Source organism: Oncorhynchus keta, chromosome 10 (assembly GCF_023373465.1).
Source record: "Oncorhynchus keta strain PuntledgeMale-10-30-2019 chromosome 10, Oket_V2, whole genome shotgun sequence".
NCBI classification, from domain to species: Eukaryota; Metazoa; Chordata; class Actinopteri; order Salmoniformes; family Salmonidae; genus Oncorhynchus; species Oncorhynchus keta.
In genome coordinates this window covers 77,753,050-77,858,049 of record NC_068430.1, presented here as the reverse complement: position 1 = coordinate 77,858,049, position 105,000 = coordinate 77,753,050, and the positions used below count along the sequence as shown (strand labels likewise).

Below are 105,000 nucleotides of genomic sequence, written 5' to 3'. Positions count from 1 at the left end.
CAGGCCCCAGGGTTTGTTAATTCTACCTCCAGTGTTTTCTAATTGAATCCAGGCCCCAGGGTTTGTTAATTCTACCTCCAGTGTTTTCTAATTGAATCGAGACCCCAGGGTTAGTTAATTCTACCTCCAGTGTTTTCTAATTGAATCCAGGCCCCAGGGTTAGATAATTCTACCTCCAGTGTTTTCTAATTGAATCCAGGCCCCAGGGTTAGAAAATTCTACCTCCAGTGTTTTCTAATTGAATCCAGGCCCCAGGGTTAGATAATTCTACCTCCAGTGTTTTCTAATTGAATCCAGGCCCCAGGGTTTGTTAATTCTACCTCCAGTGTTTTCTAATTGAATCCAGGCCCCAGGGTTTGTTAATTCTACCTCCAGTGTTTTCTAATTGAATCCAGGCCCCAGGGTTTGTTAATTCTACCTCCAGTGTTTTCTAATTGAATCCAGGCCCCAGGGTTAGTTAATTCTACCTCCAGTGTTTTCTAATTGAATCCAGGCCCCAGGGTTTGTTAATTCTGCCTCCAGTGTTTTCTAATTGAATCCAGGCCCCAGGGTTTGTTAATTCTACCTCCAGTGTTTTCTAATTGAATCCAGGCCCCAGGGTTAGATAATTCTACCTCCAGTGTTTTCTAATTGAATCCAGGCCCCAGGGTTAGTTAATTCTACCTCCAGTGTTTTCTAATTGAATTCAGGCCCCAGGGTTAGATAATTCTACCTCCAGTGTTTTCTAATTGAATTCAGGCCCCAGGGTTAGTTAATTCTGCCTCCAGTGTTTTCTAATTGAATCCAGGCCCCAGGGTTTGTTAATTCTACCTCCAGTGTTTTCTAATTGAATCCAGGCCCCAGGGTTTGTTAATTCTACCTCCAGTGTTTTCTAATTGAATCCAGGCCCCAGGGTTTGTTAATTCTACCTCCAGTGTTTTCTAATTGAATCCAGGCCCCAGGGTTAGATAATTCTACCTCCAGTGTTTTCTAATTGAATTCAGGCCCCAGGGTTAGATAATTCTACCTCCAGTGTTTTCTAATTGAATTCAGGCCCCAGGGTTAGATAATTCTACCTCCAGTGTTTTCTAATTGAATCCAGGCCCCAGGGTTAGTTAATTCTACCTCCAGTGTTTTCTAATTGAATCCAGGCCCCAGGGTTTAATTCTACCTCCAGTGTTTTAATTGAAGGCCCTCAGGGTTAGATAATTCTACCTCCAGTGTTTTCTATTGTGATTTGAACAACCAAAAGGTCAAAATAGAGGTTTGCTGAATTTACCTCCAGTGTTTCAGAATGGCCCCAGGTTTGTAACCTGTCCAGTGTTTTCTGTGAAATGGCCCCAGGGTTTGTTAATTCTGCCTCCCAGTGTTTTCTACACCCGAATCCAGGCCCCAGGGTTTAGAGTAGCATATTCTACCTCCAGTGTTTTCTGTTTGAATCCAGGCCCCAGGGTTTGTTAATGGACCTCCAGTGTTTTCAAAGATGAATGGTCACCATTGGGTTTTTAATTCTTGTCAAAAGTGTTTTCTAATTGAATCCAGGCCCCAGGGTTTGTGTTCTGTGTGTTTTCTAATTGTCCAGGCCCCAGGGTTAGTCTACCTCCAGTGTTTTCTAATTGAATCTGGCCCCAGGGTCTGTGTAATTCTACCTCCAGTGTTTTCTAATTGACCAGGCCCCAGGGTCTGTCTGTTTTCTAATTGAATACCAGGTGTGTTCCATGTGTTCTACCTCTGTTTTCTAAAATCCAGGCCCTGTTTGTTAATTCTGTGAGTGTTTCTGTTGAACAACTGGCCTGGGTGTGCTGTGTGTACCTGTTTGTGTGTGTGTGGGTGTGTCTGTGTCTGTCTGGTGTGAAATGGAAATGTGTTAGTTGCATTCTCTGTGTTTTCTGTCTGTCAGGCCCCAGGGTTAGATAATATTCAACTGTTTCTCTGTTTGAGGCACCTGTTTGTGTGTGTGTTTCTAATTGAGGAGTTTGGGTCTGTGTCTGTCTGTGTCTGTCTGTTGAATCCAGTGTGTGTGTTTGTCTCTGTGAGTGTGTCTGTGTCTGTCTGGCGTGTGTCTGTGTGAGTACCTGTTTTTTGTGTGTCTCTGTGAGTGTGTCTGTGTCTGTCTGCAGTGTGTTCTGTGTGAGTAGGCCTGTTTGTGTGTACCTCCAGTGTTTTCTGTGTGTCTGTGTGTGTCTGTCTGTCTGTGTTTTCTGTGTCTGTGTGTGTGTGTGTGTCTCTGTGAGTGTTTTGTGTCTGTCTGCGTGTGTCTGTGTGAGTTAATTCTACCTGTTTGTGTGTGTCTCTGTGAGTGTGTCTGTGTCTGTCTGCGTGTGTCTGTGTGAGTACCTGTTTGTGTGTGTGTGTGTGTGTCTCTGTGAGTGTGTCTGTGTCTGTCTGCGTGTGTCTGTGTTTGTCCTGTTTGTGTGTGTGTCTCTGTGAGTGTGTCTGTGTCTGTCTGCGTGTGTCTGGAGACACCCGTCGGAGTCCTGTTTGTGTGTGTGTCTCTGTGAGTGTGTCTGTGTCTGTCTGTGTGAGTACTGTGTCTGTGTGAGTAAATCTGTTTGTGTGTCGTGTGTCTGTGTGTCTGTCTGTCTGTCTGTCTGTGTGTCTGTGTGTCGGTGTGTGTGTCTGTGTGTGTCTGTCTGTCTGTCTGTGTCGGTGTGTGTGTGTGTGTCTCTGTGAGTGTGTCTGTGTCTGTCTGTGTGTGTCTGTGTGAGTACCTGTTTGTGTGTGTGTCTCTGTGAGTGTGTCTGTGTCTGTCTGCGTGTGTCTGTGTGAGTACCTGTTTGTGTGTGTGTGTCTCTGTGAGTGTGTCTGTGTCTGTCTGCGTGTGTCTGTGTGAGTACCTGTTTGTGTGTCTGTGTCTCTGTCTGTCTGTCTGTCTGTCTGTCTGTGTGTCGGTGTGAGTACCTGTTTGTGTGTGTCTGTCTGTCTGTCTGTGTCTGTCTGTGTGTCTGTGTGTGTCTGTCTGTGTGTGTGTCTGTGTGTGTGTGTGTCTCTGTACCTGTGTTGTGTCTGTCTGCGTGTGTCTGTGTGAGTACCTGTTTGTGTGTGTCTCTGTGAGTGTGTCTGTGTCTGTCTGCGTGTGTCTGTGTGAGTACCTGTTTGTGTGTGTGTCGTGTGTGTCTGTGAGTGTGTCTGTGTCTGTCTGTGTGTGTCTGTGTGAGTACCTGTTTGTGTGTGTGTCTCTGTGAGTGTGTCTGTGTCTGTCTGCGTGTGTCTGTGTGAGTACCTGTTTGTGTGTGTGTTTCTCTGTGAGTGTGTCTGTGTCTGTCTGCGTGTGTCTGTGTGAGTACCTGTTTGTGTGTCTGTGTCTGTCTGTCTGTCTGTGTGTGTCTGTCTGTCTGTCTGTCTGTGTGTCTGTGTGAGTACCTGTCTGTCTGTCTGTGTGTCTGTCTGTCTGTCTGTCTGTGTGAGTACCTGTTTGTGTGTGTGCGTGTGTCTGTGTGAGTACCTGTTTGTGTGTGTCTGTGTACCTGTCTGTGTGTGTCTGTGTCTGTCTGCGTGTGTCTGTGTGAGTACCTGTGTGTGTGTGTCTCTGTGAGTGTGTCTGTGTCTGTCTGCGTGTGTCTGTGTGAGTACCTGTTTGTGTGTGTGTGTGTGTGTCTCTGTGAGTGTGTCTGTGTGTGTCTGTGTGAGTGTGTCTGTGTCTGTCTGCGTGTGTCTGTGTGAGTACCTGTTTGTGTGTGTGTCTGTGTGTCTCTGTGTGTGTGTCTGTGTGTGTCTGTGTCTGTCTGCGTGTGTCTGTGTGAGTACCTGTTTGTGTGTGTGTGTCTCTGTGAGTGTGTCTGTGTCTGTCTGTGTGTGTCTGTGTGAGTACCTGTTTGTGTGTGTCTGTGTGAGTACCTGTTTGTGTGTGTGTGTGTGTTCAATTTCAGCATGATTCTATAGGATATGATTATTTATGACGTGATTTAATCATATTTAAAATGTCACAATGTGAAGTTTATTTCCACAAATGTGTGTTTTTTCATCAGAAATGATTGCTTGAAGTACATCCACAGGTTCACCTCCAATTGACTCAAATGATGTAAATTAGCCAATCAGAAGCTTCTAAAGCCATGACATCATTTTCTGGAATTTTCCAAGCTGTTTAAAGGCTCAGTCATTTAGTGTATATAAACTTCTGACCCACTGGAATTGTGATACAGTGAATTATAAGTGAAATAATCTGTAATGTAAACAATTGTTGGAAAATGACTTGTGTCATCCACAAAGTAGATGTCTTAACCGACTTGCCAAACTATAGTTTGTTAACAAGAGATTTGTGGAGTGGTGAAAACAAGTTTCAATGACTCCAACATAAGTGTATTTACACTTCCGACTTCAACTGTTTATCTTTTAGTCTCTCTGAAATCAAATAATCTAGTGATGGATTAAACATATACATGGCTGTCATTGAACAACCCCATGACATGATGACATGATGAGATGTGGAAAATACACCAATCTCTTTCAGAAGAAACAATAAAGCTCATTTACTAACATTGATCTTCAACTTGTTATTTATTTAAGAACCTGTTACTGCTTCTGTACTGTTTAAACCTTTTCTCCAACTGCTTCTTACCCGTTGTGCTTTTTGTCCCTTCCTGCCTCCTGTCCAGGATGAGAACATCATGCAGTCCATGCATCTGTTTGACAACGTCATTTAGTGACACTTCCTGTGGGTGTGGCCTAAAGGACAGGGTGCCCATATTTAGCCTCACAGCCTCCACCCCTAGCTCCCCTCTATCCACAAACACAGACTCATTAGGGATGTCGGGGGTAAACGGTACCCCTCCATGGATCTCCACTCTCCTCCTACCTGGGAAGGTCAGACAACTGTTAGGTGTGCAATAGGTACACCTCCATGGGTCTCCACTCTCTCATCCACCTCTAGCCCATCTCTATCCCCCAAAAGAGACACCCCTACCTGGAAAGGTCAGACAACAGTTAGGGGGCTCAACGCCACGCCATGTTGGAGACCATATCACTCATTCTATATGACATCACATTCTCACTATGCAATAATGTTATTGATTCTCTAATTACTAGTTTGACAAAATGGTGGACTGTTATTCTTCTAAGGGCAAAAGGCTTTAAATGAAACAATAATCTCACTGCTTGGTCTGAACTTGTTAACTGTGAGATGTATTATTATCAATCATCGACATTGTTCCATTTCTCAATGTTCTGGGAGGGAATCCCCTGGCTGACAGAATTACCCACAACCCTCCAATCATCCATATTGTGTCCTATTTACCTCATTTTCAACAGAAATATGGTCTGTGTCTGTTTAGGTTTTTTTGTGTGTGACTTCTGGTTAAGCGCTTCCGGCTAATAGTTGGGAGCTAGCTAGCTAACTAACTCAGTATCGCTTCTCACAACTTTCCAAACATGGGGTTGCCACGGTAACTGTCAGAAACAGAAACTGTTCATGGAGCAGGAGTGTTTTGACCACCAAACTTTTTTTGAGGAGCGAGTGCAGTTGTGAGGCTCCTTTTGATTTGCACCCACCTTCTAAGGACGAGGAGTCTCTTTGGCTTTGGCTCAAAGCATTGCAAAGATGCTGTGAAGAAGTCAATGGAACTCAATCAAAACAATTAAATTACCATGGAAACGCATTGGGGAAAGATGCCATGGGGGAAAGATCCCAAATCTCCTCATTGCCCCCCAGCAAAATGAACCTACATTTAGGTGTGTTATTATTTACAGTATAGAGTATGTGTACTATGTTGTGGTAAAAATCAGAGTTTAATGCTTGTATGGATGTCAACCACAGGAGGTTGGTGGCACCTGAATTGGGGAGGACGGGCTCATAGTAATGGCTGAAGCGAAATCGTTGGAATGGTATCAAATGCATCAAACACATGCGACTGATGCCATTCCATTTGCTCCGTTCCAGCCTTTATTATGAGCCGTCCTCCCTCAGCAGCCTCCTGTGATGTCAACCCCAATGTTCAGGTCATCGTCACCAGCCACCGACATTAGTTAAAACTACTTTGACTACGCCACTGATTTCTGTATGCTAGCTATGCTACCAGCTTATATGAAGGTGAGTTAGCATTTATCAGTCACTCCTTCTAAACCTGAAAAGGTACAACTCCTAAATGATGCAGCAAAAACAGCCAAATAAATTCAAATCAGACTTTAGTAACCACATTGTGGGCCTGTTTAGAATGCATCAATCATGACGGATTGATGAATATACACTTTGTTATATTAAATATGTTGAATGTCTTCTTATGTCCCCCACGGTCTGCGTTCCATTGACCTCTTTTACAGCATCTGTAGTGTCTGCATGATGTGTGTTTTAAAAACGACAAGAAGTAATATTTAATGTGGTTGTGTGTGTACTGTATGAGCTGGAGATTACTCCTTCTGAAAGTGTCTGTGTATATTTTTGTACAGACATGATGTTGATGATGTCTGTACAAACCCAAATAGAAGTGAATAAACCACTGTTGCTATGCAAACAAATGTAAATGTTTTATTTGTAGTGTTGGAATATGCTAAACTTCGAACATTGAGATATGAAATAAATGATAGAGAAGAAGCCTTGGACAGGAAGAGTGAAAGAGACTCTGGGTTGTGTGTCAGAAGTTAAGGGTTCTCTGTGGGAAGACACATGGCTGTGGAATGTGTTGGGTGCAAGGGAGAAGAGCAACGGTTGAGATGGACGGTGGAGACAGATGGACATCTGTGGACTAGGGGAAGGAGGGATTGAGATAGGGAGACAAATGGACGTCTGTGGACTAAATAGGGGACTAGGAGGGGTTGAGATAGGGGAGACAGACGGACGTCTGTGGACTAGAGAAAGGAGGGATTGAGATAGGGGAGACAGATGGACATCTGTGGACTAGGGGAAGGAGGGGTTGAGATAGGGGGGTGGAGATCTGTGGACTATGGGAAGGAGGGGTTGAGATAGGGGAGACAGATGGACATCTGTGGACTAGGGGAAGGAGGGGTTGAGATCTGTGGACTAGGGGAAGGAGGGGTTGAGATCTGTGGACTAGGGGAAGGAGGGGTTGAGATCTGTGGACTAGGGGAAGGAGGGGTTGAGATCTGTGGACTAGGGGAAGGAGGGGTTGAGATCTGTGGACTAGGGGTAAGGAGGGGTTGAGATCTGTGGACTAGGGGAGGAGGGGTGGATCTGTGGACTAGGGGAAGGAGGGGTTGAGATAGGGAGACAGATGGACATCTGTGGACTAGGGAAGGAGGGGTTGAGATCTGTGGACTAGGGGAAGGAGGGGTTGAGATAGGGAGACAGACGGACGTCTGTGGACTAGAGAAAGGAGGGGTTGAGATAGGGAGACAGACGGACGTCTGTGGACTAGAGAAAGGAGGGGTTGAGATAGGGGAGACAGATGGACATCTGTGGACTAGGGGAAGGAGGGGTTGAGGTCAGGAGGTGAGGTCAGTTCCCTTAATAAGGGAGTAATCAGGGTTTAGTATCTGGTTACCTTCTTCCTGTTGAACCATAAGATGTAAGGATTGGAGAAAAGGAGGAGTGTCTTAAGTGGGATGTATATAACTGTGATGGTGAGAAATGTTTTGCTGTCTGAATACAGCTGTACAGAACCTTTGGGAAGAATTAAACATGTTTAAAGCTTCTCTAGTGTCCGTGAGTCATTTACTCTGAAAATAAGAACCTAACAGTAGTTACTGTATGTACAGTACAAGAGCTGTGATTTTAAAAGCTACTTTGAAGATACTGTTATAACAAGGTGAAAACAATGACAATGAAGATGAATCTGAACAGTTTATTAAACACAATCCACACTTAACAGTTTCCAGTATTTTGTATATTTATAAAAGCGATACGAGACGTTGCATCAGGACACTGAGGCAAAATATTACCATAAATGTGTCATAAAACCAATAATAAATGTATATGAACAAACCAAGTAAACATATATTATGTTTCATCTAACAGGACTGTATAATTTAATAGAATAGTACAGGACTGTATAATGTAATAGAATAGTACAGGACTGTATAATGTAATAGAATAGTACAGGACTGTATAATGTAATAGAATAGTACAGGACTGTATAATGTAATAGAATAGTACAGGACTGTATAATGTAATAGAATAGTACAGGACTGTATAATGTAATAGAATAGTACAGGACTGTATAATGTAATAGAATAGTACAGGACTGTATAATGTAATAGAATAGTACAGGACTGTATAATGTAATAGAATAGTACAGGACTGTATAATGTAATAGAATAGTACAGGACTGTATAATGTAATAGAATAGTACAGGACTGTATAATGTAATAGAATAGTACAGGACTGTATAATGTAATAGAATAGTACAGGACTGTATAATGTAATAGAATAGTACAGGACTGTATAATGTAATAGAATAGTACAGGACTGTATAATGTAATAGAATAGTACAGGACTGTATAATGTAATAGAATAGTACAGGACTGTATAATGTAATAGAATAGTACAGGACTGTATAATGTAATAGAATAGTACAGGACTGTATAATGTAATAGAATAGTACAGGACTGTATAATGTAATAGAATAGTACAGGACTGTATAATGTAATAGAATAGTACAGGACTGTATAATGTAATAGAATAGTACTGTATAATGTAACAGAATAGTACAGGACTGTATAATGTAATAGAATAGTACAGTACTGTATAATGTAATAGAATAGTACAGTACTGTATACTGTAATAGAATAGTACAGGACTGTATAATGTAATAGAATAGTACAGGACTGTATAATGTAATAGAATAGTACAGGACTGTATAATGTAATAGAATAGTACAGGACTGTATAATGTAATAGAATAGTACAGGACTGTATAATGTAACAGAATAGTACAGGACTGTATAATGTAATAGAATAGTACTGTATAATGTAATAGAATAGTACTGTATATAGAATAGTACAGTACTGTATAATGTAATAGAATAGTACAGGACTGTATAATGTAATAGAATAGTACAGTACTGTATAATGTAATAGAATAGTACAGGACTGTATACTGTAATAAAATAGTAATGTATACTGTAATAGAATAGTACTGTATACTGTAATAGTACAGTACTGTATACTGTAATAGAATAGTACAGGACTGTATACTGTAATAGAATAGTACTGTATACTGTAATAAAATAGTACTGTATACTGTAATAGAATAGTACTGTATACTGTAATAGTACAGTACTGTATACTGTAATAGAATAGTACAGGACTGTATAATGTAATAGAATAGTACAGGACTGTATAATGTAATAGAATAGTACAGTACTGTATAATGTAATAGAATAGTACAGGACTGTATAATGTAATAGAATAGTACAGGACTGTATAATGTAATAGAATAGTACAGGACTGTATAATGTAATAGAATAGTACAGGACTGTATAATGTAATAGAATAGTACAGGACTGTATAATGTAATAGAATAGTACAGGACTGTATAATGTAATAGAATAGTACAGTACTGTATAATGTAATAGAATAGTACAGTACTGTATACTGTAATAATAGTAAGTACTGTATAATGAATAGAATAGTACAGGACTGTATAATGTAATAGAATAGTACAGGACTGTATAATGTAATAGAATAGTACAGGACTGTATAATGTAATAGAATAGTACAGGACTGTATAATGTAATAGAATAGTACAGGACTGTATAATGTAATAGAATAGTACAGGACTGTATAATGTAATAGAATAGTACAGGTATACTGTAATAGAATAGTACAGGACTGTATAATGTAACAGAATAGTACAGGACTGTATAATGTAATAGAATAGTACAGGACTGTATAATGTAATAGAATAGTACAGGACTGTATAATGTAATAGAATAGTACAGGACTGTATAATGTAATAGAATAGGAACAAAATAGAAAAAAAGATTTAATGTTCATATATAATCTCATAAATTTGATTAAGTGTATATATTTTTTAATGAAAATTTCACTTAGAAATGTCTTTGTTTTTAAAAGAAAAGCACATTTTTTGTCCATTAAAATAACATCAAATTAATCAGAAATACAGTGTAGACATAATTAATGTTGTAAATGACTATTGTTGCTGGAAACGGCATATTTTTTATGGAATATCTACAGAGGCCCATTATCAGCAACCATCACTCCTGTGTTCCAATGGCACATTGTGTTAGCTGATCCAAGTGTATAATTTTAAAAGGCTAATTGATCATTAGAAAACCCTTTTGCAATTATGTTAGCACAGCTAAAAACTGTTGTCCCGATTAAAGAAGCAATACAACTGGCCTTAGACTCGTTGAGTATCTGGAGTATCAGTATTTGTGGGTTCGATTACAGGCTCAAAATGGCAAGAAACAAATAACTTTCTTTTGAAACTCGTCAGTCTATTCTTGTTCTGAGAAATGAAGGCTATTCCATGAGAGAAATTGCCAAGAAACTGAAGATCTCGTACAATGCTGTGTACTACTCCCTTCACAGAACAGAGCAAACTGGCTCTAACCAGAATAGAAAGAGGAGTGGGAGGCCCCGGTGCACAACTGAGCAAGAGGACAAGTACAGCATTGTTTATAAAACTGACCATAGATCAGCACTCCAACTAAGTGTGAATACAGTAGTCCTGTGTCTCAGTTGGTAGAGCATGGTGCACGGCTTCCATTCCCAATGGGGCCACCGGCATGTACAATGTATTCACACATAATTAGAAGTTCTGGGTTTGTTGTGTTCAGTTCTTCTTGGTTCTGGGTTTGTTGTGTTCAGGTGTTCTTAGTTCTGGGTTTGTTGTGTTCAGGTCGTATTGGTTCTGGGTTTATTGTGTTCAGTTCTTCTTGGATCTGGGTTTGTAATGTTCAGGTCTTCTTGGTTCAGGTTTGTTGACTGTACTGTAGAGAACAGAAGAGTCCTCCTCAGCTGCTTGTGCTGCCGTGGGTCTGAAGAGAGAAAAACAGAAATGAAACAGAATCTGCATCCCCAAAACCCTTCATATAGTCTTTATAGTGCATTACTTTGACCAAGGCCTATAAGGTTCTGGTGAAAAGTAGTGCACTAAATAGGAATAGGGTTCCATTTGGAACACAGGACAGTTCCTCAAAACCACCACTCTCTCATTATAGACATGGGAATCGTCTTGAGATTTCCATTGTTGGGTTTGTACTTTAAGGAAATGACATCACTAGTGGCCACCGAGGGTCAACTCTTTTGCTTATTGATGACGTCATGGTCTTCTCGTTCCAATAAGTAGCAGCATATGAATGAGCTGTAATCAAGAATACAGCTTGTTTACAACCAAATCTAAAACAAATGATATGTAAATAGGACGTTATAGAAGAGGCAGATTCTTTTTGCGAATTCACTCGTTTTTGAGAAACTATCCCCAACCATCTATTCACTTCCTCATCCTCGTTGTTCAGTCAGTGGGCTCCAAAAACACCCCAAAACATCCTTTTAGAAACTAAAAAGCTCTAAGTATTATATAGTGATGCATGTCTTTAGATGTTGTACACATGAAATGGAGTCATTCTGAACTTCATCCGTAACGTCATGTTCCATGTTGTTGAGACTTGAACAATGCTTCTCGTCCGTTCCAGCAGCCTGATACACTGAGAACAGAACAGATGGACGGAGAAACAGCAGGAGTCACACAAAACGGAATATAACGTTGTGGATAAAGTTCAGAATGACACAATGTCATGTGTACAACTGTTACATCTAAAGACCTGCATCACTATACTGAGATATTTATGTTTCTAAAAGGACGTATTAGGGGGTTTTTGGAGCATTTGTTCGTGTTTTTTCAGAGCCTCTGTACTGCACAACGAGGATGAGGAAGGGAATTTCTGGTTGGGGGAAGTTTCTCTAAAACAAGTGAAATCACAAAGGTGTCTGGACCCGAATACAACATAGCAGTTACATCAACATTTTTAATTTGGTTGTAAAAAAGCATACTTCTCCTTTAATGTGGTGTATTCATAATGCTCTATAATTGGCTCTATGTTGTTTTAATGTGGTGTATTCATAATGCTCTATAATTGGCTCTATGTTGTTTTAATGTGGTGTATTCATAATGCTCTATAATTGGCTCTATGTTGTTTTAATGTGGTGTATTCACTCTATATGCTCTATAATGTTTTAATGGCTCTATGTTGTTTTAATGTGGTGTATTCACAATGCTCTATAATTGGCTCTATGTTGTTTTAATGCTCTATGTTGTGTATTCACAATGCTCTATAATTGGCTCTATGTTGTTTTAATGTGGTGTATTCACAATGCTCTATAATTGGCTCTAATGTTGTTTTAATGTTTTAATGTGTGTATTCATAATGCTCTATAATTGGCTCTATGTTGTTTTAATGTGGTGTATTCATAATGCTCTATAATTGGCTCTATGTTGTTTTAATGTGGTGTATTCATAATGCTCTATAATTGGCTCTATGTTGTTTTAATGTGGTGTATTCACAATGCTCTATAATTGGCTCTATGTTATTTTAATGTGATGTATTCATAATGCTCTATAATTGGCTCTATGTTGTTTTAATGTGGTGTATTCACAATGCTCTATAATTGGCTCTATGTTGTTTTAATGTTTTAATGGTGTATTCACAATGCTCTATAATTGGCTCTATGTTGTTTTAATGTGGTGTATTCACAATGCTCTATAATTGGCTCTATTTTAATGTTGTTTTAATGTGGCTCTATGTTGTATTCATTCAAATGCTCTATAATTGGCTCTATGTTATTTTAATGTGGTGTATTCACAATGCTCTATAATTGGCTCTATGTTGTTTTAATGTGGTGTATTCACAATGCTCTATAATTGGCTATATGTTATTTTAATGCAGAATATGCTCACAGGGTGGCAGCACTGGGGAGGTTGAATTTCACAGCATCGTACTGGACATCCTCATCCTCTTTCTGGGGCTGAGGCAGCTGGACGGTGGAGTACAGAGGCACTTCCTGGTTTTTGGAGCGAGAGAAGTGGACGCTGGCGTAGTGGACATCATCCTGGTCGTATGTGGACTCTGTCTGTGCTGCAGTAGGGGCTGTGGACAGGCTTGAGACGTTTTCATACACTGGACTAGAGTCTCTCTGATGGGAAGAGGACAGACAACATGATGAGTAGAAATGATTCACAAAGCAATACAAATAATCTGATTGTAAGAGACTCACCTCTACATTCTCTGATGTGTCTCTTGTGTCAGAGGTGGATTTGGAGGCCTTCTTCCTGGTTTACACATTAATTCATACATTTATTATTGAACAAATCCATGAACAAAGTAAGTTCATAAAAAGGATTTGGAGTGAAATCATCTTTAAAATAATCTCTCACCTGAACCACATGAGTCCAGAGAGACAGAGGATGAGAACCAGAACAACCACTATGATTCCTACAGCTGCAGTCAGAACTGAGGTCTGTTTCCCTTCAATAAAATATAGATGATATGGGAACAACAGTAGAATATTTGTTAACTGATCTAATCTCAAAGTTTATATAATTATAAAACAAAGTTTTATAAGCTAAAGTATAATTATTCATATTAGTTTGAAACATAATTTTGTGTTGAAATATATAAGATGAAACTTCACCTGGTATAATGATCATCAGAGCTGTAGAGTTCCTAGATCCTCTTCTATTCCAGGCCTCACAGTGGTAATGTCCACTGTCCTTAGACTTGAAGTTACTGATGTTGTACATCTGTCCACATCCATTTAGAAAAGTCTCATTTTGAAAGTACCAGGTGTATTTGTCCACAAGTGGGTTGGCATCACTGCTGCAGGTCAGAGTCACTGAACTGCCCTCCACTATTTCACCAGAGGGACTGACTGACACTGAGGTGTTCTTTGGGCCGTCTGGTGGACAATATGTAACAACAGTGTTTTAAATTGTGTTTTACTTGTAATTGAAATATGAATTTAAATGTGATCATCTGATTAAAAGATGAGGTTGGGTGAACTTACACTGAACGTCCACAGACACAGAAGAAGAGTTAAGACGTCCATATTTATTCTCAGCCTCACAGTAATATTCTCCTCTGTCCTCAGAGATGATGTTAGTGATGCTGTACCTCTGTCCTGATGCTTTTGGGGAGGTTACGTTCTTCTTGTACCAGGTGTATTTGTCCACAGGTGGGTTGGCATCACTGCTGCAGGTCAGAGTCACTGAACTGCCCTCCACTATTTCACCAGAGGGACTGACTGACACTGAGGTGTTCCATGGACCATCTGGTAAAGGAGAATTTGTCAGACGGAAGGACAGTAGTATATTTACGACAGTAGTATATTTATGACAGTAGTATATTTATGACAGTAGTATATTTATGACAGTAGTATATTTACGACAGTAGTATATTTATGACAGTAGTATATTTACGACAGTAGTATATTTATGACAGTAGTATATTTATGACAGTAGTATATTTATGACAGTAGTATATTTATGACAGTAGTATATTTACGACAGTAGTATATTTACGACAGTAGTATATTTACGACAGTAGTATATTTACGACAGTAGTATATTTATGACAGTAGTATATTTACGACAGTAGTATATTTACGACAGTAGTATATTTACGACAGTAGTATATTTATGACAGTAGTATATTTATGACAGTAGTATATTTATGACAGTAGTATATTTATGACAGTAGTATATTTATGACAGTAGTATATTTACGACAGTAGTATATTTACGACAGTAGTATATTTACAGTAGTATATTTACAGTAGTATATTTACGACAGTAGTATATTTACAGACATATTTATGTAGTATATTTACAGACAGTAGTATATTTATGACAGTAGTATATTTAGTATATTTACGACAGTAGTATATTTATGACAGTAGTATATTTATGACAGTATATTTTATGACAGTAGTATATTTACGACAGTAGTATATTTATGACAGTAGTATATTTATGACAGTAGTATATTTATGACAGTAGTATATTTATGACAGTAGTATATTTATGACAGTAGTATATTTATGACAGTAGTATATTTTATGACAGACAGTAGTATATTTATGACAGTAGTATATTTTATGACAGTAGTATATTTATGACAGTAGTATATTTATAAATGATATGTAATGTCAACAATAAATGATCTGTTAAGTCAGAGAAATATCTAAAACTCTAACTTACACAAAACGTTAATACAATTAATAAATACTCATTTGGAGAAGTTGTACTTCAGGACTACTTCATTTAGTTATAACTGTTTTGCCACCTTCTCATTCAAACACTGATCTGTACTTTACTCACACTTCACATCCATGTTAATGGTCCTAGACCTGTCTGTCCCCATCTCATTCTGGGACACACAGTCGTACTCTCCAGTGTCAGATGACTGGATTTGATTGAAGACATGCTGTGGTCCTGTCATACTCTGATAGTCACCTCCATTCTTCTTGTACCACCAGGTGTAACTCTGGACAGGTGGGTTGGCATCACTGCTGCAGGTCAGAGTCACTGAACTGCCCTCCACTATTCCACCAGAGGGACTGACTGACACTGAGGTGTTCTTTGGTTTATCTGATTTAAAAGACCAAATGTTTTGTCAAAGTAATATTAATTATAAAAACATATATTTTTGTTCTGTAATGATTGATAAAGTAAGACGTCTCTTTAACCTGAATACATGATACTTGCTAAGTAGAATTCTGTACTATTGTAATGTACTCACACACTGTAGGAGAGCTGAGATCCTTGTGTCCTTTTACAGCACAGAAGTAGCTGTCTGCATCCTCACTGCTGATGGAGTACATGGGGGAGGAGACACCTTGTACATTCTGTCCGTTCTTGTACCAGATGTAGGTGGGGGTGTCAGTCAGAGTACAGGTGGTGATACAGGTCAGTGTCTTCTGTCCCTCTGCAGCAGGAGTCACCTTCACCTGCAGACCTGAAACAATATGTATAAAACCACATACACCTCTGTGTTAACAGGATGGTTCATATATTTATCCTGTAATTCATTATGATTTATAGTTGTATCATACAGGGCAGTATTACCTGTGACAGACAGAGTTGTTCCTGGGAAACTATGACCCCAGTCAATGTTGTATGTTTTAAAAGTGAAGCGATACTCAGCTGAGTCCTCCTCTCTCAGATCTGAGATTCTCAGGGTGAAGGGACCTCTGTATGTTCCAGTGTATTCCACACGACCTACATACCCTGGGTCAGTGGTTAGGTCTTCAGGGGTCGACTTATCACTTCTAAACCAGAATGATGATGTGGTGGAATAATAACCAACATCAGTACAGGATATGTCCACTGTTGACCCCTTCAAGACACAGATTCTCATCTTATTGTAATTCACTCTGTTGCAGCTCTGACCCTGAACACCTGAAACATAATGACAAGAGGGCATGATTTACACAGTAGAATATTGCGCTTCAGTAATCGTGTGATAGTTTTGTTAGACAACTCTGAAGCTGTTTTGCAGACAAAATAATTATATATGAAAAGTTATACTAGAATACTGAGTTAAATTCTCACTCACACACTGCAGGAGAGTGGAGATCCTCATGGCCTTTTACAGCACAAGAGTAGCTGTCCACAGCATCAGGGTAGACTGAGTAGGTGGAAGTCTTCACAGTTACTATCTGTCCGTTCTTGTACCAGGTGTATGTGGGGTTACCAGTCAGAATACAGGTGGTGCTACAGGTCAGTGTCTTATACTCTGAAAACTGTTCAGGAGTCACCTTCACCTGAAAACCTAAATGAAAGGGGAGTAAAAACAGATTACATCGTTTAGAATTAAAGATTAATTTCCTGACTCTTCAAAACTGTATAATGTTCTATGCAGTGTTACCTGTGACAGAGTACATACATCTATGACAATGTCTGTAATTTCTATGTAATGATGAATATGGAACTATTACCCTTCTCATTGACCTTAAATGACTGATACTTCCTAAGTAGAATCCTAGTTTCATTCAAACTCACAAACTACAGGAGAGTGGAGCGCCTCGTGTCCTTCAACAGCACAGGAGTAAATGTCCACAGTAGAATCCCAGACCATCAGCATATTACTAGAGTGTTGTTGGGAAGTGGGCTCATCTAGACGTTGTCCGTTCTTGTACCAGATGTAGGTGGGGTTGTCAGTCAGAGTACAGGTGGTGATACAGGTCAGTGTCTTCTGTCCCTCTGCAGCAGGAGTCACCTTCACCTGCAGACCTGAAACAATATGTATAAAACCACATACACCTCTGTGTTAACAGGATGGTTCATATATTTATCCTGTAATTCATTATGATTTACAGTTGTATCATACAGTGTAGTATTACCTGTGACAGACAGAGTTGTTCCTGGGAAACTATGACCCCATTCAATGTTGTTTGTTTTAAAAGTGAAGCGATACTCAGCTGAGTCCTCCTCTCTCAGATCTGAGATTCTCAGGGTGGAGTGACCAGTGTATCTCCATGTCTCTTTGTCAGGGTACTCCACACGACCTGCATATCCTAGGTCTCTTGTTAGGTCCTCAGGTGTCAACTTATCCCTCCACCTAGATCTCTGTTTAGGACTAAACCAGAGTGATGATTTGACTGTATCATAACCAATGTCATAAGTACAGGATATGTCCACTGTTGACCCCTTCAAGACACAGATTCTCCTCTTGGTGTAAGTCACTCTGCTGCAGCTCTGACCCTGAACACCTGAAACATAAAGAGGACATTATTTCCACAGTGGAATCGTGAGCTTCACTAATCTAAAGTAGTTATTCCATCCTGTCTTGTCAAAGTGTTGCAGTTTGGTTAGACAACTGTGAGGTCTGTTCAGCAGACAGAAGAGTTATACTTGAAAAGTGAGCTTCAGTAATCGTGTGATAGTTTTGTTAGACAACTCTGAAGCTGTTTAGCAGACAGAATAATTATATCTGAAAAGTTATACTAGAATACTGAGTTGAATTCTCACTCACACACTGCAGGAGAGAGGAGATCCTCATGGCCTTTTACAGCACAGGAGTAGCTGTCTTCATAGTTACTGTAGACTGAGTATTTGTACTGGGGGGAGGTGCTCTCATCTAGATGTTGTCCGTTCTTATACCAGATGTAGGTGGGGTTGTCAGTCAGAAAACAGGTGGTGCTACAGGTCAGTGTCTTATAGTTTGAATACTGTTTCGGAGTCACCTTCACCTGCAGAGCTGGAGTAGATCACAACATTAAAACCCTGAATCACCTGTTCTATAGTTTAATCACATGATGCAAGACATTCTCAAACTCATTTAATTCTTAAATCTGTTTCATATATATAAATCCAATTTCTAGACCTAAATGGACAGTAGATATTAATTCAACAGACGAGCAGCATAAAGCATGTTACTGTACCTGTAACAGACAGAGTGACTCCAGGATCACCAGTATATAGAATGTTACTGTACCTGTAACAGACAGAGTGACTCCAGGATCACCAGTATATAGAATGTTACTGTACCTGTAACAGACAGAGTGACTCCAGGATCACCAGTATATAGAATGTTACTGTACCTGTAACAGACAGAGTGACTCCAGGATCACCAGTATATAGAATGTTACTGTACCTGTTACAGACAGAGTGACTTCAGGATCACCAGTATATAGAATGTTACTGTACCTGTAACAGACAGAGTGACTCCAGGTTCGCCAGTATATAGAATGTTACTGTACCTGTTACAGACAAAGTGACTCCAGGATCACCAGTATATAGAATGTTACTGTACCTGTAACAGACAGAGTGACTCCAGGATCACCAGTATATAGAATGTAACTGTACCTGTAACAGACAGAGTGACTCCAGGATCACCAGTATATAGAATGTTACTGTACCTGTTACAGACAGAGTGACTCCAGGATCACCAGTATATAGAATGTAACTAACTGTACCTGTAACAGACAGAGTGACTCCAGGATCACCAGTATATAGAATGTTACTGTACCTGTAACAGACAGAGTGACTCCAGGATCACCAGTATATAGAATGTTACTGTACCTGTAACAGACAGAGTGACTCCAGGATCACCAGTATATAGAATGTAACTGTACCTGTAACAGACAGAGTGACTCCAGGATCACCAGTATATAGAATGTTACTGTACCTGTAACAGACAGAGTGACTCCAGGATCACCAGTATATAGAATGTTACTGTACCTGTAACAGACAGAGTGACTCCAGGATCACCAGTATATAGAATGTAACTGTACCTGTAACAGACAGAGTGACTCCAGGATCACCAGTATATAGAATGTTACTGTACCTGTAACAGACAGAGTGACTCCAGGATCACCAGTATATAGAATGTAACTGTACCTGTAACAGACAGAGTGACTCCAGGATCACCAGTATATATAATGTTACTGTACCTGTAACAGACAGAGTGACTCCAGGATCACCAGTATATAGAATGTTACTGTACCTGTAACAGACAGAGTGACTCCAGGATCTCCAGTAATATTTCCCTCTGTTACTGTACCTGTTACAGACAGAGTGACTCCAGGATCACCAGTATATCTCCATGAATGTAACTGTACCTGTAACAGACAGGTTCTACACTCCAGGTGATCACCAGTTATGAATGACCACTGGGATACCTGTAAGAGCAGACAGAGTGACCCCTTCCAGGATCACAGATACTCTAGAATGGTAACTGTACACTGCCAACCCAGACCACTGAAACACAGGATCACCATGGTATCAGAATGAGAACGGGGTCTTTTGGCTAACTGTAGGGTTTGTTCACATTTTGTTGCTGTAACAGACAGAGTGACTCCAGGATCACCAGTATTATGATACTTAACATTTTAGAAATGTCTGTATGTTACTGTACCTGTAACAGACAGAGTGACTCCAGGATCACCAGTATATAGAATGTTACTGTACCTGTAACAGACAAGTGACTCTATAGCTGGTGGATCACCAGTATAAACCATCAGAATGTAACTGTACCTGTGAATAAGACAGATAAACCATCAGGGGGCATCACTCAGTCAAAAGTAGAATGTAACTGTAATAACCTGTAAACCATCAGAGTGAGGGCTCCAGGATCACCAGTATAGCTAGAATGTTACTGTAAACCATGGGGGCAGCAGGTAGGACTCTAGACAAAAGTAGTGCACTCTAGCTGAATCACTACATATAAACCATGGGGGCAACTGTACCTAGTCAACAGACACTCTATAGCTGGTGAATAACGACATATAAACCAGGGGGCACCAGTATACTCTAGAAAAGTAACTGTACCTGTAACATAAAACCATCAGAGTGTACTCTAGGAGTCACCAGCTGGTATAGAATGTAACTGTCAGGGGCTGTAACTCTAGACAGAGTGACTCTAGGATCACCAGTATAAACCATGTTACTGTACCTGTCAAAAGACAGATAGCTGAATAACTACATATAAACCAGGATCACTCTAGTCAAAAGTAGTGCATGTATAGCTGGTGAATAACCTATAAACCATCACAGAGTGACTCTAGTCAGGATCACTCTATAGCTGGTGAATAACTACAATGTAACTGTACCTGTAACAGACAGAGCTGGTGACTCCAGGATCAAGGTAGGACTATAGAATGTGCACTGTATAGCTGGTGAATAACACATATAAACCATCAGGGGGCAGCAGGTAGGACTCTAGTCAAAAGTAGTGCACTCTATAGCTGGTGAATAACGACATATAAACCATCAGGGGGCAGCAGGTAGGACTCTAGTCAAAAGTAGTGACTCCAGCTGGTGAATAACGACATATAAACCATCAGGGGGCATATCTAGTCAAAAGTAGTTCTATAGCTGGTGAATAACCATATAAACCATCAGGGGGCAGAGTGACTCTAGTCAAAAGAGTCACCTAGCTGGTGAATAACTAATGTAACCATCAGGGGGCCAGGTAGGACTCTAGTCAAAAGTAGTGACTCTAGCTGATCACTAGTATATAAACCATCAGGGGTAGCAGGTAGGGCTCTGTCAAAAGTAGTGCACTCTAGGCTGGTGAATAACTACATATAAACCATCAGGGGTAGCAGGTAGGGCTCTAGTCAAAAGTAGTAACTGAATAACCTATAAACCATCAGGGGTAGCAGGTAGGACTCTAGTCAAAAGTAGTGCACTCTATAGCTGGTGAATAACTACATATAAACCATCAGGGGTAGCAGGTAGGACTCTAGTCAAAAAGTGACTCTGCTGGTGAATAACTCTGAAACCATCAGGGGTAGCAGGTAGGACTCTAGTCAAAAGTAGTGCACTCTATAGCTGGTCTGTGAAACCATCAGGGGTAGCAGGTAGGACTCTAGTCAAAAAGTAGTGCACTCTATCTCCATGAATAACTACATACAAACCATCAGGGGTAGCAGGTAGGACTCTGGGTCCTCTATAGCTGGTGAATAACCATATAAACCATCTAGCAAAAGGTAGTGCACTCTATAGCTGGTGAATAACCCCCATCAGGGGCAGCAGTGAACCAGAAAAGTAGTTCTTGTGACTTTATGACCACTGGGGTAGCATGTAGGGCTCTAGTCAAAAGTAGTGCACTCTATAGCTGGTGAATAACACTGATGACCATCAGGGGCAGCAAGACACAAAAGTATACTCTGAGCTGGTGAATAACTACATAAAACCATCAGGGGTAGCATCTCTGACAGTACCTATAGCTGGTGAATAACACACAAACCATCAGTCACACAAAAGTAGTGCACAATGGTAATAACAGAATAAACCATCAGAAGACAAAAAGTAGTGCATATAGCTGGTGAATAACTCAAAAACCATCAGGGGCAGCAGGTAGGACTCTAGTCAAAAGGTGCACTCTATGCTGGTGAATAACACTTTGGGTAGCAGCTCTAGTCAAAAGTTCCTCTATCTGGTGAATAACTACATACCATAGGGGCAGTTGAGTGCTCTAGTCAAAAGTAAACCATAGAATAACTACATCAAACCATCAGGGGTAGGTAGGGCTCTAGTCAAAGTAGTGCACTCTATAGCTGGTGAATAAGACGCCATCAGGGGCAGCAGAACTCTAGTCAAATAACTCTATAGCTGGTGAATAACTACATAAAACCATCAGGGGGCAGCATGTAGGGCTCTAGAAATAGTCACTCTAGAGCTGGTGAATAAACAGAGCAACCATCAAAAGGATAAGAAAAGTGTGCACTCTATAGCTGGTGAATAACTACTATAAACCATCAGAAAGACCCCAACACACTTCCTGCTGTTCTCAAGGACATTGGTGAATAACATCTCCATCAGGGGGGGCAGCAGGTAGGACTCTAGTCAAAAGTCTTAGAAACATAAAACCATCAGGGGGCAACTCAAAAGTAGTGCACTCTATAGCTGGTGAATAACTACATATAAACCATCAGGGGGCAGCAGGTAGGACTCTAGTCAAAAGTAGTGCACTCTATAGCTGGTGAATAACTACATATAAACCATCAGGGGGGTGAATAACAGCAGGTAGGACTCTAGTCAAAAGTAGTGCACTCTATAGCTGGTGAATAACCATCACATAGGACTAAACCATCAGGGGCCATCAGGGGGCAGGTAGGGCTCTAGTCAAAAGTAGTGCACTCTATAGCTGGTGAATAACTACATATAAACCATCAGGGGCAGCATGTAGGGCTCTAGTCAAAAGTAGTGCACTCTATAGCTGGTGAATAACGACATATAAACCATCAGGGGCAGCAGGTAGGACTCTAGTCAAAAGTAGTGCACTCTATAGCTGGTGAATAACTACATATAAACCATCAGGGGGGCAGCAGGTAGGACTCTAGTCAAAAGTAGTGCACTCTATAGGGAATATGGTGTCATTTGGGATGCAGATATAACAACACATCATCATCACAGCCCTGAGAGGATGGTGTGTAAATAACATCCATCATAATAGTTTGGTAATATGGTGTGTCAGTGGTATCGGCAGGTCGTCTAGCGGTTAAGAACGTTGGGCCAGTAACTGAAACATTACTGGTTCAAATCCCAGACCTGGCAAGGTGGAAACCTCTGCCATTTTGAGCAAGGCAGTTACCACCAGCTTGAATGATAACTCCTGTCCCCAATCTGTGAGGATAAACAACAAGTCACACATACCTTTTATATCATCATTATATGATAGTGTTCTTATTCACAAAGTGTCCCAGAGTAGGATCTAGTTTTCCCATTTAGATCATAATTATATGGACCAGCAGGACCTGATCCTAGATCAGCACTCCATGTCTGAGACCCTTGAGTACATGACTTACGGCTAAAAACAAAAAACTATATTTCAAGATCTCAAGAGTACTTACAGACTGAAGGGGAGAGGTCTTGTACAGTGAGTCAACTGACTGGTAGTGAGTGGGAACTGCTAGTAAATGTGTGTTCTGTGGTTGATACATATTTATAGTAGTCAGAACACAAGTAGCTGATGCAGAACAGTCCTTTCCTTCCTCTTTTAAGACATTAACATGCATGATAATCAGAACAGCATGTCAGAGAAGGGAGGTTACTGTATTAAAATGGGTCCTACATTTCTATAATGGACAAAATGTCACCCATTTCCACTTTTATTTAAATACAGAACCATGTTAACAATATTTTTACTATTCTATATGGAATGTTTATAATATATTAGAATGCGTTGTCTTGTCCCTCTGAGTTCTACATGGAACAGGTCAAAGTTCAATTTACATTTGGTCAGTTCCATGATGTCATTCATTCTATTCTACAAACACATTCAATTTACTCTCCTCATCAGCTGCATCAACGTGGTACTGAAGGTTCCAGTGTTCTAGACTAGAGCTCCTCCTACTGGCATCTCAACATTACTGCAGCAGTCAGATATGAATGTCCTCAGCATTATGTTGACTAATAACAACATTCCAAACTGACAATACATCAGACAGAATGGTGAAACACAACACTGACTACTTGACAAAGTCACATTTAAGCACCCAAACACTGATGTCTGTAGTAGTACAATATGCCACTGTCATTTCTTTACACTGATTGCGTCCCAAATGACACCACAATCACTATATAGTGCACTACCTTTGACCAGAGCCCTATGGGCATGGTATGACTGTGTGTGTTTACATGCCCTCTCAACTTGATTGTCCTGCAGCCCTGTCAATCACCCTTTGCACCGCTGTTCATCCAACCAATCAGGGTGCTTGGATGTGCTGCAGGACACCGCCTCCCCTCACCTTCAGTTAGTGCACGGCATCATCAGTCTTGAGAAGAAGTGTTGTGTTGCTGACACAGTTTTGACATGCAGTTCCTTAATGAAGTGTGAGTCCAGTGAATATAACCACACAATAATATAAAACATCTTCAAATGGAAACAGATGTGTCTGCATGTATGTGGTGGTGGTGACCATCAAGTGTAGAGAGACGGGCGTCAACACCATGTTCTGACCAGACAGCACTATAGTGGGCAGAACCTAAACCAATCAGCATTAAGCACGTATCGGGTCTCGGCATATCCAGCCAACTGCTCAGACGAGATCCAGCTGTTTACACATGTAAAAACGGTCTGGATGACCTCTACTAATCCCTATGTACTGACTCAGGAATGTGTGAAGGACCACAGGGACGTCAAAGGGTTGTTATTGTGACCACAACAAGGCCCTCCGGTTCACTTTGGGTTCTTATACAACAGGATTTCTAGGAGGAAAGAGATACATGGAAATATAATTAAACCTTCTCTCCAATTAAACCTTCTCGCCCATATTTACCCCCACTGCCCCCACCCCATGTTCCATCCCATAATCAGACTCAATGGGGTTGTCAGGGGGGTAAACCTCTGCATTGGATCTTCACCCTCCCATCAACCCCTAACTCCTCCTTCCTACCTGGGAAAGTTTGACACTAGTTAGGGGGTCAAGAAACATATGACATCACATTCTCACTAAACAATAATGTATTCTATTCTCTAACTACTAGTTGGACAAAATGGTGGATATTCATCTATGGACAAAGGCTTTAAATCAAGAAATAATCTGAACTTGTTAACTGTGAGATGTAATATTATCAATCATGGAACATTCCGGTATGTTCCATCTTTCTGTGTTCCGGAGTGGAATTCCCTCTCTGGTGGAACTACCTTCAGCAGTCCAAACATCCATGATGTCATACTGTGTCTGTATGATGTGTTTTAAAATGGCAATACATCATATTTCATGGAACTGGACATTGCTCCTTCTGAAAGTGTCTGTGTTTATTTTGTACAGACATCATGGTGATGATATTGAAGGTGAATAAAACACTATTGTTCTACAAACCAATGTAAATGTATGATTTGTGGTTACTATATGTACTGTAAAGTACAAGAGGTGAGATGTTGAAAGCTTTCCGTTTTCTCTCCACAGAAGATACTGTTATAACAAGGTGAAAACAATGACAATTAAGTTTATTCTGAAAGGTTGATTACAAAAATATCACACTTCATACATTATTATTTTAAGCGATGAGAAACGTTGCATCAAGCAGAACTATATGTATATACTGTACTCTATATCATCTACTGCATCTTTATGGAATACATGTATCACTAGCCACTTTAACTATGCCACTTTGTTTACATACTTATCTCATATGTATATACTGCACTCAATACCATCTACTGTATCTTGCCTATGCCGCTCTGTACCATCACTCACTCATATATCTTTATGTACATATTCTTATCCCCTTACACTTGTGTCTATAAGGTAGTAGTTTTGGAATTGTTAGCTAGATTACTTGTTGGTTATTACTGCAGTGTCGGAACTACATTTCGCTACACTCGCATTAACATCTGCTAACCATGTGTATGTGACAAATACAATTCGATTTGATTTGATTTGAACTCTTTCCTGGACATTGAGGCAAAATTGTACCAGAACTGTCATAAAAACGATTTTAAAAAATCACGCAAACGTATATTAGGACCATATGAAGTAATACATTAATTCATATTTAGTCTCACAAGTCTGATGATTCTTTCAGACAGATACAAAATAATAGTTATGTAAAATATAACTGAACCTCCAGGCTGCCTAATTCAGATATAAAATGTTTTGGTCAAAAGTTCTTGTAATCAGATTCCCAGTTTTCTGTAACTTAAAAAATATTAGAAAAAAATAGTTATTACTTATTTACAAGGTTAATTTCTTATTGATCATAGATCTAAAGGCAAAACTGACCCCAGATCCGCACTCCTACTCTAAGTGTGAATAGAGTAGTTCTTTGTGACTCAGTTTGTACAGAATGGGTCACGGGTTCAATTCCTGCTGGGACTTCCCATATGAAGGATTCATGCACCCATGACTATGACTGTAATGACTGAGTGAATGACTTTGGATAGAAGTGTCTGCTAGATGGTATATATTAGGTTTATGGAGTCTGAATCAAAGTCTAGAGAGCTTGTTGTTATGGATGTAGAAAAGTTAAAACACACATTCTACACAGTATAGATGTCAACCCTACTCTATATCAGTCTGGTCCTAGAAGACTGGCCATCAGATTCAATGATAGCTCCTATCCCCAAGCTGTGAGGCTAAACAGCAAGTTACACACACACACACACACACACACACACACACACACACACACACACACACACACACACACACACACACACACACACACACACACACACACACACACACACACACACACACACACACACACACACACACACACACACACACACACACACACACACACACACACACACACACACACACACACACAGTTATTCTTGACCCTGTTATACTATGACAGTGAACATGACCCTATTGAATGGAGATCTGGGTATTACTGGTATACTCTACTGATCATGTTTTAAACATGTAAATGAATAAACTGATCTAAACTAAACACATGAAACCACAGTCCAGGGTCAGTATTCACAAAGTGTATCAGAGTAGGAGAGCTGATCTGGGATCAGTTTAGCCTTTTAGATCATAATTATATGGACCGTCTGAGACACTTTATGAATACAGGCCCTGATGTAACAACCAAAACACAGTTCAAAATAAACCAACAAGTACAAAGATACAGGAAGTCATGTGATGTTTGGCTAAAAACATCAAAACTAAAACTGTATTTCAAGATATCGTCAAGTGTACTTACAGAGTGAAGTGAAGGGGAGAGGTCTTGAACAGTCAGTCAATTTACTGTCACTGTGTGGAAACAAGAAGTAGTCTACTGTAAGTGTTAGTAGAAGCAGGCGTAGCCTAAGTGTGAGTTCTGTGGTTGACACATTTTAAAGTAGCCTCGTCTAGTCAGGTCATTAACATGCAGGAACAGCATGTCACATAAGGGATGTTACTGTATCTAAATAGAAAATGGTCTAAAGTCAGAATACTGTAGTTACATTTCTTTATTTGAGGAGTAGACCTACATGTTTTACAAGAGACAACATGTGACCCATTCCCATCACTCCTCATCAGCTGGTACTGAAGGTTCCAGAACAGATGAAAGGGGAGTATCTTTGGTACCAGTGTTCTAGACTAGAGCTCTCCCTACTGACATCTCAACATTACTGCAGACTCCAGTGTCCTAGACTAGAGCTCTCCCTACTGACATCTCAACATTACTGCAGACTCCAGTGTTCTAGACTAGAGCTCTCCCTACTGACATCTCAACATTACTGCAGACTCCAGTGTTCTAGACTAGAGCTCTCCCTACTGACATCTCAACATTACTGCAGACTCCAGTGTTCTAGACTAGAGCTCTCCCTACTGACATCTCAACATTACTGCAGACTCCAGTGTTCTAGACTAGAGCTCTCCCTACTGACATCTCAACATTACTGCAGACTCCAGTGTTCTAGACTAGAGCTCTCCCTACTGACATCTCAACATTACTGCAGACTCCAGGCTTCATATGTCCCTACTAGTCCAATGAAAATATACAAAATAGAAGGTAAAATAACATTTGAAAATGTAAATATATATATAAAGAATAAACCAGGCACACATGTGAAAATACTGTGTTATTGGGAGTTATATTGAACTGGTGTTTGAATTGAGCGAACAAGTGAGCTCAGCTAACTTGTTAGCAACATGAAGTGGCTGTTATTCAGTGATAAACAAGCATTTTTGTGCATCACACAGCTACTCTGAATGGACTGGATTGTGAACAATATGATGCGCTGCCACTGAATTACAGCAAGACCCCATCGTTAACTAGTGACCTAGTTAGTTAGCTGTCATTTAGCTACCAACATTAGCTAGCTAGAAACAACAGACAACAGTGAGCTGTCATTATGACAAGGCCAAGGCAAGCTGCTCTGAATGCCCACTGTGTTCTTGTGTGAAAGAGATGTCTTCAGCTCACTGATCTTCAGAACAACGGATCCAAAGTGAACCCTGACATCCATATAACTAAGTCTGTCTTTCTGTCTGGGATTATTGTGTCCCATTGTGTCTGACTGATGTGTGTTTTTAAATGTCAATGATTCATCTTTCATGTAATTGCTGCTTCTTTATTGTTATTTTATTGTCTGATCGTTTTTTGTAGCATTTCCATAATTTAAAAAAAGTATTATTTTCTTACATAAAAACAACTGCATTGTTAGTTAAGGGCTGGTCATGAACCATTTTACAGTAAGGTCTACTACACCTGTTGTATTCGGTGCATGTGACAAATACAATTAGATTTGATTTGTGTGTTTAGGTGCTGGTCATTGCTCCCTCTGACACTGGGTTTCGGAACGTCTAAAAGTCTAAGCCGTTTGGGGGGGGTTCTATTAGCTGACATATGGAATTGTTTTAAGGTGGTACCATGGATCATTTATATATTTGATTTTGAATTATAGTACCACTTTAGGTTAAAAAAAAAACAATTCTTAAAAATGATTTGATAAAATATTGAATTAGTCCTTTACTGCTTACAGCCCATATTAACACATTGAGTAACACTTTCATAAATGGCAAAAAAGACAGTGATGAAATGTCTAATAAGAACTAAGGTTTTGAAGTGACTGTCCTCTAACTAGGAGATGTAACAAAGCTCAGGATACTATATATTCAAAAGTATGTGAACACCCCTTCAAATTAGTGGATTACGCCATAACACACCCGTTGCTGACAGATGTATAAAATAGAGCAATCTCCATAAACAAACATTGGCAGTAGAATGGTCTTACTGAAGAGTTCAGTGACTTTCAACGTGGCACCTTCATAGGATGCCACCTTTACAACAAGTCAGGATGTCAAATTTCTGCCCTGCTTGAGCTGCCCTGGTCAACTGTAAATACTATTATTATGAAGTGGTAACGTCAAGGAGCAACAACGGCTCAGCAGCAAAGTGGTAGGCCGCACAAGCTCAAAAGACGGGACCGCCGAGTGCTGAAGTGCCAAGCTTGTAAAAAAAATGGTGTCCCCTCGGCTGCAACACTCACTACCAAATCTCAAACTGCTGCTGGAAGCAACATCAGCACAATAACTGTTTGTCGGGAGCTTCATGAAATGTGATTCCATTGCCAAGCAGATGCACACATGCTTCAGATCACCATGTGCAATGCCAATAATTTTATCTTAAAAGGATTACTTTTTTAAATGTTAAAATATTTTATTTTTATGAAATTCACTAAGGAGTATGGTTCTCCCCTTCCTCCTCTGAGGAGCCTCCACTGTGTTACATGGCCCTGTCTGCCGAGAGAGAGAGAGAGAGAGAGTATAGTGGTATTTTATGTTGTGTACCTGTTCTGTTTGGGGTCATTGGTTAGAGGTCAAGCTTTAAGGTGTTGTGTACCTGTGGTCTTTGGGGTCACAGTGGAGAGCCTCAGAGAACATGTCCACAGCCTGAGAGTACTGGCCCTGCTTAAACAACTGAATACCCTTCTCTAGAGGAGAACACACACATACAGTGTTAAACTGGGATCATTTCAGTGAATAGAAATAATCATTCTGAGACAATTGGGGCAGAGAGGGACAGGGGCAGAGAGGGACAGGGGCAGAGAGGAACAGGGGGAGAGAGGAACAGGCAAAGCCTAAATCGTTTCCCTAGATACTATGTCTTTGCCAGGGTAGAGGGATTCACATCTTTCATCAATGTCGTTTTTTAAATTGAATTGTCACTCGACGAGTGAATTCAGACAATCCAATCAGAGGGAAACGTACATATAAATACATGCCACGTGGCAGCGGATAAAGATACAGATTAAAATGACATTCAATAATGAAACAACATCTGATTTGATACAACATTATGAATTAATACAACTATGTCAATCAGTAAACCACTAAGTCATTTGTTCACTCAGCTCCCCCACATGCTGAGAGGATACAGACAGATTGTCTTTTTACATTGATTTTAACACTGCCTCTCTGTGTGTGTGTGTGTGTGTGTGTGTGTGTGTGTGTGTGTGTGTGTGTGTGTGTGTGTGTGTGTGTGTGTGTGTGTGTGTGTGTGTGTGTGTGTGTGTGTGTGTGTGTGTGTGTGATGAACAGTGCTGGGTGTTGATCTATGACAGTTTATCTCCTGACTGTAATGAAGCAGACATATCAGTGTGGATGACGGATCACCACCTCAAGCTGAACCTCAGCAAGACGGAGCTCCTCTTCCTCCCGGGGAAGGACTGCCCGTTCCATGATCTCGCCATCACGGTTGACAACTCCATTGTGTCCTCCTCCCAGAGCGCTAAGAACCTTGGCGTGATCCTGGACAACACCCTGACGTTCTCAACTAACATCAAGGCGGTGTCCCGTTCCTGTAGGTTCATGCTCTACAACATCCGCAGAGTACGACCCTGCCTCACACAGGAAGCGGCGCAGGTCCTAATCCAGGCACTTGTCATCTCCCGTCTTGATTACTGCAACTCGCTGTTGGCTGGGCTCCCTGCCTGTGCCATTAAACCCCTACAACTCATCCAGAACGCCGCAGCCCGTCTGGTGTTCAACCTTCCCAAGTTCTCGCACGTCACCCCGCTCCTCCGCTCTCTCCACTGGCTTCCAGTTGAAGCTCGCATCCGCTACAAGACCATGGTGCTTGCCTACGGAGCTGTGAGGGGAACGGCACCTCAGTACCTCCAGGCTCTGATCAGGCCCTACACCCAAACAAGGGCACTGCGTTCATCCACCTCTGGCCTGCTCGCCTCCCTACCACTGAGGAAGTACAGTTCCCGCTCAGCCCAGTCAAAACTGTTCGCTGCTCTGGCCCCCAATGGTGGAACAAACTCCCTCACGACGCCAGGACAGCGGAGTCAATCACCACCTTCCGGAGACACCTGAAACCCCACCTCTTCAAGGAATACCTAGGATAGGGTAAGTAAGGGTAAGTAATCCTTCTCACCCCCCTTCTCCCCCAAAAAAAAAAGATTTAGATGCAAGTGGCTGTTCCACTGGATGCCATAAGGTGTATGCACCAATTTGTAAGTCGCTCTGGATAAGAGCGTCTGCTAAATGACTTAAATGTAATGTAAATGTAAGCAGGTCTGACGAGCCTACAGACTCGCCACTCATTGGCTACGTGGTTCAATGGCGCCATCATGTGTCCAATAGGCAGAAATAACATCAAATTGGAAATAGTCATGAATCAATGTATTAATAATTCATTCATGTCTTTGTCAATTTGTTTCATTATTTACTACATGATGCTGATATGATGTTTATCCTGTATTGACAGACTGGGAGACCCATCAGGCGGTGGATAACTGGCCCAGCGTCTTCCGGGTTAGGGGAGGGTTTGGTAGGCAAGGATGTCTTTGTTCCATTGCGCTCTAGCGACTCCTGTGGCGGGCCGTGTGTGACACGGTTGCCAGGTGCACGGTGTTTCCTCTGACATATCGGTGTGGCTGGCTTCCAGGTTCAGTGGGTTGGGTTGTTTCGGAGGACGCATGGCTCTCGACCTTCACCTCTCCCGAGTCCATACGGGAGTTGCAGTGATGAGACAAAACTACCAATTGGATAGAATGAAACTGGGGGGTTAAAGTAAAACATTTTTGGACTGGACATGGATAACATGCTACAATAGAATATATATGGATAACATGCTACAATAGAATATATATGGATAACAGGCTACATTAGACTATATATGGATAACATGCTACATTAGACTATATATGGATAACATGTTACATTAGACTATATATGGATAACATGCTACATTAGACTATATATGGATAACATGCTACATTAGAATATATATGGATAACAGGCTACATTAGACTATATATGGATAACATGCTACATTAGACTATATATGGATAACATGTTACATTAGACTATATATGGATAACATGTTACATTAGACTATGTATGGATAACATGCTACATTAGACTATATATGGATAACATGCTACATTAGACTATATATGGATAACATGCTACATTAGACTATATATGGATAACATGTTACATTAGACTATGTATGGATAACATGCTACATTAGACTATATATGGATAACATGTTACATTAGACTATGTATGGATAACATGCTACATTAGACTATATATGGATAACAGGCTACATTAGACTATATATGGATAACATGCTACATTAGACTATATATGGACAACATGTTACATTAGACTATATATGGATAACAGGCTACATTAGACTATATATGGATAACAGGCTACATTAGATTATACAGTATATGGATAAAAAAAATGTTAAGGTCCCTTTCTTATTCATAACTGTTTAAAAGTCATAACTGACCCTAGATCAGAACTCCTACTCTAAGTGTGAATAGAGTCGTCCTGTGGCTCAGTTGGTACAGCATGGAGCATGGGTTCCATTCCTGCTGGGACTTCCCAGACGAAAAGTGTATTCAAACATGACTGTAATGACTGAATTTGGATAAAAGTGTCTACTAGATGGCATATATTATTACATACTATTATAAACTGGGTAGTTTTGGTCCTGGATGCTGATTGGCTGAAAACAGCATTTCAGAAGTCCAAACTGTATATCAGACAATATACCACGGGTATGACGTAAAAAATACTTGTTGAAAAAATAAGCCGTGGAACAGTATGTTGGTCATATACCACAAACCCCTGAAGTGCCTTGTTGTCATTATAAACTTAAGCAATAAGGCTCGAGGAGGTGTGGTATATGGCCAATATACTACCGCTAAGGGCTGTTCTTCTGCACAATGCAACGCGGAGTGCTTGGATGCACCACAAACCCCGAGGTACCTTTTACTGGTTACCAATGTACTTAGACCAGTAAATACAAATGTTAATACCCATGGTATACGGTCTGGTATACCACGCCTGTCAGTTAATCAGCATTCACAGCTCAAACCACCCAGTTTATAAAGGTCAATATTCCACACCTCCACAGCCATTATATCACTTAGTTTAGATATACAGGTCCAGATACACAAGGCTATTGTCAAACTTGTTCTGTTCAGGTCTTCTTGGTTCTGGGTTTGTTGTGTTCGGGTCTTCTTGGTTCTGGGTTTGTTGTGTTTGGGTCTTCTTGGTTCTGAGTTTGTTGTGTTTGGGTCTTCTTGGTTCTGGGTTTGTTGTGTTTGGGTCTTCTTGGTTCTGAGTTTGTTGTGTTTGGGTCTTCTTGGTTCTGGGTTTGTTGCGTTCAGGTCTTCTTGGTTCTGGGTTTGTTGTGTTTGGGTCTTCTTGGTTCAGGGTTTATTGACTGTACTGTAGAGAACAGAGGAGTCCTCCTCAGCTGCTTGTGCTGCTGCGGGTCTGAAGAGAGAAACAAAAATTAAACAAAGACAGCGTCCCAAATGGTGTCACCCTATAGGGCTCTGTCTAAAGTAGTGCACTAATTAGGGAATAGGGTGCCATTTGGAACAGAAGAACAGTTCCTCAAAACCATCATCATGTCACTCCCTCATTATAGACATGTCATAGTAATTGTCCTGAGATGTCCATTGTTGGTTTCATAGTTTGGCTTCATAGTGGTCACTAAGGGTCAACTGTTTTGCTTATTGATGACATCTCCTACAATAAACAGCAGCATATGAATGACCTTAATGCAGAATATGCTCACCAGGTGGCAGCACTGGGGAGGTTGAATTTCACAGCATCGTACTGGACATCCTCATCCTCTTTCTGGGGCTGAAGCACTTGGACGGTGGAGTACAGAGGCACTTCCTGGTTTTTGGAGCGAGAGAAGTGGACGCTGGCGTAGTGAACATCATCCTGGTCATCTGTGACCGCTGTCTGTACTGCAGTAGAGTTCATTGCCATGCCTGAGATGTTGTCAAACACTGGACTAGAGTTTCCCTGATGGTGAGAGGACAGACAACATGAGGAGTGGAAATGTTCCATAAAGCAATACACATTAATCACAGTCACCTTCTGATTCCAACAGACTCACCTGTCCATCATCTGCTGTGTCTCTTGTGTCAGAGGTGGATTTGGAGACTTTATTCCTGTTTTGTAAACAAATTAATTAATGAATGAATATACCTGTAGCATATTCGCTGTCTAGGCACACTAGGTAAGACCTGGGCGGACCACCCCCTGTATTTTGGTTAGGGCACCAGGTGGTGCTAAATTAGGTAAGTAGTGGGTAGGCAGGTAAGATAGGAGAGGGGGGGCTTTGAGATTTACTTTCTTTGCTTTGGTTCCGTCCAGCCCCTTTTCCCCATATTACCGTGTAAAGGAATAAAGTCCTTGTAAACGGTACCACATTCTGCCTGTTGTCATTCTCACTTGCACCTACAGTCCATACCTTTTTCACTTCACGGAGAGTTTAGTTGTAGCAGGGTGTTTGCTGCATTCCCTCTTCATAGAGGCGTGCGTAACATCTATAATTTCATATGACAAGGATTGATAAGCATTTGTCAGTAGATTGTCGACTTGATGCATGATGATGACTGCTTGTCTAGCTTGCCAGCTAAGATTTTGAAAGTTTGTCCAATCAGTCCAATCAAAGCTACGGTAGATTTAACGCAATTTGATGTAATTTTGTCTAAACCAATGACCTTGAGACTTTTTGGATGGGCATTTCTAATGTAATTCTATGGCAGCACCCAAGGGGCTTGACATTTCGAGCTCTACCCGTAGATTTTGCGGTGAAGTAGTGTCCCCATGAGTGACAGAACACAAAGCCAATCACAGCACAACTAGAGAACATTACCAACCCCTACGCTCCGTATTTTATGCTGGCTGCCCCACCACCACAGAAAGCACTGAGCTAGGCTGCAACAACTGCATTTTGGAGCTGCCTTAACTCAAGAAAGGAAAAAGAGACCATATTTCTATGCGACTTTACCTCTTGATTCTGGCCATCCGGGATCGTGAATACAGCCTCAAGTTCATTACCATAACGCAAAGTTAACTATTCATGAAAATCGCAAATGAAATAAATATGCTAGCTCTCAAGCTTAGCCTTTTGTTAACAACACTGTCATCTCAGATTTTGAAAATATGCTTTTCAACCATAGCAAAACAAGCATTTGTGTAAGATTATTGATAGCTAGCGTAGCATTTAGCGTAGCACTCAGTGGGCAACATATTCACAAAAATAAGAAAAGCATTCAAATAAAATCATTTACCTTTGAAGAACTTCGGATGTTTTCAATGAGGAGACTCTCAGTTAGATAGCAAATGTTCAGTTTTTCTCGAAAGATTCTTTGTGTAGGAGAAATCGCTGCGTTTTGTTCGTCACGTTTGGCTACCAAAAGAAAACGAAAATTCAGTCATCAAAACGCCTAACCTTTTTCCAAATTAACTCCATAATATCGACTGAAACATGGTAAACGTTGTTTAGAATCAATCCTCAAGGTGTTTTTCACATATCTCTTCGATGATATATCATTCATGGAAGTCTGCTCTCTCCTCTGAATCACATGGAAGAATGCTTGCAGCTGAAGATTACGCACCAATTTCGACAAAGGACACCAGGCGGACACCTGGTAAATGTAGTCTCTTATGGCCAATCTTCCAATGATATGCCTACAAACATGTCACAATGCTGCAGACACCTTGGGGAAACGGCAGAAAGTGTAGGCTCGTTCAGGGCGCATTCACAGCCATATAAGGAGACAATGGAAAACAGCGCCTCAAACATTTGGCTCACTTCCTGTTTGAAGTTTAATCTTGGTTTCGCCTGTAGCATCAGTTCTGTGGCACTCACAGATAATATATTTGCAGTTTTGGAAACGTCAGAGTGTTTTCTTTCCAAAGCTGTCAATTATATGCATAGTCGAGCATATTTTCGTGACAAAATATCTTGTTTAAAACGGGAACGTTTTTTCATCCAAAAATGAAATACTGCCCCTAGTGTTCCAAGAGGTTAACTCAATGCTTTATTTATAAACTTTATTTGCAAACTTGTGTCACATCTTAATTTCAAAATATGCAAAACAAGCAACAAAAAAAGCTCACCATGAGGCTGAAAACAGATTTAGCTCTGCCTCAGCTGCCTTGAATGACGGGTCACCACTGCATGTATTTAGAAATGATAGACAAGTTGACTAACAAATAGCTTACCAAAATGTTGGAAATTATAATAATGGACTGATTACATTTATTTAAAAAAAATATATAATGACACGGAACAATATGTTATTACGTAATATAAAATGTGTAATAATATCTGACAGCAATACAAAGTAAATCATCATGAAACACATCAGGAGAAACTTGACCCAAGAGCAAAATATATTAAAAAGCTGTTATCAGTATTATTAATGTTAGTTGCTGAGGAAAGTAGGACTATTGATGTTATAAAACATCTGTATATGGCAAAATCTCATAGTAAAAGATCAGAAATAAAACTAAAGATAGTTAACAGATTGGTAAACAAGAAAATGTGGCTATTGACATAAAACAAATATAACCCATCTCATTTATAAACAATATACATAATTGTCATTATAAGAAAATAAAATATATATTCCAGCATTACTGAAAAGTAAAGTAAAGTTCATGGTGTGTAAAAACTTCTAGATATGGCAGCAATAGAATAGAGGTGTAAGGCCTAATTTTGTATTGGAACCTTCAGTCCAGGTTGTGTGGTGATCATTTTCAGTCAAGGTTCAATGTTGGTGGTTCTCTTCAGTCCAGGATCTGTGGTGGTTCTCTTCAGTCCAGGATCTGTGGTGGTTCTCTTCAGTCCAGGATCTGTGGTGGTTCTCTTCAGTCCAGGATCTATGGTGGTTCTCTTCAGTCCAGGATCTGTGATGGTTCTCTTCAGTCCAGGATCTGTGGTGGTTCTCTTCAGTCCAGGATCTGTGGTGGTTCTCTTCAGTCCAGGATCTGTGATGGTTCTCTTCAGTCCAGGATCTGTGGTGGTTCTCTTCAGTCCAGGATCTGTGATGGTTCTCTTCAGTCCAGGATCTGTGGTGGTTCTCTTCAGTCCAGGATCTGTGATGGTTCTCTTCAGTCCAGGATCTATGGTGATACTCTTCAGTGGGAGATTCCCCTCACATTCTGAAAAAATAGATATTAAAGTAGCACTCCCACTAAACATTTTATACGCGCACACACACATGCACACACACACACACACACACACACACACACACACACACACACACACACACACACACACACACACACACACACACACACACACACACACACACACACACACACACACACACACACACACACACACACACACACACACACACACACACACACACACACACACACACACACACACACACACTTACTGCTAGGGTGTCATACTCTGGTGATCTGGTCTTCATGTTCAGAGGTGTGTACGTATCACTGTTAGGGTCAGGATGGACACTCTGTGGACAGAAAGAGAGAGAGCGAGAAAGAGAGAGAGAGAGAGATAGAAGGAGAGGGAAGGAGAGAAGGAGAGGGAGGGAGAGAAGGAGAGGGAGGGAGAGGGGAAATGCATGAATTCTTTGAAACACCAGTCTTTCCATAATTGACTCTAAACACATTCAAGTACTGTATAAAAAACACACTCATAAGCAAACCAAATTCATTAAAAGAGACTTACTATCAGAGTGTCGTAGTCAGGGGACATGGTCCTCATGTTCAGAGCCGTGTACGTGTCACTGTTACAGTCAGGACGGACACTCGAGAGAGAGAGAGAGAGAGAGAGAGAGAGAGAGAGAGAAAAACAAACAATGAAAATAGTATGAAAAAGACAGTCATGTCACCGTAAATGAATGAAAATGGAGTTGTAACCCCCTGGGTGAACATTTAGTTTTTTGCCCAGCACGACACAGCTGAAACCCTTTTGCAACTAATAGAATCACCTGTGTGTCTGCTGTGGCATCACTTCCTCCTGTGGATCTCCTGTAATGAGGGACAGAGTGAGTTCTGCTCTGTAAGTAAGTTGATATATTACAAATACATTTTAACAGTTTTTTTAAAAACGTTATTTAACTAGGCAAGTCAGTTAAAAGAACAAACTCTTATTTACAATGACAGGCTAGGAATAGTGGGTTAACTGCCTTGTTCAGAGGCAGAACGACAGATTTGTATATTTTCATCTCAAAGATTCAATCTTGGTTGCAAGTTCAACACTCTAACCACTACGCTACCTGCCAACCCAGGTGGCCTCGTGGTTAAGGGCATTGGGCCTATTCCTTAACCTCTTCAGACTCTTGGGGCAGTATTTCATTTTTGGATAAAAAGACGTGCCCGTTTTAAGCTCAATATTTTGTCACGAAAAGATGCTCGACTATGCATGGAATTGATAGCTTTGGAAAGAAAACACTGACGTTTCCAGAACTGCAAAGATTTTCACTGTGAGTGCCCTAGAACAAAAGCTTCAGGCAAAACCAAGATGTTTCTGCAACCAGGAAATGAACAGGATTTCTGAGGCTACGTTTTGCATTATCTCCTTATATGGCTGTGAATGCGACAGGAATGAGCCTACCCTTTCTATCGTTTCCCCAAGGGGTCTGGAGCATTGTGACGTATTTGCAGGCATATCATTGGAAGATTGACCATATGAGACTACATTTGCCAAGTGTCCACACGGTGTCCTGCGTGGAAATTGGTGCGCAAAACTCAGCTGCTAGTATTTTTCCATGGGATTCTGAGAAAAACCATGCTTCCACGAACTGCACGGCATATCAATGAAGAGATATTTGACAAAACACCTTGAGGATTGATTCAAACAACGTTTGCCATGTTTCGGTAGATATTATTGAGTTAATTCGGAAAAAAGTTCGATGTTTAGGTGACTGAATTTTCGGTTAGTTTCGGTAGCCAAATGCGTAGTAACAAAACGGAGCGATTTGTCCTACACAAAGAATCTTTCAGGAAAAACTGGACATCTGCTATGTAACTGAGAGTCTCCTCATTGAAACATCTGAAGTTCTTCAAATGTAAAATATTTTATTTGATTCCTTTGCTGGTTTTTGTGAATATGTTGCGTGCTAAATGCTATGCTAAATGCTAAGCTAGCCATCAACACTCTTACACAAATGCTTGTTTTGCTATGGTTGAGAAGCATATTTTGAAAATCTGAGATGACAGTGTTGTTAAGAAAAGGCTAAGCTTGAGAGCAGGCATATTTATTTCATTTCATTTGCGATTTTTAGAAATCGTTAACGTTGCGTTATGGTAATGAGCTTGAGGCTGTAGTCACGATACCGGATCCGGGATGGCTCGGCGCAAGAGGGTATTAATGAGTTAATAACAAATCAGTGTGCTAAGGTGAAAGAATAATACAAATATATATTTCTGTCACACTCTGACCATGATTTGCGCTGTTTGTTTCTATCTTTTGTTTGGTCAGGGTGTGATAGGAGTGGGCATTCTATGTTGCATGTCGAGTTTGTCTATTTCTATGTGTTTTGCCTGATATGGTTCTCAATCAGTGGCAGGTGTTTACCGTTGTCTCTGATTGGGAACCATATTTAGGAAGCCTGTGTTGTATTGTGGTTTGTGGGTTATTGTCTATGTGATGTTTCATGTTAGCACAGTGTTTCTATAGCGGTCACGTTCGTCATGTTATTTTGTTTGCTTTGTTTAGTGTACTTCAAGTTTTTTCGTCCTTTCATTAAAGTATGCATTCACACCACGCTGCGCTTTGGTCTCCTCACTACGACGATCGTGACAGAATATCCCACCTACAATTGACCAAGCAGCGTGGTAACGGCCAGCAGTGGCAAAGAATGCAGGACTCATGGACTTGGGAGGAGATTCTGGACGGTGAAGGACCCTAGGCACAGCCAGGGGAATATCTCCGCCCCAAAGCAGAGCTGGAGTCAGCGAAAGCAGACAGGCGCCGGTATGAGGAGTCAGCAAGGCAGCGCGGCTGGAAGCCCGAGAGGCAGCCCCAAAAATGTATTGGGGGACAGGGAGAGTGTGGCAGAGTCAGACCTGAGCCAACTCCTCCTGCTTAACGTAAGGTGCCAAGGAATCAAATCAAATCAAATCAAATTTATTTATATAGCCCTTCGTACATCAGCTGATATCTCAAAGTGCTGTACAGAAACCCAGCCTAAAACCCCAAACAGCAAACAATGCAGGTGTAAAAGCACGGTGGCTAGGAAAAACTCCCTAGAAAGGCCAAAACCTAGGAAGAAACCTAGAGAGGAACCGGGCTATGTGGGGTGGCCAGTCCTCTTCTGGCTGTGCCGGGTAGAGATTATAACAGAACATGACCAAGATGTTCAAATGTTCATAAATGACCAGCATGGTCGAATAATAATAAGGCAGAACAGTTGAAACTGGAGCAGCAGCACAGTCAGGTGGACTGGGGACAGCAAGGAGCCTTCATGTCAGGTAGTCCTGGGGCACGGTCCTAGGGCTCAGGTCAGTTGAAACTGGAGCAGGAGCATGGCCAGGTGGACTGGGGACAGCAAGGAGTCCTCATGTCAGGTAGGAAGGAAGGAACCAGAGCCGGTCAGGGCGGAATTGGAGGTGAGCGAAGCAGAGGCAGTGAAGGAGTTAATGGGGCGATTGGAGGAGAGAGTTATGAGGGAGGTGCTGTGTTGGTGCCTGAGGCACGACATCCGCCCGACGGAGCGTGTCGGGGATTTGATGTCACCTGGGTCAGCTCTCCATACTCGTCCTGAGATGCGTGCTAGCCGTCTGGTGAAGAATGTGCCAGCCCCACGCACCAGGCCTCCTGTGCGTCTTCCTATCCCTGCACGTCCTGTGCCAGCTCGGCGTTACAGTTCTCCGAGCCGTGCTTACCGTGGCGGGCGTTGTACTGGTCCGGCACCGTGTTATGAGGTGGAGCGCACGGTGTCCCCAGTATGCGTGCTTAGCCTGGTGCGCTACATCCCAGCTCGCCGCATCTGCCGGGCTAGGGTGAGTATCCAGCCAGGGCGGATGGTGCCAGCCCTGCTCTCAAGATCTCCAGTGCGTCTTCACGGTCCGGTCTATCTGGTGCCATCTCCATGCACCAGCCCTCCGGTGGCAGCCCCCCGCACCAGGCTTCCTGTGCGTCTCCAGAACCCAGTGCTCCCTGTTGCTCATCCCCACACTCGCCCTGAGGTGCGTGTCCTCGGCCCAGTACCACCAGTGCCGGCACCATGCACCAGGCCTACAGTGCGCCTTGTCTGTCCTGAGCCGCCAGAGTCTCCCGTCTGTCCTGAGCCGCCAGAGTCTCCCGCCTGTCCTGAGCCGCCAGAGTCTCCCGTCTGTCCTGAGCCGCCAGAGTCTCCCGCCTGTCCTGAGCCATCAGAGCCGCCAGGAGCTGCCAGAGCCGTCAGCCAGCCAGGAGCTGCCAGAGCCGTCAGCCAGCCAGGAGCTGCCAGAGCCGTCAGTCAGCCAGGAGCTGCCAGAGCCGTCAGCCAGCCAGGAGCTGCCAGAGCCGTCAGTCAGCCAGGAGCTGCCAGAGCCGTCAGTCAGCCAGGAGCTGCCAGAGCCGTCAGCCAGCCAGGAGCTGCCAGAGCCGTCAGTCAGCCAGAGCCGCTGCCAGAGCTGCCAGAGCCGTCAGCCAGCCAGGAGCTGCCAGAGCCGTCAGTCAGCCAGGAGCTGCCAGAGCCGTCAGTCAGCCAGGAGCTGCCAGAGCCGTCAGTCAGCCAGGAGCTGCCAGAGCCGTCAGTCAGCCAGGAGCTGCCAGAGCCGTCAGCCAGCCAGGAGCTGCCAGAGCCGTCAGCCAGCCAGGAGCTGCCAGAGCTGTCAGTCAGCCAGGAGCTGCCAGAGCCGTCAGTCAGCCAGGAGCTGCCAGATCCGTCAGCCAGCCAGGAGCTGCCAGAGCCGTCAGTCAGCCAGGAGCTGCCAGAGCTGCCCCTTAGTCCGGAGCTTCCCCTCAGTCCGGAGCTGCCCCTCAGTCCAGAGGCGCTCCTTAGTCCAGTGGGGTCTTTAATTAGGGTCTTAGGCCCAAGGTCGGAGGTGAGGGTCGTCACTTTAAAGAGGCCCTTGAAGAGGGCAATGACTATGGTAGAGTGGGGTCCACGTCCCGCGCCAGAGCCGCCACCGCGGTCAGATGCCCACCCAGACCCTCCCCTATAGGTTTAGGTTTTGCGGCCGGAGTCCGCACCTTAGGGGAGGGGTACTGTCACACTCTGACAATGATTTGCGTTGTTTGTTTCTATGTTTTGTTTGGTCAGGGTGTGATAGGAGTGGGCATTCTATGTTGCATGTCTAGTTTGTCTATTTCTATGTGTTTTGGCCTGATATGTTTCTCAATCAGTGGCAGGTGTTTGTCATTGTCTCTGATTGGGAACTATATTTAGGTAGCCTGTGTTGTATTGTGGTTCGTGGGTTATTGTCTATGTGATGTTTCATGTTAGCACAGTGTTTCTATAGCGGTCACGTTCGTCTTGTTAGTTTGTTTGTTTTGTATAGTGTACTTTGTGTTTTTTTGTCCTTTCAGTAAAGTATGCATTCACAGCACGCTGCGCTTTGGTCTACTCAATACAATGATCGTGACAATTTTCACTCACCTGAACCACATGAATCCAGAGAGACAGAGGATGAGAACCAGAACAACCACTATGATTCCTACAGCTGCAGTCAGAACTGAGGTCTGTTTCCCTAAAAGATCAGATAGATGATATATGTTGATACATGTTATACATGATACATGTTATTATGAAGTGAAAACGAATATACAGCAAAACAGGACATTAATGTAATACTTGTATGTAGAAGCCTATGTAGAGTTATAAACCAAAGTGTAATGAGGAAAACTAGAAGAAAATCACCTTGAAACATCATTTCTTATTGAACATCATTTTGTATTGAAGTATTGAAGATGTAACTTTACCTGCTACAATGATCATCAGAGCTGAAGAGTTCATAGATCCTCTTCCATTCTGGGCCTCACAGTAATATTCTCCTCTGTCCTCAGAGATGATGTTAGTGATGTTGTAACTCTGTCCTGATGCTTTTGGTGAGGTTACGTTCTTCTTGTACCAGGTGTATTTGTCCACAGGTGGGTTGGCATCACTGCTGCAGGTCAGAGTCACTGAACTGCCCTCCACTATTTCACCAGAGGGACTGACTGACACTGAGGTGTTCCATGGACCATCTGGTGTAAAATACATTGTATTTATTTATAGCAACATTTGTGTTTAGTTGAAATAATTTATAAATTATTAATTCAGAGCAAAAGAAAATGTGAAACAGAATCACTAAAAATAATGATGACATTGTGGTAATGCACATTCAGGGAAATGGATGAGTCACGATCGTGTGGAGAGACGGACCAAGGTGCAGAATGATTGGAGTTCTACATCTTTATTTTTAGTGAAACTTAAAATAAACCAAGAAACTAACAACGACCGACAGTACTGAGGTGCAACATGAACTCACTCAAAAACAATATCCCACAAAGCAGGTGGTAGAAAGGGCTTCCTAGATATGATCCCCAATTAGAGGCAACGGTGACCAGCTGTCTCTAATTGGGAACCACACAAACCAGCCACATAGAAAATAAATGACTAGAACACCCCCTAGTCACGCTCTGACCTAAACACCATAGAGAACCGAGGGCTCTCTATGGTCAGGGAGTGACAGGATGTTACACACTAAAATATGTATTGATAGATATATTTATGTGTAAAACAATCTATTCTAAATTCAAGTATCAACATTGTCAGTATATTAAACTGGACATTAAAATCCCCAATGTACTTACATCTGACAGTGAGAGTCTCTTCAGCAGTGGGGAGATCCTCATGTCCTTCTACAGAACAGGAGTATCTGCCTGTATCCTCACTGCTGACTGAGAAAAGGATGTAGACAGGAGAGGAGGTGTTGCTGTTTGCTATAGGCTGTCCATTCTTATACCAACTGTAGGCTGTGATGGGGTCCAGTGTACAGTTGGTTCTACATCTCAGTGTGACTCTCTCTCCCTCTGACACAGATGTAGGATCCATCTCCAACACAACATCTGGAGTTAAAGGAAACAAATCGTTATTCTCCTCCTATATATGTCCTATGTGAAATATGATATATTTTTTCCCTGTTACATAACACTGCAGTGTCTGCATGACTGCCCTTAAATAAGGTCATTTGATATATTTAGACAGGACAGTCAACTCTGTAATCATTTCCACTGTTTTCCAGGAAGTCCTGGGTTCCATAGAATCAATAAAACAGATTAAAACACAACATTCTCATTAGCATACATACAAAACAACACTCACATTACAGCTATCTAGATATGTGTCATAGATGTGAGATGAGTGACAGATTACCTGTGACAGTCAGGGAGACAGGTGAGTCAGAAAACTTTCCTCCAGATGTTATGAATCTGAACCTGAACCCAGCAGAGTCACTCAATCTCAGGTCTGTGATCCTCAGTGTACAGTCACTCTTCTTATCCCCAAGGTACTCTATATGACCCTCATACCCTGGTGCTGAGCTCAGATCTTCAGCCTCCTTACCAGACCATTTAGTAAACCAGAAAGCTTGTTTGATCTCATGGTAACTGGGATATGTGTAAGAGCAGGATATGTCCACTGTTGACCCCTTCAAGGCACAGATACTCTGATGGGTGTAAGTCACACTCCAACACTTCTTACCTGAAATACAAGACAATATAACAGCTTTATACAATTCTAAATGACAATATCTACTGTATACACTTATGCTGTTACGTTCCCCAGCAAAAAAACTCAAATGTAACCAAAACAACAATGGGAATGAATAAAGAGTCACACTGACGAAGACAAGAATGAGACCAGTGGGCTCTGAAAGACACTCATGGGGAGTCCATTGAAAATGTACTGTCAACAACAACTGGAACAAAAAGACATGAGCGCCCACAACATTTACCCAAGAAGAGGCAAACAAAATAAAACCCCAGTTGTAACACATTCTGACTAACTGGTGACACCAATCAGGGCACCTCACCTCCAAGTATCAATGAAAAAAACAAAACAACAATGTTTAAATCATATGCTGTGAAAGTAACCAGGAAGTGACTATCATTCAGCTTTGTAGTTTTTAAACTTTAGTAGTTATTTTTCATGGGTCTTCAGTGCTCAAAAAAGAAGTGCAGTGGTGTACAGGCGCAACATGAATAATGAAAGGTATCTGGTAGAAGTAAATTCATCCATTCACTGCATTTTCATGAATTTGATTATATATCTTGAAGCCCATTCAACACTGCGTGGCAAAGCACACGGAACTAAAGCAGAAGTGGACGTCACATTCACAGAAAATTCAATAATGATTGTCTGACAACCTGAAACAAATGTTGTATGTAAAAGTCCACACTCACACACTGCTGGAGAGAAGAGATCCTCATGGTCTTTTACAGCACAGGAGTAACTGTCTGCATCACTAAAGGAGTCTGAGTACAGTCTGGAAGAGTCCTCCTTTACTTTGTGTCCGTTCTTGTACCAGATGTAGGTGGGGTTGTCAGTCAGAGTACAGGTGGTGATACAGGTCAGTGTCCTCTTCCCTGCCTCTGTGGCAGGAGTCACCTTCACCTGCAGGTCTGAATACAGAGTCAATGACAATAACATAATTAAACCAATAGTGTATTATGGATAAAATGTATAGTTAAACATCTAATAGAAATGTATGTATAAACATGATCCTGTATGTAGAAACATGATCCTGTATGTAGAAACATGATCCTGTATGTAGAAACATGATCCTGTATGTAGAAACATGATCCTGTATGTAGAAACATGATCCTGTATGTAGAAACATGATCCTGTATGTAGAAACATGATCCAGTGTGTATAAACATGATCCTGTATGTAGAAACATGATCCTGTATGTAGAAACATGATCCAGTATGTAGAAACATGATCCTGTATGTAGAAACATGATCCTGTATGTAGAAACATGATCCAGTGTGTATAAACATGATCCTGTATGTAGAAACATGATCCTGTATGTAGAAACATGATCCTGTATGTAGAAACATGATCCTGTATGTATAAACATGATCCAGTGTGTATAAACATGATCCAGTGTGTATAAACATGATCCTGTATGTAGAAACATGATCCTGTATGTATAAACATGATCCTGTATGTAGAAACATGATCCTGTATGTATAAACATGATCCAGTGTGTATAAACATGATCCTGTATGTAGAAACATGATCCTGTATGTAGAAACATGATCCAGTGTGTAGAAACATGATCCAGTATGTAGAAACATGATCCAGTATGTAGAAACATGATCCAGTATGTAGAAACATGATCCAGTATGTAGAAACATGATCCTGTATGTATAAACATCATCCAGTGTGTATAAACATGATCCTGTATGTATAAACATGATCCAGTATGTATAAACATGATCCAGTATGTATAAACATGATCCAGTATGTAGAAACATGATCCTGTATGTAGAAACATGATCCAGTATGTAGAAACATGATCCAGTATGTAGAAACATGATCCTGTATGTATAAACATGATCCTGTATGTATAAACATGATCCAGTGTGTATAAACATGATCCTGTATGTATAAACATGATCCAGTATGTATAAACATGATCCAGTATGTATAAACATGATCCTGTATGTATAAACATGATCCAGTATGTATAAACATGATCCTGTATGTATAAACATGATCCAGTATGTATAAACATGATCCAGTGTGTATAAACATGATCCTGTATGTATAAACATGATCCAGTGTGTATAAACATGATCCTGTATGTATAAACATGATCCAGTATGTATAAACATGATCCAGTATGTATAAACATGATCCTGTATGTATAAACATGATCCAGTATGTATAAACATGATCCTGTATGTAGAAACATGATCCAGTATGTAGAAACATGATCCAGTATGTATAAACATGATCCAGTGTTACCTGTGACAGTCAGAGTTGTTCCAGGGAAACTGTGTCCCCATCTTGATATCTGTGTGTTGAATATGAACTTGTACTCAGCAGAGTCCTCCTCTCTCAGATCTGTGATTCTCAGGGTGGAGTGACCTCTCTCCTTTTCTCCAACATACTCCACACGACCTGCATACCCTGGGTCTGTGGTTAGGTCCTCAGGGATCAACTCATTCCTCCAGCTGTCACTCTGTTTAGGACTAAACCAGAGTGATGATGTTATGTTATGAAGACTGAAATAAGTACAGGATATGTCCACTGTTGACCCCTTCAAGACACAGATTGTCCTCTTGGTGTAAGTCACTGTGTTGCAGTCCTGACCCTGGACACCTAAAACATAATGGAATCACATGAGTACATTATACTGTATTTTCAGTTATTTTCATAAAAGCCCCATCTTGTCAAATTATTCCACACAACTGTGAGACCAAAGCACAGGAGTTATGTCTTCAGTACAAATATTCTGATATTTTGTACCAGATTGGGGTTGTCAGACAGTAATAGGTCTTCTTATCATATTTCACCTGAAGACCTTCCCCCTTTACACTCACACACTGCAGGAGACATAAACAAAAACCAAGAGAACTGGAGATCCTCATGGCCTTTTCCCTCCTTCCTGACAGCACAGGAGTAGCTGTCTTCATAGTTAGACTGGAGACTGGGTCTTTGTACTGGGGGAGGTGCTCTCATCTAGATGTTGTCCGTTCTTAGTACCAGATGTAGGTGGGGTTGTCAGTCAGAGTACAGGTGGTGATAACAGAACACAAGCAAATCAGTGTCTTATCATTGAAAAGTTCCTGCAGTCACCTAAAGACTTGGAGAAAAAACAATATCACTGTAAATCCCATTACTAAAATGAACCAGGCTCATATCACTTGTAATACAAAATGGTTGTCTATGTTATACTGTCTGATCAGAATTATAAAAAAAACCAAGTCTATTCCACTATGTATGTAATGTGTTTATGGTATGTCTATGTGAATACTGTCTGTCTGACAGTCTATTCCACTATGTATGTAATGTTCCTGATATGGTTGTCTATGTGAATACTGTCTGTCTGTAAGTCTATTCCACTATGTATGTAATGTGCTATTTTGTCTATGTGAATACTGTCTGTCTGTAAGTCTATTCCACTATGTATGTAATGTGCTATATGGTTGTCTATGTGAATACTGTCTGTCTGTAAGTCTATTCCACTATGTATGTAATGTGATATATGGTTGTCTATGTGAATACTGTCTGTCTGTAAGTCTATTCCACTATGTATGTAATGTGATATATGGTTGTCTATGTGAATACTGTCTGTCTGTAAGTCTATTCCACTATGTATGTAATGTGATATATGGTTGTCTATGTGAATACTGTCTGTCTGTAAGTCTATTCCACTATGGATGTATTGTGCTATATGGTTGTCTATGTGAATACTGTCTGTCTGTAAGTCTATTCCACTATGGATGTAATGTGCTATATGGTTGTCTATGTGAATACTGTCTGTCTGTAAGTCTATTCCACTATGTATGTAATGTGACAAACATATTGTCTATGAATGAATACTGTCTGTCTGTAAGTCTATTCCACTATGTATGTATTGTGCTATATGGTTGTCTATGTGAATACTGTCTGTCTGTAAGTCTATTCCACTATGTATGTAATGTGCTATATGGTTGTCTATGTGAATACTGTCTGTCTGTAAGTCTAAACTATGTATGTAATGTGCTATATGGTTGTCTATGTTAATATTGTCTGTCTGTAAGTCTATTCCACTATGTATGTAATGTGCTATATGGTTGTCTATGTGAATACTGTCTGTCTGTAAGTCTATTCCACTATGTTTGTATTGTGCTATATGGTTGTCTATGTTAATACTGTCTGTCTGTAAGTCTATTCCACTATGTATGTAATGTGCTATATGGTTGTCTATGTGAATACTGTCTGTCTGTAAGTCTACTGCACTATGTATGTATGTAATGTGTGTGATGTGTCTGTCTACTTAAACTGACATGATGCAAAAATAAATTCCTAATATATACAGTTGTCATCATCATCATTGTAAACAACAACAACAACAACCACTTATTGAACAGGTCTGTATTACTGTAAACACATATTTCTACATGGATTTTTCTGAAGCTGTTTTATTCTCAGATCCCCAATTATAGGAGGATAAATGTTCAATCCTCTACAGTCCGTCAAGCTGTACAGCAGCCTAAAGACTGACCACTTGGTTCAATGACAGCTCCTATCCCCAAGCTGTGAGACTAAACAGCAAGTGACTCACACACACACACACATACACACATGCACAAACATAGTATTGAACAACTAACCTTGTGGGGACACAGATTTCATTCCCATTCAAAATCCTATTTTCCCTTACCCTAACCTTAACGCTAACGCTAACGCTAACCCCAATCCCAAAACCACACCTTAACCCTAACCTTAACGCTAACGCTAACCCCAATCCCAAAACCACACCTTAACCCTAACCTTTACCTTTTACCCAAACGCTAACGCTAACCCCAATCCCAAAACCACACCTTAACCCTAACCTTTACCTTTACCCAAACGCTAACGCTAACCCCAATCCCAAAACCACACCTTAACCCTAACCTTTACCTTTACCCAAACGCTAACGCTAACCCCAATCCCAAAACCACACCTTAACCCTAACCTTTACCTTTACCCAAACGCCAACGCTAACCCCAATCCCAATCCCAAAACCACACCTTAACCCTAACACTAACCCTAATCCCAAAACCAATCCTTAACCCTAACACTAACCCTAACCCTAATCCCAAAACCAATCCTTAACCCTAACGCTAACTCTAAACTTAACAATAAACAATTCTGTTCCCCAAAGTATAGTTAAAATGTCCACACACACACACACACACACACACACACACACACACACACACACACACACACACACACACACACACACACACACACACACACACACACACACACACACACACACACACACACACACACACACACACACACACACACACACACACACACACACACACACACAGTTATTCTTGACCCTGTTATACTATGACAGTGAACATGACCCTATTGAATGGAGATCTGGGTATTACTTGTATACTCTACTGATCATGTTTTAAACATGTAAATGAATAAACTGAACTAAACTAAACACATGAAAACACAGTCCAGGGTTCATAGTCACAAAGTGTATCAGAGTAGGAGAGCTGATCTGGGATCAGTTTAGCCTTTTGGATCATAATTATATGGACCGGCTGAGACACTTTATGAATACAGGCCCTGATGTAACAACCAAAACACAGTTCAAAATAAACCAACAAGTACAAAGATACAGTAAGTCATGTGATGTTTGGCTAAAAACATCAAAACTAAAACTGTATTTCAAGATATCGTCAAGTGTACTTACAGAGTGAAGTGAAGGAGAGAGGTCTTGAACAGTTAGTCAATTTACTGTCACTGCGTGGAAACAAGAAGTAGTCTACTGTATGTATTAGTAGAAGCAGGCGTAGCCTATGTGTGAGTTCTGTGGTTGACACATTTTAAAGTTGTCTAGTCAGGTCATTAACATGCAGGAACAGCATGTCACATAAGGGATGTTACTGTATCTAAATAGAAAATGGTCTAAAGTCAGAATACTGCAGTTACATTTCTTTATTTGAGGAGTGGGCCTACATGTTTTACAAGAGACAACATGTGACCCATTCCCATCACTCCTCATCAGCTGGTACTGAAGGTTCCAGAACAGATGAATAATATAAATATAATAATATATGCCATTTAGCTGACGCTTTTATCCAAAGCGACTTACAGTCATGTGTGCATACATTCTACGTATGGGTGGTCCCGGGAATCGAACCCACTACCCTGGCGTTACAAGCGCCATGCTCTACCAACTGAGCCACAGAAGGGGAGTATCTTTGGTACCAGTGTCCTAGACCAGAGCTCTCCCTACTGACATCTCTACATTACTGCAGACTCCAGTGTCCTAGACTAGAGCTCTCCCTACTGACATCTCAACATTACTGCAGCCTCCAGGCCTCATATGTCCCTACTAGTCATGAAAATATCTAAGATAGAAGGTAGAAAAAGTCCAAAATATATATAGAATAAAACAGTCACGCACGTAAAAGTCCTGTGTTATTGGGACTTATATTGAACTGGTGTTTGTATTGAGTGAACTAGTGATCTCAACTAGCTTGTTAGCTCCATGAAGCTGCTGTTATTCAGCAATAAACACGCATTTTTGTGAATCACACAGCTACTCTGAATGTACTGGATTGTGAACAATATGATGCGCTGCCTCTGAATTACAGCAAGACCCCATCGTTAACTAGTGAGCTAGTTAGTTAGCTGTCATTTAGCTGTCAACAGACAACAGTGAGCTGTCATTATGACAAGGCCAAGGCAAGCTGCTCTGTATATCCACTGTGTTCTTGTGTGAAAGAGATGTTTTCAGCTCTCTGATCTTCAGAACAACGGACCCAAAGTGAACCCTGACATCCATATAACTAAGTCTGTCTGTCTGTCTGGGATTATTATGTTTTATTGTATTTATTGTAGTGATGCGTTTTTTACATTTTTTTTTACATTGAATAATATTTCATGAAATTGTTTATTGCTGCTTCGTTGTTGTTATTTTATTGTCATTTAGTTTTAGTTTTATTTACAATTTTTATAATATTTAAAAAATATATATTACCTTACATAAAAAACTGCATTGTTGCTTAATAACCAATTAATAACCATTTCACAGTCAGGTCTACCTGTTGTATTCGGCGCATGTTTCAAATACAATTTGATTTGTGTGTTTAGGCACATAGTGAGATGGTCGGTTTATAGATGGGGTCACTCACTATTACTACATCCTTCTGCCTTTTTTACGTCTGACACTGGGATTCTGAATATCTAGAAGTCTGAGCCGTCAGTGGACGGGGACGGGAGGGTTATTCTACTAGTTGATATATGGAATTGTTTTAAGGTGGTCATACCATGGATCATTTAGCTATTTGATTTTGAATTATAGTACCCCTTTAGGTAAAAAAGGAGAAGAACTAATGTTTGTGAGAGCAGGCAAGTGACTGCAATATAGTCTGCCTGGAACATGCCCCATATTCAACTGTAATTCAATTCAAAAATAACATTTATTTATCCCCTGTAGGGGCAACTACTCGGCACCCTATGGCATCAGGCTGGCACTGAGTCTCACAATGGCATCACAAGGGGTCACATGTCCAGTCACATGACCATACATACACAGTAAAACACATGATAACAACAGATGTCATCCCCCTTAGTGTCTACAACATGGTCATCATAGAGGAGGTTCACTGGGCAAAGATCCCTTCAAGTTCTAATGATGATTTCATTTCCATGTTTCACAGTTCAGGCCGAGGGAGATTTACATTTACAGTAGAGAACATAGAATTAGAATGTAGAACTTTGATACTCTCTATTTCCCCACACCTACAGTACAGAACATAGCGAGTATCAGAGTTCTACATTCTAATTATAGCTCCCCTCACCTACCGCACAGAATGGAGAAGGGGGAGAGGAAGGGAGGGAGGTGACCACAGTCAAAATACAAGGAATGTAGGAACAGGGTGCTATTTGAGATGGCACATAGAACCTATAACTGTAGAAATGTATACGGTGGAATAACCAGAAATAAACATACTCACCCACTGGAGTCATGAGGGGAGGAGAGGCCCACCACTAGAGTCCTGAGGAGAAGAGAGGTCCACCACTGGAGGCTTGAGGAGAAGAGAGGTCCACCACTGGAGTCCTGAGGAGAGGAGAGGTCCAACACTGGAGGCTTGAGGAGAAGAGAGGTCCACCACTGGAGTCCTGAGGAGAGGAGAGGTCCACCACTGGAGTCCTGAGGAGAAGAGAGGTCCACCACTGGAGTCCTGAGGAGAAGAGAGGTCCACCACTGGAGTCCTGAGGAGAGGAGAGGTCCACCACTGGAGGCCACCACTGGAGTCCTGAGGAGAGGAGAGTCCACCACTCAATCACCACTGGAGTCAGGAGAGGGGAGAGGTCCACCACTGGAGGCTTGAGGAGAGGAGAGGTCCAACACTGGAGGCTTGAGGAGAAGAGAGGTCCACCACTGGAGTCCTGAGGAGAGGAGAGGTCCACCACTAGAGTCCTGAGGAGAGGAGAGGTCCACCACTGGAGTCCTGAGGAGAGGAGAGGTCCACCACTGGAGGCTTGAGGAGAGGAGAGTTCAATCACTGGAGTCATGAGGGGAGAAGAGTGCTCCACTGGAGTCATGATGGGAGAAGAGTCCTCCACTGGAGTTATGAGGGGAGAAGAGTGCTCCACTGGAGTCATGAGGGGAGAAGAGTCCTCCACTGGAGTTATGAGGGGAGAAGAGTCCTCCACTGGAGTCATGAGGGGAGAAGAGTCCTCCACTGGAGTTATGAGGGGAGAAGAGTCCTCCACTGGAGTTATGAGGGGAGAAGAGTCCTCCACTGGAGTCATGAGGGGAGAAGAGTCCTCCACTGGAGTCATGAGGGGAGAAGAGTTCTCCACTGGAGTCATGATGGGAGAAGAGTCCTCCACTGGAGTCATGAGGGGAGAAGAGTCCTCCACTGGAGTTATGAGGGGAGAAGAGTCCTCCACTGGAGTTATGAGGGGAGAAGAGTCCTCCACTGGAGTCATGAGGGGAGAAGAGTCCTCCACTGGAGTTATGAGGGGAGAAGAGTCCAACACTGGAATCCTGAGGGGAGGAGAGGTCCAACACTGGAGTCATGAGGGGAGGAGAGGTCCATCACTAGAATCTTGAGGGGAGGAGAGGGCTAACACTGGAGTCACGAGGGGAGGTCTTCCCCTCAGGAAACATTGTAGCTAAACCTCACAGTAAATCAATGTTTGATATATAGCATGTATTTCTTTATTGTTGAAGTGTTTTGGTTAAATCAGAAATAAAACTACTGTAATAGTGGCTAAGCTCCTTGTGGTGGGGTCTGGTAGTGCAGTCTGTGTATACTATGCCCCCTGTGGTTGGGTCTGGTAGTGCAGTCTGTATATACTATGCCCCTGTGGTGGGGTCTGGTAGTGCAGCCTGTCTATACTATGGCGGGGAGACAGACAGACACACAGACACATGTTTTAATATACAATTTTAATATACAATTATAATTAATATAACATGTAAAAAACTGCAAATGCTTAAATGTATGTAATGTACTGATTACATTTTTTTTAAATAAAAGCAAGCAATATAGGATTACGTAATATAAAACATAAAAATAAGTAATAATGTCTGACAGCAATACAAAGTAAATCATTAAACACATCAGGAGAAACTTGGCCCAAAAGCCAAAAAACAATAATAGAAAGCTGTTATCAATATTATCCACATTAGTTACTGAGGAAAGTAGTACTATTGATGTTATAAAACATCTGTATATGGCAAAACCCCATAGAAACAGATCAGAAATGTAATCTTAAACTACAGATAGGAAACAGATTGGGACACAAGAAAAAATATGGAAATGGGAAAATCCCATTGAAAAAAAGCAGAAGCATAAACCATCCCATTTATCATCATAATAAGAAAATAACAAATATATTCCAGCATTTACTCAAAGCTAAAGTTCATGGTCTGGAAAACCATCTAGATATGGTTGCAAGAGAATAGAGGTGTGAGGCCTGGCTTTGGATTGGAACCGTAGCTCTTTAGTCCAGATTCAGTGGTGATTCTCTCCAGTCCAGATTCAGTGGTGATTCTCTCCAGTCCAGATTCAGTGGTGATTCTCTCCAGTCCAGATTCAGTGGTGATTCTCTCCAGTCCAGATTCAATGGTGATTCTCTTCAGTCCAGATTCAGTGGTGATTCTCTTCAGTCCAGATTCAGTGGTGATTCTCTTCAGTCCAGATTCAGTGGTGATTCTCTTCAGTCCAGATTCAGTGGTGATTCTCTCCAGTCCAGATTCAGTGGTGATTCTCTCCAGTCCAGATTCAGTGGTGATTCTCTTCAGTCCAGATTCAGTGGTGATTCTCTCCAGTCCAGATTCAGTGGTGATTCTCTCCCAGATTCAGTGGTGATTCTCTCAGTCCAGATTCAGTGGTGATTCTCTCCAGTCCAGATTCAGTGGTGATTCTCTCCAGTTCCAGAGATTCAGTGGTGATTCTCTCCAGTCCAGATTCAGTGGTGATTCTCTCCAGTCCAGATTCAGTGGTGATTCTCTCCAGTCCAGATTCAGTGGTGATTCTCTCCAGTCCAGATTCAGTGGTGATTCTCTCCAGTCCAGATTCAGTGGTGATTCTCTCCAGTCCAGATTCAGTGGTGATTCTCTCAGTCCAGATTCAGTGGTGATTCTCTCAGTCCAGATTCAGTGGTGATTCTCTCCAGTCCAGATTCAGTGGTGAGTCCAGATTCAGTGGTGATTCTCTCCAGTCCAGATTCAGTGGTGATTCTCTCCAGTCCAGATTCAATGGTGATTCTCTTCAGTCCAGATTCAGTGGTGATTCTCTTCAGTCCAGATTCAGTGGTGATTCTCTTCAGTCCAGATTCAGTGGTGATTCTCTTCAGTCCAGATTCAGTGGTGATTCTCTTCAGTCCAGATTCAGTGGTGATTCTCTTCAGTCCAGGATTTGTGGTGGTTCTCTTCAGTTGATGTTCTGAGGTACTTTTCTTCAGTCCAGCTTCTGTGGTGATTCTCTTCATTCCAGGTTCTGTGGTGGTTGTCTTCAGTCCAGCTTCTGTGGTGATGTTCTGTGGTGGTTCTCTTCAGTCCAGGTTCTGTGGTGCTTCTCTTCAGTCTTCTGTGGTGCTTCTCTTCAGTCCAGGTGATCTTCTGTGGTGGTTCTTTATTCAGTTCCAGCTTCTGTTCTGGTGATTATTTTGGTGGTTCAGTCCAGCTTCTGTGGTGATTCTCTTCATTCCAGGTTCTGTGGTGGTTGTCTTCAGTCCAGGTTCTGTGGTGCTTCTCTTCAGTCCAGGTTCTGTGGTGGTTGTCTTCATTCCAGGTTCTGTGGTGGTTGTCTTCATTCCAGGTTCTGTGGTGGTTCTCTTCATTCCAGGTTCTGTGGTGGTTGTCTTCATTCCAGGTTCTGTGGTGGTTCTCTTCATTCCAGGTTCTGTGGTGGTTGTCTTCATTCCAGGTTCTGTGGTGGTTCTCTTCAGTCCAGGTTCTATGGTGGTTCTATTCAGTCCAGGCTCTGTGGTGGTTCACTATCTCTCTGAGGGGATGTGTCACTGGGTGAGTCTCTCACATTCTGAACAAACACACACTTTATACACCACTTCATAAAATGACACACACACACACACCTACTGCCTGGATGTCACTCTGGTGACCTGGTATTCTTCTTCAGAGATGCACTTGTTACTGTTAGGGTCAGAATGGACACTCTGTAGAGAGAAAGAGAGAGTGAGTGAGTGAGTGAGTGAGTGAGTGAGTGAGTGAGTGAGTGAGGGAGGGAGGGAGGGAGGGAGGGAGGGGAAATGCATGAGCACTTTGAGACACCTCTATCATTTTCTCTAAACACAAACACATAATAAGAGACTTACTGCCAGAGTGTCATAGTCAGGGGGCGTGGTCTTCATGTTCAGACCTGTGTATGTGTCACTGTTGCAGTCAGGATGGACAATCTGTAGAGAGAGAGAGAGAGCATGGTAACAGTGAAAATAGTGTGAAAGTGACTGTTGTGATACAGTAGATTAATGTCACCAGGTGTGAAGGTGGAGGTGTAACTGATATAATCACCTGTGTGTCTGTTGTGGCATCACTTCCTCCTGTGTATCTCCTGTAAAGAGGAACAGAGTGAGTTATGCTCTCTACTGACCTCTAGTGGAGGTTAATATACATTTCATATTTAACCCTGGTTAGAAAATCCTCACCTTTTCAGAGTGCAGTAGATGGTGAGTAGCAGAGCTCCAGCAGTCAGGACAGCCCCCACCCAGACCACAGGAACCCAGGGAAACACTGCTGCAGGATTTACTGGGTTTAAGTTTCAAGAGGTTAGAACACATATCTGTTTGTATTTATTATGGATCCCCTTTAGGTCCAGCAAAATTAAGCCAGTTCTACAATGTTAAAACATTACAATACACTCACAATAGATTTCACAACACATTAAGTGTGACCTCAGGCCCCTACTCTACTACCACAGATATACAATACACAATCCATGTGTACATGTGTTTATATTTCATACCTGTCAAATCTGTCATCTCACAGAGCACCAGAAATAGACAGTACATGACATACTTACACATAACATTAATATGGACAGGGATGGAAGTCTCTGTCCCTTTAATGTTGCTAGCTTCACAATAGTATTCTCCTCTGTCCTCAGAGCTGATGTTAGTGATGCTGTAACTCTGTCCTGATGCTTTTGGTGAGGTTACGTTCTTCTCGTACCAGGTGTATTTGTCCACAGGTGGGTTGGCATCACTGCTGCAGGTCAGAGTCACTGAACTGCCCTCCACTATGTCACCAGAGAGACTGACTGACACTGAGGTGACCTTTGGTCCATCTGATGTAAAAGACAGTGGATTTAAAAAGATAACTAATTAGGTCAGTTAAAAATGTGATATACATTTTCCACAATTGTAGTTTTCCACACAATTATTTTTAGAATCACCCTCTTATTGAAGATGATCAATTCAAGTATAGTTAATTAAAGGTTTAAACCCCTTGTACTCACATGTGACATTGAGAGTCTCTTCAGCAGAGGGGAGATCCTCATGTCCTTCTACAGAACAGGAGTATCTGCCTGTATCCTCACTGCTGACTGAGAAAAGGATGTAGACAGGAGAGGAGGTGTTGCTGTTTGGTATAGACTGTCCATTCTTATACCAGCTGAAGGCTGTGATGGGGTCCAGTGTACAGTTGGTTCTACATCTCAGTGTGACTCTCTCTCCCTCTGACACAGATGTAGGATCCATCTCCAACACAACATCTGGAGTTAAAGGAAACAAATCATTATTCTCCTCCTATATATGTCCTTTTATGTGAAATACTACACTTGGTATTTTTCCATCCGATACCACTACTGTGTCTGTATGACTGCCCTTAATAAGGTCATTACTGTAATAAATGTGAGATTAGTGACAGATTACCTGTGACAGTCAGGGAGACAGGTGAGCCAGAAAACATTCCTCCAGATGTTATGAATCTGAACCTGAACCCAGCAGAGTCTCTCAATCTCAGGTCTGTGATCCTCAGTGTACAGTCACTCTTCTTATCCCCAAGGTACTCTATATGACCCTCATACCCTGGCACTGAGCTCAGATCTTCAGCCTCCATACCAGACCATTTAGTAAACCAGAAAGCTTGTTTGATCTCATGATTACTGGGATATGTGTAAGAGCAGGATATGTCCACTGTTGACCCCTTCAAGGCACAGATACTCTGATGGGTGTAAGTCACACTCCAACACTTCTGACCTGAAAGACAAGAAGACAATATAACACCTTATATAAATGTTTCATTACAATATCTACCGATATACACTGATGTTGTTTATGAAGTAGAAAATCAAACAAGTTTAACAGTTTACATTCGTGAGAACCATAATTTGAATAATGATCCATATTAATTGATTTATTGGCATAAGTCTCACAACCTGAAACAAACATGTATGAGATGTTTATTTTTTAAAACACACTCACACACTGCAGGAGAGAGGAGATCCTCATGGCCTTTTACAGCACAGGAGTAACTGTCTACATCACTAAAGGAGTCCGAGTTCAGGCTGGAAGTGTCCTCCTTTACTATGGTATCGTTCTTGTACCAGATGTAGGTGGGGTTGTCAGTCAGAGTACAGGTGGTGATACAGGTCAGTGTCCTCTTCCCTGCTTCTGTGGCAGGAGTCACCTTCACCTGCAGGTCTGAATACAGAGTCAATGACAATAACATCATTAAGTATTAAGTATAAAATATAAAGAAACTAACAGTGAATATACATCTATCAGTATGATAATTTGTTCAGTGTTACCTGTGACAGTCAGAGTTGTTCCAGGGAAACTGTGTCCCCATCCTGATGTCTGTGTGTTGAATATGAACTTGTACTCAGCAGAGTCCTCCTCTCTCAGATCTGTGATTCTCAGATCTGTGATTCTCAGGGTGGAGCGACCTCTCTCCTTCTCTCCAACATACTCCACACGACCTGCGTACCCTGGGTCTGTGGTTAGGTCCTCAGGCATCAACTTATCCCTCCACCTAGATCTCTGTTTAGGACTAAACCAGAGTGATGATGTGACAGTATCATAACCACTGCCATAAGTACAGGATATGTTCACTGTTGACCCCTTCAACACACAGATTGTCCTCTTGGTGTAAGTCACTCTGTTGCAGTCCTGACCCTGGACACCTGAAATATAATGGAATCACATTAGTACATTATACAGTATTTTCAGTTATTTTCAGAAATGAACCAAATTCTGTATACATGCTGTATGAGATTCCATATTAGATTCACACTCACACACTGCAGGAGAGTGGAGATCCTCATGGCCTTTTACAGCACAGGAGTAGCTGTCTTCATAGTTACTGGAGACTGAGTATTTGTACTGGGGGGAGGTGCTCTCATCTAGATGTTGTCCGTTCTTGTACCAGATGTAGGTGGGGGTGTCAGTCAGAGTACAGGTGGTGATACAGGTCAGTGTCTTCTGTCCCTCTGCAGCAGGAGTCACCTTCACCTGCAGACCTGAAACAATATGTATAAAACCACATACACCTCTGTGTTAACAGGATGGTTCATATATTTATCCTGTAATTCATTATGATTTATAGTTGTATCATACAGGGCAGTATTACCTGTGACAGACAGAGTTGTTCCTGGGAAACTATGACCCCAGTCAAAGTTGTTTGTTTTAAAAGTGAAGCGATACTCAGCTGAGTCCTCCTCTCTCAGATCTGTGATTCTCAGGGTGAAGGGACCTCTGTATGTTCCAGTGTATTCCACACGAGCTGCATACCCTGGGTCTGTGGTTATGTCTTCAGGGGTCGACTTATCACTTCTAAACCAGAATGATGATGTGGTGTAATAATAACCAACAGTACAGGATATGTCCACTGTTGACCCCTTCAAGAGACAGATTCTCCTCTTGGTGTAAGTCACTCTGCTGCAGCTCTGACCCTGAACACCTGAAACATAAAGAGGACATTATTTCCACAGTGGAATCGTGAGCTTCAGTAATCTAAAGTAGTTAAGCCATCCTGTCTTGTCAAAGTGTTGCAGTTTGGTTAGACAACTGTGAGGGCTGTTTAGCAGACAGCAGAGTTTTACTTGAAAAGGTTATACTAGAATACTGAGTTAAATTCATACTCACAAACTGCAGGAGCGCGGAGATCCTCATGGCCTTTTACAGCACAGGAGTAGCTGTCTTCATAGTTACTGGAGACTGAGTATTTGTACTGGGGGGAGATTCTCTCATCTAGATGTTGTCCGTTCTTATACCAGATGTAGGTGGGGTTGTCAGTCAGAGTACAGGTGGTGATACAGGTAATTGTCACCGATTTTTTCCAACTTGAATAAGTCACCTTCACCTGCAGAGCTGGAGTAGATCACAACATTAAAACCCTGAATCACCTGTTCTATAGTTTAATCACATGATGCAAGACATTCTCAAACTCATTTAATTCTCAAATCTGTTTCATATATACAAATCCAATTTCTAGATCTAAATGGACAGTAGATATTAATTCAACAGACTAGCAGTATACTAGCAGAGTCACTCCAGGACTGCCAGTATATAGAATGTTACCTGTTACAGACAGAGTGACTCCAGGACTGCTAGTATATAGAATGTTACCTGTTACAGACAGAGTGACTCCAGGACTGCCAGTATATAGAATGTTACCTGTAACAGACAGAGTGACTCCAGGACTGCCAGTATATAGAATGTTACCTGTTACAGACAGAGTGACTCCAGGACTGCCAGTATATAGAATGTTACCTGTTACAGACAGAGTGACTCCAGGACTGCCAGTATATAGAATGTTACCTGTAACAGACAGAGTGACTCCAGGACTGCCAGTATATAGAATGTTACTGTACCTGTAACAGACAGAGTGACTCCAGGATCACCAGTATATAGAATGTTACTGTACCTGTAACAGACAGAGTGACTCCAGGACTGCCAGTATATAGAATGTTACCTGTTACAGACAGAGTGACTCCAGGACTGCCAGTATATAGAATGTTACCTGTAACAGACAGAGTGACTCCAGGACTGCCAGTATATAGAATGTTACCTGTTACAGACAGAGTGACTCCAGGACTGCCAGTATATAGAATGTTACCTGTTACAGACAGAGTGACTCCAGGACTGCCAGGATATAGAATGTTACCTGTTACAGACAAAGTGACTCCAGGACTGCCAGTATATAGAATGTTACCTGTAACAGACAGAGTGACTCCAGGACTGCCAGTATATAGAATGTTACCTGTTACAGACAGAGTGACTCCAGGACTGCCAGTATATAGAATGTTACCTGTAACAGACAGAGTGACTCCAGGACTGCCAATATATAGACTGTTAACTGTTACAGACAGAGTGACTCCAGGACTGCCAGTATATAGAATGTTACCTGTAACAGACAGACTGACTCCAGGACTGCCAGTATATAGAATGTTACCTGTTACATATAGAGTGAGTCCAGGACTGCCCGTATATAGAATGTTACTGTACCTGTTACAGACAGAGTGACTCCAGGATCACCAGTATATAGAATGTTACCTGTTACAGACAGAGTGACTCCAGGACTGCTAGTATATAGAATGTTACCTGTTACAGACAGAGTGACTCCAGGACTGCCAGTATATAGAATGTTACCTGTAACAGACAGAGTGACTCCAGGACTGCCAGTATATAGAATGTTACCTGTTACAGACAGAGTGACTCCAGGACTGCCAGTATATAGAATGTTACCTGTTACAGACAGAGTGACCCCAGGACTGCCAGGATATAGAATGTTACCTGTAACAGACAGAGTGACTCCAGGACTGTCAGTATATAGAATGTTACTGTACCTGTAACAGACAGAGTGACTCCAGGATCACCAGTATATAGAATGTTACTGTACCTGTAACAGACAGAGTGACTCCAGGACTGCCAGTATATAGAATGTTACCTGTTACAGACAGAGTGACTCCAGGACTGCCAGTATATAGAATGTTACCTGTAACAGACAGAGTGACTCCAGGACTGCCAGTATATAGAATGTTACCTGTTACAGACAGAGTGACTCCAGGACTGCCAGTATATAGAATGTTACCTGTTACAGACAGAGTGACTCCAGGACTGCCAGGATATAGAATGTTACCTGTTACAGACAAAGTGACTCCAGGACTGCCAGTATATAGAATGTTACCTGTAACAGACAGAGTGACTCCAGGACTGCCAGTATATAGAATGTTACCTGTTACAGACAGAGTGACTCCAGGACTGCCAGTATATAGAATGTTACCTGTAACAGACAGAGTGACTCCAGGACTGCCAATATATAGACTGTTAACTGTTACAGACAGAGTGACTCCAGGACTGCCAGTATATAGAATGTTACCTGTAACAGACAGACTGACTCCAGGACTGCCAGTATATAGAATGTTACCTGTTACATATAGAGTGAGTCCAGGACTGCCAGTATATAGAATGTTACTGTACCTGTTACAGACAGAGTGACTCCAGGATCACCAGTATATAGAATGTAACTGTAACAGACAGAGTGACTCCAGGACTGCCAGTATATAGAATGTTACCTGTAACAGACAGAGTGACTCCAGGACTGCCAGGATATAGACTGTTACCTGTTACAGACAGAGTGACTCCAGGACTGCCAGTATATAGAATGTTACCTGTTACATACAGAGTGACTCCAGGACTGCCAGGATATAGACTGTTACCTGTTACAGACAGAGTGACACCAGGACTGCCAGTATATAGAATGTTACCTGTTACAGACAGAGTGACTCCAGGACTGCCAGGATATAGACTGTTACCTGTTACAGACAGAGTGACTCCAGGACTGCCAGTATATAGAATGTTACCTGTTACAGACAGAGTGACTCCAGGACTGCCAGTATATAGACTGTTACCTGTTACAGACAGAGTGACACCAGGACTGCCAGTATATAGAATGTTACCTGTTACAGACAGAGTGACTCCAGGACTGCCAGGATATAGAATGTTACCTGTAACAGACAGAGTGACTCCAGGATCACCAGTATATAGAATGTAACTGTACCTGTAACAGACAGAGTGACTCCAGGATCTCCAGTATATAGAATGTTACTGTACCTGTTACAGACAGAGTGACTCCAGGACTGCCAGGATATAGAATGTTACTGTACCTGTAACAGACAGAGTGACTCCAGGATCACCAGTATATAGAATGTAACTGTACCTGTAACAGACAGAGTGACTCCAGGATCTCCAGTATATAGAATGTTACTGTACCTGTTACAGACAGAGTGACTCCAGGACTGCCAGGATATAGAATGTTACTGTACCTGTAACAGACAGAGTGACTCCAGGATCACCAGTATATAGAATGTAACTGTACCTGTAACAGACAGAGTGACTCCAGGATCGCCAGTATATAGAATGTTACTGTACCTGTAACAGACAGAGTGACTCCAGGATCACCAGTATATAGAATGTTACTGTACCTGTAACAGACAGAGTGACTCCAGGATCGCCAGTATATAGAATGTTACTGTACCTGTAACAGAGTGACTCCAGGATCACAAGTATATAGAATGTAACTGTACCTGTAACAGACAGAGTGACTCCAGGATCTCCATAATATTTCCCTTCGGTCTGATCTGTTATGAATCTGAATTTGTACGTAGCTGAGTCTTTCTCTCTCAGGTCCCTGATTTTCAGGGTGCAGTCTTTCTTCTTATCCCCATGATACACCAGACGACCTTTATACTCTGGGTCCTGACCTAGATCTTTAGGTTCTACACCAGTCCCCCATTCAGTGAACCAGAGGGTTGTTGTGACTTTACCACTGGGATATGAATAAGAACAGGTAAACTCCACTGTTGACCCCTTCAAGACACAGATACTCTGAGTGGTGTATGTAACACTCCAGCCATTCTGCCCCAATACAACTGAAACACAGTTAGACATCACAATGGTATCAGAATGAGGACAAGGTATATTGGCTCATACTGAAGGTAGGGTTTGTCCACACTTTGTTGCCATAGTTCCTGATTTGAGGGTGAATGGAAACCACAGATAAGCATCACTCAGTGAGGTGTGAAAGATAACTACTTAAAGTGAAGTGGAGACTCCTAACAGAACACACCAGAATAACATTATGATTCTTATCCTTTTAGAAATGTCTGTAGATTGATAAACAGAGCAACTAAAAGATAAGAATGAGACCATACCTGCTACAGACCAGAGAAAGACCCCCAACACACTTCCTGCTGTTCTCAAGGACATTGTTGCATCTCCCACCCTGCAGTCTTAGAAACATAAACAACAACTCACTCTATAGCTGGTGAATAACTACATACATACCATCAGGGGCAGCATGTAGGGCTCTAGTCAAAAGTAGTACACTCTATAGCTGGTGAATAACTACATATAAACCATCAGGGGCAGCATGTAGGGCTCTAGTCAAAAGTAGTGCACTCTATAGCTGGTGAATAACTACATATAAACCATCAGGGGCAGCATGTAGGGCTCTAGTCAAAAGTAGTGCACTCTATAGCTGGTGAATAACTACATATAAACCATCAGGGGCAGCAGGTAGGACTCTAGTCAAAAGTAGTGCACTCTATAGCTGGTGAATAACTACATATAAACCATCAGGGGCAGCATGTAGGACTCTAGTCAAAAGTAGTGCACTCTATAGCTGGTGAATAGCTACATATAAACCATCAGGGGCAGCATGTAGGGCTCTAGTCAAAAGTAGTGCACTCTATAGCTGGTGAATAACTACATATAAACCATCAGGGGGGCAGCATGTAGGGCTCTAGTCAAAAGTAGTGCACTCTATAGCTGGTGAATAACTACATATAAACCATCAGGGGCAGCAGGTAGGACTCTAGTCAAAAGTAGTGCACTCTATAGCTGGTGAATAACTACATATAAACCATCAGGGGCAGCAGGTAGGACTCTAGTCAAAAGTAGTGCACTCTATAGCTGGTGAATAACTACATATAAACCATCAGGGGCAGCAGGTAGGACTCTAGTCAAAAGTAGTGCACTCTATAGCTGGTGAATAACTACATATAAACCATCAGGGGCAGCAGGTAGGACTCTAGTCAAAAGTAGTGCACTCTATAGCTGGTGAATAACTACATATAAACCATCAGGGGCAGCAGGTAGGACTCTAGTCAAAAGTAGTGCACTCTATAGCTGGTGAATAACTACATATAAACCATCAGGGGCAGCAGGTAGGACTCTAGTCAAAAGTAGTGCACTCTATAGCTGGTGAATAACTACATATAAACCATCAGGGGCAGCATGTAGGGCTCTAGTCAAAAGTAGTGCACTCTATAGCTGGTGAATAGCTACATATAAACCATCAGGGGCAGCATGTAGGACTCTAGTCAAAAGTAGTGCACTCTATAGCTGGTGAATAGCTACATATAAACCATCAGGGGGGCAGCATGTAGGGCTCTAGTCAAAAGTAGTGCACTCTATAGCTGGTGAATAACTACATATAAACCATCAGGGGCAGCATGTAGGGCTCTAGTCAAAAGTAGTGCACTCTATAGCTGGTGAATAACTACATATAAACCATCAGGGGCAGCAGGTAGGACTCTAGTCAAAAGTAGTGCACTCTATAGCTGGTGAATAACTACATATAAACCATCAGGGGGGCAGCAGGTAGGGCTCTAGTCAAAAGTAGTGCACTCTATAGCTGGTGAATAACTACATATAAACCATCAGGGGCAGCATGTAGGGCTCTAGTCAAAAGTAGTGCACTCTATAGCTGGTGAATAACTACATATAAACCATCAGGGGCAGCAGGTAGGACTCTAGTCAAAAGTAGTGCACTCTATAGCTGGTGAATAACTACATATAAACCATCAGGGGCAGCATGTAGGGCTCTAGTCAAAAGTAGTGCACTCTATAGCTGGTGAATAACTACATATAAACCATCAGGGGCAGCAGGTAGGACTCTAGTCAAAAGTAGTGCACTCTATAGCTGGTGAATAACTACATATAAACCATCAGGGGGGCAGCATGTAGGGCTCTAGTCAAAAGTAGTGCACTCTATAGCTGGTGAATAACTACATATAAACCATCAGGGGCAGCAGGTAGGACTCTAGTCAAAAGTAGTGCACTCTATAGCTGGTGAATAACTACATATAAACCATCAGGGGGGCAGCAGGTAGGGCTCTAGTCAAAAGTAGTGCACTCTATAGCTGGTGAATAACTACATATAAACCATCAGGGGCAGCAGGTAGGGCTCTAGTCAAAAGTAGTGCACTCTATAGCTGGTGAATAACTACATATAAACCATCAGGGGCAGCAGGTAGGACTCTAGTCAAAAGTAGTGCACTCTATAGCTGGTGAATAACTACATATAAACCATCAGGGGCAGCATGTAGGGCTCTAGTCAAAAGTAGTGCACTCTATAGCTGGTGAATAACTACATATAAACCATCAGGGGCAGCAGGTAGGACTCTAGTCAAAAGTAGTGCACTCTATAGCTGGTGAATAACTACATATAAACCATCAGGGGGGCAGCAGGTAGGGCTCTAGTCAAAAGTAGTGCACTCTATAGCTGGTGAATAACTACATATAAACCATCAGGGGCAGCAGGTAGGGCTCTAGTCAAAAGTAGTGCACTCTATAGCTGGTGAATAACTACATATAAACCATCAGGGGCAGCAGGTAGGACTCTAGTCAAAAGTAGTGCACTCTATAGCTGGTGAATAACTACATATAAACCATCAGGGGGGCAGCATGTAGGGCTCTAGTCAAAAGTAGTGCACTCTATAGCTGGTGAATAACTACATATAAACCATCAGGGGCAGCAGGTAGGACTCTAGTCAAAAGTAGTGCACTCTATAGCTGGTGAATAACTACATATAAACCATCAGGGGCAGCAGGTAGGGCTCTAGTCAAAAGTAGTGCACTCTATAGCTGGTGAATAACTACATATAAACCATCAGGGGCAGCAGGTAGGGCTCTAGTCAAAAGTAGTGCACTCTATAGCTGGTGAATAACTACATATAAACCATCAGGGGCAGCAGGTAGGACTCTAGTCAAAAGTAGTGCACTCTATAGCTGGTGAATAACTACATATAAACCATCAGGGGCAGCAGGTAGGGCTCTAGTCAAAAGTAGTGCACTCTATAGCTGGTGAATAGTGCTACATATAAACCATCAGGGGCAGCAGGTAGGACTCTAGTCAAAAGTAGTGCACTCTATAGCTGGTGAATAACTACATATAAACCATCAGGGGGGCAGCAGGTAGGGCTCTAGTCAAAAGTAGTGCACTCTATAGCTGGTGAATAACTACATATAAACCATCAGGGGCAGCAGGTAGGGCTCTAGTCAAAAGTAGTGCACTCTATAGCTGGTGAATAACTACATATAAACCATCAGGGGCAGCAGGTAGGACTCTAGTCAAAAGTAGTGCACTCTATAGCTGGTGAATAACTACATATAAACCATCAGGGGCAGCAGGTAGGACTCTAGTCAAAAGTAGTGCACTCTATAGCTGGTGAATAACTACATATAAACCATCAGGGGCAGCAGGTAGGACTCTAGTCAAAAGTAGTGCACTCTATAGCTGGTGAATAACTACATATAAACCATCAGGGGGGCAGCAGGTAGGGCTCTAGTCAAAAGTAGTGCACTCTATAGCTGGTGAATAACTACATATAAACCATCAGGGGCAGCAGGTAGGACTCTAGTCAAAAGTAGTGCACTCTATAGCTGGTGAATAACTACATATAAACCATCAGGGGCAGCAGGTAGGACTCTAGTCAAAAGTAGTGCACTCTATAGCTGGTGAATAACTACATATAAACCATCAGGGGCAGCAGGTAGGACTCTAGTCAAAAGTAGTGCACTCTATAGCTGGTGAATAACTACATATAAACCATCAGGGGCAGCAGGTAGGACTCTAGTCAAAAGTAGTGCACTCTATAGCTGGTGAATAACTACATATAAACCATCAGGGGCAGCAGGTAGGACTCTAGTCAAAAGTAGTGCACTCTATAGCTGGTGAATAACTACATATAAACCATCAGGGGCAGCAGGTAGGACTCTAGTCAAAAGTAGTGCACTCTATAGCTGGTGAATAACTACATATAAACCATCAGGGGCAGCAGGTAGGGCTCTAGTCAAAAGTAGTGCACTCTATAGCTGGTGAATAACTACATATAAACCATCAGGGGGGCAGCAGGTAGGACTCTAGTCAAAAGTAGTGCACTCTATAGCTGGTGAATAACTACATATAAACCATCAGGGGCAGCAGGTAGGACTCTAGTCAAAAGTAGTGCACTCTATAGCTGGTGAATAACTACATATAAACCATCAGGGGCAGCAGGTAGGACTCTAGTCAAAAGTAGTGCACTCTATAGCTGGTGAATAACTACATATAAACCATCAGGGGCAGCAGGTAGGACTCTAGTCAAAAGTAGTGCACTCTATAGCTGGTGAATAACTACATATAAACCATCAGGGGGGCAGCAGGTAGGACTCTAGTCAAAAGTAGTGCACTCTATAGCTGGTGAATAACTACATATAAACCATCAGGGGCAGCAGGTAGGACTCTAGTCAAAAGTAGTGCACTCTATAGCTGGTGAATAACTACATATAAACCATCAGGGGCAGCAGGTAGGACTCTAGTCAAAAGTAGTGCACTCTATAGCTGGTGAATAACTACATATAAACCATCAGGGGCAGCAGGTAGGACTCTAGTCAAAAGTAGTGCACTCTATAGCTGGTGAATAACTACATATAAACCATCAGGGGCAGCAGGTAGGACTCTAGTCAAAAGTAGTGCACTCTATAGCTGGTGAATAACGACATATAAACCATCAGGGGCAGCAGGTAGGACTCTAGTCAAAAGTAGTGCACTCTATAGCTGGTGAATAACGACATATAAACCATCAGGGGCAGCAGGTAGGACTCTAGTCAAAAGTAGTGCACTCTATAGCTGGTGAATAACTACATACAAACCATCAGGGGCAGCAGGTAGGACTCTAGTCAAAAGTAGTGCACTCTATAGCTGGTGAATAACTACATATAAACCATCAGGGGCAGCAGGTAGGACTCTAGTCAAAAGTAGTGCACTCTATAGCTGGTGAATAACTACATATAAACCATCAGGGGCAGCAGGTAGGACTCTAGTCAAAAGTAGTGCACTCTATAGCTGGTGAATAACTACATATAAACCATCAGGGGCAGCAGGTAGGACTCTAGTCAAAAGTAGTGCACTCTATAGCTGGTGAATAACTACATATAAACCATCAGGGGCAGCAGGTAGGACTCTAGTCAAAAGTAGTGCACTCTATAGCTGGTGAATAACTACATATAAACCATCAGGGGCAGCAGGTAGGACTCTAGTCAAAAGTAGTGCACTCTATAGCTGGTGAATAACTACATATAAACCATCAGGGGCAGCAGGTAGGACTCTAGTCAAAAGTAGTGCACTCTATAGCTGGTGAATAACTACATATAAACCATCAGGGGCAGCAGGTAGGACTCTAGTCAAAAGTAGTGCACTCTATAGCTGGTGAATAACTACATATAAACCATCAGGGGCAGCAGGTAGGACTCTAGTCAAAAGTAGTGCACTCTATAGCTGGTGAATAACTACATATAAACCATCAGGGGCAGCAGGTAGGACTCTAGTCAAAAGTAGTGCACTCTATAGCTGGTGAATAACTACATATAAACCATCAGGGGCAGCAGGTAGGACTCTAGTCAAAAGTAGTGCACTCTATAGCTGGTGAATAACTACATATAAACCATCAGGGGGGCAGCAGGTAGGACTCTAGTCAAAAGTAGTGCACTCTATAGCTGGTGAATAACTACATATAAACCATCAGGGGCAGCAGGTAGGACTCTAGTCAAAAGTAGTGCACTCTATAGCTGGTGAATAACTACATATAAACCATCAGGGGGGCAGCAGGTAGGACTCTAGTCAAAAGTAGTGCACTCTATAGCTGGTGAATAACTACATATAAACCATCAGGGGCAGCATGTAGGGCTCTAGTCAAAAGTAGTGCACTCTATAGCTGGTGAATAACTACATATAAACCATCAGGGGCAGCAGGTAGGACTCTAGTCAAAAGTAGTGCACTCTATAGCTGGTGAATAACTACATATAAACCATCAGGGGCAGCAGGTAGGACTCTAGTCAAAAGTAGTGCACTCTATAGCTGGTGAATAACTACATATAAACCATCAGGGGGGCAGCAGGTAGGGCTCTAGTCAAAAGTAGTGCACTCTATAGCTGGTGAATAACTACATATAAACCATCAGGGGGGCAGCAGGTAGGACTCTAGTCAAAAGTAGTGCACTCTATAGCTGGTGAATAACTACATATAAACCATCAGGGGCAGCAGGTAGGACTCTAGTCAAAAGTAGTGCACTCTATAGCTGGTGAATAACTACATATAAACCATCAGGGGGGCAGCAGGTAGGGCTCTAGTCAAAAGTAGTGCACTCTATAGCTGGTGAATAACTACATATAAACCATCAGGGGCAGCATGTAGGGCTCTAGTCAAAAGTAGTGCACTCTATAGCTGGTGAATAACTACATATAAACCATCAGGGGCAGCATGTAGGGCTCTAGTCAAAAGTAGTGCACTCTATAGCTGGTGAATAACTACATATAAACCATCAGGGGCAGCAGGTAGGACTCTAGTCAAAAGTAGTGCACTCTATAGCTAGTGAATAACTACATATAAACCATCAGGGGCAGCATGTAGGGCTCTAGTCAAAAGTAGTGCACTCTATAGCTGGTGAATAACTACATATAAACCATCAGGGGGGCAGCAGGTAGGACTCTAGTCAAAAGTAGTGCACTCTATAGGGAATATGGTGTCATTTGGGATGCAGATATAACAACACATCATCATCACAGCCCTGAGAGGATGGTGTGTAAATAACATCCATCATAATAGTTTGGTAATATGGTGTGTCAGTGGTATCGGCAGGTCGTCTAGCGGTTAAGAACGTTGGGCCAGTAACTGAAACATTACTGGTTCAAATCCCAGACCTGGCAAGGTGGAAACCTCTGCCATTTTGAGCAAGGCAGTTACCACCAGCTTGAATGATAACTCCTGTCCCCAATCTGTGAGGATGAACAACAAGTCACACATACCTTTTATATCATCATTATATGATAGTGTCCGTATCCACAAAGTGTCCCAGAGTAGGATCTAGTTTTCCCATTTAGATCATAATTATATGGACCAGCAGGACCTGATCCTAGATCAGCACTCCATGTCTGAGACCCTTGAGTACATGACTTACGGCTAAAAACAAAAAACTATATTTCAAGATCTCAAGAGTACTTACAGACTGAAGGGGAGAGGTCTTGTTCAGTGAGTCAACTGACTGGTAGTGAGTGGGAACTGCTAGTAAATGTGTGTTCTGTGGTTGATACATATTTATAGTAGTCAGAACACAAGTAGCTGATGCAGAACAGTCCTTTCCTTCCTCTTTTAAGACATTAACATGCATGACGACCAGAACAGCATGTCAGAGAAGGGAGGTTACTGTATTAAAATGGGTCCTACATTTCTATAATGGACAAAATGTCACCCATTTCCACTTTTATTTAAATACAGAACCATGTTAACAATATTTTTACTATTCTATATGGAATGTTTATAATATATTAGAATGCGTTGTCTTGTCCCTCTGAGTTCTACATGGAACAGGTCAAAGTTCCATTTACATTTGGTCAGTTCCATGATGTCATTCATTCTATTCTACAAACACATTCAATTTACTCTCCTCATCAGCTGCATCAACGTGCTTCTGAAGGTTCCAGTGTTCTAGACTAGAGCTCCTCCTACTGGCATCTCAACATTACTGCAGCAGTCAGATATGAATGTCCTCAGCATTATGTTGACTAATAACAACATTCCAAACTGACAATACATCAGACAGAATGGTGAAACACAACACTGACTACTTGACAAAGTCACATTTAAGCACCCAAACACTGATGTCTGTAGTAGTACAATATGCCACTGTCATTTCTTTACACCGATTGCGTCCCAAATGACACCACAATCACTATATAGTGCACTACCTTTGACCAGATCCCTATGGGTATGGTATGACCGTGTGTGTTTACATGCCCTCTCAACTTGATTTGCTTGCAGCCCTGTCAATCACCCTTTGCACCGCTGTTCATCCAACCAATCAGGGTGTTTGGATGTGCTGCAGGACACCGCCTCCCCTCACCTTCAGTTGGTGCACGGCATCGTCAGTCTTGAGAAGAAGTGTTGTGTTGCTGACACAGTTTTGACATGCAGTTCCTTAATGAAGTGTGAGTCCAGCGAATATAACCACACAATAATATAAAACATCTTCAAATGGAAACAGATGTGTCTGCATGTATGTGGTGCTGGTGACCATCAAGTGTAGAGAGACGGGCGTCAACACCATGTTCTGACCAGACAGCACTATAGTGGGCAGAACCTAAACCAATCAGCATTAAGCACGTATCGGGTCTCGGCATATCCAGCCAACCGCTCAGACGAGATCCAGCTGTTTACACATGTAAAAACGGTCTGGATGACCTCTACTAATCCCTATGTACTGACTCAGGAATGTGTGAAGGACCACAGGGACGTTAAAGGGTTGTTATTGTGACCACAACAAGGCCCTCCGGTTCACTTTGGGTTCTTATACAACAGGGTTTCTAGGAGGAAAGAGATACATGGGAATATAACTAAACCTTCTCTCCAGCTGCTTCTTATCTGTTGTGCTTTTTGTCCCTTCCTGCCTCCCGTCCAGGATGAGAACAATCAGAAGTCCAGTCTGTTCAACAACGTCACTTAGTGACACTTCCTGTGGGTATGGCCTATCAAAAGGGACGCCCATATTTACCCCCACTGCCCCCAACCCATGTTCCATCCTATAATCAGACTCAATGGGGCTGTCAGGGGGGTAAACGATATCACACTTCATACATTATTATTTTAAGCGATAAGAAACGTTGCATCAAGCAGAACTCTCTCCTGGACATTGAGGCAAAATTGTGCCTTAACATTTTTTTTAAATCACGCAAACGTATATTAGGACCATATGAAGTAATACATTAATTCATATTTAGTCTCACAAGTCTGATGATTCTTTCAGATGGATAACAATACAAAATAATAGAGTAGAGTAGAGTAGAGTAGTAGAGTAGTTAGAGTAGTAGAGTAGTAGAGTAGTTAGAGTAGTTCTGTGTGACTCAGTTTGTACAGAATGGTTCACGGGTTCAATTCCTGCTGGGACTTCCCATATGAAGGATTCATGCACCCATGACTGTAATGACTGAGTGAATGACTTTGGATAGAAGTGTCTGCTAGATGGTATATATTAGGTTTATGGAGTCTGAATCAAAGTCTAGAGAGCTGGTTGTTATGGATGTAGAAAAGTTAAAACACACATTCTACACAGTATAGATGTCAACCCTACTCTATATCAGTCTGGTCCTAGAAGACTGGCCATCAGATTCAATGATAGCTCCTATCCCCAAGCTGTGAGGCTAAACAGCAAGTGACTCACACACACACACACACACACACACACACACACACACACACACACACACACACACACACACACACACACACACACACACACACACACACACACACACACACACACACACACACACACACACACACACACACACACACACACGTACAGACACTATCTGTAGGGGAAGGTACATAAGGCCCATTGAGTCTGCATCAAAGTCTAGAGAGCTGGATGTTATGGACATAGAAAAGTTCAAACACTCATCCTACACAGTATAGATGTCAACACTTCTCCCTACCCTGGTTAACAGGAAGGTGATGCTGAGTCAGTTCATCTGAACCAACAACACTTACGGGCAGTGCAGAGAAACAAGAAGTATCCTACTGTAAGTGTGAGTTCTGAGGTTGACACATTTCAAAAGTAGCCCAGTCAGGATGTTAAGACATTAACGTGCATAAACAACATGTCAGAATATAGTTACATTTGTATATTTGAGGAATGGGCCTAGATTTTATAAACAGGCTAAATATGACCCATTCCCATCACTCCTCATCAGCTGCATCAAAGTGGTACTGAAGGTTCCAGTGTTCTAGACTAGAGCTCCGCCTACTGGCATCTCAACATTACTGCAGCCTCCAGTCCTCATATTATGTCCTCATTCCTTTGGCAGTAATAGGAATACAATTAATGGATAGTGTTCCATTCATTCCAGCCATTACAATGAGTCCATCCTCCTATATCTCCGCCCACCAGCCTCCTCTGTTGTACAGTACTTTTAGTAGCTTTAGCTAGCAGATAATGCAATGAACATCACCATAGCCTGCTGTATTGACTGTGTCATGTATTGTAGTCTGCTGTCCATAAATTATGCAGTTTAGTCGACTCAACAATCCAAATCAATATACAGTCCTGTGTGCATATATTTTACATATGGATGGTCCTGGTCACCAAACCCATAACGTTGCAGGTGCCATGTTCTACCAACAGGGCTCCGGGCAGCCGAGCGGAAATGGAGGAAAACTCGCCTCCCTGCGGACCTGGCATCCTTTCACTCCCTCCTCTCTACATTTTCCTCCTCTGTCTCTGCTGCTAAAGCCACTTTCTACCATTCTAAATTCCAAGCATCTGCCTCTAACCCTAGGAAGCTCTTTGCCACCTTCTCCTCCCTCCTGAATCCTCCCCCCTCCCTCCTCCCTCTCTGCAGATGACTTCGTCAACCATTTTGAAAAGAAGGTCGATGACATCCGATCCTCGTTTGCTAAGTCAAACGACACTGCTGGTTCTGCCCACACTGCCCTACCCTATGCTCTGACCTCTTTCTCCCCTCTCTCTCCCAGATGAAATCTCGCGTCTTGTGACGGCCGGCCGCCCAACAACCTGCCCGCTTGACCCTATCCCCTCCTCTCTTCTCCAGACCATTTCCGGAGACCTTCTCCCTTACCTCACCTCGCTCATCAACTCATCCCTGACACTCATCAACTCATCCAAATCAGTCAGGTTTCAAGACTAGTCATTCAACTGAGACTGCTCTTCTCTGTATCACGGAGGCGCTCCGCACTGCTAAAGCTAACTCTCTCTCCTCTGCTCTCATCCTTCTAGACCTATCGGCTGCCTTCGATACTGTGAACCATCAGATCCTCCTCTCCACCCTCTCCGAGTTGGGCATCTCCGGCGCGGCCCACGCTGGATTGCGTCCTACCTGACAGGTCGCTCCTACCAGGTGGCGTGGCGAGAATCTGTCTCCTCACCACGCGCTCTCACCACTGGTGTCCCCCAGGGCTCTGTTCTAGGCCCTCTCTTATTCTCGCTATACACCAAGTCACTTGGCTCTGTCATAACCTCACATGGTCTCTCCTATCATTGCTATGCAGACGACACACAATTAATCTTCTCTTTCCCCCTTCTGATGACCAGGTGGCGAATCGCATCTCTGCATGTCTGGCAGACATATCAGTGTGGATGACGGATCACCACCTCAAGCTGAACCTCAGCAAGACGGAGCTCCTCTTCCTCCCGGGGAAGGACTGCCCGTTCCATGATCTCGCCATCACGGTTGACAACTCCATTGTGTCCTCCTCCCAGAGCGCTAAGAACCTTGGCGTGATCCTGGACAACACCCTGACGTTCTCAACTAACATCAAGGCGGTGTCCCGTTCCTGTAGGTTCATGCTCTACAACATCCAACCCAGAGTCACGACCCTGCCTCACACAGGAAGCGGCGCAGGTCCTAATCCAGGCACTTGTCATCTCCCGTCTTGATTACTGCAACTCGCTGTTGGCTGGGCTCCCTGCCTGTGCCATTAAACCCCTACAACTCATCCAGAACGCCGCAGCCCGTCTGGTGTTCAACCTTCCCAAGTTCTCTCACGTCACCCCGCTCCTCCGCTCTCTCCACTGGCTTCCAGTTGAAGCTCGCATCCGCTACAAGACCATGGTGCTCGCCACGGAGCTGTGAGGGGAACGGCACCAGTACCTCCAGGCTCTGATCAGGCCCTACACCCAAACAAGGGCACTGCGTTCATCCACCTCTGGCCTGCTCGCCTCCCTACCACTGAGGAAGTACAGTTCCCGCTCAGCCCAGTCAAAACTGTTCGCTGCTCTGGCCCCCCAATGGTGGAACAAACTCCCTCACGACGCCAGGACAGCGGAGTCAATCACCACCTTCCGGAGACACCTGAAACCCCACCTCTTCAAGGAATACCTAGGATAGGGTAAGTAAGGGTAAGTAATCCTTCTCACCCCCCCCCCCAACAAGATTTAGATGCAAGTGGCTGTTCCACTGGTTGTCATAAGGTGTATGCACCAATTTGTAAGTCGCTCTGGATAAGAGCGTCTGCTAAATGACTTAAATGTAAATGTAACTGAGTTACAGAGGAACATGTTCTGTATAGTCTAATGTTTCTCACTGTGTGTCATGTTAATACTACTCCTAAACACAACCCACCATCACTGTGTCTCATGTTAATACTACTCCTAAACACAACCCACCATCACTGTGTCTCATGTTAATACTACTCCTAAACACAACCCACAATCACTGTGTCTCATGTTAATACTACTCCTAAACACAACCCACAATCACTGTGTCTCATGTTAATACTACTCCTAAACACAACCCACCATCACTGTGTCTCATGTTAATACTACTCCTAAACACAACCCACCATCACTGTCTCATGTTAATACTACTCCTAAACACAACCCACCATCACTGTGTCTCATGTTAATACTACTCCTAAACACAACCCACCATCACTGTGTCTCGTGTTAATACTACTCCTAAACACAACCCACCATCACTGTGTCTCGTGTTAATACTACTCCTAAACACAACCCACCATCACTGTCTCATGTTAATACTACTCCTAAACACAACCTACCATCACTGTGTCTCATGTTAATACTACTCCTAAACACAACCCACTATCACTGTCTTTTTTTTTTTTACTCTACATGGATAACATGCTACATTAGACTATATTTTGACAACAGGCTGCAATAAACTATATATGGATAACAGGCTACATTAGACTATGTATGGATAACAGGATAGTGTAATGTGTGTATACATTTAGTGTATAAAATGTACTTTAAAACTAGGGGGCGGTATTTTCACTTTGGATGAATTGCGTTCCCATAGTGAACTGCATCCTACTCTGTCCTAGATTGCTAATATATGCATATATATATATATATATATATATATATATATATATATATGCATATTATTATTACTATTGGATAGAAAACGCTCCAAAGTTTCTAAAACTGTTTGAATTATGTCTGTGAGTATAACAGAACTCATAGGGCAGGCAATCTTCCAAACAGGAAGTGAAATTCTGAAGGCGGGTCTAATTTGAAGTCATCGCCTATTCACTTCCAAACAAGATATGGATCTGTTAGCACTTCCTACACCTTCCACTAGATGTCCTCCTTCAGTAGAATGTGGAATGGAGCCTCTGGTGTGAACTTTGACCGAATGGGAGGGGAATGAGTCACTGTCCTGGCAGAATGCAATTTCCTTGTTGCGCATTTGTCTGTTGATATCATCTTCGTTCCATTCCACTGCAGATGATTGGTTGGAACGTTATTGGATATATATGAAAATAACATCCTGAAGATTGATTTTCTACTTAGTTTGACCAGTTTATTCGACCTGGAATATATATTTTTGAAGTTTTCGTCCGATTTCGCCTGGACCAGCGCCAGCTTTTTGGCACGTGAGATGAAAGTGTAGCAAATGCAGCTAATTGGACACTAGTAATGGACGTTATGGAACAAAACAACGATTTATTGTGGAACTAGGACTTTTGCACTGCATTCTGATGAAAGATCATCATAGGTAAGGGAATATTTATTACGTAACTTCGTATTTCTGTTGACTCCAACATGGCGGAGAAATATATTTACGTCTTAGCGCCGTTTTAGAAATGGTTTAAAAAAATCTGACACAGCGGTCGCATTAAGAACCAGTGTATCTTTAATTATATGTAAAACATGTATCTTTCGTAAAGTTTATGATGAGTATTTCTGTTATCTGGCGAAGCTATCTATAATTACTCAGCATATTTTGGAAGCATTTCTCAACATGGCGTCAATGTAAACCGAGATTTGTGGATATAAATATGCATATTATCAAACAAAACATAAATGTATTGTGTAACATGATGTCATATGAGTGTTATCTGATGAAGATTATCAAAGGTTAGTGATTCATTTTATCTCTAATTCTGCTTTTGTGACTCTATCTTTGGCTGGAAAAATGGCTGTGTTTTATTTTTGATTTGGTGACGGTCTAACATAATTATATGTTGCGTTTTCGCTGTAAAACATTAAAAAAATTGGACATGATGGGTAGATTAACAAGATGTTTATCTTTCATATGCTGTATTGGACTTTTTAATGTGTGAAAGTTAAATATTTCTAAAAATAGTTTTGAATTTCCCGCGCCACCTTTTCAGCTGAATGGGGGTGTTCCCCTACGGGAACACCTAGCCATAACACGTTTTAATATCAGTGAGAGTGAAAGTGAGTTTCATTGGACAGTTACTTTAAGGACCTGCTTCTGTTATTCTATTAACTGTGAGATGTATTATTATCAATCATCGAACATTCCAGAATGTTCCATCTCTGTGTTCTGGAATGGAATGCCATCGCTAACTGAATTACCCTCCACACTCCAAACATCCATGTTATGTCATATTGTGTCTGTGTGTTTTAAAAATGACAATTAATATTTAATGTAACTGGTTGTGTGTCTAGGAGCTGGACATCGCTCCTTCTGAAAGTGTCTGTATATATTTTGTACAGACATGATGATGAAGATGATGAAGATGAATAAACCACTATTGCTCTCCAAATGAAAGCATTCCGCTTTCTCTCCACTGAAGATATTGTTATAACAAGGTAAAACAATGACAATGAAGTTTGTTCTTTAAAAAAATCTTAAAAGCATTAAGAAACGTTGCATCAAGCATAACTCTTTCCTGGACGTTGAGGTAAAAGTCTCACAAGTTTGATGATTGTTTCAGAAACATCACATAAAAATATATATAATTATATACAATGCATTGGGAAAGTATTCAGACCCCTTGACTTTTTCTAATTTTGTTACGTTACACCCTTATTCTAAAATGGATTTATATAAAATTATACCACTCTATTCCCATAATGACAAAACAAAAACAAGTTTTTAGAAAGGTCTGCAAATGTATTACATTTTTATTTTATTTAGATAAGTATTCAGACTTTTGCTTTGAGACTCAAAATTGAACTCAGCTACATCCTGTTTCTACTAATCATCCTTCAGATGTGTAACGGCGTTCTTCGTTTGTAGAAAGAGAGTCGGACCGAAATGCAGCGTAGTGGTTACTCATGACTTTAATAGAAAAAGTGACACATTAAATAACGATACAAAATACAAAACAACAAACGGAACGTGAAACCTAATTACAGCCTATCTGGTGAAACTACACAGAGACAGGAACAATCACCCAAGAAATACAAAGCGAAACCAGGCTACTAAATACGGACCCCAATCAGAGACAACGAGAATCACCTGACTCTGATTGAGAACCGCCTCAGGCAGCCAAGCCTATACAACACCCCTAATCAGCCGCGATCCCAAATACTACAAACCCCAATACGAAAATACAATAACATAAACCCATGTCACACCTGGCCTGACCAAACCACACCTCCACAGGCATTATATCACTTAGTTTAAATATACAGTTTAAATATACAGGTCAAGATATACAAAGTTTTTGTCAAACTTGTTCTGTTCAGGTCTTCTTGGTTCTGGGTTTGTTCTGTTCAGGTCTTCTTGGTTCTGGGTTTGTTGTGTTCAGGTCTTCTTGGTTCTGGGTTTGTTGTGTTCAGGTCTTCTTGGTTCTGGGTTTGTTGTGTTCAGGTCCTCTTGGTTCTGGGTTTGTTGTGTTCAGGTCCTCTTGGTTCTGGGTTTGTTGTGTTCAGGTCCTCTTGGTTCTGGGTTTGTTGTGTTCAGGTCTTCTTGGTTCTGGGTTTGTTGTGTTCAGGTCTTCTTGGTTCTGGGTTTGTTGCGTTCAGGTCTTCTTGGTTCTGGGTTTGTTGTGTTCAGGTGTTCTTGGTTCTGGGTTTGTTGTGTTCAGGTGTTCTTGGTTCTGGGTTTGTTGTGTTCAGGTGTTCTTGGTTCTGGGTTTGTTGTGTTCAGGTGTTCTTGGTTCTGAGTTTGTTGTGTTCAGGTCTTCTTGGTTCTGAGTTTGTTGTGTTCAGGTCTTCTTGGTTCAGGGTTTGTTGTGTTCAGGTCTTCTTGGTTCTGGGTTTGTTGTGTTCAGGTCTTCTTGGTTCTGGATTTGTTGTGTTCAGGTCTTCTTGGTTCTGGGTTTGTTGTGTTTGGGTCTTCTTGGTTCAGGGTTTGTTGACTGTACTGTCGAGAACAGAGGAGTCCTCCTCAGTTGCTTGTGCTGCTGCGGGTCTGAAGAGAGAAAACAAAAATGAAACAAAGACAATGTCCCAAATGGTGGCACCCTATAGGGCTCGGTCTAAAGTAGTGCACTAATTAGGGAATAGGGTGCCATTTGGAACAGAAAACAGTTCATCAACACCATCATCAAATTACTCCTCATTATAGACATGTCATAGTAATTGTCCTGAGATGTCCATTGTTGGGTTCATAGTTTGGGTTCATAGTGGTCACTAAGGGTCAACTGTTTTGCTTATTGATGACATCTCCTACAATAAACTGCAGCATATGAATGACCTTAATGCAGAATATGCTCACCAGGTGGTAGCACTGGGGAGGTTGAATTTCACAGCAGCGTATTGGACATCCTCATCCTCTTTCTGGGGCTGAGGCACTTGGACGGTGGAGTACAGAGGCACTTCCTGGTTTTTGGGGCGAGAGAAGTGGACGCTGGTGTAGTGAATGTCATCCTGGTCGTTGGTGGCTGCTGTCTGTGCTGCAGTAGGGGTCATGGCCATGCCTGAGATGTTGTCATACACTGGACTAGAGTTTCCCTGATGGTGAGAGGACAGACAACATGAGCAGTGGAGTGTCCCACTAAGCATACACAGTCATCACAGTCACCTTCTGATTCCAACAGACTCACCTCTCCATCGTCTGCTGTGTCTCTTGTGACAGAGGGGGATTTGGAGGCCCTCTTCCTGTTTTATAAATGAATGAATGGATTAATTAATTAATGAATATTCTAAAGTGAAATAAAAACAAACAAAAAAACTCACCTGAACCACATGAGTCCAGAGAAACAGAGGATGAGAACCAGAACAACCATAATGATTCCTACAGCTGCAGTCAGAACTGAGGTGTTCTTTGGGCCATCTGGTGGACAATATGTAACACATTGTTCATACATAGAGCTTTACATGAGGAGCATCATGGAACTTACACTTGTGATTGAAACAAGTTAAATATTACTTTAAATATGTGTGATTCTCTGATCAAAAGAATAGAAGTTTAAGTGTATTTACACTGAATGTCCACAGACACAGAAGAAGAGTTGAGACTCCCATATATACTCCTCAGCCTCACAGTAGTATTCTCCTCTGTCCTCACAGTTACTGTTGGTGATGCTGTAACTCTGTCCTGATGCTTTTGGTGAGGCTACGTTCTTCTTGTACCAGGTGTATTTGTCCACAGGTGGGTTGGCATCACTGCTGCAGGTCAGAGTCACTGAACTGCCCTCCACTATTTCACCAGCGGGACTGACTGACACTGAGGGGTTCTTTGGAGCATCTAGTAAAGCAGAATTTGTCAGAGGTGTAGGACTGTTGTATACTACCTCAAAAGACGTCATGTCTAAAAAATATATATCTAAAGTCAGGGGACTATCACACAAAACATGAACAATAATACATTTGGAGATACTTTAGGACTTGAGTGTCTACTAAACTATTCTTCAAGTGTTTGAGGTACCGGACATTCTAACTGTTATGTTCTGTTAATTACTGATGTCCCCTTTAAGGATGGAGCGCCCTTGGTCATGCGCAGTATTGTTCTATGTTATTCTGGTACTAACTCGTTTGAGTAAATGTGAAGCTCCAGTTCAATTGCTTGTATTCAGAGTCTTTCTTATTACATAAATAAGTACTAAGTGTTAAGACACTACAATGGTGACGAGGATGATTACCTGCAGTGTGCATCACGAATACAGATGGAGTTCGTAGGAAGAGAGGAAGATTTTGACCCTGTAGCACAACAGCTAGCAAGCAGTGAAGATGAAGGGAGAGCTGACGAGAACGTGGCGGCAAATCAATGTTGCATGTGGACCAATACCCCCTACCACACCTGGATGACATCTTTGCTGCACTAGCTGGTGGGAAACACTTCAGTAAAATCGATCTGAAACAGGCTTACCTGCAGCTACCGGTTGAAGAGAGTTCCAAACAGTACCTGACAATAAACACACACAAAGGTCTATACAGGTATAACCGCCTGGTTTTTGGCATTGCATCAGCCCCAGCCATTTGGCAACAAACTATTGACCAGATTTTGCAAGGAATCTCAGGAACCCAGTGTATCCTGGATGACATGATCATAACAGGACGCACCGACAAAGAGCACCTGGCTAACCTGGAAGAGGTCCTGAAAAGACTGAAAGAGTATGGTCTACAGGCAAACTTAAAGAAGTGTGAGTTCTTCAAAGACAAGATTGTCTTCTGTGGACATGAGATTGACTGCAATGGATTGCACAAAACACAGGACAAAATCGAGGCAGCGGTACAGGCACCACGACCACAAAATATCACAGAAGTGAGATCTTTCACGGGACTGATCAATTACTACAGAAGATTCCTCCTAAACCTTTCAGCAGTACTCCAGCCTCTAAATCAGCTCCTGGAAAAGAATAGGACATGGCGGTGGACAGAGCAGTGTGAAAATGCATTTTTGGAGGCACAACGGCTCATAACATCTGAACAGGTCCTGATGCATTACGACCCTGAAATGCCAGTGAAGTTGGTTTGTGATGCGTCCCCTTATGGCTTAGGTGCCGTCCTTTCACACACACTGAAAGATGGGTCAGAGAGGCCAGTTGCAGTCGCGTCACGAACATTGAATGATGCAGAGAAAAACTACTCACAAATCGACAAAGAAGCACTGGCACTAGTGTGGGGCATCAAGAAATTCCACCCATACCTATATGGCAAGTGTTTCACACTGGTTACAGATCACCAGCCGTTGCTTTCCATTTTCAGTCCAAAGAAAGGCATTCCGGCAATGACAGCAGCCAGGTTACAGCGATATGCCCTGTTCCTTGCCAGTCATATGTATGACATTGAGTTTAAGCCATCATCCCTCCACACAAATGCAGATGGATTATCCAGACTGCCGTGTACAAGAGAAAGGCAAAGGAGGGTGGATGTAGTGGACATGTTCCATACCGCTCAGCTCGAGGCACTACCGGTCACAAGCACAGTTATCAAACATGAGACAAGGAAAGATGTGACCTTGTCAAAAGTGTACACCTACACCATGTCAGGATGGCCAGCTACTGGCAGAAAGGAGCTGACTCCGTATTTCCAGCGGAGAAACGAAATGACAACGTACCAAGGATGTTTGATGTGGGGAATGAGAGTCATGATACCCCAGAAATGCCAACATCTAGTTTTGCAGCAATTACATGAAGGTCATGTTGGAATTGTCAAAATTAAGCTGCTCGCAAGGAGCCACTTCTGGTGGCCAGGTCTGGATCAACAGATAGAAAACATGGCGAAGAACTGTAGCAGATGTTTGGAAACCCTTCACATGCCTGCTCCTGTCCCAGTCCACCCATGGGAATGGCCCGCAGAGCCATGGCAGAGAATTCATGTGGACTACGCTGGTCCCTTTGAAAAAGCACATGTTTCTGGTTATAGTTGATGCCCATTCCAAATGGCCAGAGGTGTTTTGCACCGACTCCTCCACCTCAGCTCAGACGATAGAGTGTCTCAGAACAACGTTTGCACACTTCGGTTTGCCGCTGCAGCTGGCAAGTGACAACGCGCAAGCTTTTGTAAGTGACGAGTTTACAAGATTCATGTCAGTAAATGGAACCAAACACTCAACCTCAGCTCCATACCACCCTGCCACCAATGGGTTGGCAGAACGCTTTGTGCAAACCCTAAAGCAAGGACTCCGTGCAGCAAAACGAGACGAAGGGACTTTGCAAACAAAACTGGCCAAGTTCCTGGCCTCCTACCGAAACACCCCACATGCCACCACAAACGAAAGCCCAGCCGCACTGATGTTCGGGAGGCCTCTCCGCACACAGCTGGACATCATGAAGCCAAACAGGCATAATGAAGTGCTGAACAAACAAGCCAAGATGCTCTCCGGTGGCCGGGAGCGCCATCTCCAAACAGGACAGGAAGTGATGGTGCGAGACTACAGAAGAGGAGGGAAATGGACAAGAGGAACCGTACACTCACAAACGGGACCCAGAACTTACCAGGTTCAAGTGAGCCCAGACATAATGTGGCGGCGTCACATTAACCAAATGCATTCCACGGAAAACAGCACAACAATCGAGAGAGAACAGGCACAGAGAGCTCCTGAGAGTGACACACAAGGAACTGTAGAGGACGGTGGGGCAGTAAAGAGACCCCAGGCTGAAAGAAGGGAACATGATGATGAAGGTGCTGCTATAGCAGAAGCTATAATGGAACAAGCACACACTGAGGATGTTCAGGAGCCTCCAGACATTCCGAGGCGCTACCCAGAACGAAGGCACCGTCCACCAGACAGACTAGACTTATAAACAAACAAAAACTCACTGTTCAAGTTCAAATTAAAAGATGCAAAATAACTACAACAAGTTCTGGGAAATGTTTCAGTTGTAGTTTGGTAAAAGTAACTCTGATTGTATAAGAGAAGGAATGTTATGTTCTGTTAATTACTGATGTCCCCTTTAAGGATGGAGCACCCTTGGTCATGCGCAGTATTGTTCTATGTTATTCTGGTACTAACTCGTTTGAGTAAATGTGAAGCTCCAGTTCAATTGCTTGTATTCAGAGTCTTTCTTATTACATAAATAAGTACTAAGTGTTAGGGCACTGCGTTCATCCACCTCTGGCCTGCTCGCCTCCCTACCACTGAGGAAGTACAGTTCCCGCTCAGCCCAGTCAAAACTGTTCGCTGCTCTGGCCCCCAATGGTGGAACAAACTCCCTCACGACGCCAGGACAGCGGAGTCAATCACCACCTTCCGGAGACACCTGAAACCCCACCTCTTCAAGGAATACCTAGGATAGGGTAAGTAAGGGTAAGTAATCCTTCTCACCCCCCCAACAAGATTTAGATGCAAGTGGCTGTTCCACTGGTTGTCATAAGGTGTATGCACCAATTTGTAAGTCGCTCTGGATAAGAGCGTCTGCTAAATGACTTAAATGTAATGTAAATGTAAAGACACTACACTACTATAGACATGCATACATCTATGACATTGTCTGTAATTTCTATGTAATGATGTAATGAATATTGATAGATAAAGCAGTAATACCCTTCTTATTGACCTTAAATGATTGATACTTTCTAAGTATAATTGTAGTTTAATTCATACTCACACACTGCAGGAGAGTGGAGGTCCTCATGGTGTTCTACAGTACAGAAGTAACTGTCCACAGAGTGACCCAACACTACTAGGATATTACTAGTGTATTGTTGGGAAGTGGGCTCATCTAGACGTTGTCCATTCTTGTACCAGATGTAGGTGGGGTTGTCAGTCAGAGTACAGGTGGTGATACAGGTCAGTGTCTTCTGTCCCTCTGCAGCAGGAGTCACCTTCACCTGCAGACCTGAAACAATATGTATAAAACCACATACACCTTTTTATTTTTTATTTCACCTTTATTTAACCAGGTAGGCTAGTTGAGAACAAGTTCTCATTTGCAACTGCGACCTGACCTCTGTGTTAACAGGATGTTTCATATATTTTCTCCTGTAATTCATTATGATATAGTATTATAAAATACAGTGCAGTATTACCTGTGACAGACAGAGTTGTTCCTGGGAAACTATGACCCCATTCAAAGTTGTCTGTTTTAAAAGTGAAGCGATACTCAGCTGAGTCCTCCTCTCTCAGATCTGAGATTCTCAGGATGCAGGGATCTGTATATATCTCTTTGTCAGGGTACTTCACACGACCTACATACCCTGGGTCAGTGGTTAGGTCTTCAGGAGTCGACTTTTCACTTCTAAACCAGAATGATGATGTGGTGGAATAATAACCAACATAAGTACAGGATATGTCAACTGTTGACCCCTTCAAGACACAGATTCTCCTCTTGGTGTAATTCACTCTGCTGCAGCTCTGACCCTGAACACCTGAAACACAGTGACATAACAAGAGGTCAACAGATTGTATTCTCAGTTCTTTCTAGAAATGCTAAAAGTTCTCAAGTTCTCAAAGTGAAACCAACACACAGAGGTTAAACAGTATTGTTAATAAAGAAACACTCACACACTGCAGGAGAGTGGAGATCCTCATGGCCTTTTACAGCACAGGAGTAACTATCGTCATAGTTACTGGAGACTGGGTCTTTGTACTGGGGGGAGGTGCTCTCATCTAGATGTTGTCCGTTCTTGTACCAGATATAGATGGGGTTGGGGTTACTCAGAGTACAGGTGGTGATACAGGACAGTGTCTTCGACTCTGATCTCCATTTAGGAGTCACCTCCACCTGAGAACCTGAATTAAAGGAGAGCAAAAAAATAGTACATGGTTCAGAATTGGTTTGAGTTAATTATTAACATCATGACTCTTCAAAACGTTATAATGTGCTATGTTACCTGTGACAGTCAGAGTTGTTCCAGGGAAGCTGTACCCCCATCTTGCCTCATCAGTTGTAAATCTGAACTTGTACTCAGTTGAGTCACTCTCTCTCAGGTCTGTGATTCTCAGGGTGGAGTCCTTTTCTGTTTGTCGATGGTATTCCACACGATCTGCATACTCTGGGTTCAGGCTCAGGTCTTTAGTGACACCAGTCTCCCATTTGTTGAACCAGGACACTTCTGTGACGTTATGCCACCTGGGATGTGTGTAAAAGCACGATATGTCCACTGTTGACCCTTTCAAAGCACAGATACTCTGATGGGTGTAAGTCACATTCATACAGCTCTCACCCACAACACCTGAAACAAAATGTAGCTGATCAATTCCTGAAACCATAATGAGACTAAATGTTTGAGATGTATTGGACAGGTTCATTTTGAATAATAAACAATATATATATTGACATAAATCTATAAAACTGTTTATCATTCCAATATATCTAGTTAGGAATATTGACAGAGAAAGTAATACCATTCTTATTTGTTCCAAATGATACCACATAAAATACAAGTTTCATTCATACTCACACACTGCAGGAGAGTGGAGATCCTCATGGCCTTTTACAGCACAGGAGTAACTGTCTCCATAGTTACTGGAGACTGGGTCTTTGTACTGGGGGGAAGTGCTCTCATCTAGATGTTGTCCATTCTTGCACCAGATGTAGGTGGGGTTGTCAGTCAGAGTACAGGTGGTGATACAGGTCAGTGTCTTCTGTCCCTCTGCAGCAGGAGTCACCTTCACCTGCAGACCTGAAACAATATGTATAAAACCACATACACCTCTGTGTTAACAGGATGGTTCATATATTTATCCTGTAATTCATTATGATTTACAGTTGTATCATACAGTGCAGTATTACCTGTGACAGACAGAGTTGTTCCTGGGAAACTATGACCCCATTCAATGTTGTTTGCTTTAAAAGTGAAGCGATACTCAGCTGAGTCCTCCTCTCTGAGATCTGTGATTCTCAGGGTGAAGGGACCTCTGTATGTTCCAGTGTATTCCACACGACCTGCATACCCTGGGTCAGTGGTTAGGTCTTCAGGGGTCGACTTATCACTTCTAAACCAGAATGATGATGTGATGGAATAATAACCAACAGTACAGGATATGTCCACTGTTGACCCCTTCAAGACACAGATTCTCCTCTTGGTGTAAGTCACTCTGTAGCATCTCTGACCCTGAACACCTGAAACACAGTGACATAACAAGAGGTCAACTAGATTGTATTCTCAGTTCTTTCTAGAAATGCTAACAGTTCTCATATTATAAAATGAAACCAACACAGATATACATTGTATACAGTTTTACAGTGATGTATTAGGGATCTATTTAGTTTTTGTTTTGGGGAGGATTGGGTGTTTTTTTACATTCAGCCCAGGATTTCCACATTCGGCTGTAAGGGTTTTCTTCAGGTGAAAGAGAGGCGGACCAAAATGCAGCGTGGTGGTTATTCATGTTTTTAATAAAGACGACTATACATGAACAGACTATACAAAACAAGAAAAGTGAAAACCTAAACAGTCCTATCTGTTGCAAACACAGAGACAGGAACAATCACCCACAAAACCCAAAAACCCAACACAAAACAGGCTACCTAAATATGGTTCCCAATCAGAGACAATGACTAACACCTGCCTCTGATTGAGAACCATATCAGGCCAAACATAGAAATAGACAAACCAGACACACAACATAGAATGCCCACAGCTCACGTCCTGACCAACACTAAAACAAGGAAAACACAGACGAACGATGGACAGAACCCCCAAGGTGTGGACTCCGAACGCACAACCTAAACCTATAGGGGAGGGTCTGGGTGGGAATCTGGACCCCACTCCATAATTGTCTTAGTCCACCTCCTTAGTGTCCCTTGAGTGGCGACCCGCCGCTGACCTTGGCCTAGGAAACCTAACAACGGGCCCCACTGGACTGAGGTAGCTCAGGACTGAGGGGAAGCTTCGGGACCGAGGGAAGCTCGGGACCGAGGGGAAGCTTGGGACCGAGGGGAAGCTCGGGAGTGAGAAGTGAGAGGAAGCTCGGGAGTGAGAAGTGAGAGGAAGCTCAGGAGTGAGAAGTGAGAGGAAGCTCAGGAGTGAGAAGTGAGAGGAAGCTCAGGAGTGAGAAGTGAGAGGAAGCTCAGGAGTGAGAGGAAGCTCAGGCAGGTTGATGGATCTACCAGATCCTGGCTGACTGGCAGATCCTGGCTGACTGGCGGATCCTGGCTGACTAGTGGAACTGGCAGATCCTGGCTGACTGGCACTTCTGGCGGATCCTGGCTGACTGGTGGATCCTGGCAGACTGGCGGATCCTGGCTGGGTGGCGGATCTAACTGATCCTGGCTGACTGGCAGATCCTGGCTGACTGGCAGATCCTGGCCGACTGGCAGATCTGGCGGATCCTGGCTGACTGGCGGATCCTGGCAGTTCTAGCGGATCCTGGCTGACTGGTAGTTCTGGCAGATCCTGGCTGACTGGCGGATCCTGGCAGACTGGCGGATCCTGGCAGACTGGCGGATCCTGGCAGACTGGCGGATCCTGGCAGACTGGCGGATCCTGGCAGACTGGCGGATCTAACTGATCCTGGCAGACTGGCGGATCCAGGCCGACTGGCAGATCCTGGCCGACTGGCAGTTCTGGCGGATCCTGGCGGATCCTGGCTGACTGGTGGATCCTGGCAGACTGGCGGATCCTGGCTGACTGGCAGATCCTGGCCGACTGGCAGATCCTGGCCGACCTTGGCCGACTGGCGGATCCTGGCCGACTGGCGGATCCTGGCCGACTGACGGATCCTGGCCGACTGGCGGATCCTGGCCGACTGGCGGATCCTGGCCGACTGGCGGATCCTGGCCGACTGGCGGATCCTGGCCGACTGGGGATCCTGGCCGACTGGGGGATCCTGGCCGACTGGGGGATCTGGCGGATCCTGGCAGACTGGCGGATCCTGGCAGACTGGCGGATCCTGGCAGACTGGCGGATCCTGGCTGACTGGCGTATCCTGGCAGACTGGCGGATCCTGGCAGACTGGCGGATCCTGGCTGACTGGCGGATCTAACTGATCCTGGCAGACTGGCGGATCCTGGTTGACTGGCAGATCCTGGCTGACTAGCACTTCTGGTGGATACTGGCCGACTGGCGGATCCTGGCCGACTGGCAGATCTAGCGGATACTGGCTGACTGGCACTTCTGGTGGATCCTGGCTGACTGGTGGATCCTGGCTGACTGGCTGATCCTGGCCGACTGGGGATCCTGGCCGACTGGGGGATCTGGCGGATCCTGGCTGACTGGCGGATCCTGGCAGACTGGCGGATCTTGGCAGACTGGCGGATCCTGGCAGACTGGCGGATCCTGGCAGACTGGCGGATCCTGGCAGACTGGCGGATCCTGGCAGACTGGCGGATCTAACTGATCCTGGCAGACTGGCGGATCCTGGTTGACTGGCAGATCCTGGCTGACTAGCACTTCTGGTGGATACTGGCTGACTGGCGGATACTGGCCGACTGGCGGATCCTGGCCGACTGGCGGATCCTGGCCGACTGGCAGATCTAGCGGATACTGGCCGACTGGCACTTCTGGTGGATCCTGGCAGACTGGCGGATCCTGGCTGACTGGTGGATCCTGGCCGACTGGCGGATCCTGGCCGACTGGCAGATCCTGGCCGACTGGCAGATCCTGGCCGACTGGCAGATCTAGCGGATACTGGCCGACTGGCACTTCTGGTGGATCCTGGCAGACTGGCGGATCCTGGCTGACTGGTGGATCCTGGCTGACTGGCGGATCCTGGCCGACTGGCAGATCCTGGCCGACTGGCAGATCCTGGCCGACTGGCAGATCCTGGCCGACTGGCAGATCCTGGCGGATCCTGGCGGATCCTGGCCGATTGGCGGATCCTGGCCGACTGGCGGATCCTGGCCGACTGGCGGATCCTGGCCGACTGGTGGATCCTGGCAGACTGGCGGATCCTGGCAGACTGGCGGATCCTGGCAGACTGGCGGATTCTGACAGACTTTCGGATCCTGGCAGACTGACGGCACTGGCGGCTCTGGGCAGACTGGCGGCACTGGCGGCGCTGGGCAGACTGGCGGCCCCGGCGGCACTGAGCAGACTGGCGGCGCTGGGCAGACTGGCGGCACTGGCGGCGCTGGGCAGACTGGTAGCTCAGACGGCGCTGGTCGGACGGGTAGCTCAGGCGGCGCTGGACAGACTGGAGAAAAAGGCTCTGGCAGCGCTGGACTGAGGAGCACTGGTGCCTCTGGAATGAGGGGCTCTGGTGCCTCTGGAATGAAGGGCGGTAGCTCTGACAGCGCCCGGACAGGTGGGAGACTCTGGCTGCGCTGGAGAGGAGGAAGGCTCCGGCAGCGCTGGACAGGCGGGACGCACTGTAGGCCTGATGCGTGGTGCTGGCACTGGTATGCCGTGCATACTATGCCAAACCAACAGCTTTCTTTCTACTCTGTCCAATACATCCTCCACACTCTCAGACTCAGCACTCTGCTTCGCCGACAGCTCCAATTCCATCCATGGCTCCTTACGGTAAACAGGGTAGTTGGCTCAGGTCTGACTCCCCCCAAGACATTTTTGGGGTGCCTCTCGGGCTTCCAGCCGCTCTGCCGTGCAAGGTCCTCATAATGCTGCCTCCAGCTCGGCTTTGGGGCGGCAATATTCCCTGGCTCTGCCCAGGGTCCTTTTCCGTCAAGGATCTCCTCCCAAGTCCATTTATCCAAATAGTGCAGCCTCTCCCACTGCTGCTGCTGCCTCTGTTGCTTCTCCTGCTGCTGCCTTTGCTGCTGCTGCTGTTGCTCCTGCTGCACCTGTCGCTTCTCCTGCTGCTGCTGTTGATGCTGCCTCTGTTTACCACGCCGCTTGGTCCTTGGTTGGTGGGTGATTCTGTATGGGTTTTCTTCTGGTGAAAGAGAGCGGACCAAAATGCAGCGTGGTGGTTATTCATGTTTTTAATAAAGACTATACATGAACAGACTATACAAAACAAGAAAAGTGAAAACCTAAACAGTCCTATCTGTTGCAAACAGAGACAGGAACAATCACCCACAAAACCCAACACAAAACAGGCTACCTAAATATGGTTCCCAATCAGAGACAATGACTAACACCTGCCTCTGATTGAGAACCATATCAGGCCAAACATAGAAATAGACAAACCAGACACACAATATAGAATGCCCACCCAGCTCACGTCCTGACCAACACTAAAACAAGGAAAACACAGACGAACGATGGTCAGAACGTGACACCGGCTTCTTCACCTGTGGGATCATCTGAGAACAGCCACCCAGACAGCTGATGAAACAGGAGTAATTCTGTCTGTGATAAAGCCTTTTTGTTGGGAAAACCTCAGTCTGATTGGCTGGGCCTGGTTCCCCAGTGGGTGGGCCTATGCCCTCCCAAGTCCACCCATGGTTGTGACCCTGCCCAGTCATGTGAAATCCATAGATTAGGACATAATGAATATACAGTATTTCAACTGACTGATTACCTTATATGAACTGTAACTCAGTAATATGGTTGAAATTGTTGCACGTTGAGTTTATATTTTTGTTCAGCATAATTTTATATGTATTTATGTAAAACATAGGGACCACAATGGATATAAGTCCCCAACTTTATTGTGCAATCCTTTAAAACAACAATCCTGTTCACTTAAAATAATATTGTTTATATATGTATTTATTTTAACTGACAAATAAAATCAATCAGTCAATCAATCCAAACCATTTGATGAACGGAGAGAGACATTAGTTACAAAACACCAACAAGTTGAATGACATTCAGAGACTGTCAGGCCTTCAATACTGGGTAAGACTACAAGGTAGGGAGGGATGTATTCTCTGTTTGTCCAGCCTTCAATACTGGGTAAGACTACAAGGTAGGGAGGGATGTATTCTCTGTTTGTCCAGCCTTCAATACTGGGTAAGACTACAAGGTAGGGAGGGATGTATTCTCTGTTTGTCCAGCCTTCAATACTGGGTAAGACTACAAGGTAGGGAGGGATGTATTCTCTGTTTGTCAGGCCTTCAATACTGGGTAAGACTACAAGGTAGGGAGGGATGTATTCTCTGTTTGTCAGGCCTTCAATACTGGGTAAGACTACAAGGTAGGGAGGGATGTATTCTCTGTTTGTCCAGCCTTCAATACTGGGTAAGACTACAAGGTAGGGAGGATGTATTCTCTGTTTGTCCAGCCTTCAATACTGGGTAAGACTACAAGGTAGGGAGGGATGTATTCTCTGTTTGTCCAGCCTTCAATACTGGGTAAGACTACAAGGTAGGGAGGGATGTATTCTCTGTTTGTCCAGCCTTCAATACTGGGTAAGACTACAAGGTAGGGAGGGATGTATTCTCTGTTTGTCAGGCCTTTAATACTGGGTAAGACTACAAGGTAGGGAGGGATGTATTCTCTGTTTGTCCAGCCTTCAATACTGGGTAAGACTACAAGGTAGGGAGGGATGTATTCTCTGTTTGTCAGCCTTCAATACTGGGTAAGACTACAAGGTAGGGAGGGATGTATTCTCTGTTTGTCCAGCCTTCAATACTGGGTAAGACTACAAGGTAGGGAGGGATGTATTCTCTGTTTGTCAGGCCTTCAATACGGGGTAAGACTACAAGGTAGGGAGGGATGTATTCTCTGTTTGTCCAGCCTTCAATACTGGGTAAGACTACAAGGTAGGGAGGGATGTATTCTCTGTTTGTCAGCCTTCAATACTGGGTAAGACTACAAGGTAGGGAGGATGTATTCTCTGTTTGTCCAGCCTTCAATACTGGGTAAGACTACAAGGTAGGGAGGGATGTATTCTCTGTTTGTCCAGCCTTCAATACTGGGTAAGACTACAAGGTAGGGAGGGATGTATTCTCTGTTTGTCCAGCCTTCAATACTGGGTAAGACTACAAGGTAGGGAGGGATGTATTCTCTGTTTGTCAGCCTTCAATACTGGGTAAGACTACAAGGTAGGGAGGGATGTATTCTCTGTTTGTTCAATACTGGGTAAGACTACAAGGTAGGGAGGGATGTATTCTCTGTTTGTCAGCCTGCAATACTGGGTAAGACTACAAGGTAGGGAGGGATGTATTCTCTGTTTGTCAGGCCTTCAATACTGGGTAAGACTACAAGGTAGGGAGGGATGTATTCTCTGTTTGTCAGGCCTTCAATACTGGGTAAGACTACAAGGTAGGGAGGGATGTATTCTCTGTTTGTCAGCCTTTAATACTGGGTAAGACTACAAGGTAGGGAGGGATGTATTCTCTGTTTGTCCAGCCTTCAATACTGGGTAAGACTACAAGGTAGGGAGGGATGTATTCTCTGTTTGTTCAGCCTTTAATACTGGGTAAGACTACAAGGTAGGGAGGGATGTATTCTCTGTTTGTCAGCCTTCAATACTGGGTAAGACTACAAGGTAGGGAGGGATGTAGGGAGGGATTCTCTGTTTGTCAGCCTTCAATACTGGGTAAGACTACAAGGTAGGGAGGGATGTATTCTCTGTTTGTCCAGCCTTCAATACTGAGTAAGACTACAAGGTAGGGAGGGATGTATTCTCTGTTTGCCCAGCCTTCAATACTGGGTAAGACTACAAGGTAGGGAGGATGCTCTATTCTCTGTTTGTCCTTCAATACTGGGTAAGACTACAAGGTAGGGAGGGATGTATTCTCTGTTTGTCCAGCCTTCCAATACTGGGTAAGACTACAAGGTAGGGAGGATGTATTCTCATTTGTCAGGCCTTCAATACTGGGTAAGACTACAAGGTAGGGAGGGATGTATTCTCTGTTTGTCCAGCCTTCAATACTGGGTAAGACTACAAGGTAGGGAGGGATGTATTCTCTGTTTGTCCAGCCTTCAATACTGGGTAAGACTACAAGGTAGGGAGGGATGTATTCTCTGTTTGTCAGCCTTCAATACTGGGTAAGACTACAGGTAGGGAGGATGTATTCTCTGTTTGTCCAGCCTTCAATACTGGGTAAGACTACAAGGTAGAGGGAGGGATGTATTCTCTGTTTGTCCAGCCTTCAATACTGGGTAAGACTACAAGGTAGGGAGGGATGTATTCTCTGTTTGTCCAGCCTTCAATACTGGGTAAGACTACAAGGTAGGGAGGGATGTATTCTCTGTTTGTCAGGCCTTCAATACTGGGTAAGACTACAAGGTAGGGAGGGATGTATTCTCTGTTTGTCAGCCTTCAATACTGGGTAAGACTACAAGGTAGGGAGGGATGTATTCTCTGTTTGTCCAGCCTTCAATACTGAGTAAGACTACAAGGTAGGGAGGGATGTATTCTCTGTTTGTCCAGCCTTCAATGCTAGGTAAGACTACAAGGTAGGGAGGGATGTATTCTCTGTTGTCCAGCCTTCAATACTGGGTAAGACTACAAGGTAGGGAGGGATGTATTCTCTGTTTGTCAAAGCCTTCAATACTGGGTAAGACTACAAGGTAGGAGGATGTATTCTCTGTTTGTCAAGCCTTCAATACTGGGTAAGACTACAAGGTAGGGAGGATGTATTCTCTGTTTGTGCAGCCTTCAATGCTGGGTAAGACTACAAGGTAGGGAGGGATGTATTCTCTGTTTGTCAGGCCTTCAATACTGGGTAAGACTACAAGGTAGGGAGGGATGTATTCTCTGTTGTCAGCCTTCAATACTGGGTAAGACTACAAGGTAGGGAGGGATGTATTCTCTGTTTGTCCAGCCTTCAATACTGGGTAAGACTACAAGGTAGGGAGGGATGTATTCTCTGTTTGTCAAGCCTTCAATACTGGGTAAGACTACAAGGTAGGGAGGGATGTATTCTCTGTTTGTCCAGCCTTCAATACTGGGTAAGACTACAAGGTAGGGAGGGATGTATTCTCTGTTTGTCCAGCCTTCAATACTGGGTAAGACTACAAGGTAGGGAGGGATGTATTCTCTGTTTGTCCAGCCTTCAATACTGGGTAAGACTACAAGGTAGGGAGGGATGTATTCTCTGTTTGTCCAGCCTTCAATACTGGGTAAGACTACAAGGTAGGGAGGGATGTATTCTCTGTTTGTCAGGCCTTCAATACTGCAAGACTACAAGGTAGGGAGGATGTATTCTCTGTTTGTCCAGCCTTCAATACTGGGTAAGACTACAAGGTAGGAGGGGATGTATTCTCTGTTTGTCCAGCCTTCAATACTGGGTAAGACTACAAGGTAGGGAGGGATGTATTCTGTTTGTCCAGCCTTCAATACTGGGTAAGACTACAAGGTAGGGAGGGGATGTATTCTCTGTTTGTCCAGCCTTCAATACTGGGTAAGACTACAAGGTAGGGAGGGATGTATTCTGTTTGTCCAGCCTTCAATACTGGGGTAAGACTACAAGGTAGGAGGGATGTATTCTCTGTTTGTCAGGCCTTCAATACTGGGTAAGACTACAAGGTAGGGGAGGGATGTATTCTCTGTTTGTCAGCCTTCAATACTGGGTAAGACTACAAGGTAGGGAGGATGTATTCTCTGTTTGTCCAGCCTTCAATACTGGGTAAGACTACAAGGTAGGGAGGATGTATTCTCTGTTTGTCAGGCCTTCAATACTGGGTAAGACTACAAGGTAGGGAGGGATGTATTCTGTCCAGCCTTCAATACTGGGTAAGACTACAAGGTAGGGAGGGATGTATTCTCTGTTTGTCAGGCCTTCAATACTGGGTAAGACTACAAGGTAGGAGGGATGTATTCTCTGTTTTGTCAGGCCTTCAATACTGGGTAAGACTACAAGGTAGGGAGGGATGTATTATCTGTTATTCCAGCCTTCAATACTGGGTAAGACTACAAGGTAGGGAGGGATGTATTCTCTGTTTGTCAGCCTTCAATACTGGGTAAGACTATTAAAGGTAGGGAGGGATGTATTCTCTGTTTGTCCAGCCTTCAATACTGGGTAAGACTACAAGGTAGGAGGGATGTATTCTCTGTTTGTCCAGCCTTCAATACTGGGTAAGACTACAAGGTAGGGAGGGATGTATTCTCTGTTTGTCCAGCCTTCAATACTGGGTAAGACTACAAGGTAGGGAGGGATGTATTCTCTGTTTGTCAAGCCTTCAATACTGGGGTAAGACTACAAGGTAGGGAGGGATGTATTCTCTGTTTGTCCAGCCTTCAATACTGGGTAAGACTACATAAGGTAGGAGGGATGTGTTCCTCTGTTTGTTCAGCCTTAATACTGCAAGACTACAAGGTAGGGAGGGATGTATTCTGTTTGTCAAGCCTTCAATACTGGGTAAGACTACAAGGTAGGGAGGGATGTATTCTCTGTTTGTCCAGCCTTCAATACTGGGTAAGACTACAAGGTAGGGAGGGATGTATTCTCTGTTTGTCCAGCCTTCAATACTGGGTAAGACTAAGGTAGGAGGATGTATTCTGTTTGCCAGGCTTCAATACTGGGTAAGACTACAAGGTAGGAGGGATGTATCCTCTGTTTGTCCAGCCTTCAATACTGGGTAAGACTACAAGGTGTGGGAGGGATGTATTCTCTGTTTGTCCAGCCTTCAATACTGGGTAAGACTACAAGGTAGGAGGGATGTATTCTCTGTTTGTCCAGCCTTCAATACTGGGTAAGACTAAGGTAAGGTAGGAGGGATGTATTCTGTTTGTCCAGCCTTCAATACTGGGTAAGACTACAAGGTAGGGAGGTATGTATTCTCTGTTTGTCCAGCCTTCAATACTGGGTAAGACTATAAGGTAGGGGGGATGTATTTCTGTTTGTCAAGCCTTCAATACTGGGTAAGACTACAAGGTAGGAGGGATGTATTCTCTGTTTGTCCAGCCTTCAATACTGGGTAAGACTACAAGGTAGGAGGGATGTATTCTGTTTGTCCAGCCTTCAATACTGGGTAAGACTACAAGGTAGGGAGGGATGGCTTCTCTGTTTGTCCAGCCTTCAATACTGGGTAAGACTACAAGGTAGAGGGATGTATTCTCTGTTTGTCCAGCCTTCAATACTGGGTAAGACTACAAGGTAGGGAGGGATGTATTCTCTGTTTGTCAAGCCTTCAATACTGGGTAAGACTACAAGGTAGGGAGGGATGTATTCTGTTTGTCCAGCCTTCAATACTGGGTGCAAGACTACAAGGTAGGGAGGGATGTATTCTCTGTTTGTCCAGCCTTCAATACTGGGTAAGACTCACAAGGTAGGGAGGGATGTATTCTCTGTTTGTCCAGCCTTCAATACTGGGTAAGACTACAAGGTAGGGAGGATGTATTCTCTGTTTGTCAGGCCTTCAATACTGGGTAAGACTACAAGGTAGGGAGGATGTATTCTCTGTTTGTCCAGCCTTCAATACTGGGTAAGACTACAAGGTAGGAGGGATGTATTCCTCTGTTTGTCCAGCCTTCAATACTGGGTAAGACTACAAGGTAGAGGGATTATTCTCTGTTTGTCCAGCCTTCAATACTGGGTAAGACTACAAGGTAGGGAGGGATGTATTCCTCTGTCAGGCCTTCAATACTGGGTAAGACTACAAGGTAGGAGGGATGTATTCTGTTTGTCAGGCCTTCAATACTGGGTAAGACTACAAGGTAGGAGGGATGTATTCTGTTTGTCCAGCCTTCAATACTGGTAAGACTACAAGGTAGGAGGGATGTATTCTCTGTTTGTCCAGCCTTCAATACTGGGTAAGACTACAAGGTAGGGAGGGATGTATTCTCTGTTTGTCCAGCCTTCAATACTGGGTAAGACTACAAGGTAGGAGGGATGTATTCTGTTTGTCCAGCCTTCAATACTGGGTAAGACTACAAGGTAGGGAGGGATGTATTCTCTGTTTGTCCAGCCTTCAATACTGGGTAAGACTACAAGGTAGGAGGATGTATTCTCTGTTTGTCAAGCCTTCAATACTGGGTAAGACTACAAGGTAGGGAGGGATGTATTCTCTGTTTGTCAGCCTTCAATACTGGGTAAGACTACAAGGTAGGGAGGGATGTATTCTCTGTTGTCCAGCCTTCAATACTGGGTAAGACTACAAGGTAGGGAGGGATGTGTTCTGTTTGTCCAGCCTTCAATACTGGGTAAGACTACAAGGTAGGGAGGGATGTATTCTCTGTTTGTCCAGCCTTCAATACTGGGTAAGACTACAAGGTAGGGAGGGATGTATTCTCTGTTTGTCCAGCCTTCAATACTGGGTAAGACTACAAGGTAGGAGGGATGTATTCTGTTTGTCAAGCTTCAATACTGGGTAAGACTACAAGGTAGGGAGGGATGTATTCTCTGTTTGTCCAGCCTTCAATACTGGGTAAGACTACAAGGTAGGGAGGATGTATTCTCTGTTTGTCAAGCCTTCAATACTGGGTAAGACTACAAGGTAGGGAGGGATGTATTCTCTGTTTGTCCAGCCTTCAATACTGGGTAAGACTACAAGGTAGGGAGGGATGTATTCTCTGTTGTTTGGCCTTCAATACTGGGTAAGACTACAAGGTAGGGAGGGATGTATTCTCTGTTTGTCCAGCCTTCAATACTGGGTAAGACTACAAGGTAGGAGGGATGTATTCTCTGTTTGTCAAGCCTTCAATACTGGGTAAGACTACAAGGTAGGGAGGGATGTATTCTCTGTTTGTCCAGCCTTCAATACTGGGTAAGACTACAAGGTAGGAGGGATGTATTCTCTGTTTGTCAAGCCTTCAATACTGCAAGACTACAAGGTAGGGAGGATGTATTCTGTTTGTCAGCCTTCAATACTGGGTAAGACACAAGGTAGGGAGGGATGTATTCTCTGTTTGTCCAGGCTTCAATACTGGGTAAGACTACAAGGTAGGGAGGGATGTATTCTCTGTTTGTCAAGCCTTCAATACTGGGTAAGACTACAAGGTAGGGAGGGATGTATTCTCTGTTTGTCAAGCCTTCAACACTGGGTAAGACTACAAGGTAGGGAGGGATGTATTCTCTGTTTTTGTCAGGCCTTCAATACTGGGGCAAGACTACAAGGTAGGAGGATGTATTCTCTGTTTGTCAGCCTTCAATACTGGGTAAGACTACAAGGTAGGAGGATGTATTCTCTGTTTGTCAAGCCTTCAATACTGGGTAAGACTACAAGGTAGGGAGGATGTATTCTCTGTTTGTCCAGCCTTCAATACTGGGTAAGACTACAAGGTAGGGAGGGATGTATTCTCTGTTTGTCAAGCCTTCAATACTGGGGTAAGACTACAAGGTAGGGAGGATGTATTCTCTGTTTGTCAGCCTTCAATACTGGGTAGCCAAGGTAGGGAGGGATGTATTCTCTGTTTGTCAGCCTTCAATACTGGTAAGACTACAAGGTAGGGAGGGATGTGTTCTCTGTTGTCCAGCCTTCAATACTGGGTAAGACTACAAGGTAGGAGGGATGTATTCTCTATTTGTCAAGCCTTCAATACTGGGTAAGACTACAAGGTAGGGAGGGATGTATTCTCTGTTTGTCAAGCCTTCAATACTGGGTAAGACTACAAGGTAGGGAGGGATGTGTTCTCTGTTTGTCAAGCCTTTAATACTGGGTAAGACTACAAGGTAGGGGAGGGATGTATTCTCTGTTTGTCAAGCCTTCAATACTGGGTAAGACTACAAGGTAGGAGGATGTTTCTCTGTTTGTCAGGCCTTCAATACTGGGTAAGACTACAAGGTAGGGAGGATGTGTTCTCTGTTTGTCCAGCCTTCAATACTGGGTAAGACTACAAGGTAGGGAGGGATGTATTCTCTGTCCAGGCCTTCAATACTGGGTAAGACTACAAGGTAGGGAGGGATGTATTCTCTGTTTGTCAGCCTTCAATACTGGGTAAGACTACAAGGTAGGGAGGATGTATTCTCTGTTTGTCAGGCCTTCAATACTGGGGTAAGACTACAAGGTAGGGAGGGATGTATTCTCTGTTTGTCCAGCCTTCAATACTGGGTAAGACTACAAGGTAGGAGGATGTGTTCTCTGTTTGTCCAGCCTTCAATACTGGGTAAGACTACAAGGTAGGGAGGATGTGTTCTCTGTTTGTCCAGCCTTCACTGGGTAAGACTACAAGGTAGGGAGGATGTATTCTCTGTTTGTCCAGCCTTCAATACTGGGTAAGACTACGAGGTAGGGAGGATGTATTCTCTGTTTGTCAGCCTTCAATACTGGGTAAGACTACAAGGTAGGGAGGGATGTATTCTCTGTTTGTCCAGCCTTCAATACTGGGTAAGACTACAAGGTAGGGAGGATGTATTCTGTTTGCCAGCCTTCAATACTGGGTAAGACTACAAGGTAGGGAGGATGTATTCTCTGTTTGTCCAGCCTTCAATACTGGGTAAGACTACAAGGTAGGGAGGGATGTATTCTCTGTTTGTCAGCCTTCAATACTGGGTAAGACTACAAGGTAGGGAGGATGTATTCTCTGTTTGTCCAGCCTTCAATACTGGGTAAGACTACAAGGTAGGGAGGATGTATTCTCTGTTTGTCAGCCTTCAATACTGGGTAAGACTACAGGTAAGGGAGGGATGTATTCTCTGTTTGTCCAGCCTTCAATACTGGGTAAGACTACAAGGTAGGGAGGGATGTGTTCTCTGTTTGTCAGGCCTTCAATACTGGGTAAGACTACAAGGTAGGGAGGGATGTATTCTCTGTTTGTCCAGCCTTCAATACTGGGTAAGACTACAAGGTAGGAGGGATGTATTCTCTGTTTGTCCAGCCTTCAATACTGGGTAAGACTACAAGGTAGGGAGGGATGTATTCTCTGTTTGTCCAGCCTTCAATACTGGGTAAGACTACAAGGTAGGGAGGGATGTGTTCTCTGTTTGTCAAGCCTTCAATACTGGGTAAGACTACAAGGTAGGGAGGGATGTATTCTCTGTTTGTCCAGCCTTCAATACTGGGTAAGACTACAAGGTAGGGAGGATGTATTCTCTGTTTGTCAGGCCTTCAATACTGGGTAAGACTACAAGGTAAGGAGGGATGTATTCTCTGTTTGTCCAGCTCTCCTATCGTCCCCAGGGAGGGATGTATTCTGTTTGTCAAGCCTTCAATACTGGGTAAGACTACAAGGGGAGATGTTCTCTGTTTGTCCAAATACTGGGTAAGACTACAAGGTAGGGAGGGATGTATTCTCTGTTTGTCCAGCCTTCAATACTGGGTAAGACTACAAGGTAGGGAGGGATGTATTCTCTGTTTGTCAAGCCTTCAATACTGGGTAAGACTACAAGGTAGGGAGGGATGTATTCTCTGTTTGTCCAGCCTTCAATACTGGGTAAGACTACAAGGTAGGGAGGGATGTATTCTCTGTTTGTCAGGCCTTCAATACTGGGTAAGACTACAAGGTAGGGAGGGATGTATTCTCTGTTTGTCCAGCCTTCAATACTGGGTAAGACTACAAGGTAGGGAGGGATGTATTCTCTGTTTGTCCAGCCTTCAATACTGGGTAAGACTACAAGGTAGGGAGGGATGTATTCTCTGTTTGTCCAGCCTTCAATACTGGGTAAGACTACAAGGTAGGGAGGGATGTATTCTCTGTTTGTCCAGCCTTCAATACTGGGTAAGACTACAAGGTAGGGAGGGATGTATTCTCTGTTTGTCAAGCCTTCAATACTGGGTAAGACTACAAGGTAGGGAGGGATGTATTCTCTGTTTGTCCAGCCTTCAATACTGGGTAAGACTACAAGGTAGGGAGGGATGTATTCTCTGTTTGTCCAGCCTTCAATACTGGGTAAGACTACAAGGTAGGGAGGGATGTATTCTCTGTTTGTCCAGCCTTCAATACTGGGTAAGACTACAAGGTAGGGAGGGATGTATTCTCTGTTTGTCAGGCCTTCAATACTGGGTAAGACTACAAGGTAGGGAGGGATGTATTCTCTGTTTGTCCAGCCTTCAATACTGGGTAAGACTACAAGGTAGGGAGGGATGTATTCTCTGTTTGTCAGGCCTTCAATACTGGGTAAGACTACAAGGTAGGGAGGGATGTATTCTCTGTTTGTCAAGCCTTCAATACTGGGTAAGACTACAAGGTAGGGAGGGATGTATTCTCTGTTTGTCCAGCCTTCAATACTGGGTAAGACTACAAGGTAGGGAGGGATGTATTCTCTGTTTGTCCAGCCTTCAATACTGGGTAAGACTACAAGGTAGGGAGGGATGTATTCTCTGTTTGTCCAGCCTTCAATACTGGGTAAGACTACAAGGTAGGGAGGGATGTATTCTCTGTTTGTCAAGCCTTCAATACTGGGTAAGACTACAAGGTAGGGAGGGATGTATTCTCTGTTTGTCCAGCCTTCAATACTGGGTAAGACTACAAGGTAGGGAGGGATGTGTTCTCTGTTTGTCAAGCCTTTAATACTGGGTAAGACTACAAGGTAGGGAGGGATGTATTCTCTGTTTGTCAAGCCTTCAATACTGGGTAAGACTACAAGGTAGGGAGGGATGTATTCTCTGTTTGTCAAGCCTTCAATACTGGGTAAGACTACAAGGTAGGGAGGGATGTGTTCTCTGTTTGTCCAGCCTTCAATACTGGGTAAGACTACAAGGTAGGGAGGGATGTATTCTCTGTTTGTCAGGCCTTCAATACTGGGTAAGACTACAAGGTAGGGAGGGATGTGTTCTCTGTTTGTCCAGCCTTCAATACTGGGTAAGACTACAAGGTAGGGAGGGATGTATTCTCTGTTTGTCCAGCCTTCAATACTGGGTAAGACTACAAGGTAGGGAGGGATGTATTCTCTGTTTGTCCAGCCTTCAATACTGGGTAAGACTACAAGGTAGGGAGGGATGTGTTCTCTGTTTGTCAGCCTTCAATACTGGGTAAGACTACAAGGTAGGGAGGGATGTATTCTCTGTTTGTCCAGCCTTCAATACTGGGTAAGACTACAAGGTAGGGAGGGATGTATTCTCTGTTTGTCCAGCCTTCAATACTGGGTAAGACTACAAGGTAGGGAGGGATGTATTCTCTGTTTGTCCAGCCTTCAATACTGGGTAAGACTACAAGGTAGGGAGGGATGTATTCTCTGTTTGTCCAGCCTTCAATACTGGGTAAGACTACAAGGTAGGGAGGATGTATTCTCTGTTTGTCCAGCCTTCAATACTGGGTAAGACTACAAGGTAGGGAGGGATGTATTCTCTGTTTGTCCAGCCTTCAATACTGGGTAAGACTACAAGGTAGGGAGGGATGTATTCTCTGTTTGTCCAGCCTTCAATACTGGGTAAGACTACAAGGTAGGGAGGGATGTATTCTCTGTTTGTCCAGCCTTCAATACTGGGTAAGACTACAAGGTAGGGAGGGATGTATTCTCTGTTTGTCCAGCCTTCAATACTGGGTAAGACTACAAGGTAGGGAGGGATGTATTCTCTGTTTGTCCAGCCTTCAATACTGGGTAAGACTACAAGGTAGGGAGGGATGTGTTCTCTGTTTGTCCAGGCCTTCAATACTGGGTAAGACTACAAGGTAGGGAGGGATGTATTCTCTGTTTGTCCAGCCTTCAATACTGGGTAAGACTACAAGGTAGGGAGGGATGTATTCTCTGTTTGTCCAGCCTTCAATACTGGGTAAGACTACAAGGTAGGGAGGGATGTATTCTCTGTTTGTCAGGCCTTCAATACTGGGTAAGACTACAAGGTAGGGAGGGATGTATTCTCTGTTTGTCAGGCCTTCAATACTGGGTAAGACTACAAGGTAGGGAGGGATGTATTCTCTGTTTGTCAGGCCTTCAATACTGGGTAAGACTACAAGGTAGGGAGGGATGTATTCTCTGTTTGTCAGGCCTTCAATACTGGGTAAGACTACAAGGTAGGGAGGGATGTATTCTCTGTTTGTCCAGCCTTCAATACTGGGTAAGACTACAAGGTAGGGAGGGATGTATTCTCTGTTTGTCCAGCCTTTAATACTGGGTAAGACTACAAGGTAGGGAGGGATGTATTCTCTGTTTGTTCAGCCTTTAATACTGGGTAAGACTACAAGGCAGGGAGGGATGTATTCTCTGTTTGTCCAGCCTTCAATACTGGGTAAGACTACAAGGTAGGGAGGGATGTGTTCTCTGTTTGTCCAGCCTTCAATACTGAGTAAGACTACAAGGTAGGGAGGATGTATTCTCTGTTTGTC

At 43.0% G+C, this 105,000-nt stretch overlaps 2 protein-coding genes and 3 long non-coding RNA genes across 8 annotated transcripts; 1 reads left to right on the top strand and 4 right to left on the bottom strand.

The window, feature by feature from the left end:
• Positions 1 to 2,253: 2,253 nt before the first annotated feature.
• On the bottom strand, positions 2,254 to 4,069 carry LOC127932438 (uncharacterized). The gene is made up of 3 exons (XR_008145299.1): positions 3,493 to 4,069; positions 3,012 to 3,071; positions 2,254 to 2,316 (listed from the first exon to the last, which is right to left on the bottom strand). It is a non-coding gene; the product is annotated as an uncharacterized LOC127932438 (long non-coding RNA).
• A 5,594-nt stretch (positions 4,070 to 9,663) lies between these two features.
• On the bottom strand, positions 9,664 to 60,543 carry LOC118371350 (B-cell receptor CD22-like). Its single transcript, XM_052528056.1, has 13 exons — positions 60,315 to 60,543; positions 59,800 to 60,129; positions 59,468 to 59,689; positions 58,979 to 59,353; positions 58,653 to 58,871; positions 58,101 to 58,427; positions 43,832 to 44,086; positions 13,897 to 14,160; positions 13,525 to 13,788; positions 13,268 to 13,358; positions 13,108 to 13,162; positions 12,791 to 13,026; positions 9,664 to 10,871 (listed from the first exon to the last, which is right to left on the bottom strand). Exons 4-13 carry the CDS (start codon positions 59,184 to 59,186, stop codon positions 10,760 to 10,762), a joined length of 2,031 nt encoding a protein of 676 aa, XP_052384016.1. The 5' UTR covers positions 59,187 to 59,353; positions 59,468 to 59,689; positions 59,800 to 60,129; positions 60,315 to 60,543; the 3' UTR covers positions 9,664 to 10,759.
• On the bottom strand, positions 33,081 to 35,016 carry LOC118371348 (uncharacterized). The gene is made up of 4 exons (XR_008145297.1): positions 34,526 to 35,016; positions 34,169 to 34,223; positions 33,839 to 34,074; positions 33,081 to 33,531 (listed from the first exon to the last, which is right to left on the bottom strand). It is a non-coding gene; the product is annotated as an uncharacterized LOC118371348 (long non-coding RNA).
• A 5,731-nt stretch (positions 60,544 to 66,274) lies between the features above and the next one.
• Positions 66,275 to 69,878, top strand: LOC127932428 (uncharacterized). 4 transcript variants are annotated; one of them, XR_008145254.1, is made up of 5 exons: positions 66,275 to 66,414; positions 66,631 to 66,776; positions 66,995 to 67,138; positions 68,515 to 68,732; positions 68,949 to 69,878. It is a non-coding gene; the product is annotated as an uncharacterized LOC127932428 (long non-coding RNA). The 4 variants fall into 4 exon arrangements; XR_008145253.1 differs by lacking the exon at positions 68,515 to 68,732 and having other exon boundaries at positions 68,877 to 69,878; XR_008145251.1 differs by lacking the exon at positions 68,515 to 68,732 and having other exon boundaries at positions 68,805 to 69,878.
• Positions 69,879 to 86,453: 16,575 nt separating this feature from the next.
• LOC127931942 (sialic acid-binding Ig-like lectin 12) lies at positions 86,454 to 87,284 on the bottom strand. The gene is made up of 3 exons (XM_052526095.1): positions 86,949 to 87,284; positions 86,624 to 86,847; positions 86,454 to 86,483 (listed from the first exon to the last, which is right to left on the bottom strand). Exons 1-3 carry the CDS (start codon positions 87,268 to 87,270, stop codon positions 86,454 to 86,456), a joined length of 576 nt encoding a protein of 191 aa, XP_052382055.1. The 5' UTR covers positions 87,271 to 87,284.
• Between the last annotated feature and the right edge of the window lie 17,716 nt (positions 87,285 to 105,000).

What these genes read in the sequence shown, in the direction of transcription:
- LOC127931942 (XM_052526095.1), bottom strand. Translation starts at nt 87,270, where the DNA reads ATGAATGTGACTTACACCCATCAGAGTATCTGTGCTTTGAAAGGGTCA. An exon ending in AACAACTCTGACTGTCACAG is followed by an intron (nt 86,848 to 86,948) that starts GTAACATAGCAC and finishes CCTTTAATTCAG; the next exon opens with GTTCTCAGGTGGAGGTGACT. An exon ending in AGGATCTCCACTCTCCTGCA is followed by an intron (nt 86,484 to 86,623) that starts GTGTGTGAGTGT and finishes ACTGTGTTTCAG; the next exon opens with GTGTTCAGGGTCAGAGCTGC.
- LOC118371350 (XM_052528056.1), bottom strand. Translation starts at nt 59,186, where the DNA reads ATGCCTGAGGACCTAACCACAGACCCAGGGTACGCAGGTCGTGTGGAG. An exon ending in AACAACTCTGACTGTCACAG is followed by an intron (nt 58,872 to 58,978) that starts GTAACACTGAAC and finishes CTCTGTATTCAG; the next exon opens with ACCTGCAGGTGAAGGTGACT. An exon ending in CTCCCCAGTGCTGCCACCCT is followed by an intron (nt 10,872 to 12,790) that starts GTGAGCATATTC and finishes TTCTCTCTTCAG; the next exon opens with ACCCACGGCAGCACAAGCAG.